Consider the following 143,693-nt stretch of genomic DNA (forward strand, 5'->3'; position numbering starts at 1 on the left):
TATTATTTATTTGACAGACCGAGATCACAAGCAGGCAGAGGGGCAGGCAGAGAGAGAGGAGGAAGCAGGCTCACTGCTGAGCAGAGCCCGACGTGGGGCTCAATCCCAGGACCCTGGGACCATGACCTGCGCCGAAGGCAGAGGCTTTAACCCACTGAGCCACCCAGGCAGCCCCAGACATTATTTTTCAAGTTAAATTATGGAGCACGTTGTATATACAGATTATGTCTATTACAATTTCCTATGCAGCTGCTATCCAAGAGCATTATCATTATCCCTGCCTTGCCTTAGTTATAGCTCTACCAGTCATACTCAAAATACCCAGTTTTGAATTTTTTAAAAGATTTTATTTATTTATTTGACAGAAACAGAGACAGTGAGAGAGAAAATATAAGCAGGGGGAGTGGGAGAGGGAGAAGCAGGCTTCCTGCCAAGCAGGGAGCCCAATGCAGGCTTGATACCAGGACCCTGGGATCATGACCTGAGCCAAAGGCAGAGGCCTAACGACTGAGCCACCCAGGCGCCCCCCCCTCCATTTTTGAATTTTGTGTTAATTATTACCTTGTACTTCTTTATAATTCTACTACGTGTGTATGTTATCAAATATGCTGTTTGATTTTGCTTGTTTTTTAAACTTTTATGTAAGAATCATCCTAGTTATATATCCATATAGACCCATAACTCGTGTTTAGCTAACTTATTCTTTTTTTATTCCAGTATAATTAACGTGCAGGGTTATATTAGCTTCAGGTGCACTGATTCAACAATCTGTACATCACTCAGTGCTCATCACGATAAGTGGACTCTTAATCCCCTTCACCCACCCACCTCGCCTCTGGCAACCACCAGTTTGTTTTCTATATTTAAAAGTCTGGTGGTTGTTTTTTGTTGTTCTTGTTCATTTTTTTTCTTTGTTCATATCTTTCTTACATTCCACATATGAGTGAAATACCATATTTGTCTTTTTCTGACTATTTCACTTAGCATTACACCTCCAGATCCATCCATGTTGCTGCAAGTGGCAATATTTCATTCTTTTTATGGCTGAGTAATATTCCATTTTATATATACAACACATCTTCTTTATCCATTCATCTATTTTTTAATCCATTCTTGTATGATGGACACTTGGGTTGCTTCCATATTTTGCCTCTTGTAAATAATGCTGCAGTGAACATAGGGGTGTATACATTTTTTAGAATTAGGGTTCTCATACTTTTTGGGAAAGTACCCAGTAGTAGAATTGCCAGACGTTATTTTAGATGCTGGGAATATAATGGTGAATAAGACACTGTCCTCGTGGAGCGTAGATTCTCTGAAGGAGAAAGATTAATAACTCTGTGTGTGTGTGTGTGTGTGTGTGTGTGTGTGTGTGTGTAAATTCAGGTACTGTCAAATACTATGAAGAAAAAGCAGAATGAGGGAGGGAGAGGGGTCAGGATGGAAATATAATATGAACAGAAATGGTGAGATATCCAAGGAGATGACATGTGAACAGATAGTTAAATGAAATAAGGGAATGAAGATTGGGGAGAGGAGTATTTCAGACATAGTAAGTGCAAATGTGCCAAGGTGGGAATGAGCTTGAGGTCTGTATGTCTCCAGAGTGACATAAGGGATGCGGGGAAAATGGCAGGAGACAAGATGGTACCATAGGTACCTGCAGTACTACTACACTGTTGAATGAATGAATGAATGTTGAATGAAGATAGCTTCTAAACTTCCCTGTTCTATATTGCCTCTGTTAGCTAACACAGGGGGAGCAACTACATAATTTTTGCTACTGGATTCTCCATGATAGATGTACATAAAAAGCAGGAAACATTATCATTAATGATTCACTTTAGGCTAACTGTTGTCACTAGTTAAACTAAGAAATTGGTAGGAGGTAGAGGAAGGTGGTATATAAGAATCGGAGGAATAGTAGGATTCATGAAGAAGAGTAAGGAATGTTGGGGAGACTAGAGTCCTTGGGTCAATGACAGGTGCTGTGTTGTCAGTAGGTACCAGAGTCAACAAGTTGGCAATAATGGTAACAACAGCCACAGTACATCAGTTTTTGATGCCACCCAGAACCCAAAAAGACCTACTAAGCCTCATGCACTTCCTTTTTAGCGATAGGAGACACAAGATGCATTAGTTTGTCCTTTACTTTGGAGGGGATGTCCAGGCATGCTCCAGGCCACTATGCCCCCAAAACAGGGGTTCTCAGCTGGAAATGATTTTGTCTCTTAGGGATACCTGGCAACGTCTAGAGACATTTTTGGTTGGCACAGCTCTATCCTCTGCCTAGAGGGCCCTCCTTCCTATTTCCAACCCCATCTCCTCTACCCTCTTTCAGTTGGCTAACTTCTCCTCAACCTGTTAGACTGACCCAGTGTCACCTACCCAGGAATCTCCCCCTAGGAGTTAGGTAAAGATTGCATGCTTTGCCATGCTCCTGAAATGCCACAGACCTCTAAGTAATAACTTTGTGTTATTGTGGTTTCTATGGGTCTGTCTTCCTAAGCTGGACTGTAAGACCTAGAGCAACTTAAGGGGAGAAATCACTGGCATCTAGAGGTCAGGGATACTGCACAGCATCCTATGTTGCACAGCTCTCCAAACTAGAAAATTTCGGCACAGGATGTCAATAGTGCCACAGTAGAGAAATCCTGCCGTAAAATTATCACTAACGGAGCAGACCCTTTATTTTCTACGTATTTATCTCCCACCCTCTAGAGTATATGGCTTCTGAAGGCCTCCATGTACTTACCATTTCCTGGTCATCTAGTCTTATTAACAGGATTAACATAATGCATCAGCATGGTGGACTAATACAATGTTGTGCTCTATGTCCAGCTGTCCATATTGGTTAAGATTATATTATGGTAGAGTTGGGGCACCTGGGTGGCTCAGTCAGTTAAACAACTGCCTTTGGCTCAGGTCATGATCCTGGAGTCCTGGGATTGAGCCCACGTCGGGCTCCTTGCTCAGCAGGGAGTCTGCTTCTCCTTCTCCCTCTGCTGTTCCCCCTGGCTCGTACTTGCTCTCTCTGTTAATTAAATAAAATCTTTTTTTAAAAAAAGACTGTATTATGATAGAGTTATTATGATAGATGGTATTATAGGGGAGTTAACATAATCCAGGGGTAAAACTTAAAATTTACACTGTTGTCCAGCCCAGGAGAATGCACACAGTTTTAAATCCTCCATATCATTAGGGATTGAAAACAATTCTTTAACGTTATTTATTTATTTATTTATTTGAGAGAGAGAGAGAGAGAGAGAGAGTGGAGGGGGAGGGGCAGAAGGAGGAAGTCTTCAAGCAGACTCCCCACTGAATGCAGAGCCTGATGTGGTGGGGCTCGATCCTATGACCCATGAGATCATGACCAGAGCTAAAACCATGAGTCAGACACTTAACTGACTGAGCCACGCAGGCAGTCCAGAACACGTGTTAATCTGTTAATCTGTGCTAGATACCACACTTGACACAGCAACTGCAACTGAGGATACTACTTGGTTGAATGTGATAATTCACTGTCATCCTCCAGGGTATGTGTGAGCTTTGTAAGGGCCTGACTGAAGTGTAAATATAATGTGAACCAGTACCCTTGCATGCTTTAGGTCTTTAAGGCACTAATCTCTGCCATATTTCCTAGAATATAATAATGTTTTTTATTTACTATCTTAGCAGGGTGTTGGGGGAGCTATTTAGTAGCCTTCCCCATACTTATTCTACAGGCTATGGAACTTACATGGAAGTTTGGCCAAGTTCTAAGTATGTTCATTACATTTACACATTTAGGAACTTAGAAAATGACTCTGGACACCATGAGCCAGACCTGGGCCAGGACTCCATTTCTGACCCTATCTACCACCATTCTAACAGGCTACCACACTCTGTGTCTCAGTATCAACTTGGATTCTGTGTCCATGGCCCTCAACATATTAGATTACTCCACTCTTCCTAAGGTATAGTTACCAGAGCAATAGGATAGTTGCCTTTGGAGAAGTACTAGGGGATTCATTAATGCATACTTTGGTGTTACATGGTACTTCCTGGAGGACCTAGCTTCTCTTTCAATCAAATGGTCTAAAATCAAATCATTCTAAGTTTGAAAACTAGCTCAGGTCTGAAAACTAAAGAATCACTTTTTTTTTCCCTCTAACTAGAATAGCTGCCTTCGGCCTCCTGAACATTCATCCTCAATTTCTCCCAGTTCTAACAGATTGAACAACACCCTCGTACGCTGCCCATCAATTTGCCTCTAAGGACATCCTACTGTATTAACCATCTAAATATCATTCTATAGGTCAGCGCCCCCCAGGCAGCCATTCCCATTCCAACCCTGTGCTAATTATAATTTTCCCCACCTTGCTTTTGATGGTTAAGCATCAGCACTTGGCCTCTGTTTTGGGCTCCCATCATCCCCACTGCTCTCATGGAGCTTAGCTCTGTACGCTATTTGCTACTTTCACCTGAGGCCTATAAGGGACAGCCACCATGACTAACAGTGCTTTCCCTAGGCCATATTGGAGCCTGAGGCAAAAGGAAAAATCAGGGGGCACCTGTGTGGCTCAGTGGGTTAAAGCCTCTGCTTTTGGCTCAGGTCATGATCCCAGGGTCCTGGGATTGAGCCCCACATCAGGCTCCCTGCAAAGCAGGGAGCCCGCTTCCTCCTCTCTCTCTGCCTGCCTCTCTACCTACTTGTGATCTCTGTCAAATGAATAAATAAAATCTTAAAAAAAAAAGGAAAAATCAGTAATATTGATCCTGCCTTTATTTAAGATTTTATCTTGTTGATATGGATTTTTCTGCACTAATTTCAATTTTTAAAAATATATTTAAAGATTATATTGGTTACAAAGCTTTTTGGTCCCCTCTTTAGTTTTGCACCCGAGGCAAGTACCTCATTCACTTCACCCTAGCCTCAGTCCTATTCAGGGGTGCTGGTGCTTCTCTCACATTCCTTATAGCTTTAGGAAACAGAGTATCCTCTGAGCCTCCCCATGGAACATAATTACCTGCTTAGTTTTTTAGCAGTGAATATTTATTGAATATTTAGCACTGACTATTTATTTTAGCATAGCCACTTATTGGCTCCTTTGATCACCCCTTCTTCCACCATCTTCCACAGTAGTCCTGTCGTTCCTGCCACTCAGTATGGGCTATTGCTTTCTCTGAGGTTTCTTTTTTTAAGATTGTATTTATTGATTTGACAGAGAGAGATCACAAGGAGGCAGAGAGGCAGAGAGAGAGGGGGAAGCGGACTCCCCACTGAGCAGAGAGTCCTATGCGGGGCTTGATCCCAGGACCCTGAGATCATGACCTGAGCCAAAGGCAGAGGCTTAACCCACTGAGCCACCCAGGCGCCCCCACCTTTTTTTTAATAAAAGAATTTTCTCTGAGTTTCTAAGAGCATCCTAGTAGAGTGTTAGCACTGCCTTCACAGATTCTTGCCAGGGTCCTTCATATCATGAGATAGTGCTTTCATAGTGACAAACCCTCCCTATCCAATGTTGTTCTGCTACCACCAATGTTCTGGTGTCCAGGAAGGAACATAAGGAAAGTTCCTGAGTGGGACGTCTGTTGTCTTGTAAGTCAGAGGTCTCTGTATGTTCTTCAAGTACTAGCTTTTTAACAAAACAATTAGGCCACTTCTGTAAGCCTAGAGCACTCAGGAAAATCTAGGATTTCAAGATTCTTGAGTGCACTGACCCAGATGTCCTTGTCCTATTTCTTAGGACTGCAATCCTTCCCAATCAGGGCCCTCACTTTGTTTAAGAAATATGCTGAGGATGAAAATTCTGTCCACTTTTGGAGATCTGCTTCTCAGTATTAAGTCTTAAACCTAATTATCAGCTTTTTTTTTTTTTTTTTGCTCTCTACCTGCAGCCAACGAGACTCTTTATATACCACCAAGAATGCCCTCCAGCTTTTATTTTTAACCTTTAATAAGCGATTAGTCACTCTTAACCTTTCAGTGGCTTTCCTCCAATATCTCAGTAGAATCTATTTGTGCTTCACTTACCACCAATGGGAGGGTCCTCATTGCCAGGCAGACTGTAAGTGATTCAGAGCTAAAAGTCCTATTTTAGAGTCTGCTTTCTTGGATCACAGGTTGGGTTCCCTATAGGGAGCTTTGGAGATGGGATGGCCCTTGAGAGTTGTCCTAAATTGAGGCAAGGGAGTTGAGCCTTTCTACTCCCATATCAACAAGATTTTGGATATGAACTTCCCCAGGAAGAGGGCATGACCTTGGGAGAAGTAGCTCTCTTTTAACTATGAGCAAAACCCAGAGAGGGATGCATCAGAGAGCTGCTACAGAATTCTCAACGGTTCCAGTTATGAGGGGAGAAAGACAGGCGACTGAGCAATCCACCATAACTTCCACTACAATGTACAAAAGTGTCTTCCATCAGATGACAATGACACAGACAGACAGAGGATAACACTATCCCCTAAGGATATGAAAAAAAAAGTTTGAGCTTTCACCAAAATGTGGGTAAGTAATGGTCTGAAAGCATTAGGGAGGAGTGAAAGACACAATGGTCCTATTCTCTTGAAGTACATAGTTAGTACATAGATAGTACATGGGTTAGCAAGTGCCCCTTCCAAAATTCTCAAATGTTTTTTCTCTCTTGGAATGGTGACTAATTTAAAATAACTTTTAGGGGCACCTGGGTGGCTCAGTGGGTTAAAGCCTCTGCCTTCGGCTCAGGTCATGATCCCAGGGTCCTGGGATCCAGCCCCACATTAGGCTCTCTGCTTAGTGGGGAGCCTGCTTCCTCCTCTCTGCCTGCTTGTGATATCTCTCTGTCAAATACATAAATTTTTTTAAAAAATCTTAAAAAAATACATTTTTAAAAATAAATAAATAAATAAAATTACTTTTAAAGCCTCTTTTTCTAATTCACGGCAGTTTACCAATGGTTATACATCTCCAGGAGTCTCCTGTGTGGAAGTTAGCAGGGGCGGGGGCACATGCATGTGCTCAGTTCTGAAATCTTTCTCTCCCACTAATGCACTTATTCTCAAATTATAACAGCACTCAAATCCTCTGAGCAGCTTTAAAAAAAATATATTGTATTTATTTGAGAGAAAGAGAGCATGAGCAGGGGCTCGAGGGTGTTGAGGGGGAGACAGAGGGAGAGGGAGAAGCAGACTCCCTGCTGCACAGGGAGCCTGATGTGGGGCTCAATCCCGGGGCCTCCTTGAGATCATGTCCTGAGCCCAAGGCAGATGCTTAACCAACTGAGCTACCTAGGAGTCCCCTGTCCCCCCAGCCCCCACCCCTGTGCTGAGAAGCTTGGAAAGTACTGGTTGTGACACCAAACTTCAGAGTGATGTAGCAGATTTCAGGTGGAGCCGAAGAGCTGATAATTCTTTCCAGATGGCCTACTACCATTCATTGAGAAACACTACATAGCCAAGCCTCTTTTCTTTTTTCTTTTTCGTTTTTTCAACTTATTTATTTTTGAAGATCTTATTTATTTATTTGACAGACAGAGATCACAAGTAGGCAGAGAGGCAGGCAGAGAGGGAGAGAGGAGGAAACAGTCTCCCTGCTGAGCGGAGTGCCAGATGAGGGCTCTATCCCAGGACTCTGGGATCATGACCTGAGCCAGAGTCAAAGCCTCTTTTCTTATCTACATCTGAATTCTGGGAGAAGAGAGACAGATCTCCAGTATACCAATGATTGGAAAAAAGAAATAAATGTAGCCAAGTGTTCAACACCTGTCACCCACTCCCACTTTTAGATAAAATGTGCCTATGTGAGAAAAAAATAAGCAGCCTCCATATGAGAGGGAAAATACAGGAAAGCTTCACGGGGAAGCCAAGATGCAGTTAATTCTCTTGTTCTCAACCCTATACAACACCTCCTATACTCTCCTGAAATAAAAATCATAGCCAATATGTCCTGGTCACACAGATAATTTTGAAAAATATTAATAAAATACCCTAACTGAAATATAAAAGAAGTGAAAAAAGGTACTTATATTAAAAGCTGTATTGAGAAGGGAAGCTTATGAATCACAGATTATAGGTTCCAGAAGGCTTAAATGAAAGATTTAAGAGGGAAAATCAGCTGAGAAGGAACACTGAGGTGTATAATGAGGATATAGGAGAGGATGATTACTAGACAGGATTTTAACTCAGACAGTGAGCAAGGGTAATAAGTAGGGATATCTTGCTATTAGACTGTCACCATAAATGGTCCCACGGATCCTCAGGTGAGTAAGAAGGGGTTAAGTGGGGCACTAAGATCATGATGGCCTATAGAAGGAACAGCAAATTTGGGGCGCCTGGGTGGCTCAGTCAGTTAAGCCTCTGCCTTCGGCTCAGGTCATGATCCCAGGTCCTGGGATCAAGCCCCGCATCGAGGCCCACATCGAGCCCCGCATCAGGCTCTCTGCTCAACGGGGAGCCTGCTTCCCTGCCTCTGCCTGTCTCTCTACCTGCTTGTGATCTGTGTCAAAAAATGGATAAAATCTAAAAAAAAAAAAAAAAGGAACAGCAAACTCCGGCCCATGGGCCGTATCTGGCAGGCATTCTTTTATTTAAGTTGGTAGTAAAATATGTAGAACAATCCACCATTTGAACCATTGTAATGTGTGCAGTTCAGGTGCACTAAGGACAAACTTTTGTGCAACTTTCACCACTATCTTTATCCAGACTTTTTTTTTTATCGCCTCAAACAGAAACTCTGTAAGCATTAAGCAGCAACTTCCCCTTCTCTCCAGCTCCTGGTAATACCTAACCTTCTTTCTGTCTCTATGAATTGGCCTTTTCAAGACATTTCATATAAGTGGAATTATACAATATTTGTCCTTTTGTGTCTGGCTTATTTCACTTGGCATAACACGTTCAAGGTTCATCCAGGTTGTAGCATATACCAGAACTTCATTCCTGTTTAAGGCTGAGTAATTTTGTGTTTTATGTATTTACCACATTTTGTTTATCTATTCATCCACCAATGAATGCTTAGGTCATTTCCACCAATTGGATATTGTGAATAATGCTGTAGTGAACACAGCTTATAAATATGTTTGAGTCTTCGCATTAAGTAATTCTTTTGGAGTGCCTTCTTAGCACAGCAGGCACCCATCAGTCTCATAAATAATTCTTTTGGGTATGTCTATACCTAGGAGTGGGATTGCTGAGTAATACGATAATTCTATGTTTAGCTTTTTGAGGAACCACCAAACTGTTTTCCGCAGAAGCTAAACTATTTTACATTCCCATTAGCAGTGTATGAGGAATCCAATTTCTCCACATCCTCATCAACACTTACGTTCTGTGTATCACTTTTCATAGCCATCCTAGGAGGTTTGAAGTGGTATTTCTTTGTAATTTTGATTTGCATTTCCCTATTTGCTAAGGACTTTGAGCATCTTTTCATATACCTCTTGGTCATTTGTACATCTTTTAGAGAAATGTCTATCCAATAGACATTTTCTAATGTTTTATTTTTTTTTTAAAATAATCTCTACGCCTCGTGTGGGGCCCAAACTCATGCCTGGAGATCAAGACTCACATGCTCTATGGACTGAGCCAGCCGGGCATCCGGCCTTTGCCCATTCTTAAATTGAGATGATTTTTGTTTTTCTTGTTAAATTCTAGGAAATCTTATATATTCTGGATCTTAATTCATTATCAGATAAACTATTTGCAAATATCTTCTTCCATTCTATATGTGAAATAATAGAAAATTTATTCATTGGTCTGTGCCTCCAGTTCCCAGCACAGATCTCCTAAAATCCTTGTAAATTCCTAAGTGATAAAAACACTAGGAATATCTCTTGTTCTAATATTTGGTCTTTGATCCTGTCCCTGACACATGGCTCCTAAAACCCCTGAGAATTCCTAAGTGATTAAAAGCAATATGAGCATCTTTTGTTCCAGTGAGGAGACTCTGATGGGCTCCTAGACAGAGGCTGGTCCCCAGAAAGACCAAACCATAATTAGAAGCTTGGAATTTTCAGCCGCACTCCAACTTGTCCAAAGAGGGAGAGGGGCCAGAAATGGAGTTAATAATTGATCATTCCCGTGTGAGGAAACTCCATCAAATCCCAAGAGTACAGGGTTCAGAGAATTTCCAGGCTAGAGAACACATCCACACTGAGCAGGTAACACATCCCAACTCCACAGGACAGAAGTTCCTGCACTTGGGACGCACCTACACCTTGCCCTACATATCTCTTCATCTGGCAGCTTCTCCGTATCCTTTATCATATCCTTTAATAAACTGGTAAGCCTTAAACTCAGAAGGATTGTAGGATCTCTGATTTCCAGCCAAATGAGACAGAAGTTGTGGGTAACCCAGCGGTGGACTACTTGCAAGTGGCATCTGAAATGGGATGGGGACAGTCTTGTGGGACTAAGCCCTTAACCTGTAGGATCTGACACTATCTCCAGGTAGAGACAGTGTTGGAACTGAGTTCAATGGTAATAACACCCAGCTGGTATTGCCCAGAATTACTTGGTGTGGGAAAAATTTTCATGTATTTGGTAACCAGAAGTGAAGTGTTTTGTGTGAGTAGTAAAGCAGACACACAGGAGTTTTTCTAATTCACGATGGGTTGACTTCTTACTCAGTTGACAGTATCCTTTGAAGCACAAAATTTTTAATTTTGATGAATTCCAAGTTTTTTCTTTTGTTGTTTGTGCGTTTGGTGTCCTATTAAACAAATCCAATCTTTTGTTGACAAATCCAATGTCATGGGTAGGGTAGTTTTGCTTCCGAAAAAGAGTATGTTACAAATTATTCAAAATTATCCTCCCTCCCCCTCCCTCTCGCAGGGTACCTGGGTGGCTCGGTCAGTTAAGCATCTGCCTTCAGCTCAGGTCATGATCCCACGGTCCTGGGATCAAGACCTGCATCAGGCTCCCTGCTCATTAAGGGAGTCTGCTTCTCCCTTTCCCTCTGCCCCTACTCAGTGCTTTCTCTCTTGCTCACTCTCTCAAATAAATAATAAAATATTTTTTTAAAGTATCTCCTCAAAGATACAAAAAGTAAAAACATTTCCTCACCTGTCTTATTGCTCAAAGATTAAGAGTGTTTTATATATTCACTGATTATTATGTATACACAAAGCACATTCCATATACATATTTTCTAATTTTTAAACCGGAGATTCCTAAAGCGAAGACTGTTTAAGAAGGTGGGTGTTGGCAAAAATTACAGATTTTTGCTTCCAAAAGAGAAGAATTCAAGCATAAAGATGCTAATGTGAATAAATATGGAGCTTCCTGATAAAACTTGACTTTAACAAAAAGGCCAAAAGATGAAAGAAGGCCTACATCAATCAATCAATCAATCAATCAATCAATCAGGAACCTCTGGGTTGGTTAAAACATGTGGCCCCTAGGGAGAGTGGCTCACTCAGAAAGCATGGAAGCTCTGGTTCCCCTTCCCTCATATCTTGCCCTGTGCATTGCTTCCATCTGCGTGTTCCGGAGATATCCTTTCATAATGAACTGATAATCTAAGGATGTACTGAGTAGAGATGCTGGGGAATGTGCAATATGCCCGAAGAACTTCAGCAGGGCGTTATTACAGCAGGACGATCGCATCTACATATATCTATCTTGTTAACAGATCATAAAGGCCGTACTGATGGTTTGAGATAAACTGATCTTGCCCTGAGCACCCTTCAGTTAAACATCAGATTCCTCTTTTTTTCCCCCTTCAGATTCCTCTTTTATAGGTTTTCTTGTCTTTTGAAGATGCTTGAAAAAGTGAGAGGATATGAAGATCTGTTACTAGAAAAACAAAAACCAAAAAGGCATACTCAGCCAGAAATCGGAGTTCTCTAAGATTCAGTAATATAGAGATGGACAATCATACAGAACTCAGTAACGTGCATTTTTTAAGACAGATTTTATTTATTTAACAGAAAGAGAGAGAGAACAGAAGCAGGGGGAGTGGGAGAGGAAGAAGAGGCTCCCACCTGAGCAGGAAGCCTAGTGAGGGACTCGATCCCAGGACCCTGGTATCGTGACCTGAGGCAAAGGCAGACACTGAACCAACTGAGCCACCCTGTTGTCCTGAATATTTGTAGTTTGCTCTCTCTCTCTCATTTAAAAAAAAATCCTTAAAAAATAAATTAAAAATACAAATTACCAATTTTAAGTACTGCCAGCTATAATAATTTTGACTAGCTATTTTTGTTTTTTTCTTTATTTTATTTATTTATTTATTTATTTATTTGACAGACAGAGATCACAAGTAGGTGGAGAGGCAGGCAGAGAGAGGAGGAAGCAGGGGCTCGATCCCAGGACCCCGGGATCATGACCCGAGCCGAAGGCAGAGGCCTCAACCCACTGAGCCATCCAGGCGCCCCTGTTTTTTTCTTTTCATATAACTATTTTACTGTGCTTTGAATCTCCAGACCATTTTCCCGCATTTGGGTAAAATGTTTAGCATGTTGTAAACTTATTAACTTATAAAAAGAGTATGAGATTTCTTGAGTGGAAAATAAAAAGCAAAAGAAATTTTAAAGTGGTAAAAACCTGTAAAAATATTCTGAGAAAGGCTAAAATCTCAATGACCTGACACTTAAACAAAATGCTTGTTTGGTTTGAAACAAGAATAATGAAACTGGTTTTGTTACCTGAGGGAGACGGCTCAATATAACAGAAGACAAAGTGCACTCTCCAATTCAGTTGTTTCTTTTCTGTTAAGAAAAATAATCCCAAAAGTAAAAGGAAAAAATATGAGGGAAATGGGCTTAACTGGAAATGAATTGAGTAATTGATAGCGCCTAGTGAGGGCAGGTGTCCTGGTCTAAACCAACATCCCAGTTGCCAACAGAACTTGCTAATGTAACAAAAGCACCTTTATTTTTTTCTTTTTTTTAAGATTTTATTTATTTGAGAGAGAGGCAGTGAGAGAGAGCATGAGCGAGGAGAAGGTCAGAGGGAAAAGCAGACTCCCCGTGAAGCTGGGAGCCCGGTGCGGGACTTGATCCTGAGACTCCCGGATCATGACCCGAGCCAAAAGCAATCGTCCAACCAACTGAGCCACCCAGGCATCCCACAAGAGCACCTTTAACTGCAGTCTCAACAAAATGTGCTGCCTGTGGAGGACACAAGAGTTGAAAGATCTGAACCTCATACCATATGCAAACTGACTAAAGAAATAGTATTGCACACCAAAAAGAGAAGACAGGAGAATAGAAACTATGTTTCAGGTTTTTAAAATAATAATCTTAATGTAAAATATCTTGTTTTCACATATTATAGAAATACCACAGAAATCCTAGTATTTCAGCTTTTTTAGCAGTTCAGTGCTGAGAGGAAGACACATAGAAACAATTATAATACAAAGTGGTTAGAATAAATATATTTGTGGGATTTTAGGACTGTACAGAAATATCAAACCATGCTATCTATAGCTATATATAATTCCCAGGGTGAGATTTTTTGGGTGGGGTAACATTGGATCAGTTTCATAGGATGAAGGAGGAATTAGCCAGGTGAACGGGAGTAGAGATAGACGAATAGGAAAGAGGACCCTCTAGGAAAAGAGGACAGTTTAGGCAACAAACACTAGTGTCTGTAGAAGAAATTCTGTGACTAGATGCCACAGTGTGTAGCAGGGAGTTGCAAAAGAGGAATTCTAGGATTGGATAAGAGGCTGGTTATGTTACCAGGGAGACCCATTTTCTTGATAAATTCTGAATGTCCTGAACTAAAAATGTCTGAATCTGGAAAGCTGAGATGAGCCCCTAAACTCTGTTGTTATCCTTTGTGGGCCTTTCCTGGGTAGTCAATTATCCTCTTTTCTCTTGTTCACATTTCTATCTCAAGTTTTGAGTTCTCACTGACTCTAATTGAGCTGTTTAAAAAAAAAATAGAGTTCTAATATTTTAGTATTACAAAGTTGCTGCTTCCTCTTTCAAGAAGTCATAGAGTACAAAGCAGCATTCTGATGCAAGGTCAGAAGACAAGTGTTCCCTTGCCGGCTGTGCTGCTTTCTAGTTTGTGCAAGTTACTTATTTTTAAACCTGTTTCCTACGTTCGTAGTGTGTGAAGGAGTGGATCAAAAGGGCTACATTGCACCCCTCAGATGTACACATATCAACCCACATTTCCTCCTCGGCTACCTAAAACCCAGCTCTGTGGGGCTTGAGAGTAGGGAGGTGCTTCTTAGACACTGGCACCAGCCAAGCAGTGGCCTCCACTCAGAGATCTAGGTCGCAGCATTTTGGGACTAAGTTTCTAAGTTCTGATAACCCCAAATTCCTCCTTGTTCCCTCAGCAGGAGGGGAGTGTGCAGAAAAGTCAGGCCTGCCTGCTAGTCTTTGAAAGGCTTGCTTACAAGTTTGGCCTTTGGCTGGCATTTGGAGACCTGTATTTCGGGTAAGTTTTCACCATTTCCAGAACTGATAAGACTTGCTGTTCTTAAACTGTACAAGCAATATGGTTTATGCTGAGCATAAATTTTCCTGGAATCTGGAATTTGAGTACATGACAGAGAATGCTTATATGATCAGCCCTCAATAAAAACCCTGGACACTGAGTCTCTAATAAGCTTATCTGATTGGTGGCATTTCACATGTGGTGAGAATTGTCAGAAGAATTAAGCATGTCCTGTTTGATTTTATTTCACAGATAAAGGATGCTTGGAAGTTTTACCCAGTTCCCCCAGATATCCCACATGCTCCTTTTCCCTTTAGTCATTTTGCTTAATATCCTTTTGCTGTAATAAATTATAGCTGTCAATACAACTATATGTTGAGTCCCTTGAGTCTTCTCAGCAAATCATCAAAACTACCAATGGTCCTTGGGACATGCGATGATACCTACTACTTTCTTATATCAGTATCCACTTTTCATCACCATGGTTCTGCAATCCCTGTTTAACAACATTCTTTTATTAAATATTATATATATACATATATATATAACAAAATGTCTCAAACATACATTAAAATTAGATATATTATAAACTCGCCATCATCCAGATCAATAATTATCAACAAATGATCAACTTTGTTTTATCCACTCTATTTCTACACTCTCCATTGGATAATTTTAAAGCATATCACAGACATCTTATTTCACTTGTCAAAGCTTCAGTATAAATCTTTACTTAAGTAGAGATTTCACTTGCATTTCTTAGTCTTGTATATGTCTTTTTATATTTAGTTTGTTCAAAATAAAATTTTAAAAATGCCTCTTAAATCTTTTAAACCTAATCAATATGGATGGTAGCCACACTTATGGTAAACACAGCATAATGTATAAACTTATCCAATCACTGTTGTGCACCTGAAGCTAATGTAACATTGTGTATCAGTAACACTGAAAGGAAGAAAAAAAGGGGGCACTTGGGTGGCTCAGTTTGTTAAGCCTCTGAGTCTCTTGGTTTCAGCTCAGGCCATGATCTCAGGATCGTGAGCCCATGTGGGGTTCTGAGCTGGGAGTGGATTCTGCTTAAAATTCCCTTTCTCCTTCTGCCTCTCCCCTTCTCCCTCTCTTAAAAAAAAAATAAATAAATAAACTCTGCCTCCTTTCTCCTTTTTTTTTTTTTTTTTTTAAGAGAGAGAGCATGAGTAGGGGTGAGGGAAGAGGGATAGAAAGAAAAAATCCCAAGCAGACTCCATGCTCAGTCCACAATAGCCCAATGTGGGGGCTTGATTCCATGGCCTCAAGACTATGACCTGAACCAAAATCAAGAGTCAGATAATCAACTAAGCTACCCAGGTGCCCCATCATTCCTCCTTTGGTATTTGACATTTGTTGAAGAAATTGGGTCATTCTAAAAGATTTCCAATATTATTTGGGAGATTGAATCTTCTTGGTGTCATTTACCTTGTTCTTCTATCCCCTATTTAAACTGGCTTACCTAAAAGCTTGACCAGATTTAGATTCAATTATTTTGGCAAGAATATTTAACATAGTATTGTGTCAAATATATTCTTGACAGCATAGTTGGTTTGGTCTCTAAGAGACTGCCTCTCACAGATTTCTGCTGAGTTTTCATTTACTACCAATCTTTCCATGTTGATAGCTCTTTTAACCCCCAATTTATGGAAGCACTGTCATCTACTGAAACTGAGCCAGAGTTTATTATCACCTTTAAGCTTATGACATTATTTCCTTTGCTAAGAAGTCAAATGAGTACCATGCACTGTCACCTGTTACAAAGATTGTTTCGTTTGCCTTAAAAAACCTTTTTTATTGGAAACTATATTCAGTTAGGTGACCCAATTTAGTAGGTATTTTCATATGTCTTGGTAGAGTTGAATGAGAAAATGTCTGACAAATTTAATAAAAGGCCTTATATTAAGTACATAAACATATCATGTATTGTACAGAAAAATTAGGTTTAATAGGCCTTCTAGTTAACAATACCAATAGTTTGAAATAGAACTTAGTAGGCGGCAGCGGTGTAATTTTCTAGACAACTGGTTTTTGAGCAGGAGAGTAATATGATAAAAATGTGTTTTAAGGAAGACATTACTGGAAATACTTAAGAAGAGCATGCATTCTGTACTTGAAGGTTATCTAATATAGAATTGTTTATATGCAGCTACGTAACCACCTCGATCAACAGGTACATCCTGTTCTACTGAAAAGCGTTTGACAAACTTTGTAGCTGGTGATTTCAACTCACTCCCTAAAGCATGACTGCAATGAACAATGCAAGAGTAGAAAAACAAACAAAAAAAAAACACAAAAAAACCCAAATTTCCTATATCAATATTTGTATCACCTCCCCAAATAATCATACATAGATACATTAGCTGGATTATTTCTGTTAATGTAAATTAGATCAAGTCACTGTTCTGACCTCTAAACTTGCATGACTTCCCTTCACACTTAGAATAAAATCCAAACTTGGTACCATGGCCTCCCAAGCGCTACGATAAAGCCCTCACTACCTCTGACCTCATGTCCTACCTCTCTCCTCCTATGACTCAAAGACCGCGCTCTTCGTAAAACAGGGTCAGACTGTTTCTGTTTGGGGCCTTTGCACTTGGTATTCCACCAGAAGTTCTTTTCTCCCCAAATACTCATAGAGTCCCTCACTTCATTTAGGCCTTTGCTGAGTATCACCTCCTCAGAGGCCCATCTGACCACCCCACACAGATTAGCACCCTCCCTGACCCCTCTCCACCTCATTACCCCGCTTTTTCTTTTCTGTGACAGGTGCCCAGCAGTTGTTGGCTCTATCCAGTCAACCCTCTCACGGACTCCTCACAACTGTGTTCAGTAGGCAGTACTGATAGTCGGTTTATAGAAAACGTGCAATGGTTGAATAAGGACCTGGGAACAAAAGGGAGGAGAACAGGACGTCAGGATTTGATGACTTGATTCCTGAAATGGGTAAATTAAAGCAAAGTCGTCGGGTGTGTCCGGACTATGGGGAACCCACACTGCCCACGAACACCAATTGGAATGTTGGCCACACAAAAAGGCAGGCAAAGAGAACGGAGTCTCTTCGCTAAGGACATGACCTCACGCTACCCTCGCAACAACCTCCTGGGTGAGCGCCGGGCATGTGTTAGACAATCATTAAACAGCGAGACTCCGGAGCCGGACTTCGCAGCCAGGAGCGAGGGCGGTCCGGCTCGGCACTCACCGGTTTGGACAGTTACGTAATTAACACCCAGAACCTCGAGCTTCCTCCCACCCCTGGGCTGGGCTCTCGCGCCGAGCCTCGCGACCACAAACAGCAGCCAAGAGAACGGGGTCGGTTGGTGAATCCGGGGACGAGTCCCAGCGCGGGAGGTGGGTAGGGCGCTCACCGCGCGTCTCGTGAAAAAAGGCGCCTGAGCGCGCGGCTGCTACGAGAGGCCGGCCCCGCAGAGGGGTGTGTCCGAGCGGCCCTGCGCTCCCTCTGATTGGCCAGGAGGATGACGACAGCGTTTACAGTAGGCCTTACAGGAAGTGGGAGCTTGCGTCCGCTTTGCGCTTTCAGGGTGGGAAGAGGGGGCGTGTCTGGCGGCTCACGGGGCCCGCCGATTGGTGGGAAGGCCCGGGAGCCGGGCGGCTTGGCCCGCCGCAGGAGGGCGGTGCCGTGGGCCTGGTCCCGGAGTTGGCGACCGGCTTCAGTGAGATGATCATGGCAGCTCGGACCGGTCAGAGGGCTCTGAGGAAGGTGGTTTCGGGATGCCGTCCGAAGTCGACGGCAGCGGCCGAAACCCCGGCTCCGGCGCAGGGGCCTGCGGGGAACGTCAGGTAATAAACAACAGGGGTGCTGCGACGGGGGTAGCTTTCGGCCCGGGCTTGCTGAGTTGGGGGGACCGAGGAATTTTGAGGTGAGGCGGCGCCCCGGACCGGAGGCATTTTGGCGTCTCTAAGGGGAGAGAGTGTCCTGAGATCGGCATGTGAGGGACTCGGACTTCGCGCTCGTCACTCCGGGCGGGAGGCTCGCGGGCCTGCTCCAGACGCCGCGCCGGGGTCGGGGACTCGCTGCCCTCGCGAGAGGTGGTGAATCCGCGGCGGCGCGACTGACCGGCCGCGGATAAAGCAGCCGTCGGGGGACTGGGGACTCTTCCGGTCTCCTCCCCCCACGGCCTGCCGTCGCCGCTCTCGGAAAGTTCCAACTTCGCGGCTCGCGAGCGGCCGGCTGCCGGAGTTCGGGGCCCGGCGGCGAGCCCTCCCCTGCTCCCCGGCGAGTTGGCCGGAAGTCCTCTCCCAGCGGCGGGTAGGGGTCCTCGACTCCGCCCTTCGGTGCTTACAAAACGGAACGTAGCCGAAGTAGGGGACCTCGATTTTGTTTTCCACTCGACTGTAACTCGTCCTGTAACCTTGAACCAGCCTGGGATTTTCCTGGTCGGTTCCTTTTTGGTGGGTGGAGGCGGAGTCAGGAACGATTCCCCACTTCCACCGCTTCGTTTCTTTCTACTAATGACTTTGGAATAAATTGCGCTCGAAAATTACAGTGTCTAAAATGTATTCAGTTGTAAACAGTACAGAATGAAGGGAGAAAGCACAAATGTTAAGTTCCAGGAATTTAGAATAAGTGAAGAATTTTTCAAGTACCCCAAACCCCCGCCAACTCTCAATCCTTTTAGACAAATACTGGTTGAAATTGAAATAAAATATCGCATATCGTTTAGTCCTGCTGAAGGAAACAACCTGAAAAACTAGTTCTAAGCAGAACATAGCCTGTCCTGCTTTAGATCTGTTTGTGTGACTCTTACAAAATGTTGGCTTGCAAATAAAACTCTTATTTCTAAGAAAAAATATGATTGTTTTAATGATCAAATTAAGGCTTAAATTCCGAGACAAATATTTATAATAATGAAGAGGGAAGGAGTTTATGAGCTCATTTTTAGGCCAAAGCATTAACATACGTTCTGGCCTTTATTAGAGTATTTGAGATGTAGTATTATTGGAAGGTGAGTGACAAAAGCTGTCCATCATTTGATTCAGTTTTAATTTCATAGTTGAACGATACATATGACTGTATGGCTCCTCGTTGCAGTTGAAGACATCATTCTTGGTAATGTGTGAAAATAGATTTGCTGTCCAGGGCTTGTAACCATAGTATGGGAAATCATCAGGAAAACTATTAGCTTGCTCTAAAGACAGATATTTCCTTTGTAATTGTAATCAGATTCTGTAAGGGTTGTTTTGGGGCTTTGGGGGGCAGGGAGAAGGGGAGGTTGGGGCAATGGTATTACATAAACTTGGTACAAAATTCAAAACCATGTACAGTGACAAGTAAGCTTCATAGTCAACCATGTCACCTCTTCAGAAGCAGTGGTCTTAGATTTTTTTCAAATAAAGGTTTTCAGAGATGCTGCCTCTTCTGACATTGATTTATCAGAAAATTATTAAGTGTGCTCAATATCTGTCTCATAATTGGCTTCCAATAATAGGTGACAAAGTATACGAAAAGTGGGGAAATAGATAAAACTTTTAACAAAGTCGCCTAAAGAATATCTTACAAGGGAAATGTGATTAGGTATTTTGTACACCAGATTTGCTTTTTGTGATCAATAAAACTAACAGAGATCCTAAATTATGTGAGTTTTTAAAGGGGGGGTGAATTAACTGCCTACTTTTTTATTTCCGCTGTTCTGCTTCATTTAGCAGAGTGACTGTCATTCATTTTTATTGGTGTAATCTGACTGCTAAGCAAACTCCATAGGTTTACTCTAAAGAAAAATCACAATGGGCTTATTTTAATATTATCTCTGCCTTTAAAATAAGATTCACATAACAAACCATATTTTTAAAGATTTTTGGGAACACCAGCACTTATATTCTCTCTAGGAGTTGAATCTATCTAAAACTTCTTTTGACTAAAAAAGAATATCATAGATATCTTTAAAATATGCTGTTACCATCATTATAAAACCAAATACCTCCTCTGATATCCCTTTAGAAAGCCTAGAATTCTGAAAGCTGTCTTGTTTTACTATATTTTCCCCATTGTTCTTTTTTTTGAAGTGTTATTTAGAGCTGGATACATAAATACCTTAAAATCTTAAAAGAGGCCAATAAGTTCAATAATACAGTTCATATGTTTTATTCTTTTTTTCTTTTTAAAGATTTTATTTATTTGACAGACAGAGATCACAAGTAGGCAGAGAGAGAGGAAGGGAAGCAGGCTCCCCGCTAAGCAGAGAGCCTGATGTGGGGCTCTATCCCAGGACCCTGGAATCACTACGTGAGCTGAAAACAGAGGCTTTAACCCATTGAGCCACCCGGGCGCCCCTCTTTGTTTTATTCTTTTACGTTACATCTTAATTAATAGTTGTGCAGTGTTTAGCTTAACCATTTTCATTGACCTCTATTTTACTGCCTCTAGAATAAGCCCATCTAATATTTGTTTTTAAAGATTTTATTTATTTATTTATTGACAGACAGAGATCACAGGTAGGCAGAGAGGCAGGCAGAGAGAGAGAGGAAGCAGGCTCCCCGCCAAGCAGAGAGCCCGATGCAAGGCTCGATCCCAGGACTCTAGGATCACAACCTGAGCTGAAAGCAGAGGCTTTAACCCACTGAGCCACCCAGGTGCCCCAAGCCCATCTAATTTTTATAAAGAGTGTTAATTGTTCAAAAGTTCTTTCTTGTATTCTGGAGCCCAAATTTGTTTCCATCCATTTGGACTTTTGTTTTACATTTTGGAACCATACTCTCAGGGATCATCCTTATCTCCTGGCTGAATATTCCCCATTTCTTCAACCATTCTTTGTTTGACTTCATTGTCTCTTCCTCCCTGGCCACATTGTAGGGTGTCTATGTCTTTAAAGAAATTTTATTTATATGTAAATCCTATTTTATAAAGCAAATTTTATGTATGACACAAGGAGTTTTGACCAGGCTATTCTTTACCCTTTTAAAAAATAGTTTGGGCCCACTAAGGACTGTGTAACAGCTCACCTGCTGAATCAACTAGTCCTGAAAGTGGATGGAGCTGGAGGGTTGGCCCCTACCTGGGCATCGCTGGCGGGTGGTGGCCTGTAAGTGGGACAGGAGTGTGTGTGTGTGTGTGTGGGGGGGTAGCTCTGCAGTTCCTTACCAGCCCCCAACCCGTTTTAAAAAAACTAAAAAAAAAAAGGAAATATTTAAAAAAATAATAATTTGGGGGCTCCTGGGTAGCTCAGTGGATTAAGCGGCCGACTCTTGATTTTGGCTCAGGTTATGATTTCAGGGTCCTAGGGTCAAGCCCCATTTTGGGCTCTACCCTCAGCAGGGAGTCCGCTTCAGGATTCTCCCTCTCCCTCTGCCCCTCCAGTGTGCATGCACGTTGTCTCTCCCTCATAAATAAATAAAATCTTTTTTAAAAAATAACGTTTAAAAAATAATTTGAAGATTTGATTTAATGAAATAACACTCTCTTTTTTTTTTTTTTTAAAGATTTTATTCATTTGACAGAGAAAGAGGAGAGATCACAAGTAGGCAGAGAGGCAGGCAGAGAGAGGGGGAAGCAGGCTCCCCGCTGAGCCCCGATGCGGGGCTTGACCCCAGGACCCCGAGATCATGACCGCAGCCGAAAGCAGAGTCTTAACCCACTGAGCCACCCAAGCACCCCGAAATAACACTCTTCTACTTGGAATTCTTAAACAGATTCTCACCAAGGATAAATTCCAAATTGCTTTATCCTGGTTAATAATTCCTAGCATGATCCAGCTCTAGTCTGTCTAACATTATCTCATGGTACTCTCCTGGCCTGCTATAGTGCTGCTACACTGTTAGTCTTAGTCTCTGGATACTGCCAGGCTCTTTCCCTACTACCTGGAATGCCCCCCATCTACTTCTCCTCCTTCCGTACATACACACACACACACACACACACACACACTTCTTATGTACATACATAGCTATTTCTCTCTTTACATGGCTAACTTCTTCCATTAAGTTACAGCTGAAATATAACCTCAGAAAACTTCTACCCCACTCCTAAAGGAGCTCCCGATTACATGTCCCCACCCCCATTTCTTTCTTAGCACTTTTTTTGAATCCTTACCTACAAAGTCCTACTAAATCCTCATAGAGTGAATTTTTATTTTTACCATTATATCCCTACTGCGCACAGAACAAGAACTCAATAAGTATGTGAACTAATACATGAATAGTAGTATAAAATAGTTATGCAATAATCTTAGTGGGGAAAGGCAAAAATATTCGGGTGGAAAAAAGTATATCAGGCATCTATATTTAGAAGTACCCCAAACAAGTCATACTTTAGTTTCCTTGACATGAGTTTTTACATATGTGCATTGAAATGGAGATTGGAAGGGAAAGAACAAAGCAACAGTTCTAACAGGGCCACTCGATCTCTAGTCTCCAGTCTCCGAGTAGATCAAGAATTAAGGAACCTCTGTGGATCCAGCTGGGAAGACAACCTGGATAGATGAGTTAGAAAATAGATGATGGAGGGGTCCTGGCTGGCTCAGTCAGTAGAGCATGTGACTCTTGGTCTCAGGGTTATGAGTTCGAGCCCCACATTGCGGGTAGAGTTTACTTAAAAAAAAAAAAAAAGAAAAGAAATGATGAATATTCTAGCAAGTGTATGGGAAGAATATATTGTGACTATAGACTGAAAGCCAACTTTCTGGGAAAGATACCATTTGTGCCAGAAACTTCTAACCCTAACCATAAGCTGTTATTTTTAGTTTTCTTTATGGCACTTAAGAAACTATTTTTTGTGTGTGTTTCTGTGCATGCATGTGTGCGCAACTGTGTGTGTGTGTGTGTGTATTTTTCAGGAATATTCTAAAGTTGTGAAGCCTTCTAAAGTGTTATAGTTACTGGGGTGCCAGGCTGGCTGAGTTGATGGAGCATGTGATTCTTGATCTTGGGATCATGAGTTTGAGGCCCATGTTTGACGTAGAGATTACTTAAAAAAAAAAAAGGGTAACATGTGATAGTATTTTACAGTCTAATTTGTGTTTTCTTTTAATTTTCAGTGCTACTCTTTTTTTTTTTTTTCAGTGCTACTCTTAATCAAGTAATTTTTGTCTCTTTAGATATTCAGCTTCCTGTGGCATACTGATGAGCAGAACTCTTCTGCTACATACCTCAATTTTGCCTAAGGAGATCTATGCAAGAACCTTCTTCAAAATTGCTGCACCATTAATAAACAAAAGAAAAGAATATTCAGAGAGGAGAATTCTAGGGTTTGTATAGAATAATAGTTCTGCTAAAAGAGTATGTTCACAATTTTCTGTAGAATATCGTGACTTTTTTTACTGGATTTTCTTCGTACAGAATATGCTTTGTTTTTTCTAGTTGGGCCTTTCCATAGCTTTTGCTCTTTTATAAATATTTGTTGAATAAACATAATTACATGGTAACTTTATAGGATAGATTTAAACCTTGGTGTGTAAAGGAAGTAATTGAACTGTTTAGACCTGCATTTTTGTATACCGTTTGTTTTTATAGTGGCAACATTAGTGGTATGTTGGGCCCAATATGTTTATATAGCTCCCTCACATATAAACATGCATAGAAGGTAATATACAGATGTGCTAAGTGGCTCCTACCACTTGGGGCGTAGGTTGTCAGACTTTTTCTGTAAAGGACCTGGTAGTAAATATGTTAGGTTTTGTGGACCGTACTTTTTCTGTAGCAACCAATCAACTCTGTCATTGTAATTGTACCCCAGATGACATATTACTGTAGACAATATGTAATAAATGTGTGACTCTGTGCTAATAAAACTTTATTTGCCGAACCGTGCAATGGGCAAGGCTGGGCCCTTGATCTAGGGGTTGTATAGAGAAGAGAATAGAGAGACTGCAGTTCTGCTAAACCAGAAATACAGAATCTGTTCATATGGGAATTTCTACAAGGGGGTCTCAACAGGCCATTAAGTATTACATAAATTCTTGTACAAGTGCATTTCATTAATTTTTTCAGTTGCTTTTTCTGTTCTGATTTTTCTGTAGTGAAGGACCTTCAGCAGACTCAGCTTTTGTCACTAAAATTACCTTTATTACTGGCTAAGTCACTGTATTGGTTAAGGTAATACTAGCAGCTACACAGGTAAAACCCCAAAGTTTATTTCTTTCTTATGTAAAGTTTAAGTGGGTGTTCCCCATCCATGGGCAGCAGTTTAGGAACCTAGGCTCCATCTAACTTATGCCTTTTGTAATTTCTTAGTCCTCGGAGTCTCTTATAGATAGACTTGATTCTAAACTGCATTGAGGGATGCCTGGATAGCTCAGTCAGTTAAGTGTCTGCCTTTAGCTCAGGTCATGCTCAGCAGGGAGCCTTCTTCCTCTTCTGGCCATTCCCCCTGCTTGTGCACTCGCTCTTCCCCTGCACAGCGATAAATATTAAATAAATAATATCTTAAAAAAAAAAAAAAACATCTGGAAGGGATTATTGGCACGAACTAGTCACATAATACCATCTAAATGCAAGAGGGAAATTGGGAATAGTAGCCTCTGTGGCGGGGGAGCAACTTCTTCCCAGCAATAACACCATGTAAAGAGAGCCTAAATAATTGGGTAGGGAGACATCTTTGCCAGAGCTGGTATCTGTGAATGAAAAGATAAATAATACGTTGGTCTGTTTTACTTTTGAATCACTACCAATATCTTTTTTTATGCTGTGTGCCTGTCATTTGACAGGTGTTACTGGGTGCTTTATAGTTACAGTTTTATTTAATTCTCACAATAGCCATGTAAGGTAGGTGTTGTTATTCCCATTTTAGAGATGGGGAAACTAAAGCTCATGGAGATAATGTACATTAAGTGTCATGCATAAATCCTAAGATTTTTTTCCAACCATATTTACTTATTGTTATTTACTTCCTTATTCTTTCTCACGCTGAAATTCTTTTTACTACAAATTGGTCTTACCGAGTGATCATCTTACCTTTTTTCCATATTTGACATAAACACATAATATTAGTTACTATTTATTAAGCGCTCTTTTTTTAAATTAAAGATTTTATTTGTTTATTTGAGAAAGAGAGAGCGTGTGCACAAGCAGGGAGGGGCAGAGGGACAAGCAGACTCCCCACTGAGTGAGGAGCCCAACGTGGGGCGCCATCCCAGGATCCTGAAATCATAACCTGAGCCAAAGTCTGACGCTTAATCGACAGAGCCAACCAGGCGTCTCTTTATTAAATGCTTATTAAGCTTTGTGTACTATACCAAAACGATTTCACTTAACCCTCAAAAGAACCCTATAGAGTTACTTTTCTGTTATGGATGAAGAGAATAAAATTGAGAGGCAAAACAACCTACCCAGGGTCATGTGGCTTAGTTTTAGGGTTGGTACTTGAGCATAGTCCTTTCTGATTACCAAGCCCATCCCCTTGACCACTATGCTATACTACTTTCTTAGGTGCTTTTATTACAATTTTTAAATATTTCATTATTACATTATTTTATTATTAATTACAATTAACTTCCTGGCTGCAAGATTTCATACTTCTTCATGGGATTTATTTTAGCATTTATCTCAAAGTGAGTAAAACCTCAGAGGTTTTAGGAGGTAGGGCTTTTTTTTCCCCCCTCCCCTCTACTGTGGACTTCATTTCATGATCATAAAGATTAATTTAAACATACAAAAAGACTCATACTCTTTTTTTTTTTTTTTAAAGATTTTATTTATTTATCAGAGGGAGAGAGGGGGAGAGAGCGAGCACAGGCAGACAGAATGGAAGGCAGAGGCAGGGGGAGAAGCAGGCTCCATGCTGAGCAAGGAGCCCGATGTGGGACTCGATCCCAGGGCGCCGGGATCATGACCTGAGCCGAAGGCAGCTGCTTAACCAACTGAGCCACCCAGGCGTCCCAGACTCATTCTCTCTTAATCCAAAGCATCCCTTTTGTAATTTAGATTGTGATTGTTTAAATTACTGCATATATTTTTTCTTTCCCTTTTCGCATTTTATTGGCCACTGGGAGGAGGTGTCCTCCCTGCCATAAGAGGTGCTCGCAGTTTCTTCAACCGCTCCAAGCTTGGGCCCTGTGGGGTCGCGGGCACTGGGTAGTTGTAGGGCATGGCCTGATAGATCGTGACCCTGTACCTGTTGAAGAGGGGACAGAATCACATCCCAGCCGTCTTTTTCAGGCCACAGCGGTGGTCTCAAATACTGTTATCATTTCTAAGTTGAATACTGTTGTAACAGTGGTGAGTCTTTATAAGAATAGTATGAATCTGGCTCTCCTTATTCACTCATCTTTTACATGTTCCATAGACTGTTGGTTTCTGTTTGTTTTCTGTTGAGGCCCTGAAGTTTTTGTGTTGAATTTATTGTAGGTATTTTGCATTTTATAGTATAGACTGTTTTCTAATAGGTTCTTGTTAATAGGAAAGGCATTAATTTTTAAAGTTCTGTAACAGGTTACTTGACTGAATTCTGAATTGCTTCTCTTCTGAATTGATAATCCTGTAACCTGCCGACTGATCATTTCACGTAATACAGTTACACACATGTGTCTCATATTTCATGTTCTGATTTGATTACATTGACGAATACTTTGAGAACAATGTTTTGTTTTCATCTTGAATTACTTAAGTTTTTAAATTTAAATTTAATTAATGTAAAATGTATTATTAGTTTCAGAGGTATAGATACATCATGTGCCCTCCTTAATGTCTATCATCCAATTACACCCCCCCCTGCAGCAGCCCTCAGTTTGTTTCTTATAATTAAGAGTCTCTTACGGTTTGTCTCCTTCTCAGATTCTGTCTTATTTTATTTTTACCTTTTCTCCTCTGATTCTTGGTGTTGTTTCTTAAATTCCACATATGAGTGAGATCATATGATAGTCTTCTTTCTCTGGTTGATTTATTTCACTTAGTATAGTACCCTCTAGTTTCATCCATGTTGCAAATGGCAAGATTTCATTTTGATGGAGGAGTAGTATTCCATTGTGTATATATATAGCACATCTTCTTTATCCATTCATCAGACAATGGATATCTGGGCTCTTTCCACACTTTGGCTATTGTGGACATTGGTGCTATAAACATTGGGGTGCAGGTGCCCCTTCAGAACACTACATTTGTATCTTTGAGATAAATACTTTGTAGTGCAATTGCTGGGTCATAGGGTAACTCTATTTTCAATTTTTGAGGAACCTCCATACTGTTTTCCAGGAGGGCTACACCCGCTTGCCTTTGCACCAACAGCATAAAGGGGTTCCCCTTTCTCGGCATCCTCACCAACATCTGTTGTTTCCTGAATTGTTAATTTTAGCCATTCTGACTGGTGGGAGGTGGTATCTCATTGTGGTTTTGATTTGTATTTTTTTCTGTTGGCCATTTGGGTATCTTCTTTGGAGAAATGTCTGTTCATGTCTTTTGCTTATTTCTTGATTGGATTATTTGTTCTTTGGGTGCTGAGTTTGATAAGTTCTTTATAGATTTTGGATACTTGCCCTGTATCTGTTATATCATTTGCAGATATCTTCTTCCATTCTGCCTTTTGGTTTTGTTGACTGTTGCCTTTGCTGTGCAAAAGCTTTTTATCTTGAGAAAGTCCCAGTAGTTCATTTTCACCTTAGTTTCCCTTGTCTTTGGAGATGTGTCTAGAAAGATGTTGCTGTGGCTGAAGTCACAGATGTTGCTGCCTGTGTTCTCTAGGATTTTGATGGATCCCTGTCTCACATTGAGGTCTTTCATCCATTTTGAGTCTATTTTTGTGTGTGGTATAAGGAAATGGTCCAGTTTCATTCTTCTACATGTGGCTGTCCAATTTTCCCAACACCACTTGTTGAAGAGACTGTCCTTTTTCCATTGGACATTCTTTCCTGCTTTGTGGAAGATTAGTTGACCATAGAGTTGAGGGTCCATTTCTGGCTTCTGGTCCATTGATCTATGTATCTGTTCTTGTGCCAGTACCGTACTGTCTTGATGATTATAGGTTTGTAATAGAGCTTGAAGTCTGGCATTGTGATGCCACCAGCTTTGTTTTGTTTTATTTTTCAACATTCCTTTGGCTATTTGGGGGTCTTTCCTGGTTCCACACAACTTTTAGGATTGTTTGTTCCAGTTCTGTGAAAAAAGTTGATGGTATTTTGAATAGGGATTGCATTGAATGTGTAGATTGCTCTAGGTAGCATAGACATTTTAACAATGTTTGTTCTTCCAATCCATGAGCATGGAACATTTTTCCATTTCTTTGTGTCTTCCTCAATTTCTTTCATGAGTGTTCTATAGTTTTCTGAGTACAGATCCTTTGCTTCTTTGATTAGGTTTATTCCTAGGTGTCTTACGGTTTTGGGTGTAATTTTAAATGCTATTGACTCCTTAATTTCTCTTTCTTCTCTCTCATTGTTAGTATATAGAAATGCAATGAATTTCTGTGCATTGATTTTATATCCTGCCACTTTGCTGAACTCTAGTATGAGTTGTAACAATTCCGGGGTGGAATCTTTTGGGTTTTCCACATAGAGTATCATATAATCTACGAAGAGTGAGAGTTTGGCTTCTTCTTTGCTGATTCAGATGCCCTTTTTTTCTTTTCGTTATCTGATTGCTGACACTAGGGCTTGTAGTACTATGTTTAACAACAGTGGTGGTAGTAAACATCCCTTTTGTGTTCCTGACTTTAGGGAAAAGTGCTCAGTTTTTCCCCATTGAGAATGATATTTGCTGTGGGCTTTTATGATATTAAGGTACATTCCCTCCAGTCCTACACTGTGAAGAGTGTAGTCAAGAAGTGTAGTTAAGAGTGTAATCAAGAACAGATGCTAAAAAAAAAAAAGAAAGGATGCTATACTTTGTCAGATGCTTTTTCTACACCTTTTGAGAGGAGCAGTTGGTTCTTGTCCTTTTTTTTTTATTAATGTAGTGTATTAAATTGACTGGTTTGGAGGAGGTTGAACCACCCTTATGGCCCAGGAATAAACCCCAGTTGGTCGTGGTGAATCATCCTTTTAATGTACTGTTGGATCCTATTACAAGTATCTTGGTGAGGATTTTTGCATCCATGTTCATCAGGGATATTGGTCTGTAAATCTCCTTTTTGATGGGGTCTTTGTCTGGTTTTGGGATCTAGGTCATACTGACTTCATAGAAGTTGTTGGAAAGTTTTCCTTCCATTTCTATTTTTTGAAACAGCTTTAGAAGTATATAGTGGGGCACCTGGGTGACTCAGTTGGTTAAGCGGCTGCCTTCGGCTTGGGTCATGATTCCAGGGTCCTGGGATCGAGCCCTGCATCAGGCTCTCAGCAGAGAGCCTGCTTCTCTCTCTGCCCCTCTCTCTGCCACTCTGCTTATTTGTGCTCTCTCTCTAGCTGTCAAACAAATAAAATATTTAAAAAAAAGAAGTATATAGTAATTTTTAAAAAGATTTTATTTATTTATTTGATACAAGGAGAGAGAGGTAACAAGAGAGAAAGCATAAGCAGGAGGAGTGGCAGGCAGAGGGAGAGGGAGAAGCAGGCTCCCTGCTGAGCAAGGAGCCTATTGCGGGGCTCAGTCCTGGGATCATGACCTGCGGCAAAGGCAGATGCTTAACTGACTGAGCCACCCAGGCACACTGGTATTAATTCTTCCTTGTGTTTGGTAGAATTCCCCTGGGAACCCATCTGTCCCTGGGCTTTTGTTTTTTAGGATATTTTTGATTATTGCTTCAATTTCCTTGCTGGTTATGTGTCTGTTCAGGATTTCTATGTCTTCCTGTTTAAGTTTTTGTAGCTCATATGTCTCTAGGAATGCATCCATTTCTTCTAGGTTGCCTAATTTGTTGGCATGTAGTTGCTCAGCATATGTTCTTATAATTGAATTTCTTCAGTGTTGGTTGTGATCTCTCCTCTTTCATTCATGATTTTATTTATCTGGATTCTTTCTCTGTTGTATTGTTCTTTTGGTTTCTATGTCATTGATTTCTGCTGTGATCTTTATTATTTCTCTTCTACTGCTGAGTTTAGGCTTCATTTTCTGTTCTTTCTCCAGCTCCTTTGGGTATAAGATTAGGTTGTGTATTTGAGACCTTTTTTGTTTCTTGAGAAAGGCTTGTATTGTTATATACTTCCCTCCTACGACCACCTTTTTTGTATCCCAAAGATTGGAAACAATTGTGTTTTTATTTTCATTTGTTTCCATGAATTTTTTAAATTCTTTAATTTCCTGGTTGACCATTCATTCTTTAGTAGGATGCTCTTTAGCCTCCACGTATTTGAGTTCTTTGCAAATTTCCTTTGTGATTAAGTTCTAGTTTCAAAGTATTATAGTCCAAAAATATGCAGGGAATGATCCTTGTCTTTTGGTACCAGTTGAAACCTGATTTGTGACCTAGTATGTGATCTGTTCTGGAGAATGTTCCATGTGCAGTCAAGAAAAATGTATACTCTGTTGCTTCTGGATGGAAATGCTCTGAATGTAGCTGTGAAGTCCCTCTGGTCCAGTGTGTCATTCAAAACCCTTGTTTCCTTGTTGATCTTCTGCTTAGATGTTCTGTGCATTGCAGTGAGGGGGTGTTAAACTCCCCTACTATTATTGTATTATTATTGATGTGTTTCTTTAATTTTGTTATTAATTGGCTTATATAATTGGCTCCTCCCATTTTAGGGAAATAAATATTAACAATTGTTCGATCTTCTTGTTGGAGAGACCCTTTAATTATGACATAGTGTCCTTCCTTATCTCTTACTACCATCTTTGTTTTATTTTTTTATTTTTTATTTTTTTTAAAGATTTTATTTATTTATTTGACAGACAGAGATCACAAGTAGGCAGAGAGGCAGGCAGAGAGGCAGGCAGAGAGTGAGAGAGAGGAGGAAGCAGGCTCCCCGCGGAGCAGAGAGCCCGATGTGGGGCTCGATCCCAGGACCCTGGGATCATGACCTGAGCCGAAGGCAGAGGCTTTAACCCACTGAGCCACCCAGGCGCCCCGCATCTTTGTTTTAAAATCTAAGTTTGTCTGATAAAAGGATTGCCATCCCAGCTTTCTTTTGATGTTCATTAGCATGATAAATGGTTTTCCACCTCTTTTTCAATCTGGAGGTGACTTTGGATCTAAAATAAGTCTCTTGCAGACAACATATCGATGGGTCTTGCCTTTTTATCCATTCTGATACCTTTTGTCTTTTGATTGGGACATTTATCCCATTTACATTCAGAGTAACTATTGAAAGATATGAATTTAGTGACATTGTATAACCTGTAAAGTCACTGTTTCTATATGTTTCTGTTCTTTTCTGGTCTGTGTTACTTTTAGGGTCTCTTTTTGCTCAAAGTATCCCTTTTAATATTTCTTGCAGGCCTGTTGGTGATCACAAGTTCTTTTAGTTTCTGTTTGTCCTGGAAACTTGCTCTTTCCTTCTATTTTGAATGACGTCATAGCTGGATAAGGTATTCTTGGCTGGATATTTTTCTCACTTAGCACCCTGAATATATCATGCCAGTCCTTTCTGGCCTGATGGTTTCCGTGGATAGATCTGCTGCCAGTCTAATGTTTCTACCTTGCAGGTTACTGACCACTGGTCCCAAGCTGCTTTCAGGAATTCTCCTTGACTCTGAGATTTGTAAATATTATTATTATATGTCAGGGTGTTGACCTATTTTTATTGATTTTGAGGGGGGTTCTCTGTGCTCCCTGGACTTGAATGCCTGTTTCCTTCCCCAAATTAGGGAAGTTCTCCACTTTAATTTGCTCCAATATACCAATATACCTTCTGCCCCCACCTTCTTCTGGGATCCCAATTATTCTAATATTGTTTTGGTTGATGATATCACTTATCTCTTGAATTCTCCCCTCATGTTCCAGGAGTTGTTTATCTCTCATTTTCTCAGCTTCTTTTTTCTCCATCATTGAGTCTTCTGTGTCCCTAATTCTCTCTTCTGCCTCATTTATCCTAGCAGTTAGAGCCTCCATTTTTTATTACATCCCGTTAGTAGCCTTTTTGATTTTGACTTTATATTTTAGTTCTTTTATTTCTCCAGAAAGGAATTCTCTGGTGTCTTCTATGCTTTTTCTCAAGCCTACCTAGTATCTTTATAATCATTATTCTGAACCCTCATTCCTACATCTTTCTTCTGTCCATACTGATTAGGTTCCTGGCAGTCAGTACTGCCTCTTTCTCTCTTTTCTGAGGTTAGTTTTTCCATCTTGTTGTTCTACCTTGCAGAAAGTGGTCATTTTTCTATTTGTGGAGTTGCAGCTATTCTTTTCTTAGCTCTCCAGTTGAGTTTACAGGTGTTCAGAAAGATTTTATAACTATCTAGCTGAATTCCTGGAACCAGACAAAACTAAGGTCTCCTACTCCTCTGCCATCTTGGACTCCTCCCCAAAACAACATTACCTAACCACAATAACTAGCATCTTTATCTTATTTCTAACTCTAATGGGAATGCCATTTGATCATTTATGGAGGGAATTACACAGTTTTTATTCTTTTGGTATAATATAATTCTTGGCTCTAAGCCATCCACGAATCTTTAAATGAGTTGCATTTGATTGCTAATTTTTTTTAATGCATTGCTGGATTTTATTTGCTCATATTTAGTCTGCAGATTTTATTTTTTTTAAGATTATTTATTTATTTATTTGATAGACAGAGAGAGATCACAAGTAGGCAGAGAGGCAGGCAGAAAGAGAGGGGGAAGCAGGCTCCCCACTGAGCAGAGAGCCCGATGTGGGGCTCCATCCCAGGATCCTGAGCTCATGACCTGAGCTGAAGGCAGAGGCTTAAACCATTGAGCCACCCAGGCGCCCCCAGATTTTATATTTTATGTTGTCATATTCAGGTTGTCAGGGCATTATGCTGGCTCATTAAAAGAATGAGAGGTTTCCCTTGTGTTCTAAAATGGCTTCTTTTTTTATAAATTACAAAAATACTACATGCTTGTATAAAAACCTAACAGTATGGAAGTATATGTGCTATCTTTACTCCTACTTCTTTTTCTTGAGTTAAAAACTACTTATTGTTGAGGTGCTTGGGTGGCTCTGTTAACCATCTGCCTTCAGTTCAGGTCATGGTCTCGGGGTCCTGGGATCGAGCCCCACATTGTATTTCATTACAGATATTCTATTAATATAATAATTAGTTTCAGGAAAACTAAATATCAAATGTTTAAAAGTGAGAAATACAGTATTTACTTATAATTTTTCCTAAATGGATAATAGAATTATCCATATCCTGTATGCTTTGTAAAGTGCTTTTTTTCATACACTAATATATTGTAAACCTCCTTGCTCTAAAGTATATATTTGATCTTTAAAAAAAGACACAAAACTTTAAAAACAAAGTGGGGGGTGCTTGGCTGGCTAAGTCAGAAAAGCACACAACTCTTGATCTCAGGGTCATGAGTTTGAGCCCCATGTTGGGTGTAGAGATTACTAAAATAAATAAACAAACAAACAAACTTTAAGTATATATTTGATTTAATTCTTTTAAATAACTGGTAGAGGGCGCCTGGGTGGCTCAATGGGTTAAGCCGCTGCCTTCGGCTCAGGTCATGATCTCAGGGTCCTGGGATAGAGTCCCACGTCAGGCTCTCTGCTCAGCAGGGAGCCTGCTTCCTGCTCTCTCTGCCGGCCTCTCTGCCTACTTGGGATCTCTCTCTGTCAAATAAATAAATAAATAGATAAATAACTGGTAGAGAGTTCCGCAGTATGGATATACCATAATTTACTAATACTTTTTATTATATTAAGCACTTATTACTGTCCATCAGCTGATATGTATTTAAGTTGCTTTCAATTGAGGTTATTTTTTTTAAGATTTTATTTATTCATTTGAGAGAGAGAGTGAGCACATGAGCGGGGGAGGGGTGGGAGGCAAAGGGTGAAGCCAGCTCCCGACTGAGCAGGAGGCCCGACCAGGACTCTGTCCTGGGACCCTGAGGTTATGACCTGAGCCACTGAGGTACCCTGTTTTTTTTGTTTTTTGTATTTTTTTTTCCCAAACTCTCAATTTTTAAATGCTGGCCACTAATTAAAATTTCAAAAAATACATCTATTAGCCAGATTCAGCCTGTGGTATGTATGCTAAATTATGACCTCTGCTTTATACAAATATTTAGCTCCCTTTTATTTTTTTGTATTGCTTTGAAGTCATTCATTTCATCATGTGGTTTAGCATGATTGCCAAATGATTTATTGCCTTATACATACTAAGTTTTATTTATATTCAGTTTAAAGTATTTACGTGCCTTATAACTAGGTGTAGTTAACACCAACCCCCCCCTTTTTTTTTTCAAGATACTCTATGCAGGAAATGTACGATGTGGTATCAGGAATGGAGGATTACAAGCATTTTGTTCCTTGGTGCAAAAAATCAGATGTAATATCAAAGAGAACCGGATATTGCAAAACACGATTAGAAATTGGGTTTCCACCTGTGTTGGAGCGCTACACATCAGTAGTAACCTTGGTGAAACCACATTTGGTGAAGGTAATGGTTTTGGTTTTCATTGTTTTTAAATATTTCCCAAATGTTGATTATATCAAATGAGTTAAAGTATAATAGCTTAAAAGTATTTCCCTAAACTAATTAGAGAAGGAGGGTGAAAAAACAAATGATTTCTTATGTCTCTTAACTATACAATTAATTATATAATTAACTATATAATTAACTATACAATTAATTAACTATACAATTAAGAGATACAATCTCTTAATTATACAATATTAGCATTTTTCTTTCCAAACAGAAATTTGACTAGAATATGTAAATAAGAAGCTTTTTATTTTTTTCTTCTTTTGAGGATTACTGACCCTTGGGAAAGATTGGACCACACAAGTGAAAAATGTTTAAAGTTAATTTTTGCCCTAGTTTTTTTTTTTTTTAAGTTAAGGGAAAGTGAGAGGATAAAGAAGGGTAAAAAAGATACAAATACGGATAACAAACATTGTTGAGGTCATCCTGCCATGCAGTGGGTACTGAAGTGGGAGGTACTGTTACATGCATTATACTGATTATCTTACCCTTGTCAGAAGAGGGGACGTGTATAGACAGATACCCAGGCTTAAACACACAGAAAGGCAGAATTCCATCGAATTCTTGTGAATTCTTAAGAGTTTTTTGACCAAAGGCTTAGAGCTTAGTTGTATTTTATGCCCATGGGATATCATTTCTTGGTAATTAGCCAGAGCTAAATGCCTTTGTCAGCTCCTTGTTAGGCACTGAAGGAGGTGGTATCTCTCATACCGGAGAAAAGTCTACTGCCCAGTGAAGCTAAGACTTGGAGTCCACACTTGTCTTACTCTCAAACTTGAACTCTACTTAAAAGGCCATGCCCCAGTGGGACTTTGCCATTGTGAATAGTTCCACCTGTTTGTCTCATAGTTTTGGAGTTCTTTACTAATATACTGTGCTGTCTCTCTTACAATAGCTAGCATTGTAAGAGAGCTCTTTGTAGGGCTTTACTGGAATTATTAACTTATTCTTCTCTACAGCCCTTTGAGATTCAAATGTTAATTGTTCTCCATCTTATGGTTGAGCAAATTAAGGCTTAGAAGAGTTAGGTAACTTGCCCAAGGTTACAGAGCCAAGACTCTGGCTCAGTCTTTCTGACACCAGTAAGTATCTCTATAATCTTAAAACGTTTTTCTATTTCCTGACCTTAGTGTCTTATAACTTGAAGTCTTCATGAATTATGCTGCATCTAACTAAAAGAAATCTTGGGGGGAAAAAAACCCTGCGTTTGGTTACGCATTCAGCACGCAGTCTGCTTAGAATTTCTCTCTCTCTCTCCCTTTGCCCCTGTGTGCAATGCTCTCTCTCTCTCTCTTCCTCTCCAATGAATAAGTAAATCTTTAAAAAGAAAGAAAAAATCTTCATAATAACATCTATGAAATGATCATTGCCATCTCAATTTTATGAGGCTTAGAGAAATTATGAACCATATGCAAACTCAATACTGTATGTCAGATCCCAAAGCTATTTTTCCATTAAAATAAGCTTCTTCACTTAATGTGCTAATTTATTGTTTGAAGATGTATTTGAGAATAACACGCAACTACATACACTAAGCTTTCAGTTGTCCCTGGGTTCATGTTTTGGATTTTAATACCTAATATAAGCCTGTGGCACAAAATACAAATTATTAAAACCAAGGGATCAGCAGAAGCCATGTGACTTTTTTTCTGCAAATTATTTATTGCCCCAAATATGCCTGTGACATATCAGTAATTCTACTGTACATGAATTTGCAGTGGCCAGAAGCCCTTGAAGGTTTTCAGCAGATTTAATAAAGGCATTGGTTCAGGAAATCTTACTGCCTGGGTCACAGGCTAAACATTTTACATGCTGTAGTTTGTATGGTGTGGGTCAGTTCATCAGAAGAACCAGTTGTAGGTCGTCATCATAACACCTCCTATTGTAGTCAGTATCTCTTCTGTTAGGAATGAGGCTGTTAGCAATATCTAAACATAGCAGGAAAAATTTGTGGGTTCTTGGGCTAGATTATTGGTATGAATACAGCACTGCTACATTTTGTGAAAAAGTAGTCAGAGGAATTTGGGATATTATAGTGAGTATTCCCAATAACTGTTTCTCCCTCATTGTTAAATTTCCTATAAGCTGCCCTTTTTTTTTTTTTTTTTTTTTTTTGAGAGAGGGATTGAGAAAATCTTAAGCAGACTCCACTCTCAATGTGGAGCCCTTTATAGGGCTCAGTCTCATGACCCTGAGACCATGACCTGGGCTGAAATCAAGAGTCAAATGTGTAACTAACTGAGCCACCTAGGCACCCCTCCTATAAGCTTCTTATATGATTGTAAAGAAGGGTAGAACATTTACCTTAAAATTCAGTAACTGAAATAATAAGATTTTATAGTAGATTGTTGATGCTTTTAAAAATTAGATGGTCATTATTGAACTGTATATAAAACTGAACCCTTGAAGAAAACTTTGACTTTTCACCACTGATGTAGCATAATGTGACTAAATTTAGTTATTACTTAGCTTTCTGATGAATATTACTTTATCATGTCTAAATAAATTTTAAAACATTTATTGGTTTCCATTGTAACAATTAAAATATTTTCTTTTATAAATGTGGAAACAGAGCATTTCTCTGTAAATGCTTTTTAATATGGATGCAGTTGATTTTCTTTATAATGATTCTACTGTGTTTTCATCTGATAATTGACTCAAAAGAGTTTTGATGAAGAGGCAGTGAGGAATAAACTGTAAATATATTTTAAGCTCTTTTGGCTTCTACTTGAAACTATCTTTGGAGAGATCCAGATATAATCAGAATTAATCCTGCATTCTGTGTTTAGGGAGCCAATAGCTGGGGAAGAAAAAGTACACTCTGGGGGAAAAGAGGTTATATGTGCAAGTCCTTTTTGCTGATCCATAGTGTGTAAGCTCATGGGAGGGACATCTAAACTGGTAAGAGGAATACGTTATCAAAGAAAAAAGGGATAGAGGCACCTGGATTCTCTCTCTGCCCCTTCTGTGCTGCCTCCCCATCCCTCACCTGGCCCTGGATGTGAGTGTTTTCTCTCTCTCTAAAAAAAAAAGAAAAAAAAAAGGGTAGAGAGACTTGATTATTTATTGGCCCTGGGATATGCCAAAAGAGATGGAAACTTAAGGCTTAATTGGGGATGGGTGTGTTGACTTTGTTTTTTTGTTCTTTTGTTTTGTTTTGTTTTTTAAGATTTTATTTATTTGAAAGAGCACTCTGGCACAAGAGTGAGGGCGGGAGCAGAGGGAAAGCGAGAGGCAGAGCCCCTGCTGAGAAGGGAGCAGCCTGACTGACATGCAGCTTGATCCCAGGACCCTGAAATCATGATCTGAGCAAAAGGCAGAGGGTTAATGGACTGAGAGGCACACAGGAGCCCTGGGTGTTGTCATTGAAATAAGAATTTAAAAGATGGTTTGCTGGTGAGGGAAGGTGATACGTATTCTTGAGATCAGTTGTCTACTAGTATTAAGGCCCAGATAGTGTCTTAGGATACTAAGTAAAGAAGCTGAACTTCATTCAAAGTCATAATCAGTCCTGACAGTCTTCTAGTGACTGGGATTTTGGCTGCCATTTTTTCACACTGCAGGAGGCAGCTCTAAGTGGTTCTCAGTCAGCCTGCTTTGAATGATACAGAATGGGAAATCCCAAGATGCCACTGTACATAACATCTCTAAATACTGTGTTTCAGTGTGTACATACGCATCTAAAACAAACATGAACCCTGAAGAGAATTGAGGTTAGAATGGATCAGGGACATGGGCCAGGGCCAGACTCAGGAAAACTAGAACCGCAGTTGCCCTTAGAAACAGAGAGAAACAGAGAATAATGTCACTAAATGTGACAGCCGAGAGAAAAATCTTTGGTAGGAAAGGAGAATTCTAGAACCCTACTTGGGATCTGTGCCAGATACCTTATAACTATTTTATAGTTATAAGGCATAAAATATATATTAGGCAAAAAATATATATATTATATGGCATAAAATATATATTATTCTTATTTTATAGATTTAAGGAAATACGGTACAGGGAATTAAATTGTTCAGGATTACTTATAAGTGGCAGGGCCGAAAATAAACTTCCAGAAAAATCACTTCCTGTTTTGCTGATGGAGGAGAAAACTGTGAGTACCCTGAGTGACAGCAGTGAAGGGGGGAACTGACAATCTTGGGGATCCCTGGAGGAAAGAAAATGACTTACATTGGCAAGAGATTACTTCCTAGTACCAAACTGAAAATGAGGTGTTTTTTTATCCCCTGTGATCTGACGTACAAACATATTTTAGAAAGAAATCATCCTCAGGGCACCTGAGTGGCTCAGTTGGTTAAGCGACTGACTTGTTTTCTGCTCAGGTCATGATCTCAGGGATCTCATGATCCTGGGATTGAGCCCTGCATCGGGCTCTCTGCTCGGCGGGGAGCCTGCTTCCTCCTCTCTCTCTTCGCCTGCCTCTCTGCCTACTCTCTCTCTGTCAAATAAATAAAATCTTTAAATAAAAAAAGATTTTATTAGAAAAAATTAAAAATTACAAAAATCATTCTCAACTGTAGATTCTAGACAGTCTAAATGGTATTTTACTGCATTTTTTTTTTTCCATTTCATTCTAGGCATCCTGTACTGATGGGAGGCTTTTCAATCATTTGGAGACTGTTTGGCGTTTTAGCCCAGGTCTTCCTGGCTACCCAAGAACTTGTACCTTGGATTTTTCAGTAAGTCTCTCTTATAGCCGTTGGTTTGTTCCAAGTATCAGGTGAAGTTGATAAAGAAGGAATAATCCATTGATTAGAATCCACCTGCTGTCATGAATCTCACGTGCATAGTGATTACTGAAAGATGGCTTTCAGAAAATCTCAAATTCTGAATATTGAATACCTTTTTCTATACTAACTTTATAAGAAGGAATACTAATGAATCTTTCTCTTTTTCTGTTTCTTGAAACCTTGAATGGTCATTCCTTCTCTATTGTCTCATTTTTATAGGTTCACAGGTTATAAGACACATATTATGACCTCACTAAGAGCTTAATAAGAGTTTATTAACACCAAATAAAATCTACATATTGCTTTATGATACAGAAATAAAGTGCAGAAGGGGGAAAATGTGTTTCTAAAATCTAGGGACTATGGTATTTCCTTGTTCACATCACCTTAGCCATAGAAAACTTAAAGCCACTTGTGGCTTTTCTTTGAACAGATAATACATGAGTTATTTTCTGTATTTGCAACTCAGGCATTGCATTTCAAGGAATAGTCATAATTTTGATTAAATTACTATATGCTGCTGTTCTAAGCTCTTGAGTTGTTTTCATTCAGAAATTAGTGGACAGTAATGGAACAGTTGGGGAAATTTGAATAAGGCCTGTGTAGATTAGATATTAGTGTTTTTACCTAGTAGCATTAACTCTTAATTTCCTGGCTTTACTAATTGCATTTTGGTTATATAAGGCATTGAAAAAGGGAAATTTGGGTGATGGGTGTATGAGAAATCTTTGTACTATTTTTCCAACGTTTTTTATAAATTTGAAATTACTTCAAAATGAAAAACTACCAAAAAAATGAAAATTAAAGCAGTTTTTAAAGTTAGTGGGAAAAAAAAAGTTAGTGGGTATTTGGTCCTTAAAAACTATTTCTCAAGCCACCTGCCTTGACGTACATCTTGAGGAGTTATAAAGGAAGTTTTACGTCATTGTTCACTTCCAGATTGTACCACCTGCCCCATCTGTTTTGTGGCTCAATCTCCTCTTCATGCTGCTACTTTTCCCAGAATACCTATCAGCAGGATTAGTTCCCTACTTTATTTCCTTTTGAGAGATAGGATAGATCTAAAAGGGGTACATTAAAAAAGATGCCAGAATAATATGGTGTTCATTCAGTAAAGCTTTTTTTCCAGTTTTCTTTAACTTAATAATAGAAGCAGATTATTTGTCTTGAAATGACATTCAGGCTGTGTTTACTTAAGCTTATGGCACCAGCAGGAGTTGGGTTTACTGTGGAAACTGAGCATCTATCTTCTGAGGGAGGATAAAAAATTTCATCTAGATACACCCCTCCAGCTCGGCCTTAGATACTGGCTAAGCAGCCCATTTCACAGTGTGTATACCAGTACTCTAAGTAGAGACTGAGTTAAAGAAAGATCTTCCTAAAATAATTAACCTTTTCCTACAGATTTCTTTTGAATTTCGCTCCCTTCTGCACTCTCAGCTTGCCACACTGTTTTTCGATGAAGTTGTAAAGCAGATGGTAGCTGCCTTCGAAAGAAGAGCGTGTAAGCTGTATGGTCCCGAAACAAGTATACCTCGGGAATTAATGCTTCATGAAGTTCATCACACGTAAAGGGAAAAAGAACTGGTCACCTACTTATAATTTTAGCTTATTCATTTTTAGGAAGTGCTTTTACCATTTGCCTTCAGGAGTCAGAAAGCATTTGTTAAACCCAGCTTTGATTATCAATCTGCACCATTGAGAATTTGCACTTGGAATATGGAACCACATGTATATAGAATTCAATCAAGTGTAATTCAGAGTAATGGGTGTATTAGCATGTTTACGATAATGGGATGTCATCACTATTGCTAGAATATGGACAGCACTCTTACCAGAAATTGAAACTGTAAATTTAAACCTTTTAATTATCACCTTATTTGAAGGTTAGTTGAGATACTCACGTAGTATGTATTCTATTAACCATATCACCTTTAAGTTATTAAATTCAGACTATTTATAACTTATTGTCATAGGACATGCCTCTTAGCTTTGGATATTTGGATAATCATCAGATATTTAAAGTAAACTTTGACTTAAAAATACTGTTAATGAAGGTTCCTTGGCTACTTTCCTTATTTTTAAATTGTTCTTATGGGCGGTAGGTAATTCAGTGCCATGTATAGTGAGATTAACTCCCAGATAAACAGTGAATATTTTTTTGGTGAGTGGTCCAGAGCTTTAAGCTACTTCCCTTGTAGTTTGCAACCCTCTCCCAGGTACTTTCACTACTCCTTCAATAATGCTGATTGTTCGTCAAATCTTGCCTATAATAGTGGGCAACGGATGACGATAAGTTGGTTGATATGTTTCCAGCACCATGCATCCCTATTTTCTATTTATTGTGTGTACTCACTTTCAATGATATATTTCAAGCTGATATTTTTGTAAACAAATCAATGTCGAAGGACTGAAGTGGTAACTTAATAAAGTTAATTTGTTTATTTTTTGTACAGTTATTTTGGTTAATGAAATCCTATGTTATATATCCTATGTGTATTTTTTTTTAAGATTTTATTTCTTTATTTGACAGAGAACACAAGTAGGCAGAGAGGCAGGCAGAGAGAGAGGGAAGCAGGCTCCCCGCTGAGCAGAGAGCCCGATGCGGGGCTCAATCCCAGGACCCTGGGATCATGACCTGAGCCGAAGGCAGAGGCTTTAACCCACTGAGCCACCCAGGTGCCCCTATCCATGTGTATTTTAACTAGACGTAGTAAAGTCTCACTGTAGCATTTTATGAAACAAATCTGGGCAAAATTCAGTCTTCCTTTAATTAATACTGATCTTCCTTTCACTCCATACCCAACAACGCTCTTGCATTACCTTTCTAGTCAGAGTGCTGTTTATTTCCTCAGATCAACAAGGAACCTCAGTAATTAGCTCCCTACATAAAAGCATGTTTGCACCAATTTTTTCAATAAATCTGTTTTGACTGCCTGCCGTGTACCACTTGCTGGTCATACGGTGGTGAAGGACTCCTACAGCCTGCTCGGGCTTCACACGGGGAAAGCAGTGTCTTTCCGCTTACAAATGAGGTATCCCCTCAGAGTGTCTGTAGTTTGTATATAATTACCTTTTATTTTTTTTAAAAGATTTTATTGATTTATTAGAGCGAACAAGAGCATGAGTGGGGCAAGGGAGAGGGACAAGCCAATGGCCTGCTGAGTGGGGAGCCTGCTGCGGGGCTCAACCCAAAGACCTCGAGATTATGACCTGAGCTGAAGTCAGACCCTTAACCGACTGAGACACCCAGGAGCCCCTATAATTACTTTTTCAAAAGCAAATTATTTTTCAAATAGCAGAGATAAGATCCAGATAATATTTTTTTTATCCCTGCTTATATTCCTTTTCTTTTGACAGATAGAAGAACCTGTAATTTATCACTGTTCTTATAAATGCCATAGATAAGCTCTTGGGTTCAGAATCTAACTTAGTGGTTGGGATCTAACTGAGCTGCTACTATGAGAGTATGTAGATGCTAATTTTGGTGAGGGAGCCCAGGAATACACAAATATCACCTTGATCTAGCCATCCATCTTAGTCAGCCATGAGGTTCCCTAAGTAAGGTGAGAACCCAAATTACAGTAAGTAGCGATGGGATATATATAAATGCCCAGGCATCTGGCTCCAGTCCCTATGCCCTTTGCTTTATCTAGTACAACACTCTGGAGCCCATGACCTGTGGACTTCAGCTTGGCGTCAGTGCTTTCTGTACTGGAAGAGAGAAAACAACATTTTTATCAACTTTCCTTGAAGTGACTTCTGGGTCATTGGAATCTTAGGGGAAGTTTGATAGGATAGCACTGCTAGGTAAGGTTTTTCTCTCGGGAAACGAAGAGAAACTTTTCCTTGGTGTTTTCCTGATTTTGAGGACATGGTTTGCAGCTACATCTGTCACCTTGTCACGGAAGGAGGAGGCAGTAATTCCGGAGGAGCCAACTCGAACATCAAGGGCTCAATGAACCAACCTTGCAATTGGCAGCTTTGCCTTCGTGGTTATATGAGAGAGCAGCGTTCCAGCGTGCTTCGACCACTTCAGGTCCGGTCTTCAGTCTTGCACTTCCTTGTAGCCACCCCGCTGTCCTGCGGTCTGTGCTGGTTGCTCTCTGGGCTGTGGTGCAGCTGTCATCCTAGGGCTCCCCTGTCGTGATCCCAGGATTTCCCTTCACCTTGCTTTTGGAAGCTCCCTGTATCCTGAATCTTGGCCTCCGGTTTTTTGTTTGTTTTTTTTTTTAATTAAGATTTTATTTATTTATTTATTTATTTATTTATTTGACAGAGAGAGAGATCACAAGTAGGCAGAGAGGCAGGTAGAGAGAGAGAGGAGGAAGCAGGCTCCCCGCTGAGCAGAGAGCCCGATGCGGGACTCGATCCCAGGACCCTGAGATCATGACCTGAGCCGAAGGCAGCGGCTTAACCCACTGAGCCACCCAGGCGCCCTGGCCTCCTGTTTTTAATTTACTTTCAAAATGCTGAGGAAATCTTTAAGTGGTTTCCTGAGAAAAGGCAAGCGGGATGTCAATTTTTAGAATCCCTGTGTCTGAATGGCCTTGTTTCATATTCACACTTGAGTATAGAACTCGAAAGATCATGTCCTCTCCCTCCTCATCCCAGTTTGAAGATCTGACTTAATCGTACTCTGGCGTCCAGTGCCATGCTTGAGAAGTCTTATGCCACGGTTATCCCCAGTCCTTTGTATAGGATCCATTTTTTTGGTCTCTGGAAGCTCTTTTTTTTTTTTTTAAGATTTTACTTATTTATTTGACAGACACAGCAAGAAAGGGAACACAAACAGAGGAGTGGGAGAGGTAGAAACAGGCTTTCCACGGAGCAGGGAGCTCAATGCAGGGCGCGATTCCAGGACCAAAGGCAGGCCCTTGACAACTGAGCTACCCAGGCGCCCCTCTCTGGAAGCTTTTAAAATCGACTCTTTATCCTGGGTAGTCTGAAATTGCATGCTCATCTGCCCTGTTGCCTTGTCCTAATTAATTGTGCTGGGCCCCTTGTGAGGAATTTGAATTATTTGTTAATTTCCTCCTCTCCATATTCTCTGGGTCTATCGGGCATTCCTAAGTAATTAAGATATTTGACTGTCCATGTTTATTCTGCTTTTTAAATTCCTCAATTCTATTTCTCCAGCCATTCTGTTAACTTTATATTGGCCATAGTTTTAATTTCCAAGAATGTTTTCTAATTGTTCCTTTTTATTAGGGCTTGCTTGGTTTATGGCAACAATATCTTATTTTTAAGTTATTAGATTTTTAAGTTTCCCCTTAGATCCCTTCTGGTTTTTGCTATTCCACCTTCATGTATAGGCTTGTCTGATGGTGGTATTATTTGAAAAGAAGGGACTAAAAAGCTTATTGGCATTAAGGTAGGGCATACTGACTAGTGGGTTTCACTGTGTAGTGATTAGGTGAGTCGGGCTTTTCACTCACTCTGAAATGGCAGAATCTGGAAAGTCTTTTCTGTTTTTTTCTTGTCCTAGAGAAATATGGGGGGGGGGGGGGCGCAGAAATAATGCCTAGCCTAATTGGTATTCTGTAAGGTTAGTGACAGTGGGAAAATATAATTTCTCGATTAAATGATTTCTCTGGTTACAGCTTTCAAAGGGTTTTGTAATTGCCTAGATCCTGGCTTAAGGATTCATTCCAGGCTGGCTCTTTGGTTTAAGAGTGTAAGCTCTTCAAACCCAGGTTCAAATCTGATGTCTACCACTTAATTATCTGCGACTTTGTATAAGCTACTTAACCTTTCACAGCCTTTTTACAGTAAGGGTAGTATAGATTTAGTAAGGAGTCCCTAATCCAAGATTTAGAGTTAATTCTAGTATGTAGTGACAAGCACTGATTCTTTTCTTCTGCTCATCTCTTTAGGCTGGTCATGCTCTAATAATCTTTTGAAGTCCAGTTTTTCATCTCATACCTTTTCTTCCCATCACCTAGCTTGGCCTGTAAGATAATTAACTAAATAAACCTTCTAAGATTTGATACTGGTTTGTCTTTTGCTACTTCTGTAGCCAAACTACATTCTAAGCATGTTTTGTTCACTTAAAATGCCTTTTATTTAGTCCTCTTTAATCTCGTCATTGTTTCTAATCCAAGCAAAGGACAGATAATTTTAGGTGTGATTTCAAGTGACTTTGCCTTTTGATCTGTGATGGACATTTTTTCCTTCTAGTTCTGTCCAAGCTTTGTACACAAGAGCACTTGCCTCAATGCCTAGCTTATACCTGTGTCTAGGCAGCCACCCCAAGGCCAAACTGAGGAGCAGACTAGGTCTTTTGGCACAGGTGAAAGCAAGAACTTGTATATCATTTCACAAGATCTTATGCCTTCCATTTATAATGTAAGCTTAGAAAGCAACTGTCTTGTGAATCATTCTGCCCCCAACATGCACACACCAGGTACTATAATAAAAACAAGCCATATTTCCGTTCTGTTTCCATTTCTAATCAAGACCAAGTGCACTGAGCCAGAAATGTGGTTTAAATTCTTAATAAAGGTGAAGACACCAGGCTGAGCCTATCATGGAAGGATGCCTTTCCCCACTACTCATTATGCTTGAATGGCACAGCTCTCTTTTCCACACAAGTACACGCCTACAATATGAACCCTGCCCTTCTTCTCACCTAACAAATCCATTTTTTTCCCCTTGTAATCTCTATACACGATTGGGGGCTGAAACTCACAAACCCAAGATGGAGAGTTCTATGTTCTTCCGACTGAGCCAGCCAGGTGCCCCAGGAATCTATTTCTTATTATGCCATGGCTTTGATGTACCTTTTTACCTCCACAAGAAATGACAAATCGCCCCTTTATGATGAGACCTCAACATAAAATACTGTCTCCACAGGAATGAGTTGTCACCTTTAAAATCTTCTGTTATCTTTGTGGTAATGTAACTGTCTTTAGCAAAGAAATAGCAGAACTCTGCAGGCGGAACACTTTTTTACACGCTTGTACCAAAACCTACCCCTCCTCTATTGGCTTTCATTTCTCTGAACTTCTACATCATGGAAAAGCTAACACAATTAACTTTAAACAAATTTTTATTACACAAAGGTTGTCACATAATTGGATATTTCTCTACTTTGTACACAATTATTCTTACTCTCCACAGAAAGGCTGCTTAACTTTTCATCTGGTGATGGCAAACACTAAAATCCTGATTTTAACAGAATTGTAGTAAAAATGCCTCAGTGATTTAAGTTGAAAGCAGTACATTGGTACATGGCTCTTGCACTCAGTTATCAGGAATGTACAAATGTCTTTTTATTCAAAAATACAAAATAAATTATCTGTAGGCATGGACAATGACAACAGTAAACCATTATATGTTGTCAACTGAAACCAGTAACTGATGGTTATAGTGATTTTCTTAAACATCAGCCAGCCTTTTCTTCAGTCATTTCCTTCAACTGACTTCTCTGAAGTTATGGGTGAGGAGCACAGCGTGGGCTTCCTCTCACAGTTCATTCATAATGATAAAGCACTATCCTAGGACTCAGAACATGCCGCCTCCCATACCCCCTCCCATTCCGCCCATTCCGCCCATTGCTGGGTCCTTCTCTTCTTTAGGAATTTCGGTGACTACAACTTCTGCTGTAGTTAACAGAGAGGCCACTCCAGCAGCATCCAATAAAGCAGTTCTTACAACCTAAGAAAAAAGTTTGATAAAATAATTACCTTTTTTTCTTAGTAAAAAATGAACAAGACTTCTTGAATTTTTAGAAAATGGTCAACTATTTACCTTTGTTGGATCAATGATTCCTTTTTCCACCATATTCACAAAATCTCCAAGCATAGCATCATAACCAACTTCTGGGGAACTCTGCATAATTTTCTCAACTATCAATGATCCTTCAACACCTGCATTCTTAGCAATGGTCATTGCAGGAATTTTGAGTGTTCTCTTAATAATTTCTATACCTGAAGATCAACAAATTTTAGCAAATTTAGTTTCATTCTTTTGTAAAAATTACAACACAATTCTATTTGTGAGACTACTGATAAAGGAAAACCCCCACTGGGAAATTTCACAGTTTAAATCATTCCCCTCAAAAGATGTGACGACTGGATCTTTCACATATTATCTGATTATCAGTGCTCTTCTATCTTTGTCATTCGGGAAACTGCTTTGTTATTTATTGTTCTATTTAATGGGCAGCAACAACATTCTACTAGACTAAAGTGAGGCTGCAAATCAACTCATTCGTAAGGCAATTTTACCAATTTTTTGATCTTCGTTAGTTGGAGTTAATGAATCCAAGGCTGGAATGCACCGAAGCAGGGCACAACCCCCTCCTAGAACAATGCCTTCTTCAACGGCAGCTCGTGTAGCATTGAGCGCATCTGTAACTCTATCTTTCTTTTCATTCACTTCAACATCACTCGTCCCACCAACCTAAAGATGAAAAGAATCCCAGTTAGTATGGGCTTCTCCCATTCAAGATGCTAACTGGCAAGTCACTAAACAGCACTCGGTTTATTTTAAAAAGGTATGTAATAAAGGCTGCCTATTTGTTTAAAAACGACTGCATGATTAAACAGCTAATAGGGTGAGTGCAGTGTCCCACATGAGTCCACTACCAAAGTGATCATTAACAGAACACCTTTTCCACAACAATACTTCTAAGATTCAATTCTGGTTTTAAGGAAGAAGAGTATATACTATCTCCATTTCCCAAAACATGTTGGTTACAAGGCACTATCAGGGAATACCACAGAAACAAGATGATTCTTGGGCCCAGAACCCAAGAAGCTCATTTACAGCAATCAATCTTACCTTCAACACAGCTACACCATCTGAGAGTTTTGCCAAACGTTCATTCAGCTTTTCCTTTTCATATTCGCTAGTTGTAATATCTAACTGCTCAATGATTTCTTGAATACGTTTTTCAATTTGAGCCTTGTCACCTTTTCCTTTTAAGAGCATGGCATCATCTTTGGTCACAATGACCTCTCCAACTTTTCCTAAGTCGTGAGGCTGAACATCTTCGAGATTTAGAGTCAATCCTTCTTCCCCAAAAACCTACACAAAAACATTTAAAAATGAATCAGTTGCAGGTTAGTCTTTCATTATACCAGATTTATCAACAATACATCATGCTAGTGTTCTGGTGAGAGAACCATCTTGTAATACTGTATTTTTCTGAAATGTGAGATAAAGACAATTCCTAGTCCAAATAAGCCTTGATCAAGTTTTCACTGTACTTCCACCTCTCACTTAATCCTCAATATAATCAGCTTCATTTGAGAAAGAATAAACTCAAACTTCTCCAAGGTCACTTTTGGTGGAACTGGGTCTAGACCTTAGATCTTAAAATCTTCTAAGTCCTATATCTTTTCTACTGTTTTCTTAAAAACAGAGTGGTCAAACAACTCTATTCTTGGGCAAGACTCATGGCAAGTTAGAGAAGGCACCTTAGTACTCTTTAATCCAACCTTCACCTCGCAGATATCCAAGAGAAACACAAAGTAAATAGTTCAGACAGTAATATCTCCCTGTGGAAAACAATAAACTCTACCTATAAATTTTAGGCCTGGAAGTATAAAACATTCAGTAAACCAAGGTCACATATATTTTACTTACTGCACCACCAGTAGCAATAGCCATGTCTTTAAGCTGGTTCTTTCTATTGTCACCAAAACCTGGAGCTTTGACTGCCACAACCTGAAGACCAACTTTTAGCCTGTTAAAAACAGTTAATAATGAGACTTAAATTTAATAAAAATGTTGGTCTAGTTCTTAAGTTTTAAATACTACAATTACTTAGAAAACCACATTTAAAAAAAAGATTTTATTCATTTACTGAGAGAGAGAGAGCGCGCATGAAGTTGGGGGGACACAGAGAGAGAGGGAAAAGCAGGCTCCCTGCTGAGCAGGGAGCCCAATGCACGGGTCAATCCCAGGACCCCAGGACTATGATGTGAGCCGAAGGCAGACACATACTGAAGTCAGCCAGGCGCCCCTGGAAACCATGCTTTGCTTTCTAATAAATTTTGGTCACATAAAGCCAAGAAAGAGCAACTTTCCATTCATCCGTATTTGCCAATATCCAGTTACCTTCTTCACAAATTGTCGGTTACGTTCCCGTTAAACAACCCAGGAACAAAAATGTTAATATAAACAAAAAACTTTTAAGTTAAACACAGTGATAACAATTTTAATAGACTGTGAAAATCAGAACAGTTACTAATTACTAAATTTGGGGATCAAATGAGCATTTACCCCTATCCTATGGGTTCTACATAGTATTAAATCAAGTTACTACTGGAATGACTATACTCTTCTGAGCCAGGTAGGCACCCCAATAACACCCTAAAACTCTGTTTACAGCATTACCTACCTGTCTTAAAGTCAGAATTAATACATTACAGGGGCGCCTGGGTGGCTCAATGGGTTAAAGCCTCTGCCTTCTGCTCAGGTCATGATCCCTGGGTGGACCCCCCATCGGGATCTCTGCTCAGCAGGGAGCCTTCCTAACCCCCACCTCTGCCTGCCTCTCTGCCTACTTGTGATCTTTGTCAAATAAATAAAATCTTAAAAAAAAATACATTACAGATTTTTAAATTAAATGAATAGACCTCAATTTATCTTAGGTTATGTGTCAATTCCTCTATTTGAACATTAATTAAAACCTTAAAAGATTATATAACACAGTGATAATACACTTTGATCTAAAATTTGAAAAATACTTTACTTCCTCCTATGCAAAATTAGAATTGTGAAAATATTTTTCCATAAACAGTCATTTCTTCAAAACAACTGTAAACATTTATAATAAAAATAGAGACATGACATACAAACTTAGACTATTTTATGAAAAACCTGCACAAAATTCTAAGGACTTTCAAACAGACCCATTCAAAAAGAACAAACCATTATAATGGGATCTAGAGTTCATGAACCACACCTGTATTACAAACAATGCTAGATACTAACACAAGTGGTTCAATGTGGGGGTACATAATGGAGATTTCAAACATCAAAAAAGTTGCCTTTCACTTGGAAATGTAAACCAAATACCATGGCTTATTACCTATTCAAAACGAGTGTACTCAGAGCTTCTCCATCAACATCTTCAGCAATTATGACCAAGGGCTTACGGTGAGCATTGGCAATTTCAAGAGCAGGTACAATGGACTGGACACTAGAAATTTTCTTTTCACTCAATAGAACATAGGCATCCTGGAATTCACATTTCTGACCTGCAAAAACAAAGAACCTTTCAAACCAACTTAAAAAGCTAACAATATTCTGAAAACAGCTGTAGTTTATTTAAATGAAAATCCTAAAAACCATAGTTTCAGTACATTTCAAGCGACTAATGAATTCATGCTTTTCCTTTCATTTCTTATTTACCGTAACTTTTGGAATACGTATATATTTATTTTCTTATAAGTATGACCTGGTAAATGCTTACAGTCTGACACACACAAGCTATGTTTTTAAAATTTCGTTTACTGACTTACCTTTTGAGGTATTAATAAAGTATGGAGAAATGTAACCTCGATCAAACTTCATGCCTTCAATAATTTCTAATTCATCATTTAGTGTTTTTCCATCCTATAAAAAAAATCAATTCGTTTTATGAACTTCATAAGGAAGCACAAAAAATTGTAATGATAGGTCAGATTAAGACACCCCACTGATCACAAGCATTAAGTATGCCAATGCCAGGGGCGCCTGGGTGGCTCAGTGGGTTAAGCCGCTGCCTTCGGCTCGGGTCATGATCTCAGGTCCTGGGATCGAGCCCCACATCGGGCTCTCTGCTCTGCGGGGAGCCTGCTTCCTCCTCTCTGCCTGCCTCCCTGCCTACTTGTGATCTCTGTCTGTCAAATAAATAAATAAATTCTTTATTAAAAAAAAAAAAGTATGCCAATGCCATACAGCATCAACTCCAATTCTTCAAAAATTTTCAAAATGCGTATTTGAATTTTTACATCTAGAAGACAGTATCATTTAAGTTAGAACAAATTCATTCCTGATAGCAAAGGCTAAAAATTCATATAGAACTCAGTAACTACTCTAATGTACAAAAATGCTAACACTATGTATAAAGGACTCAAATATATGAAACACATAGTTTCGATTTTTGTATTTGAAAACTGTTTTGATCGTAAGACAATCTTTCCAAGCTATCATTAAAAACACTTGCCTTTACTGTGATGACACCCTTTCTTCCAACCTTTTTCATTGCATCGGAAATGATGTTGCCAATTTCTTTGTCTCCATTTGCAGAAATGGTAGCAACCTAAAACAATCAAGTTACTCTTCCAAGTTAAAAAGGTTAAGGCCAGCGTCCTCAATCAGCTCCCCTCCCTTTCCTAGTAACTTCCAAAGCGATGCGGTGAGGCATGGGGCAGGGAGGAAAGTATGGTCAACGATGATCCGGTCTAATAGCTCTAACCAAGCCTTGATCCGGTTTTCAATTATTTTTAAATTCATCACTTGGCTACACTGTTGTTAAAAGGTATGAAATAAACATACAACTATTCTTTTTATAAAAGGCAGGCTTCCCCCACCCCCGAAAAAGTGGCAAAATTCTAACATGACAAAAAATTATGCACTTTTTGACAACTGGCCAAAGAATATTTTCCATAGAAACGAGTTTTACTCACAGCCATGTGGAACTAAAGTGGCAGCCCACTGAGACTCTAGTAATGGTCACTGAATTATTTTCAAATGTTCTGTAGCAGTTAAGAAATGCTTTCAAGGTTAGTGACTGGTTGGTACCATTATTCTGACACTGATACATGATTATGAAATTATCATAAAATATGAAAAATCCTTACCTGAGCAATTTCTTCAGGGGTTGTCACGGGTTTAGACTGCTTCTTAAGTTCAGCAATTACGGCATCAACAGCTAACATCACACCTGATTCAAGAATAAATGCCATTATAATACTTACTTTCTAATGTAAAAATTTCAATTCATGTTAAACATTTTAATGTGTTAATAGCCTATACAAAACTTCTGTGCCAGCACTTTTCCTCATGGCATGCACTGAAACAGGAACCTTCATAGATCAATACAAACTCGCAGGCCAAAATTATTTTGAAAACTGAACTAAGGAAAAAGAACAGTGTGTAATTTCAAGAATCTCATCATTTAACTCATTCTGTGTAAACTATTCCCAATCCAATCATGTTGTATGTTTGCAACAGGGTCACCCAACACTTCTCTCAATTTAATGACAGTTATACCCCTACAGGTTTTTTTAATTACCCGAAATGCCCTCATTTAATATCTAATTATAAGCAGTGTATTTGTTTCAGCAGTAAACAGCATCACAACATGGATTTAAGGGAACCCAATTTTGTTCAGCTGGGGTTAGTGCTAGCTCTTTCTTCTTTGAGAAAAGTTAACTTCAAAAAAATCCAAAGAAAGGCGTCTAGTAACAATCATTTTCTTGGAGAAGTAATCTTAATAACCTCAGTTAATACCTGTCCGTTATTTACAATCAGACTTGGAGAGAAAGGGAGAGAGCGCAGGGTGGGGAGGGGTCGGGGGCAGATGGGAGAAGGAGAGCAAGAATTTTAAGCAGGCTCAAAGCCCAGCACAGAGCCCAGAGGGGGGCTTGATCTCATGATCCTGAGATCAAGACTTGAGCTGAAATCAAAAGTTGGACACTTAACTGACTGAGCCACCCAGGCACCCCTGAAACTGCTTTAAATGTAACACATTCATTTGGACCTCCAATACAGAAATAAACGGAATGCTGACACATCGGTGTGCTGGGATGCCAATTCTGACAAAACTGTTACTAGCATCCCCTCTTACTCTCAAGTCTTCTTTTGGACAATAATATGCCCTAGAAATAAGTAGCAATTACACTTTCAAGATAGAAAAACCAAGTTCTAATACTCAGCTAGAAAACAGCAGTGACAGAACTATGAAGCTCATGCTGAAGAGCAGATCTATGCCCTAGAAATAAGTAGCAATTACACTTTCAAGATAGAAAAACCAAGTTTTAATACTCAGCTAGAAAACAGCAGTGACAGGACTATGAAGCTCATGTTGAAGAGCAGATCTTTAAATTGTGGCCTAGTTCCCCAAAGCCAGAAATAAGAAACAGAATGAAGACAGTGATGTACCATGTGCTCCTAAGAGGTAAAAACAAGCAAAAAACAAACGAAACACCTGCTTTTACATATATAGTAAAAAAAATTGACATCCTGGATGACTTAGTTTAGCCCTACTTTGTAAAATATCCAAAGTGTATCATCTCTCCCTACACTAATTCCCAAAAGTTTACTATTTTCAAGGTCCACAGTACATGCTGTATCTTCCAATAAACTTTCCTTATGTGCTGCAGAAAGGGGGTTCGCGAGCACAAAACACAGGGGAGAGAAGGACAAGTAATGTCTTAGTCCTGTTTTCCTCCTTAACACCTAGCATAGCACATACCACATAAACCAAGAATCCAGTCACTATTTGCTTTAGGAAAACTCAGATTTTTATTTTTTGAGAGAGGAGAAACAAGAATCAACTTTTTAAGATACTTCAAAACACTCTGGTGACAATGAAAAGACTTTCCTACCTCTCCTGATTTCCACAGGATTAGCACCTTTGCTAATCTTCTCGAAGCCTTCCTTGGCAATAGAGCGTGCCAAGACTGTAGCAGTAGTGGTGCCGTCCCCAGCCTCTTCATTTGTGTTATTGGCGACATCTTGAACAAGTTTAGCGCCAATATTTTTGTATTTATCTTTTAAGTCAATTGACTTTGCTACGGTCACACCATCTTTTGTTACTTTGGGACTTCCCCAACTCTGTTCAATAATCACGGTTCTTCCCTATAATTAGAGAACAACAAAAAATGTGACAGAACACATACTTTAAGTGCTATTTGGCTGAAAACACAACAAGCAGTTTTTGAATAATAGGATAATTACTTCAACACAAATTGTCACTTTTATCAGATCTGCAGCATCAGTCTCAAAAGCAAATTCAGACAAAATGCTTACAGACAAAATGACCCTTCTGTTGCTAAGCGTTTACTGCATGAGATTTTATGAAAGATAAAAATCCTAGAAACTAAGAGATGTCATCTATTAAAGACAACACCAACACCCCTCCAAGCCAAACAAGATATACCAAAACAACCTAGTAGGTTATAATGAAATTTGAGAAATTCTTCACATAATTTATTGTTAACTTTTGTCCACTGCCTGCTACCTTTGATAGTAATGTGAAAATTTACTTTAAAACTGGCTTTAAAATACTAACAGTAAGCGAAGTGTAAGTCACTCTTCCACGGAGGGCTGCTTCCATGTTAAATCTCCGTTATGGTGCAAACAGCATTGGCAGCTTCTGTATTTGAACCAAAGCTGCTACTTGTGAGGCATGCCATATTTTTATATACATTTTATATATACTATATATATATAAAACACTTTGATATTGGAGCTGTCAATCTGAAATCCATCATCACTTTACTTGTGCACCACCCTCAAAGGCCTTCTCAAATTATTTGTTACCCCTCACTCACTAACCTCTCCGTGTTAAATATGAGACTTAAAATAGTAAATGTGCTTTGGAACAGAAATTTTTAAATGTGCTTTGGAATAGAATGGACAACAGAAAAACATTAAGTAAAACTAGCACCTACAAGCACATACTTGAAGTACGACAGGAGATAAAATACATACTTCCGTCAACGGTATGAACTACTGGGAAAAAAATCTAAAACTTGGAAGGTAGACTTCATCTCGCTTGCCTATTTGCCAATCCTCTTTCATCTATGAGTTACTACTCAGTTACATCATACATTATAGGAAAGAAAGTTCCGCACATTTTAAAGAAACAGTTTAAGTTTTAAGACCACTGTATCTAAGTAAAAGAAAAAGTTTAAGCAGTAACTGGGAACTGCTTAAATGCGTATATTGGGGTTTCTCAACAGTGGATACGGAAGTACTTACTATTCATTAGCTTGGTGTGATTATCTGACACCATTAAAATATTACTCCTTAACTCAATACTATAAATTACAACAGAATAAAAAACATCAATACCTTTGGCCCCATTGTAACGGCTACAGCGTCGGCTAAAAGGTCTACACCTTGAAGCATTAAGGCTCGGGCATCTGCACCAAATTTTACGTCTTTGGCATAGGCCCGAGTGAGATGAGGAGCCAGTGCTCTGGACACTGGCCTAATTTGGCGAAGGACTGCGGGTAATCGAAGCATTTCTGTGGAAGGGGGAAACAATCAGATTAGCAGTACATCAATACTAGCAGTACCTCTGTGTATTACAGCAAACATGGCATCTATACGCCACAACAGAACAAGAAACGTTAGAAGTTGGATTGACCTCTGCCAGTCACTGCTCCCGGGCCACGGAAACTAGGTTCAGAACACCCAACTACCTGCGTAAGTCCCCACGTGAGGCCGTCCCCGCGCCTACCCTAGAGCACCACCAGCACAAAGCACACCATCGCATTGCCCAAGGCCACCTACCCGGGCCGCTACAAACGAGTTACTCTTTCAGCGCTAAAATAGCCTTGAGAGCAAATCCACTCCAAATGTCCTCCTGAAAAACCAAGTCTGCAGCAAAGGGGTGGGCTACCAACTAGAGCGACCAAGGGAGAAAAAACGTTCCTGACGGTGCAAAAATCTGCTCAGCGAGATGTATCTTCATGTATCTACTCAGGTTACTGTATCAGAGCAGCCCGCAGGGCCGCGATGCTGGGGGCTCCGGCCCGGCCCACGCCGCCCGGCCCCACGTGTCTTTCCTTTAGGACGCCCTCAGCAAGGTCAAGAGTGGAGAGCTGTCCGGGGGGGCCAAAGGCGGCTGCGACCACCCTCCCCGGCGCCCTGCAGTCGACCAGGACAGGGTTGCCACGGAAAGCCCACGGGAATACACTCCCCCGACTGCACACGGAGTCCCGGGCAAGCCCTCCCTCCTGCGCCCTGCCCCGGCGAGCAATCCACGCCGCACGTGATGGGCACCGACATGGACCCGTGAGGCCTGGCCCGGCGCTCCGGGCCTGCGGCGCCGGGGAAAAGCCCTGGCTCTCGCCCGCCGACCCAGTCAGCGGGGGACCACAGCGGGGGAGAGGGCCGGCTCGGGGGTCCCGGGCGCCCGCAGCGGCGGCGCGGGCCGGCCGTGTACCTGCGGGGCAGCGGCGGAGCGTGCGCACGGTGAGGCAGGCCGTCGGAGACGAGTGAGGGACAGAGTGCACCGCGCGCACGGCAAAGAGCCCGTGTCCCCTCCCTCCGCCGCTTTTCCCCCCGCCCCGCCGCACCGCGTGTGCGGGCGGCTCCCACCCCTTCCCGTCGGCCGGGGCCCCGCAATCGGCACGGGCCACGCGCTAGCTCCGCCCCCGCCTACCCGAGCAGCGCCGGGCCCGCGGGCGCAGCCTGCTCCGGCCGGCTTAGGCTAGTTCCCGGGCCGCACTCGGTTCCAGAACTTTCCGGGAAGCGCGGCGCGCTCTGTGGGTCAAGGTTCAAGGCGCGTCATTTCCGGGAGAGGGGCGAGGAGCTAGTACTTTCACCTCGGCAGGCGGCCTAGAAAAGCCTAGAAAGAACTCCTCTGTTCTTCCGCTTCCCCGTCCTCGCGTCAGTGGCCGGCGCGCAGACCTGGGGACGAATCGCCGCGCGCGCTGGAGCGGCCGCCCTCTTCTGCGGGGAGGAGCGGGGGGCGGGAGCGAGCGCGCGTGCGCGCTGCGCGGCCTTTTCTCACGTTCACGTGGGCGCCGGGTCGGACTGCGCGTCTCCTTGCAGCGGCGGCAGCTCTAGAGCGGAGTACGGACTGCGGCGGCCGGAGTCATGGTGAGTCCCGCGTGGGCTGGAGCCCGGGGAGAGGCGCAGAGATGGCCCGACGTTTCTGTTTGGGCGTAGCGGGAGGGGTGCGGGTCCCTGAGTGACCCGCGCCTGCAGGAACCCTGGAGAGGCCGGGGCCCACCGACCCTTCTCTCCGCCAAGGGCTCTGCACGCGTGTCCCCGGCCCGCCTGGGGGCCTGGGGGCGGGGACCCGAACGCACGCGCCGCGGGACACACGAGTCTCCTGCGAGGCCTTTGTGGGTATGTAATACCTTGAAAAGCGCGGCTTCAGGCGCAGGGGTTGACTATTTTTGTTGAACTTTCCCAGGGAAATCTGAGGAAGGAAAAATACTTGACCTTGAAATAAACCAAGGTTGCCCGTAACGCTCGTTTGATTGCTGACCAGAGGAGCAACAATGACCCCTAACATACGGAATGGGAAATTAAACGCAGAATGCAGAACAAAATATTCAGATGGTTTTCTTGCACGAATAATCTGAGTTTTGGCGTTGATTTGGAAAGCCACACGTGCTTTTTGATGTGTGACGGTTAGAAGGTAAACGTAACTGCTTTTATTTCAGATTTAACATTTCTCTTCCTACAGGCAGGACAGGCGTTTAGAAAGTTTCTTCCCCTCTTTGACCGAGTTTTAGTTGAAAGGAGTGCAGCTGAAACTGTAACCAAAGGCGGAATCATGCTTCCAGAAAAATCTCAAGGAAAAGTGTTGCAAGCAACAGTAGTAGCTGTTGGATCCGGCTCTAAAGGAAAGGTAAATGGGGCTAACGTGGAACTATTTTTATGTGAGGTGGAGGTGAAGAAAGAAATCCTTGGTGATTATTAAAAGTAGTCTGTTAAAATAAATTCTTTTTAAAAAAATAAAAAACTAGTCTTTTAAACAGCTTTATGTTATTTTCAGGATCATTCTATAATCCAGGCACGTCTCCTCTCCCTCTTAAAGGAAAATGACTTTCGAATGAAGTTGCTTATTTTGTGTGGTGGAGAGTTGCAGAGTATTAAAAATTAATAACCCTTTGATAGTCTAGTTTGACCAACATTTTCTTCAAATTCTAAACTTTTGATAAAACAAAAAGTAATACTTAAGGATGATCCATGGGTACTTTTACGAGTTGAGAGGAAATTTAAACTCTAGATCTAATCTCTAACACTATTAATTGCCCTAATCTTTTAACCATTTTTGGCCTTAGTTTATATACTTCTGAACAAGGAACAGATCAGACCTAGTCTTACAGGCATTCTCCTCCAATTAATTGATTAAACCTCAGATGTCAAAGTCAGCCTGAATACCCAATAAGTGCCTTTGGGGTCAAATACATTAATTGCATTGTTACAGTTGCTTGTAAGAAAGTTCTAGCAAGGAGGGAACCTGGAGTCGGGAATAGGAAGGCTCTGAGGAGGGGGCACTATGCTGCAGTCTCCTTAAATCTGCACTTTGACCTAAAGGAGATGGAATCATGGTAGAAGTATATGTTCCAAATTCTGGAAATACCTGTTGGATTTGTATGTAATAGAAGAAGTTAAACATGACCACTGTATCTGGTTTTTAGAACTTATTTATTTCACGTACTCTGGAGGTTGTGTTAATATTTAACAATAAAAAGTTAGCTATAGTTAACGTTGCCATTTTAACTCTGAACTTTACTCTAAAATCAGGTTTTAGTTTAAGCTTCTGTGTGTGCATTTTTAAAGTGTAATTCTGCAGTGATATTTTTGAGCGAAGAACTGTGATTATATTGTAAATCATATCATTTGGTCCCAAATCTTTTTTTAACAGTTGATTTGAATAAGCATATTTAGTTAATAAAAGGTATAAATCTTCGCAAATTAGATGTTTTACTGATAAATATCCTTTTTTTTTTTTAAGGGTGGAGAGATTCAACCAGTTAGTGTGAAAGTTGGAGATAAAGTTCTTCTCCCAGAATATGGAGGCACCAAAGTAGTTCTAGATGACAAGGTGTGTAAATTTATTATTTCTTAAATATTTGTGGGGTGCCTGGATGGCTGGGTTGGTTAAGCAGCTGCTTTGGGCTCGTGTCATGATCCCAGGGGCCTGGGATCGAGTCCCACATCAGGCTCCTTTGTACCTTTTGCGGCTCTTCCTTCTTGTGCTCTTTTTCTGTCAAATAAATAAATACTTGCTGTAAAAGTTAAATATTTGTTATTAGTTTTCTTAACTAATGGTTTCTCTATTTGCAGGATTATTTCTTATTTAGAGATGGTGACATTCTTGGAAAGTATGTGGACTGAAATCATTATTAAAATGGCATGAAGTGAAGCTGCCCATTCCAGTGAAGTTGTGAAATCTTTCATCATGTAAATAATTTTCATGTCTCTTTTATAATAAACTAATAGTATCCAAACTAATAATATCCAGTGTCTCTAAAATTTAGTTTTAGTGTACTGATAAAAACATTAGCAAATAAAAATGGATAAATGAGTGGTTAATCTTTATTTGGTGATTTAAACTGGTTTTAGGGTTCCCCAGTGTTTTTTATTTTATGTTTTTAAGTAACCTGCAGAGAATTCTGGGAAACAGGCTTTCCAGTCTTCACACTGAATTTATTTTAAAGATTTTGATGCTGATACAAAGCCATGGGATTCTACTTAGTTACATTTTTAAAGCAGTACTTATTAAAAAATTATTGCTTTTAACACATAATGTAGTATTTGCCCCAGGGATACAGGTCTGAATCATCAGGCATACAGACCTCACAGCACTCATCATAGCACATACCCTCTCCAATGTCCATAATCCAACCTCCCTCACCCAACCTTTCAAGCCCCACAACGAAGCAGTATTTTAACTTCATCTATAACAAGCTTACATTGAAGTCCAGTTTTTTATTTATGGAGCTAGGGTTAAATACCTTGTGTTGTAAGTATTTAGAAAAACTTGGTGAGGTTGTCTAGTCTTTTAATACTTGATATTACTACATAATTTACTTTGCAAAAATCCATGGCTGGATTAACAGCTGCCATTGGTTGGATGCCTTTTACGTGCCTGGTGCCGCATGATGGTGATTACAGCCAACACCTCAGGAGCATTTTCTGTCCACTGGCTACTGTTGTGGGTACTTGGGGTGCATGGCTTCTCTTAATCTTTGAACAACCCTCTAAGGTACGGTAGTTCTCTTGCAGATGAGAAAGGTAAAACACTCAAGCAGATTGAGTAATAATCACACACACTCAGGAAGGGGCAAAGCTGGGATTTGGCAGTCTACCTCCAGATACTCCTGTCCAAAACCTCATCTGTGGTTGCTTTGTCAGAGAATTTTAAGCACCCAATAGACATTTCAATCATGGTTGATAACCACTGAGATCAGGTGTGGGCAGCACCTGAGTGGTAATAATTGGTATCTAGTTTGTAATTTGTTGAATTTAACAAATAGGAATGGAGTTAGACCTGGACAACTACCTTAACTTAGCTATAGCAGCTAGGGGGAGAATTTGAACCCGAACAGTCCTATAGACTTAATTATAAACCCCTAGACTTTGCCTTTCAGACCAGCTATTCTTGGTCAAATTTTCTAATTTTGGTTACCTAAAAATAAAATGAGCCTGATCATGTCTTTTAGAGTGTGACCTGTATTTGTCTTGTGGAATTGAAATCTAAGTGAAATTGTTAATGGTTGGGCACCTGGGTGGTTCTGTCTAAGCGTCTGAGCCCTTGGCTCAGGTCATTGATCCCAGGGTCTTGGGATTGAGCCCCCACATCAGGCTCCCTGTTCAACAAGGAGGCTGCTTCTCCCTCTCCTGCTGCTCCCCCTGCTTGTGCTCTCTCAAATGATTTTTTTTTTTTTTAAGATTTTATTTATTTATTTATTTGACAGAGATCACAAGTAGGCAGAGAGGCAGGCAGAGAGAGAGGAGGAAGGGAAGCAAGCTCCCTGCCAAGCAGAGAGCCCGATGTGGGACTCGATCCCAGGACCCTGAGATCATGACCTGAGCCGAATGCAGTGGCTTAACCCACTGAGCCACCCAGGGGCCCTCAAATGATATCTCTTTAAAAAAAATTGTAAATTGCACAGAATAAGTCTCAACTTTTGGTCATGTCCATATCAGTAAAGTATGTGTATCTGCATTAATGTATGTGTTAGTGCCATTTGGCATACTAAAGCTTAATCTTTGTCATCCTCAGTTACGAGAATTCTGATGAAAAGCTCGATTTACAGCACTCTAGTGGGTCATCAGTTGCCTGTTGTCCCTGAAGCACAGCTAATCAGCTTTGCTCTTTACAACCTTGTCAAGCATGGATTTCCCTGTTTTACCAATGAGAAGACTGAGTACAGATGAGGAAACTTCTTCAAGGCTCTGTGGCTGGTAAATTGTAGTTAGGCAACCAGTGCAGAGGCCATGTTCCCCAATTTTTGTTTTTCAAACACCCAAGCAAATGAGTTTTGAGATCTTAGGCAATAGTTTCCAAACTTTGGTGTATCCTTGGTATATTTAAAATTTCAGGACTCCATTTATAATCTAAATTAGAAGGATGGGGGAACTTTTTTTTTTTTGTACCATAGAAGTAGTCCCATAATGCTTGCCTAGAAAAATTGCTAAAGAAGTAATTTTAGAGTCACCTGGGTGGCTCAGTTGGTTAAGCATCTGCCTTTGGCTCAGGTCACGATCGTGGGGTCCTGGGATTGAGTCCCACATTGTGCTGCTTGCTCAGCAGGGAGCCTGCTTCTCCCTCTCCCTGCTTGTTAGGCTCACACTCTTGCTCTCTCACTGACAAATAAAATCTTAAAATAATTTTAGATTAGGAGATTATATTGGGAATGAGTAAGGAAAAGAATTTTGGCATGAGAAACGTAGACCAATACTCAGGGTGCTGAGGGTATGCAACCACAATTTTCACAACACTATGCTGTCCTTTATCTTTTTGGTCAACAGAAAAATAACGGAGGTAAAATTCCGACTGGAATTTTTGTGATTATACTACCATTTTTGAGCATTTGCCGTGCACTGGTCTAGGCATTTAATATATAACCTTGTTTAATTACATGTAATCATAGCAATTCTGGGAGGCAGATAGTCCTTGCCTTGTAGGTGAATAACTTGCTCAAGGTGACACCACTTTTAAGTTATAATTTGGGATTGAACTCAGGTTTGTCTGACTTAAAGTGTGCCTTAAGGGGTGTGTGGGGGGCTCAGTTAAGTGTCCACTTAACTGAGGGCTCGAATCATGATCTCAAGGCTGTGTTTGGGCTCCACGCATGGCATGCAGTCTGAGATTCGCGCTGAACCCCTCTTCCCACCTCAAGTGCGATCTCTTTCTCAATGATTAACATCTTTAAAAAAGTGTGTCGTAAACTATTTGACACCGAAAGTTGGAGAAATTGAGAATAAAATTACCAGGAAGCTATTGTGTTGTCTGAGTATTACTGATAACGTGGCTTTCCCTCTTATTGTCCAGAAAGTATGCTTTACAAAATTTTTTATCTAAAAAGTTGGCATCATAAGATTTTCATTTTTATTTATTATGATAAAAACATACCATGAGATTTATCCTCTTAACAGATTTTTAAGTGTACAATAATGTTGTTCATTATAGGCACAGTGTTGTACAGCACGTCTTTAGAACTTTGCATCTTGCTTATCTGGAACATTATGTCTTGATTAGCAGCTCCCCATTTCCCCCCCTTCCTAGTGCTTGGCAACTACCATTCTACTCTGCTTCTATCAGTGACTATTTTAGATAACTCGTAAGCGGATTATTGCAATATTTATCCTATGTTTGGCTATTTCATTTATAATGTCCTCAAAGTTCATTCACGTCACATATTGCAGTATTTCCTTGTTTAAAGCTGAATGTATATACCACGTTTCTTTTATCCATTCTTCTAGTATGTAGGCATTTAGGTTGTTTCTACATCTTTAGCTTTTGTGAATAGTGCTGCAATTAACATGGAAGGGTTAATACCTTTTAGTGATTCTGATTTCAGTTCTTTTGGATAAATATGCGGAAGTGGGATTGCTTGATAGACCTATGGTAGTTTCTGGGGTGCCTGGGTGGCTCAGTTGATTAAGCAGCTGCATTCGGCTCAGGCTGTGATCCAGGGTCTTGGGATCAAACCCTGCACCAGGCTCTCTGCTTAGTGAAGAGGCTGCCTCTCCCTCTGCCCCTCCCCGCAATAAGATCTTAAAAAGCACTTTGGTGGTCCCATTTTAAATTTTTTAAAAAGATTTTATATATATATGTATATATATTTTTAAAAGATTATTTATTTGACAGAGATCACAAGTAGGAGAGAGGCAGGCAAAAAGAGAGAGGAGGAAGCAGGCTCCCTGCTGAGCAGAGAGGCCAATTCGGGGCTCAATCCCAGGACCCTGGGAACATGACCTGAGCTAAAGGCAGAGGCTTTAACTCACTGAGCCACCCAGGCGCCCCAAGATTTTATATTTTTTGAGTAATTTCTGCACCCACCACAGGGCTCTAAGTCACAACCCCAAGATCAAGAGTCGCACGCTCCACCGACTGAGCTGGCCAAGTGCCCCTCTGTTCGTGGTTTTTTGAGGAACCTATGTACTGTGTTCCGTAGTGGCTGCACCATTTTGCATTACCACCAACCAATATGGGTCATAAGGTTTTATATATTAGAGATACTAGCTTGTCATATTTGTCCTAATTTGATGTGCATTTTTAATTTTTAGCTAGTCAAATTTCATTTCTAGTGGTTTTTAAAATTTTGAACATGTAAGTAATTAATCCATAATTTATTTACTATATGGTTTATGTGTCTGACTTTTATTTGACCAACAGTTAGCTTGTGTCAACCCTGTTAGATTATCCATTTCACCCACCGTCACTCCCCCACCTTGAAATTTGAGGAATCTCCTTTATTGTACATTAAATTTTTAAATAAGTCTATTTGTGGGTTTTATAGCCTTGTTCCATTGATTTCTCTATTCTACCACATTGTATTCAATATAAATATAAACTTATATGTAAGTTTGATATCTGATAAGGTAAGTCTTCCCATGCACTTACCTATTTGTGAACATTTTTAACCTTGGTAAAGACTATCAGATTGCTCTCCAGTCTACGGCAATACCACCCTGAACGCGCCCCATCTCGTCTGATCTCGGAAGCTAAGCAGGGTCGGGCCTGGTTAGTACTTGGATGGGAGATTGCTCTCTAGAGTGACACCAAGTCATGCCTCTTCCAGCATGTTGTTTTCTCTGCACCCACACCAAAATGGAGTTTTGAACTTTTATTTCTGTGAAGAGTATTTATATAGTTTCCTTTACCCTTATGCATCCTTCTAGAGAAAGCCCAGTCAAATCCAAGCTCGACATGGACAAATCACCTCTTAGTTTAAGAATTAATTGTAAAAGGAGGAGACTAGATATCCCTTAACATTTTGAGTCAGGCCTGTTATTTTGTTTCTTAAACTTTGGTTTTATTTTAAAATGGGGGGGGGGGGCGCCTGGGTGGCTCAGTAGGTTAAGCTTCTGCCTTTGGCTCAGGTCATGATCTCAGAGTCCTGGGATCGAGCCTGGCATGGAGCTCTCTGCTCTGCAGAAAGAGTTCCCCCCTCTTTCTGCCTGCCTCTCTGCCTACTTGTGATCTCTGTCAAATAAATAAATTTTTTAAAAATGGGTAGCATTCACATAGTTAAAAATTCACAAGGATATACACTGTGGCATCTAGGTGGCTCAGTCCGTTAAGCATCTGCCTTCTGCTTTGGTCACGATCCTAGGGTTCTGGGATCAAGCCCAGCATTGGGCTCTCCACTCAGCGGCGAGTCTGCTTCTCCCTCTCCCTTTGTGGTCTTTCTCACTTTCACTTTCAAATAAATAAAATCTAAAAAAAATAAAAGATATACACTAAAGAGATATACACTAAAAATATCCTTCCCTACCCTATCCCCCATCCATACAGTTCCATCCTCAGAGGCAACTCGTGTTACATTTTATATTTTCAGTGGTATCTTATGTATACATTGTGTGTGTATGTGCCTGCGCATGCGTGTGTGCTAGGGCATGTATACATGTGTGTCTCATGTATGTGAATAATTCATTTTTTCTTTTTCAAAAAATAACATTCCATACATACCATTTGACACCTTTTTTTTTTTTTTATAATAGTCTTTGGAATGACTCTATAAAGAACTAGAGCTTTTTAAATTTTTCATTATAGGGGCGCCTGGGTGGCTCAGTGGGTTAAAGCCTCGGCCTTTGGCTCAGGTCATGATCCAGGGTCCTGGGATCAAGCCCTGCATCGGGCTCTCTGCTTGGCAGGGAGCCTGCTTCCCTTCCTCTCTCTCTCTCTGTCTGCCTCTCTGCCTACCTGTGATCTCTGTCAAAAAAAAAAAAAAAATTTAAATTTTTCATTATAGCTGTATAATGTTCTATTATATGGGTGAATCATAATTTAAGCATTCTCCACTGTTGAATATTTAAATTCTAGTCTTATTTAAATTAGAAATACTTCTGCAGTGAATAAAATTTTTGTATAAATTACTTTGCCCATGAGCAACTATAAGATTAATCACTATGTCAAAAGGTATGTGGATTTTAGTCATATGTGTATATACACACGCATATCTCCAAGTTGCCCTTCCTAGAAGTTCTATCAATTAATAATCCTAACAGCAATGTATGAGACTGATATCTTCCCAGCCTCAATGATAGAAGATGTTATAAAGGTTTTATGTTGCCATTCTTCTTTTTTTTTAAAAGATTTTATTTATTTATTTGACAGATCACAAGTAGGCAGAGAGGCAGGCAGAGAGAAGGGAGGAAGCAGACTCCCTGCCGAGCAGAGAGCCCGATGTGGGGCTCCATCCCAGGACCCTAAGACCATGACCTGAGCTGAAGGCAGAGGCTTTAACCCACTGAGCCAACCAGGCGCCCCAAACAATTCTACTTTTATCATTATGAATAGGTGAGCATTTTGTGTTTGACAGTCACTTCTGTTTCTTTACTGCTGACTATTCTTATTGACTGTGAATATCCTTTACCTGTCTTTCTGTTGGACAATTGGCCTTTTAAGATTTGTGTGATATCTTTATTATGGAAATTGGTTCTTTGTGATAAGTTTTTCCCTCTAGTTTATCATTTTGGCTTTGATTCTGTTTATGCTTTGAACTTGCAGGAAGTCACTTTAGTATAGCTAAATAAGTATTTTCCATTTATGGCTTCTGGGTATTAGTCAAACTGAAAAGTCTTCTCCAATATTTAAAGGTTCTTCCATGGTTTCTATAGGTGTTTTGTTTTTTTTTTTTAAATTTTATTTCAGTCTTGGGGCGCTTCGGTGGCTCAGTGGGTTAAACCGCTGCCTTCGGCTCAGGTCATGATCTCAGCGTCCTGGGATCGAGTCCCACATCGGGCTCTCTGTTCGGCAGGGAGCCTGCTTCCCTCTCTCTCTCTCTCTGCTTGCCTCTCCCATCTACTTGTGATTTCTCTCTGTCAAATAAATAAATAAAATCTTAAAAAAAAAAAAATATATATATATATATATATTATTTCAGTCTTAGCTTTATCTGGAGATTTTCTTGTTATAAAACATAAGGAATGGATCCAACCAACCCCCTTCCCTCTTACAGATTAAGCCTAGTTCTTTAAGACATGCTAAAATTTAGCCCAAGTCTTGCAAAATGGTCTTTCAGTAGCATTTAGACTTGACTTGCAAAGTCAAGTCATGACTTGACTTGCAAAAGCATCAGTGGGTACTTACTTACCTGACTTGAGTGTCAATTCAGAAAGGCCAGTTTGTTCCCTTTAAGTCATTAATTTTTTTTTTTTTGAATATGTGCCAGGCACTTTTGGAGAAACAGGAATGAATAAAATTGGGGAGGGAGAAGTGAACAACTAAATTAATAACATACTTTTATTTATTAAGTAAACTCTACCCTCAATATGGGGCTCACTCTCAAAACTCCAAGATCCAGAGCCATATGCTCTACCAACTGAATCAGCCAGGTCCCCAGCACAATTTTAGATAGGGATTAGTGTCATTGAGAAAATAAAGACAGAAAGTGCTGCTAACTTCATGAAAGACATCAGGTGCCCTATTGAAAACAGGAAATGAGGCACCTGCCTGGTTCAGTTGGAAGAGCATGCAACTCTTGGTCCCAGGGTCATGAGTTTGAGCCCCACAATGAGTATAGAGATTTCTAAAAAATAATAGTAATTTTTAAAAAAGTGTACATACCAGGATATAATAATCACTGGGACCCATTTTGGCAGCTGCTTACTATAATCACTGAATTGGTCAAATGCTCTAGAATTCTAGAGAAAAGTGAAGTGCCATGGGACTTCGGTATCTTCTCATCTGTAGTGTAGTCAAAGTTGTCTAAGTTTGAAATCTTTTAAATATGTTGTTCATTATTCAGTCTGTTCAACTATGAACATACCTCCCCATACTTCCCTGCTGCCTCAACTTTGCTTGGCCTGGGATGAAGTCTGCATCTCCACATAGAAATGCTACCCATACTTTAAGCCACATTTTCACTACTTCATGCATCATTCATAGTGTGTCAGTTTTGCTCTTAGGTTGGCTCCCTTCAAGCCAATATGGTTAAGGCAGTTAAGGAACTTGGCAAAGTTCATGGGCAGAAAAAAAGAAACATCTCTTTTGATATCTCCTCAAGAACAAGAAAACATTTCTCCTAACCCTATCTCTTCCCCCAAACCTTTCCAAAGGCCTCCATCAGATATACTTTTATACCTCTTCAGGCTAAACGGAGTCAGATGCTTACCATTTAACCAAACCTTGGCTTAGGACAATAGGGACTCAAACCTCAACTAGAGATGGGTTTACCTTTCCCTGGTCACATGAGGAGAGATGGATACTGAGCAAGATAAAAGTATGTTTGCAAAGAACACTTGGGAAGGGGAATGGACAACAAGAGATTTAAGACATTTTGCTGCCTTTTTTTTTTTTTCAGCTAGGTTCCACACCCTGTATGGATCCCAACGCAGGGCTTGAACTCATGACCATGAGATCAAGACCTGAGCTAAGATCAAGAGTCAGACACTCAACTGACTGAGTGACCCAGGGTGCCCTGACATTTTGTTATGTAGTATAGTAAAATATAGTAATCTATATATCACCCTTCCCCATTCATTTTTAAACTCTCTGAGGAAAGGAGCTTATACATCTTATTTATGTTTCTCAGCATTTGCTTATTGCCCTTCACACAATGGGCATTCACTATTTTACTTGGATTTTAACCTTCCACAAAGAGAATTTCATATAAGATAGATATTTTTGAAATTATTTGTGATATTTTGGATTTGTAAAATATTTTCTTCTAAAACTTTAATAAAAGTCAAGGAATATTGGGGCACCTGGGTGGCCCAGTGGGTTAAAGCTCTGCCTTTGGCTCGGGTCATGATCCCAGGGTCCTGGGATCAAGCCCCACATTGGGCTCTCTGCTCAGCAGGGAGCCTGCTTCCTCCACTCTCTCTCTCTCTGCCTGCCTCTCTGCCTACTTGTGATCTTTGTCAAATAAATAAATAAAATCTTAAAAAAAAAAAAGTCAAGGAATATTTACTTTTTTTAAGCTTTTATTTTTAAGTACTCTCTACACCCAATGTGGGGTTTGAACTCACCACCTCAAGATCACAAGTCACATACTCTACCAGCTGAGCCAGCCAGGTATCCCAGGAATATTTACTTTTATACTTGCTTTCGTCCTCTATGAGGATGAAACTTTTCTTTTCTTTTTCACTTTCCTCTCTCACCCCTCAAACACTGGTTAACACTGGTTTAAAAGTTGTTTTTGTTTGGAGTTGATAATCTGCAGACTGACAGAGGAATTAAAATGTGAAGGTTATGAGCTAGAAACATTTCAACTCTCAAGAACAAGGTTCTTCCTGTGAGCAAGGCCAGCGTTGACATCACAATGCAACCTTATCAGACTTTTCAGAGATGAATGCATATTCTGTTCCTGAATTTAAAACCTACTTATTCAGTTTTTCTCTTGTTCTTTTCAGATGAGGTGAAATCATAGAACAGATCTGGACTTAAGAGAACATTAAGATGAGCCCCTTCAATTATAGGTAACTGTTACTTGCAAGTGAGGGACACTACCACACAATCTGGGAAATTTTAATTTAATCCTTGGAGGTAAGAGTTGTTCACAGACTTAGAAGCCTACCTAGGACTCTGCTCTTCCCCAGGCCCACCCCATGCCTCTTAGGAAGGCATCATTTTGGTGCCACTTGTCCTAGAGTCTCACCATATTTTGCAAGAGAATTGGGGATTGCCTGTCTGTCCCCAGTGCTACACTCTAAGTAATTTATGGTTAAAGACTGGGCCTTTTCATACTTGTACCTCAGTGCTGAACACATAGTGGGGCTTAATAAATATTTGTTGAATAAATAAATATACTAGGAAGTAGTGATGGAATTAAGTTAACTTGCTCTGGAGAAGTTACCAGTCTATACACCTTCCAGAAAGGAGGAATCTTAAAGGCAAACCAACTTCCTGTTGTCTAACCCCTTTGAGCAAAGTTCCAGGTCTCTGACAATTATTCAGTAAAATTTGCACCCGCTAGTTTAACGAACCTTTCTTTCCTCCCTCCATTTTTGGAGGCTGTCTGTGATACAGCTCTCAGGCATTCTCAATGCACCTTTAGGTTTATTTGATGTTTTTTTTCTTTTGGAAATCACCCTAGTATATGCGGTTTTTACCCTTTGAGCTGGCTTCACATCTGGTATCCTATGGCCTCCCTCCTCCCTGATCAAAGATTTAACGTTTCTAAACAGGAAACAAAAGTTTGCCGAACTTTCGTGATTACATAACGTTAGAACACTTAAAACTTGCAACAAAAGAAATTTAGAATCATGTAAAGATGTACAACTCCCACCATCTGTCAAGGGGCATTCGTTTTCTCTTCCTGCTTCTGACTTGCAAAAAAATAAGAGCTAATTTTGTCCGCCTAACGCAGAATACCAGATGTCCACGCTCGCCCAGATAATTAGCCTCTGAGTCTTTTATCTACACAAACTTGTCATTGAAAAGGACCTTGGCTTTGAAGTCAGCGGATGGTGGAAACATCATTTGACAGTCTAAGCCCTAGTCTTTTTTGAAATTGGGTCGGTTTCCTGCGGGGGTCTGAGGAATTTTCCCGGACTGGGGCCTGTTTCTCCACTCGGACGAGGCGGATTCGGGGGCAGAATTCTGCTCCTCCGGGTATCTGCTCGTACAAGGGATTACTGCAGCAGTCACCATTGTGCAAACCCTGTCTTTTCAGCGCGACTAATGTACGCCCAGGGAGATGACCGACAGGTTACGCCGGCCTTGCTCACTCTCGTAGGGGCCCACGGTGCCGGCCGGCTGTCCCGAAGCCACTCCCCGCCCCCGCGGCCATGTCTCTCCCTGCCTCCACGTCGCGCCGCGTGAGTCGTCGGCTGTTCCCTTTTCTGTGTCTCTCCCTCCGCCAGCCGGTCCTTTCTGGGACTCCTCCCCGGCCTCCCGCCCTGCTCCGCGCGGGCTACGGCTGATCCGTCAGCCACCGCCCCTCCCTGACGTCCGGAGCCGGAGCGCCGCTCCACCCCGTCGCGCCCCTCCCCTCTCGCCCGCCTCCCCCCGCCCTCCGCCCGCGCGGGCAGCCTTCCCCCACATCCGGGTATTGACTCCAGCCGCCCAGACTCTGGCACTATGGTCATGGCGGAGGGGACGGCAGTGCTGAGGCGGAACAGGCCAGGCACCAAGGCGCAGGTACTCTCTCTGCACCTTTCCTGCCCTGGAACTCTCGGTGGCGAGCCGCGCCGCACCTGGAAGCTGGCCGCCCCCGAGAGGAGGTTGGGCCGGGGCGGTAAGCTGGCGGGCAGGGGCACCCGCACCCGGCCTGCTCTTCCGGAGCCGCAGCCCCGGGGTATGGCTGAGGCGGCGGCGGCTCGTGAGGCCTGCGGAGCCCCGACTTGAGGGTGGGCGTGAGGGGTGGGTGGAAGACGCGGGCGGCGACCGCCGAGGCTCGGGGCCGAGAGCGTGTCAGCAGCGGCTGCTTGTTCTCGTCTCTCCCCTGAACCGTAGCTGACCGTCGTCGGAGGGCGCGGCCCGCCAGGTGGAGACCCTGGGGATTTCGGGAGGGGAGGGGGCGTCCACACGGCCGGCCTCCTCCTGACTTCCGGTTCCTTCCCGGTTTGTGACGGGCCTGCCCGGCCTCTGCCATCCAGCCCGTCTAGCCGGATCCGGGTGGCGACAATTTATCCTCCTGCAGTTGGCCTTTGAGCATTTCTCGCCGCAGCTGCTCTCTGCCCCAGCAGGCTTTCGTTCTCGGGCTGCTCTGCTTACCTGTCATTCCTTGTTACGGGAGGCGTAGTCAGGGGATGAGCTGCTCGTTTTATCCGCTTTTAGTAGGGCAGTGTTCAGGGGTGAGGTGGTGTTCGGTTAGGAATTGATTCTGAGGGTTTTCAAAAGACGGTGTGTCTCACATTATAAAGAAAAGTCAAACAGGCATTTAGATTTGAAGTGATTCACCTGCCAGCGGAAATACATTGCTGTTGAGTGTATGCGCTAGCATCGGAAGAGACGTGTCGAAGTGTAATTTTAAAGAAAAGGTGATATAAGAGGGGGGGGAAGAAGACCCAGGGACCAACGATGGAGCTCTGACCGTATGCCAGAGAATAGATTTTAATGTGCTTTACAGAATTTTAGAAAAATTTTAGAAAGGGAATCCTTTCAGAGTACCTTTTAGATCCAGACACCTTCCTAGATCCATGATACAGATAAGGAAACCGAGTCCCAGAGAATCGGCTGCATTTGCTCAAGGTTACATAGTCTGTGGATTCTTAGTTCACTGGTGACCTTTTCTCTTTAACAAGTTTTTTTTCGTACTGAATTCTAGAGTATTGAGCTTAAACATCCCATTATAGCGTCAGATTTAGCTCTCAGTTGCTTCTGGCCGTTTTCTGGACATATTACTGGAAATTTATGTATTATTGTTTTTACCTTTTCCAGACATTCTTTATAAATGCCCCTTTCTCAGATAGCTTTACTTCTTTTTCTTTGGAAACACTGTTTCTCTTACTATATTCAGAGGTCGACTTTTTTGTACTCACATTCTGAGAATCGCCATCCATTTTTATTTACTCCTTAATTTTGAAAGGTTATAAAATTTGTTTTGAAATGTTATAAAATATTTTAAGTTAATATTGTAACACATCTGTTTTCTGTGTTATAAGTCACATAAAAAAATCTCCTTTGCTTTTTTCCACATTGTCATAGATCAAGGTTGTTAAATCATCATAGGAAAGGTCAGGATTTAAAAAAAAAAAAAAGACTGCATGAGCAGCATTCTTTCCTATTTCTTGTCACACTAATTTCCTTCACTGAAATAGGTCTATTCTAAATGATTTATTTGGATCTATATCTTCCTACCTTTTTTTCCTACTTTTTAAATTTTATTTATTTATTTATTTATTTTAAAGATTTTATTTATTTATCAGAGGGGGGGGGCAGAGAGCGAGCACAGGCAGACAGAATGGCGGGCAGAGGCAGAGGGAGAAGCAGGCTCCCTGCCGAGCAAGGAGCCCGATGTGGGACTCGATCCCAGGACACTGGGATCATGACCTGAGCCGAAGGCAGCTGCTTCTGAGCCACCCAGGCGTCCCCCTACTTTTTTTTTTAATTGGTTAGATTGGGATATAGGCATGTAGTTGGTTTTCAATGTTTATTCCTTGAAATAGATGAGAATGTTCATTAAGCTGATTTTGGTTCCTTTTGTGTTTATATAACAGTTGTGATGAGACAAAACATTTGATTACCAGTTAACAGTTTTGTATGTTTTCTGGATATTCCTTTATGTACTTTCTAATATTTTTAAAACTACCTTAATTTTTTTAAAGGAAAGAGTAGTCAAAGCATACCGATAGAAACAACTTTTGGTATAGATAACATAGAAACAATTTAAAAACTAGTCTTCAATAATACTTAGGTGATATCTAGGGAGAGACATCTTGAAACAATTTCCAGAAAGTTGTTTTTATTTCTTAACATATTAAAAAGAAATTCATTTTCATTCATACAGGGCACTATAATAATAAAGAATGATATGAAAAGTTTAAGACATTTAAGAAGGTATACTCATCACCTACCATCATAACTAAGACGTTACTAATACAGATGAATCTCTCTTTATCACATTCTTCTGTCTTCTCCCCACTCCTTCCAAACAGTGATGGTGATTATCATTCCTTTTCTTCATACTTTTCCTATGTATGCATTATATCTATAGGTATCCTTTGGATTTCTTAAACTTCTATTCATGTGGTATCATACACTGAATTCTTAAGTTTGCTCCAGTTTGCTTGAGGTGTTTGGTGACTTACCCATGTTAATTGGTACAGATCATTGGTTCACTACTACTGTTTCCCCCAGTTATACCCTAGGGACATTTATCAGGCAACTACTATGTGTTAGGCATTGTACTGCTTGCTAAGGATACATAGGTAGACCTTGCCATATGTAGATCTTGCTGAAAAAAATCTGTCAGATGGAAAGACTCTTAATCACTTAGGGGAATATGTGGATTGGACTGTCTATAGAGGAATTCAGAACCAGTGCAGGTGATCCACAAAAGTATTGATTGCCCTTAAAAGGCTGGATGACTACTTTTTGATGGAGCTCATATTTTGATTTAGAAATTTGAAACACCATTTGGAATTGGAATAATAATTTATAATGTCAGTCTACAATAGTACTTATGGAACAGTACCTAACCCCACTACAGACTGTTTTCTTAAGGTAAAAAACTGATCCAGTGCTTGGAGATTCTTTTTCAGCTTAACTTTTTAAGAAATATTAAACCGCCATAAACAAACAAGTGATAGATTTATCTCTTCAGGTAATGCATGAAAAGTTTATGGGAGCCCTATTTGAGGGATTTGTGGTTGAAAAAATGTAACTTGTAGTTCAGTTATATAAAATCTTGGTGTTCATTTAAAAACATTGAGTAAAGTTCCCTTATTCACTGATAATCCTGTTGTTATAGTATGAGAGCTTTCTCTCTAGTGCAATTCTGGATCTTTATTAAGAATTGAAGTTAATCTCAGTCCTGTTGCCTTTTTTGACTTTGTGTGTGCTTTAACAATGAGTTTTTTTTTTTATAGGATTTCTATAATTGGCCTGATGAATCCTTTGATGAAATGGACAGTACCCTAGCTGTTCAGCAGGTAATAACTGTAGTTTCTTTCACAACTCCAATAACCTAAGCATTTTACCTCCTTTGGCATAATATTTCTATATCTTTTAGCACAAGTCAGAATCCATGGAAATAATAGAATGCATGTTTAAAACTTTTATCAATCCTCCATTTTGTTTTAAGATGATATAGTAGACTGTAATGAAACTTACGTACATTTTAGTATCTATTAATAATCTACCAAATTAGGGTACCAAATTTGATTTTAGAGTGAATTTAATTCAAAGTTAATTGAATGCTCAATTAGAATAACATAATGAAGTAGGAAAGAGAACATTGAGAACATGTATCTAAATTTACCAAAAGTTCCCATCAGTTCTTAACTTTCGTGCCGCTCTAATATATGTGAGGGCTAAGATGCCTCCCTTTAGGTTGTTGCCACTACCAAGTAGCTCACTAAGGCATTGAATATCAACATCCTTGTAGCATGTTTGGTTTGAAAAGCCCCTCAAGAGATTCTTACACGTACTTTTTTTTTTTTTTTTTTTTTAAGATTTTATTTGTTTATTTGACAGAGAGAGACGCAGTGAAAGAGAGAACACTGGCAAGGGGAGGGGGAGAGGGAGAAGCAGGCTTCCTCCCGCACAGGCAGCAGGATGTGGGGCTCCATATCATGACCCAAGACAAAGGCAGACACTTAACAACTGAGTCACCTAGGAGCCCCAACTCTTACACATTCTTAATGAGAATCACATTATATACTTACTGGGTTTAAAAAAAAAAGTAGCAGTTCTTCCAAAATGAATAAAATCTATAATCTTGGGAAAGATAATTTCTGTAACTAATTATTAAAAATTGCTTTAGGGGGTTAACAAAATGATGACTGAAATTAGGGTGTACTAGTATATGGACTAGACATTAGTTAACTAGCATATTTAAAGGAAAAATAATAAACAGAAGCTGGCTTTATCTTGATGGCTAGATAATAAACGTAGATAGCTACTTGGATTTATAGTATTATTTGAAAATCCTAGAAAATGAAATAGGAATACAGTTGAATTCTTTGAGCATAAAAAACAAGTCATAATATTAACAAATACCAAAAACCTTTAGAATGGACTCAGTATAATATTTAGATACTTAGCATAGGAAATGGACGACTCTTCATGAATGAATGGCTGTTTGGACATTCCCACTCAGCGGCCCCTGAGTGGCTCAGTCATTAAGCGTCTGCCTTCGGCTGGGGTCATGATTCCAGGGTCCTGGGATCAAGCCCCACATCGGGCTCCCTGCTCCGTGGGAAAACCTGCTTCTCCCTTTCCCTCTGCTGCTCCTCCTGCTTGTGTTCCCTCTCTCGCCGTGTCTCTCTCTGTCAAATAAATAAAATCTTTAAAAAAAAAAGGATACTGTTCAATCAGCAAGTGTTTATTGGGCAATGAGGTAGGCCTTATGGAGGATACAGAAACATAAACTTAGAGCTCAGTGTCTGGAAATTGGGAAAAATAAGAGGAAAAATGTGTAAGTGTTTCTACCTTTAAAAGTAGAGGTTGTGGGGTGCCTGGATGGCTCAGTTGGTTAAGCGTCTACCTTCAGCTCAGGTGTCATACTCCCTGCTGAGCAGGGGAGTCTGTCTCTCCCTCTGATCGTGTGCTCTCTCTCTCACTCTCTCAAATAAATAAATAATTTTTATTATTATTTTATTTTTTAATTTTTTTTTTTAAAGATTTTATTTGACAGAGAGAGATCACAAGTAGGCAGAGAGAGAGGAGGAAGCAGGCTCCCTGCTGAGCAGAGAGCCCAACGCAGGACTCGATCCCAGGACTCTGAGATCATGACCTGAGCCGAAGGCAGCAGCTTAACCCACTGAGCCACCCAGGCAACCCTCCCCCCTTTTTTTTTTAAAGTAGGGATTGTGTGCTTCTACTTTATTGAATTTATTTGTTCGAACAATTTTTTTTGTGGAATCTTTAGGGTTTTCTACATACCAAGAGCATATCATCTGTAAACAGACAGTCTTCTTCCTTTCTAATCCTGATGCTTTTCATTTCTATTTCTCACCTAATTGCCTGGCTAGAACTTCAGTACTGCTTTTAATAGAAGTGGCAGAAGCAGGCATCTTTGTCTTGTTCTTGATCTTAGAGGAAACCTTTCAGTCTTGCACATTTAGTATAAGGAGCACTGTGAGTTTTTCATATGTGACCCTTATTATGTTGGATTATTATGTTACTGGTTTCCTTCTAATTCTAGTTTATTGACCGTTTTTATCCTACAAAGGTGCTGAATTTTGTCACAGACACCAATTGAGATAACATAGGGGGTTTTACCCCCCATTCATTTTTTAATGTTGTGTATTGATCAGTTTTTGCATGTTGAACCGTCCTTGCATTCTAGGAATAAATCCCACTGATCGTGATGTATACTCTTTTAATTTGCAATTGAATTCAGCTTGTTAAGATTTTTATTTTTTTTATTTTTTTTTTTAAGATTTTATTTATTTATTTGACAGACAGAGGTCACAAGTAGGCAGAGAAGCAGGCAGAGAGAGAGGAAGGGAAGCAGGGCCCCTGCCGAGCAGAGAGCCCGATGTGGGACTCGATCCCAGGACCCTGAGATCATGACCTGAGCCGAAGGCAGCGGCCCAACCCACTGAGCCACCCAGGCGCCCTGTTAAGATTTTTATATCCATAATTATAAGGGGTATTGGTTTCTAGTTTTCCTTCGGTGTCTTTGGTATCAGGCAGTGCTGGCAACATAGAGTGAGTTAGGAACTATGCCCTCCTCTTTGGTCTTTTGGAAGAGTTTGAGGAGGGTTGATGTGCTTCAGACGTTTGGTAAAATTCACCAGTGAAGCCACTGGGTCCAGGGCTTGGCTTGGCTTGACTTTCTTTCTTTCTTTCTTTCTTTCTTTTTTTAAAGATTTTTATTTATTTGACTAGAGATCACAAGTAGGCAGAGAGGCAGGCAGAGAGAGAGAGGGAAGCAGGTTCCCTGCTGAGCAGAGAGCCTGATGTGGGGCTTGATCCCAGGACCCTGAGATCATGACCTGAGCCGAAGGCAGAGGCTTAACCCCCTGAGCCACGCAGGTGCCCCAGGGCTTTTCTTCAGTTGCACAACAGCAGTGGGAGAGGCAGTCCCTTCAGAGTAGGGAGCTTGATGTGGGACTTGCTCCCAAGACCCTGAAATCATGAGCTGAGTCAGATGCTTAACTGACTGAGCCATTTCTTTCTTTTTTCTTTTAAAGGTTTTATTTATTTGACAGAGAACATAAGCAAGGGGAGCAGCAGGCTCCCCTTGGGGAGAAGGGGGAAGCAGGCTCCCTGCAGAGCAGGAGTAGCCCGATGTGGGACTCCATACCAGGACCCTGGGGGATCATGACCTGAGCCGAAGGCAGTTGCTTAACCAACTGAGCCATGCATGTGCCCCTAGAATTGCTTTCTTAATTTCCTTTTTGGATTATTCATTGAAGGAGTATACAGACACAACTGATCTTTTACATATGGATCTTGCATCCTGCTACTTTGCTGATTTTGTTTATTAGCTTTCCTGTGGATTCTTTGGGATTTCAGTATATAAGATGTCATCTGCAAATAGAGATAGTCTTTTATTTACTTCTCTTTCGTGTCTGATTGTTCTGGCTAGAAATTCTGCACATTGTTGAATAGCAATGGTGAAAGCTGGCATTCTTGTCTCTTTTCTGATATTAGAGGAAAACCTTTCAGTCTTTCATCACTGAGAATGACATTTTTTTCATAATGCCCTTCATCATAATTGGGAAGTTCTCTTCCGCACTTAGTTTTCTCAGTGTTTTTATCATGAAAAGATGTTGGATTTTATCAAAAGCATTTTCTGCATTGTGGTTTCTGATTGTGGTTTCTTCCCTTTGTATATTAACATAGTATATTCATTGATTAAAAAAATTTTTTTCAGGGGCACCTTGGTGGCTCAGTGGGTTAAACCTCTGCCTTTGGCTCAGGTCATGATCTCAGGGTCCTGGGATTGAGCCCCACATCAGGCTCTCTGCTCAGCAGGTAGCCTGCTTCCTCCCTCTCTCTCTGCCTGCCTCTCTGTCTACTTGTGATCTATGTCTGTCAAATAAATAAAATCTTTAAAAAAATTTTTTTTTTTTAGAATTTTTATTTCCAAGTAATCTCTACACCCATTGTGGGGCTCAGACTCACAACTACAAGATTAAGAGTCATACACTCCACCGACTGAACCAACCAGGTGCTCTGATTTTTTTTTTCCTTAGTTTTGAGCCACTTTTCATTCCTTGCAGCTTCCTTTTGATTGATGTTTGTTTAGTATATCTTTTCCCATCCTTTTACTTTTAACCTACCTATATCATTATATTTGAAGTAAGTTTCTTACGGTGTTTGGCTGTCTTATTCTTTGTGATAGTCTTTGTCTTTTAGTGGGTATATTTAGGCCATTTAATATTAATTTAATTACTAGTAGGTTATGTTTAGATTTAGGTCTGCCATCATATTACTTGTTTTCAGTTTGTTCTCTCTCTTTTTTGTTCCTTTCCCCCTTTCTGCCATTTTACAGATTGAGCACTTTTACTATTTTATTTCCTTATTTATTTTTCTTTTCTTTTTTAAAAAGATTTTATTTATTTATTTGACAGAAACCACAAGTAGGCAGAGAGGCAGGCAGAGAGCCTGATACAGGGCTCGATCCCAGGACCCTGAAATCATAACCTGAGCCTAAGGCAGAGGCTTAGCCCACTGAGCCACTCAGGCACCCTCATTTATTTATTTTTCTTAAAGATTTTATTTATTTATTTGACAGAGAGAGCACAAGCTGGGGAGCAGTAGGCAGAGGGAGAAGCAGACTCACCAAACAGGAAACCCAACTTGGGGCTCAATCCCAGGACCCTGGGATCATGACCTGAGCTGAAGGCAGACGTTTAACAACTGAGCCACTCAGGCACCCCCACTTTTAGTGTTTTAATTCTAATTTTGATTATCTTTTTAAATTTTTATTTTAAAAAATGTTTTATTTGGGGCACCTGGGTGGCTCATTAAGCGTCTCGAGGGTCCTGGGATTGAGCCCCACATTGGGCTCCCTGCTTGGCGGGAAGCCTGCTTCTCCCTCTCCCAAACACCCTGCTTGTGTTCCCTCTCTCACTCTGTCTCTGTCAAATAAATAAATAAAATCTTTTAAAAATATTTCATTTATTTATTTAGCAGAGAGAGAGAGAGTGTGTGCGCATGCACACGGTTCAGGAGCAGAGGCAGAGGGAGACAGAGAAGTAGACTCCCTGCTGAACAAAGAGCCAGTTGTAGGGCTCTATCCCAGGACCCTGAGATCATGACCTGAGTCGAAGGCAGACACTTGACCAACTGAGGCACTCAGACACCCCTTGAGTATCTATTTATTTTTATTTTTATTTTTAATTTTTTAAAAGATTTTACTTATTTCTTTTTTTAAAAAAAGTATTTGATTTATTTATTTGACAGAGAGAGAGAGAGATCACAAGTAGGCAGAGAGGCAGGCAGAGAGAGAGGGGGAAAGCAGGCTCCCTGCTGAGCAGAGAGCCCCATGTGGGGCTCGATCCCAGGACCCTGAGATCATGACCCGAGCCGAAGGCAGGGGCTTAACCCACTGAGCCACCCAGGCGCCCCAATAAATAAAATCTTTAAAAAAAAAAAAAAAGTTCCCAAAGAGGAAGGGACCCGAAAGATGCCCTTTCATCTTTTTTTAAAAGAACTTTTCAACTTTTAACAGCTGAAACTCTGTGCCCATTAAACAACAACAATTTCCCACAATTCCCTTTCCCCAGCACACTCATCTTCTTGTATTGAGATTTTCATGTGTTCTTTGTATACCGAGTAATTTTGGATTGTATTCTGGACATTTTGAATATTATGTCTAGATTCTAGTTTTATTTATTTATTTAGTATTTTATTTATTTATTTGACAGAGAGAGTGAGCGAGCGAGAGAGGGAACACAAGCCAGGGGAGAGGGAGAAGCGGGCTTCTTGTCGAGCAAGGAGCCCAATGCAGGGCTTGATCTCAGGACCCTGGGGTTTATGATTCCAGCCAAAGGCACTTGCTCAACGACTGAGCCATTCATGTGCCCCTAGACTCTGGTTTTATTTAATCCCATAGAAAATGTATTTTCCCATAGATATTTTTGTTTTAGCAGGCTAAATATGTTTTATTTTGATAAATAATCAGTAATAAAAAGATTTTAGATTCCCTAACGATTGACAGCTTATAATTCTACTTATAAAAACTTTAATAATTATACATAAATTCAATTACTAAATATGTGGTTAAAAAATTAATATTGATTATGAGTAAACCATATTGCAGAGAATATATTTTTGTGTGCTCACTACCAAACTGTCTTTGAGACCACTAAAGAATATTAAAGAATCAGGGACCATACTCCATTTCTGGTAAATTTTTTCATCCCTAATCTTTCATGGCTTTAACATTTTAGGTAATTACATATCTTTATCCTGGACTTCAAGTAATATAGTTTAGGAAAAGACAATACAAATTTGTTAAAAATCTCCTATGTGCCAGATGCTAATACTAAAATTTAAAATTCGCTTTTTTATTTGAGAGAGACCCTCGATAATAACTTATATATTAAATATAAATAAATGCTTGTAAGAGTTCTATAGGAGGTGTGATGGGAGCAGGAAAGGTAAGAGTGCATAGACAAGTTGCTAATTTAGATTATATAGTGACAAATGGAGGAAATCAGACGGAGTTCTGTGAGTACTAGAATAATCAGGAAAGATTTGAATGTGCTGGGGGAGAGAGAATTTGGAAAGAATAGTGTGGGGGTGCCTGGGTGGCTCAGTCACCCTTCCCCTCAGGTCATGATACCAGAGTCCTGGGATAGAGTCCAATATCCAGCTCCCTGCTCAGCGGGGAGTCAACTTCTCCGTTTCCCACTCCCCCTGCTCATGCGCGCGCATGCGCACACATACATACACACACTCTATCTCTCTCTAATAAATAAAATCTTAAAAAAAAAAAAGTTGTATGGAGTTTGAGGTGGCCAATGGAAAAGGTAAAGAATTTGCTGCTTTCTGCTTGAGGAGAAAGTGAGTTTCATGCAGAACTTTGGAATTTAGAACTTTGGGTCAGAAAGTTAGGGAGAGTGGTTTATTTATTTATTTATTTATTTTTAAAGATTTTATTTATTTATTTGACAGAGAGAGATTACAAGTAGTCAGAGAGGCAGGCAGAGAGAGAGAGGAGGAAGCAGGCTCCCTGCCGAGCAGAGAGCCCGATGCGGGACTCAATCCCAGGACCCTGAGATCATGACCTGAGCCGAAGGCAGCGGCTTAACCCACTGAGCCACCCAGGCGCCCCAGGGAGAGTGGTTTAAATAGGCATTAGGGAGTCAGAATCTTTAGAGCAGATTTTTGATATGAGAGTAATCTTCAGGAAATATTGCCTGAAAATAAGCATAAAAGATAGCTTTAACAAGGCCCTGCAGTTATTCAGTTTCTGTAATTAGGCATTTTAAGCTAATATAACCTATTCAAATTTCACAGTATATCATAGAATGCATGAAACATTAAAAAGATCTGAAATTTATAGGGCGCTTGGGTGGCTCAGTGGGTTAAAGCCTCTGCCTTCAGCTCAGCTCATGTCCTGGGATTGAGTCCTGCAGAGTCCTGCATCAGGCTCTCTGCTCAGCGGGGACCTGCTTCCTCCTCTCTCTGCCTGCCTCTCTTTCTACTTGTGATCTCTGTCTGTCAAATGAATAAAATCTTAAAAAAAAAAAAAAAAAAAAAAAACCTGAAAGTTAAGTTTTATTTTACATAAATTAAAAGTGAATGTCCATGCCTTTTTTCTTTTAACTTATTTTTTCTGCTGGACATTTTTTGAAAATAACTTTATGGGATACCACATACCATAGAAATCACTCATTTAAAATATATATACATGGTTTTTAGTCTATTCACAAGGTTGTACACAATCCCAACAGTCTGATTTTAGAAGATCTCCATTCCCCCTTGAAAGAAATTTCATTTACATTTGCAGTTTTCTCTGTTCGCCTTGGTCTCCTCTTCTCTCCCCAGTCCTAAACAACTACTGTTTTGGTCTTCCTAGATTTGCCTATTCTAGATCATTGATATTAGTGGAATCCTATACTATATTCCATAGTTATATCGTCTACATTTTATGTTCTTGGGAAGATTGTAGTTTACAGTTTTGATCCCATATCCAGTCCTGGTAAGTACCGTATCTGCATTTATATGGTAGATCTTACCTCAAAGAAGTTGAATTGGAGAAAGCATAGGTAAGGATTACCTCCTTTCTTCTGAATTAGTGATTCTGATTTTGTACTTGGTTTCTGTTTTATGTATAACCCAAAAAAGTTGGAACGTAAGAGCAGTCATGTCTTCAAAAATTAAATATATTTAACGTAAGATTTATCATGAAGTATAATATCTTAATTAACTCTGAGAACTTTTTTTGTTTATAGTATATTCAACAAAACATAAGAGCAGACTGTTCCAATATTGACAAAATACTTGAACCACCTGAAGGCCAAGATGAAGGTGTATGGAAATATGAACATTTAAGGTAAATTTTTATGATGTATCAAAATAGTAGCAGTACTTCCTCTTGTAAAAAAACCTTTAATGTTGATGATTATGAATTATAAATAAAATCTTTATGCAATCGCAGACTTTAAAAAGCCAGATTTTAAAGCCTTTGTTTTCAGTGTTACAAAGTTTTCATCTTTGTTATTTACTGAATTTTTTCTTCATTTATGAATATGGGCATTATTTTCTATTTACACAGCTTTTTGTTCTTTCATTCTTTCTCTCTCTCTCTCCTCCCACAGGGGGTGGGGGGCGCGGTTCCCTCTTTCCTTATCTTTTTTTCTTCTTATCTCTCTACATCTTACCTCTCAAAGTGGGACTTGAACCCACAACCCTAAGATCAAGAGTTGCATGCTCTATGTACTGAGCCAGCCACGTGCCCCTACACAGTTTTTCTTAACCACAAATGCATTATTTCAATTTATCCACTCAAGATAGACTTTATTTTTCTTTTTAAAGATTTTTTTAAAAATTTTATATATTTGTTTGACAGATTGAGAGAGAGAGAGATCACAAGTAGGCAGAGAGGCAGGCAGAGAGAGAGAGGAGGAAGCAGGCTCCCTGCTGAACAGAGACCCCGATGCGGGGCTCGATCCTTGGACCCTGAGATCATGACCTGAGCTGAAGGCAGAGGCTTAACCCACTGAGCCACAGCGCACCCCAAACTTTATTTTTCTATAGAGGATCATAAGAAGGCCCTAGTCTAGGCTTGGTATCTGATGAATTGCCTACTGTGAACTTCTAGTCTTCCATGTGATAAATAAAGATTAATTGTAATTCTGGGGGCACCTGGGTGGTTCAGTAGATTAAGTGTTTGACTCTTGATTTCAGCTCAAGTCATGATCTCAGTCAGGGTCATGAGATTGAGTCCCCTGTCAGGTTCCACATCCAGCAGGTGGTCTGCTGGAGATTCTCTTTCTATCTCTGCCCCTCCCCCTGGCTTGCAAGCATATGTGTACGCATGTGGTTACTCTCTTCTCTCAAATAAATGAATCTTTAAAAACTTAATTGTAATTCTGAGGTAAGGAGCTTGGGCACTTTTTCATGATACCCTTTGAATGAGCAAATTGATGACTAGTGAATGACTAGTTAACTAGAGTTAACTTTAAAAACAGCTAAATGCTAAAGTTACAAAGTTGTTTCCGGAAGTTACAAACTTGCCACTGTAAATGGGAGCTGAGATGAGTTGATTGGTAAAATATAAGGAATGTAGCATGAAATATATGTTCATCAGGGTTTGTTACATTTTGAGTTCATTTTTACATAATATGTGGAGTAGAAATAGGACTTTCCATAAATAAATTAGATCACATTTCTTGCTAGACATTGCTAAGACATAATGTCTTATCATAATAGTTCAGCAATATCAGATTGCTAAGACTTCTTTGTATTCCACCAGTTTCCAGTTTTTTGGACAAATCACTTGACTACTTGATCTAGTTTTGTTTTGTTTAAGAGTTTATTTTTAGGTAGTCTCTGCACACAACATGGGGCTCAAACCCACAACCCCAAGATTAATGGTTGCATGCTTTACTGACTGAACCGGCCAGTCACCGCAACCCAATTTATTTTTTAATTTTTTAAATTAACATACAATGTATTATTAGCCCCAGGGTACAGGTCTGTGAATCGTCAGGCTTACACACTTCACAGCACTCACCATAGCACATACCCTCCCAAGGGTCCATAACCCAACTACCCTCTCCCTACCCTGCTCCCCCGGGCAGTCCTCAAGTTTCTTTTGTGAGATCAAGAGTCTTTTATGGTTTGTCTCCCTCCCGATGCCATTTTGTTTCATTTTTTCTTCCCTACCCCAGACCCCCTATGTTGCCTCTAGAATTGCACATATCAGGGAGATCATATGATAATTGTCTTTCTCTGACTTATTTCACTCAGCTTAATACCCTCTAGTTCCATCCACATTGTTGCAAATGGCAAGATTTCATTTCTTTTTTTTTTTTTTTTTAAGATTTTATTTATTTATCAGAGAGAGAGAGGGAGAGCGAGTGAGCACAGGCAGACAGAATGGCAGGCAGAAGCAGAGGGAGAAGCAGGCTCCCTGCTGAGCAAGGAGCCTGATGTGGGACTCGATCCCAGGACGCTGGGATCATGACCTGAGCCGAAGGCAGCTGCTTAACCAACTGAGCCACCCAGGCGCCCCAAGATTTCATTTCTTTTGATGGCTGTGTAGTATTCCATTGTACATATATACCACATCTTTATCCATTCATCTGTTGATGGACATCTGGGTTCTTTCCATAGTTTGGCTATTGTGGACATCACTGCTATAAACATTTGGGTGCACGTGCCCCTTCGGATCACTACATTTGTATCTTTAAGGTAAATACCCAGTAGTGCGGTTGCTGGGTCATAGGGTAGCTCTGTTTTCAACTTTTTGAGGAACCTCCATGGTGTTTTCCAGAGTGGCTGCACCAGCTTGCATTCCCACCAACAGTGTAGGAGGGTTGCCCTTTCTCCACATCCTCGCCAGCATCTGTCGTTTCCCGACTTGTTAATTTTAGCCATTCTGACTGGTGTGAGGTGGTATCTCATGGTAGTTTTTTGATTTGTATTTTCCTGATGCCAAGTGATGTGGAGCACTTTTTCATGTGTCTCGTGGCCATCTGGATGTCTTCTTGGCAGAAATGTGTGCTCATGTCCTCTGCCCATTTCTTGATTGGATTATTTGTTCTTTGGATGTTGAGTTTGATAAGTTCTTTATAGATTTTGGATACTAGTCCTTTATCTGATATGTCGTTTCCAAATATCTTATCCCATTCTGTCAGTTGTCTTTGGTTTTGTTGACTGTTTCCATTGCTGTGCAGAAGGTTTTGATCTTGATGAAGTCCCAATAGTTCATTTTTCCTGATCCAGTTTTTTAAAACCACATCTTAATGCATGATAATTGAAAGTATGAACATGTAGATATTTTCCCGCTCTTATAAATCAAGGTAGCACTTCAGTGCATATTCTCTGCCTTACTTTAATCCAGCTTTGAAAATAACGACCTACTTACCTGTTGGGATTAATGATGAAAATAAATGAGGATGTTTTTTCCACTACAAGTGTAATTCCACAGAAGTGAAGGCTGATTTTAGAGTTCATAAATTTATATTGATTGATTTATTATAGGGCTCCATACCCAACATGGGGCTTGAAACCCTGAGTTCGAGAGTCACATGCGTTAGGACTGATTTTAGTATACAAGATCTTAATTTCAGATCTAAGAATAGCTCTTCCTCCCAATTTAACTTAGACTATAAAATATGTAATATTTTATATTGCACATTTATAATATCTTTTTCCTGTTCTGTTCTGGTGCTGTTATTTTTACTTTTTTTCCCCGTTGAATATTATCCAATTTATTTTGGTTTTGTATTTATGTATTATCCATCACAAATATATTCTTTTGTGTCTTCATCATAGTCTATACATCTTTATAGTTCACCAAGAAGAGTTTCAGAAGTAACTTTTTGTTTTTTTCATATGCTTGATGTAGTTGATTTGAGGCTTAATACTTGCTCTTTTTTATTGGTTAATATAGTTGATAATTATGTTGTTAATGAGACTTCATTCAAATCTCTCACTAGCCCATATGGAATATTTATAATAGGAAGAGATGCCCCTTCTGAGTGGATACAATCCCATGCCAGGATGCATGGTTTAGAGTTTATAGTGTAGGCTGGATTTCAGCTCTGGCTTGTCTGTTCAGCGGCACAACTGTATCTATTAGCCCTATATTGAATAAACTTGAAGCTGTTAAATTTGCACTATGTGCCACAGATTGTACTCATAACACTGCCAGATCGGTAGCTTAATTTTGCTGTTGGCCCTAAGTGAGCTAAACTAGATGAGAAACTTATTTTTCACCACCTGTCTTTATTACTGAGTGGAAAACAACTCGAAAACCTGAAACATGCAAGCTATATATATGGGGGAGTAGAGGGTGATGTGCTGATTCAGAAGTAGTAGTATTTTTGTGATTTAAAAACAGCATTATTGTTAGGAATCTCAAAGGAAATATATTTACAGACAAGTGAAAATTTGGGTATTTGGTTTCTTCTGTTATCATAAACTTTAGTTTTTCTTTCATATGTGGGCAGGGTTTTGTTTTGTTTTGTTTTGTTTTGCCCTTTGGGACTGTCTTGTTTTTTACTTTTGTAGGTTTAGCTTTGTATTTTTAGGGAATCACATTGTTCTCATTTGTAGGGGAAACATAGTGATTGGTAAATTTTTAAGAGGTAGTGCGTTCAGTAGTTTGACAGCAATAAATTAAGTTAGCTTTATAATATAAATGATTGTCTTTTCATATACAATGATATAAAAATGACATTTCATATAAAAGTGATCATCTTGGGGGTGACTGGGTGGCTCAGTTGGTTGAGTGTTTGCCTTTGGCTCCAGTCATGATCCTTGGGTCCTGGAATTGAGCCCCACATTGGGCTCCCTGCTCAGCGGGAAGCCTGCTTCTCCCTCTCCCACTCCCCCTGCTTGTGTTCCCTCTCTTGCTATGTCTCTCTTTGTTAAATAAATACAATCTTTAAAATGGTTTAAAAAAAAAGATAATCTTGATGCTATGAAATTTCCTTCATTCGTCATTTATTCAAAAATATTTTGGGGGGCGTCTGGGTATCACAGTGGGGTAAGCCTCTGCCTTCAGCTCAGGTCGTGATCTCAGAGTCCTGGGATCAAGCCTCTCATTGGGCACTCTGCTCAGCGGGGAGCCTGCCCCCCCTCGCCTCTCTGCCTACTTGTGATCTCTCTGTCAAATAAATAAATAAAATTAAAAAAAAAATGTGTGTGTGTGTGTGTGTGTGTGTGTGTATGTATAAAACACTAGGTTCAGGGGCACCTGGGTGGCTTAGTGGGTTAAAGCCTCTGCTTCGGCTCAGGTCATGATCCCAGGGTCCTGGGCTCGGCAGGGAGCCTCTTTCCTCCTCTCTGCCTGCTTGTGATCTCCGTCTATCATATAAATAAATTCTTTAAAAAAAAAAAAAAAACAACACACGAGGTTCTGAGCATTGTTCTAGGCTTTATAATTTTTAGTTTGGCAGTTTTAGAAGAGAAGTATATCATGAAAAAAAGCTTGCAGTCTACTAAGTGACCAAAAGCAAGTTACAAAATTATGTATGATATGACCCCAGTATATTTTACTCTGCATAGAAAATCAAAGTTAGTTGTAAATAATAACTTTTGAGAAGAGGTAGTAGAATTATGGATTTTCTTATTGTACCTTGTATGTTCTTGTTTGACTTTTTATAAGGAGTATGTTGTTTATAATCAGAACAAAACTTGTAAAATATATAGGCATATAAAAGATCTAGTCTTTTTTATTTTAAAGATTTAATTTATTTATTTATGAGAGAGAGTGAGCACAAGGAATGGGGAGGGGCAAAGGGAGAGAGAGAAGCAGACTCTGCTGAGCAGGGAGCGTGACGCAGGGCATATCCCAGGACCCCGGAATCATGACCTGACCTGAAGGCAGGACCTTAACTGACTGAGCCATCCAGGTGCCCCTAGTCCTTTTTCTATATGAATGTTTGTGTATATACAAAATATATATACCAATAGTTTATTGTTTATATGCGGTTTGTTTATATACAACATATATATACTAATAGTTTACTACTCTGCAATTGCTGATTATTTGGAATATTTCAAAAAAATGTTTATAAACAGTTTTTTATGTGTATTTTCTCTGAACATCTTTGTACATCTATCTGCATGGAATTTTGATTATTTTATTAGAATGGATTCTTAAGAGAATGACTTAGAAAAAAATACACACTTCTTAGGGTTTTTACACACTTAAAAGTGTGTAAAAAAATACACACTTCTTAAGAGAATGACTTAGAAAAAAATACATACTTTCCAGTGTAAAAGTCTATCAACTCACTGTACTCTGATATTGAACGTTATTAGGGTTGTTAGTTTTGGGTTTTACTTACTAATATGTATGTCTTTTTAAGAAATGTGCCATGAGGGCGCCTGGGTGGCTCAGTGGGTTAAGCCGCTGCCTTCGGCTTGGGTCATGATCTCAGGGTCCTGGGATCGAGTCCCGCATCGGGCTCTCTGCTCAGCAGGGAGCCTGCTTCCTCCTCTCTCTCTCTGCCTGCCTCTCTGCCTACTTGTGATCTCTCTCTGTCAAATAAATAAATAAAATCTTTAAAAAAAAAAAAAAAAGAAATGTGCCATGAAAATTCCAATGGTGGTTAATAATGGTGATGAGAGAGGAAGGATGGTATGAATGGGATTTTGTTTTTATAATTAGAAATTCTAAAAATAATATGGAGAATGGATAAGAGTTTTCATTTATGTATTTGCATTTTTAGGCAATTCTGTCTTGAACTAAATGGACTTGCTGTTAAACTTCAGGTAATATTTTTTAAAAATTAAAGCTATAATTGGAAGTTCTGATTTTTCTGTTTTTGTAACTTAAGGTGTTTCCAAGGACTTACCCATCATTTCTAATTATTCTAGAATTTTATGTGGAAATGTAGTAACCCAAATGATAAACTTTGTATATTAAGAAATGTAACTCTTTTCTAACAGAGTGAATGCCATCCAGATACATGTACTCAGATGACAGCAACTGAACAGTGGATTTTTCTTTGTGCAGCTCATAAAACTCCAAAAGAGGTGAGAAATTAGGAAATAGAATGACTGATAAAATCATCGTAACCTTAATCTCTCCAAGAGAGTGGTAGATAAATTTTTAGTGTTTAGTTTGCTGTTTGTTTTTGCTAGTTGGTTTAGAGTTCTTCACTGCAAATTTATTGCCACCATGCTATTTTAGGATTTCTTAGGATTAGTGTCAATTTTTTGGTAACTGGGCAATATCATGGGTTAGAACTCACTTTATGATTTACTGGCTATCACAGAATAACATCTGTCATATTATGCTGATATCTGACATATAATGGATGACATATACGTGTTTAGTTTTTTGGTTCAGTCATAATTTTTTCTTTTTTTCTAGTCATAATTTCTTTTTCTTTTTTTTTTTTTTTTTAAGATTTTGTTTATTTATTTGTCAGAGCAAGAGAGATCGAGCACAGGCAGACAGAGTGGCAGGCAGAGGCAGAGGGAGAAGCCGGCTCCCTGCTGAGCAAGGAGCCCGATGCGGGACTTGATCCGAGGACGCTGGGGTCATGACTTGAGCCAAAGTTGCTGCTTAACCAACTGAGCCACCCAGGCGTCCCAAGTCATAATTTCTTTTGATAGTAGTAACTGTTGGTGATTACTAGTTGATGCTTAATCTATTAATGAAATGTTGCTTTAGGACACTCTGACTTTATAGGTCAATATTTTTTGCTCTACATTTTACTAATATTCCCTTTATCTGAAACCAACCATAATGATTTTCTTCTTACATAGTTGGTCCTGCATTGAAAAAGTTATTCTTGTTTTCTCCTCATTTAGTTTTTGTCAAGGTGAGGATATAGGAAGTAGCAATTGTTTATAGAACATTTTTAGTTAGAAATAATTCTTTCATATTATCTAATAGCACATAATTCAATTTTCCTTTGTTATCTCAGTAATTATAGCCGGTTTGTTTATGCATTGCATTTCCCTTGATCTGCATTTCCTTTTAATCTGTAGTACTTTTTACTTGACACTTAAACTTACTGAAAATATTTGGGTTAGGCCAGTTTTGTAGAATTATAGACCTGTAGATGATCATTTTATTGCTAGACTTCTAGAACTTGACAAGAGGTGACTTTCTAGTTGCAAAATGAGCATTTGGTGTTCTTTTATTTGAGAGTGTAAATTTTCTAAAATAAGGAGTATCTTGTACTTGTCTAAGCAAATAGTGCTTATTTGGTTGACTGATTTTATTCAGGGTGTTTTTTGTGTGTGTGTGTTAGTTAATTGAAGCAGTATTAAGATTGTGTATCATTTTACATCTGGGAAACCCACATAGCAGTTTATTGATAAGTTACTGAAATTGCTACTTAATAAGTATACTGAGTTACATGATAATTGCAATTAAGAAATTGAATCAAGAAGAGTTTAATTTTCGCAAATAGTAAGGATGTGTTATTCTCACTTTAGAGTAGAAAAGATACCCAGTTTGTGATTGTGAGACATATGTACTCTCATTGTCACATCTACTTTTTTCTTGATTAATATTAAATGTAAGATAGGATGATCATCAGCATTGAGTCCTGTGAATGCATCTTAAAATTGTAACATTGCTTGCTGAAGACAAGCTCCACTGAATTGTTCATATGTCAAGGGAAGATCATGGTAGAATGTTCAAGGGATAGTTTTCTGGAAAGGGACTTACATGTAAAAATACAAACAAAAGGAAATCTTGGAAGGATAATTTCTGAACTCTTGGAATAATTATGCAGGCAGGAAATAATAGCAACTAACAGCAAATTAGTAGCTAAAAAAAAGTTGCTCTTTTGGGTTAAAAGAATGGCAGGATTTTGAAGTAGAAGAGTTAGGGTACTCTGCACTAGTGATGATTTACTCAATGTCTTGAGAATTAAAGAGACTCCTTGCAGCAAATTAACTGTACTGTACACAGTGATAAGTGACACTTATTTAAGTGACAAAGGTTATAATGTGTTATTATCTGCTAGTCCTTTCAGTCACATGCAGACCGCAGTAGCATTTTACATATATGCTTGGCAAAATCGAATTTATAAAACTTTGTTTTTTGGTAACCTTCTGTATTTTGCCAACTTTTTGCTGTTAAAAATGATACAAAGTAGGATGAGTTAACTGAGAATTAATTGAGGGGGGAGGGAAGGAAGGAAGCAGCTGAAACAAGATAAAACTTTTCTTCCCACTCCAAAAAAAATTTTTTTCAGAAACCAATTAAAGATCTAAAGTTATACGGATACAATAATAGCCATGAGCCACATGTGGTGAGAGCATTTAATGTTGGTAGTCCCATCTGAGATGTGCTGTAAGTGTAAAGCGAAATACCCGTTTCAGAGAGTACGAAAAGGCGAGATCATGTATCTTATTAAGAGATAATTGGATATCTGCATCCAAAAGAATGAAGTTAGACTCCTACCTACCTCACACCTTATACAAAATTTAGCTGAGAATGGATCAAAAGCCAAGTAAAACAATCAGAATTATAAAACTCTTAGGAAAAAACACATGTGTAACTCTTCACGTGGACTAGGCACTGATTTCTTAGATATGACACCAAAAGTACAAATAAAAGAAGAAAATACAGATCAGATTTTCTCAAAATTAAAAAAAAAATTTTTTTTGCCTCAACACTTTGAGGAAAATGAAAAGACAATCTAAAGAGTGGGAAAAATATTTTTTATAAATCGTATCTGTGATAAGGGTCTGGTATTCAGATATATAAAGAACTGTTGCAATTCAGCAGTTAAAAGACTACCCAATTAAAAACTGAGCAAAAGATTTAAATAGACATTTCTTTAAAGAAGGTAAACAAATGGCCAGAAAATATGGAAAGTTGCTTCAGCATCATTAAGTATCAAAACCACGATGAGAATGGATCAACAGAATGTATAGAATAGAGTATTATTCAGCCATAAAAGAGAGTGAAGTTCTGACACATGCTACAATGTTGATGAACTTTGAGGACATCGTGCTGAATGAAGTAAACCATACAGAAAAGGACAGATATTGTATGATTCCGCTTTGATGAAATATCTAGAAAGGATGGTGGGCATGGGATGCTGTTGCTTAATGGTTTATAGAGTCTGTTTGGGATGATGAAAAACTTTTGGTCAGAAACACATAGTAGTGATGGTTGCACAATAGTGAATGTAATTAATGCCACTGAGTTGTACATTTAAAAAAGTTGAAATGGCAAAATTCATTTGAAATATATTTTTATAAATTAAAAAAAATTTTAAAGATTTTATTTATTTGAGGGGCACCTGCATGGCTCAGTGGGTTAAGCTTCTGCCTTCTGCTCAGGTTATGATCTCAGGGTCCTGGGATTAAGCCCCGCATCAGGCTCTCTGCTCAGCAGGGGGCTTGCCTGCCCCCCTCCTCTGCCTGCCTCTCTGCCCACTTGTGATCTCTGTCTGCGTCTAAATTAAATAAAATCTTTAAAAAAAAAAAAAGATTTTTTTTTTGAGAGAGAAAATAAGAGAGAGAGAGAAAGAGCACGAGAGGGGAAGGGTAAAAGGGAGAAACAGACTTCCTGCAGAGCAGGGAGCCGGATGCGGGACTCAATCCCAGGACTCCAGGATCATGACCCAAGCGGAAGCAGTTGCTCAACCAACTGAGCCACCCAGGCGCCCTCATCTGAAATACAGTTCACCACATTTTTTTAAATGGAAAAAGAAAAGATACACTCCACAATGGCATACCCTTAATCTACTAGAATGATTAAAATATAAAAGAGAATAACCAGTGTTGGCTAGGATGTCGAGAGAGTAGAACCTTCATATACTGCTGATAGGACTGTAAAATACTGTAGCCACTTTGGAAAATAGTTTGGAAGTCCCTTAAAAAGATAAGCATAGTTACTATATGACTTAGCAATTCCACTCTTAGGTATATACCCAAAAGAAATGAGAACACATGTCCATACAAAACTTGTACACTAGTATAGTCACATTGTTAATGAAAGCCAGACATGGAAACGACCAAGTTTTCAATAACTGAAGATGCATAAACAGACAAAATGTAGTGTATGCACACAATGGAATATTATTCGGCCATAAAAAGGAAGTTATAAGGGATTATAACATTTCGTATATATTAGAAACATTAAACTCAAAAGATTTTGAATAAAAGAAAAAGTACTCAGTGCTACACTATGGATGAGCCTTGAAAACATGCTAAGTGACACAGAAATCCACATATTATTCTTTTTCTGTTTTTTTTTGAGACAGAGAGTGAGAGAGCTAATGTGTTGGTGGGGGAGGGGGGCGTTGAAAGGAGGAGGGCGGGTAGAGGGAGGCTCTTAAGGGAAGCTCCATGGCCAGCGCAGAGCCCAGCGTGGGGCTGGATCTCATGACTCTGAGACCATGACCTGAGCTGGTACCAGGAGTCTGAGGCGTAACTGACTGAGCCACCCAGGCATCCCCATATTATTCCATTGTTAGGAAATACCCAGAATAGACAAATCCATGGAAGACAGAAAGTAGATTAATTGTTGCTTCAAGTTAGGGGGAGGAGAGAATGAGAATTGACTGCTGATTGATACTGGGTTTCTTTTTGGGGTGATGAAAATGTTCAGGAATGTAGTTGGTGATGGTTGCATAAATTTGTGAATATACTGAAAACTTGAGAGTTACACGTTTTAAAAGAGAAATTTTATGGTATGTGAATTACATCTTATTTTTTTAAATACCCCAAAGAAGCCCATTAATAATTTTTATATCAATTATATGTTGACATGATTTTGGCTATTTAGAGTTAAATAAAATATATCATTAATTAATTTCACCTGTTTACTTTTTTAGTATAACTTTATTTGTTGTAACATTGAATTTTAGAATCATTCTGATATTGTTAAGAGACCATTTTCTTCAAACATGCTCAGGTTTTTGGAATAAGACAAATGTATAATAAACGGACCTCATGTATGTCCTTTCTTTTATAGTGTCCTGCAATAGACTATACTAGACATACACTCGATGGTGCTGCATGTCTTCTGAATAGCAATAAATATTTTCCTAGCAGGTAAATAAAACTTTTAAACTTAGTGTTAAACTTTTTGGATTTAATTTAGAAGATTGGTATTTTTATTAAAACAAACTAGGTTGCTGTTACTGCGTTCTATTCTTTAAAACTTTTTTTTTTTTATGCTACTATATGTTTAACTAGTTCAGAATTACTCAAATTTTGAAATTTAGGGTTGTGGTTAAACTAAAAGCCGCAGGACTTGGCTCCCAAAGCTCATAGGTCAGTTTAGTCAAGAGTAGTCACTGCTACTGTGTGTCCTCCAAGGCTCTCCCCTCTCATACTTTAGAGTTGGGCTACTTACACACTGACTTACTTCAATCTCTGTGCTAGAGCTAGTGTCCTCTTACATGGTATGCCTAGAGAGCAGAATTTCCTAAGTTGGACTGCTTGTTTTTGAAGGATTCCTTTTCTTGCCTGTAGGTTTTTAAGATCTGGGATGAAGCTGCTTATTATCGGAGAGGTTTGTTGCCTGGCCTTTATTCAATTAAGATATCTGTTACCAGGTGGATAGATTTGGAGGTTCTTTCCCCCAAATATAGAGCTCATATAAAATATGTTAAAAATACTGTTTTTTGCTTCAGTATCCTGTGTACATTTAAAACAAATTTTTTTTTAAGATTTTATTAATTTATTTGACAGAGAGAGGTCACATGTAGGCAGAGAGGCAGGCAGAGATGGGGGGGAAGCAGCTCCCCACTGAGCAGAGAGCCCAATGCGGGCCTCGATCCCAGGACCCTGAGATTATGACCTGAGGCGAAGGCAGAGGCTTAACCCACTGATCCACCCAGGTGCCCCATTTTTAAAAATTTTATATTTTTGAGTAATCTCTACACCTGACACGGGGCTTAAACTCAGCCCCGAGATCAGGAGTCACCCACTCCGATGACTGAACCAGGTGCCCCTAAATTTTTTTTTTACTTTTTTTTTTTAAGGTTTTATTTATTTGATAGCGAGAGCAGGAACACAAGCTGGGGGAGTGGGAGAGGGAGAAGAGGGAGCAGGGAGCTCCACGAGCAGGGAGCCCCATGAGCAGGGAGCCCGATGCGGGGCTCGATCCCAGGACCCTGGGATCATGACCTGAGCCAAAGGCAGATGCCTAACGAGTGATCCACTCAGGTGCCCCTTTACATTTTTTTAATACCAAAATTTGTAGGCATTTTTTATTAAAAAGTCAAGTTGTATAGAATAAAACAATTCCCTTTAGTGGTTTTAATCATCTTTAGTGGACAAAGTGTTAAGTTTTAGTAAATTTTGATTTGTCAGGGATTTAATTGCATTGAACTTTAAAGTTTCAAAAGTTATAATACTGAATTTCTTGGCTGCTGTGGTTAGGTAGATACAGCACTGGCTTAGGAGTAAAGAACAGGGGTCCTAGTCCTAGTCTTGCCACCTACTAGCACTGTGACCTTGCACTGGTCACTTTTTTCTCCTAGGTCTAAGTTTCCACACTTGTGAATTGAGAAGATTAGACTATTTTTTCGTAAGATCTGTCCAGCTCTATGACTCTGATTTCTTTCCTGTTTCTAGGGTTAGCATAAAGGAATCATCTGTAGCAAAACTAGGATCAGTATGCCGTAGGATTTACAGAATATTTTCACATGCTTATTTTCACCATCGGCAGATATTTGATGAATATGAAGTAAGTATTTCACTAATTATCGTGATGCATTTTTAGCAGAATGATAATGGTATATGTTGATGTTATGTCTAGTTTTTTGGTTCTGAATAGTAAGCTAAAATTACTTTTTTTCCTTTCTCTCTACAGAACGAAACATTTTTGTGTCACCGGTTTACTAAATTTGTGATGAAATATAATTTGATGTCCAAGGATAACCTGATTGTACCAATTTTAGAAGAGGAAGTTCAGAATTCAGTTTCTGGGGAAAGTGAAGCATGAAGGGAATCATATAGAAAAAAAATGTACTGATCACATAATTAACAATAATTATGTACTGTATATATATCATTTTAGACACATCAATCATGTATCCATATTATAGCTTCTTTGTTTAGTATAGGTTTTTGTATGCTGAGTGTTGCCTTTTAAAATGGGAAATACTTTTTAAGTTATTCATGAGCTGTATATTCACCAGTGTGGCACCCATGGTTTTTAAATAAGATTAGTATTATCTGTTTATAATGCCTGTTAATAAAAGAATTTACAGTTTGGTAAAATTGCTGCTAAACAATCATTGGATCACAATCCTCATCAAATAAACCCATCTATAAAAAGATGAGTGAGCTTGAGGTTTCGCACAAGCCATTTACTAAAGAAATAGTCAAGTTTTCTTTTGGTTTTACCCCTAGTTTAGATATTCTAGAAAATTCTATAGTACATAGTTCAGTCTTAACTGTTAACTTTTCAGAAATGAGATGAAAATGTTTTAAAGTTGTTTATAGTTTTTGATACACATAAGATTATGTGTATAATCCAAATATAAATGCAAATGAAGTATTAGTAATACTTAAATAATCTTACTGTGCTACTAAAGTATATTCTAGACCAGCATACTTGGAAAGGATTTACCTTTTTGCAACAGTAGACTGTTAAATACAAGGTGATGATAATGATAAGGCATGTAAATTGACATACCCACTGGAAACCTGCCCTGTCCTTCCGTTCTCATTTCTTTTAACTCCCTATCCAAACTACAGTAGCTGAGAAGCTTTTCACCAGACTGTGAGTTAGTGTGGCTTATACCTATTTATATTTGTATTAATTGCTTACAGATTATACCTCATATTAGCAATTACACTACAGGAAAAATGTATTGGCATAGGCTCTTGCTTATCTTTGTTTTGCGAAATTGTCCTAATTACTTGGAAAGCGGTCTTTAAAATAGTTTGATTCTTCCTGTTGGTAGTATTAATCCTTCTGTCTAAGCATCTAAGTAACATTTAAATAGAATTGAAAATATTGTAGTATTTATTTTACATCCCTTCCCCACAAAGTTTATGTTTATGCACTTGTGAGTTTTTTTGGCAATAATTCATAGCTCCCAAGGTGTTGATGGTCATACATTTTTGTTATGATTCATGTCTTAAAGATTCAACTGCAGATTTTACAACCTTTTAATCTACTGAATGCAATTTTCAACAACTGGAGGTCTTATTGTTAAACTGGTTGTAATGAGGCACTAAGATAGGGTAAAAAAAATATACATGTAGTGCAGAAAATACTTAAATCCATCTCTTGAACAGAATTAACAAATGGGAACTTCTTTTTCATTTAAAAGGGTTATTTTGAAGTGAAGATGAAAATGTATTCATCTGGATTTTTTTTTCAAGTTTGAGGAAATAATTTATGCCATATTATACAACAAGGATGTATAGCAGAAATGTGGGAAGTAGGTATTGAGAGTGTGTGTATATATATTTATGCCATTCTAAGCCTTCCAGTGTATTTGGCCTTGAACAGTGCTAGCCAAGCAACCAGTCATTACTTTACTGTAACCCACAAGTATCTTTCTAAGTTTTATGTTCATAGTGAAAGGAATGTTGACTTTGAAATTATGCATTTATATTAATGTCACTATAAACCAATGGGAATAGAAATTTTTACACAAACTTGGTAAATATTGGGAGACTAAATTACTAAGTTAATAAATTATATATAGCAATGTAGCTGTTCTCTATAGATGGAGTTTGATAATGGATTTCTGTTGTTTGCTTATTTTCTTAGTGAACATTTGAACTAAGGCAGTGGATGGGATTGGTGATCTGGCTAAGTATTTTGAAATACATTCTGAATAATATGACTTGGTGTTAATGGGGGAAATAAAATATGATGTTTTTTTCTTACTCATTCCATTTTCCCTATACTGTGTTTGGAACTGACCATGAAAAGAAAAACACAAAAAGAAACATCAGTTTGTAGGCTTGCTTTTGTATTCATTCTGACATCTCATTCATATTCGTTGTACTATGAAATTCACTCACTGTACCAGGTAAGACCTAAATGAAAGTTACTATTTTTCTTTAATACTGTGTACGGAATTTTGAAAATACACATGTATGCTACCTAAGTGGGATTTTAAAAAATTAGCCTAGCAAAGGAATTATACAATAAATCTAAGAAGAGGGGTATAGAAAACTCCATTTTGGGCAATAAGGAAGTTAGATTGCACTTTTGATTCCCCTAAATTATTTTGATTCTATAGTCAGCTCATTGTTTCCTCTATCATTCTGGAAAACTAACTTTTAATAATTTATGTTTCTCTAAGTATCATTCTTTTGTGTGTCTATATTTCTGATTTTCTCTGTAAATTTGGGTTTCTCAAACAGTTTCTCAGTAAAATTCTTAATGAGTTCATGCTTTTTAATATCAGAATCAAATTAGAAATCCATGATTACATTGTTAGCAAGGACCATGTTACGGTTTTTTGTTTGTTTTAAGATTTTATTTATTTATTTGACAGATCAGAAGTAGGCAGAGCAGCAGGCAGAGAGAAAGGGGGAAGCAGGCTTCCCACTGAGCAGAGAGCCGGATGCAGGGCTCCATTCCAGGACCCTGGGATCATGACCTGAAACGAAGGCAGATGCTTTAACCCACTGAGCCACCCAGGCGCCCCCCATGTTATGGTTTTAAACGTATTTACTAACTGATGTGAAATTCATTGTAATAGAGCTAAATTGTTTTTTCTCTGGGTCTGTCTATGTGATAACTTTTTGCTTGAAGGTTTCCTATACTTTTCTTTGCACAGTTAAATTCTACATTTTATTTATATACCTTGTTTTTTTTTTTTTAAGATTTTATTTATTTGAGAGAATGAGAGCAGAAGCAGGGAGGAGGGGCAGAGAGGGAGAAGTTGACTCACCGCTGAGCAGGGAAGCCAGATGTGGGCTGGATCCCAAGACCCTGAGATGATGACCTGAACTGAAGGCAGATGTTCAAGGCAGCGGCTTAACTGACTGAGCCACCCAGGCACCCCTTTATATTATTTTTTGAATACTTGAATGTGGTTAAAAGGTTTCTGGGTGTTTTTCCATGCTGTGTAAATGTTTTAGTAAAAGTAGATGATATTCATTTCTTGAATGCAGCTAATTGTTAACTAAGCAGCCACTGCAGATGTATTGTACAACACATTCAGCAGCGTATTTGAGATGGTCTAAAGATCCAAATGCGGTTTCTGAAAAACATATTTTTAGTGTAGTTTACATAGTCAGATAACTACCAAGTGAATCTATTAGAGGGTTAGATTACTTCTCCAAAAATTTTAACTAGGCGTCTCACTCTTAATATTTGGGGATACCTGGGTATTTTATTTTATATGGGCTGGTAATTAATTACACTGCTTCACTTGTTTGTTTTACATTTGTTTTTATTTACATTTATTTTTATAGTATTAAAAGCTGTATATCAGATATGAGTACCTAATGTAATTAAGCAGACTACTAAATTTTGATAATAACCTAAATTTCCAAAGGATAATAAATACAATTGATACTTTGAATTTGAATTTATATTCATGAAGGAAGCATGTCAATTAAATGTCTGATATTGATTTTAGGATTAATTATAGCATCAACATTCAAAATTAGCTATTCATTTATTAAAATGAAGTTAGCATTTTATCCTATCCTGTATTGCTGCTATAAACCTTGGTAAAAGCAATTTATCATTCTGTAAACAGTGAGGGTGCCTGGGCTGGCTTAGTCGGTAGAGCATGCCGTTCTTGATCTTGGGGCTGTAAGTTCAAGCCCCACATTTGGTGTAGAGACGAGTTAAAAATAAAATATCAAAATTCCATTAGTAGTGTATTCTACTTTATTTTGGGTGGATCTCATGAGGGCCATCTATATCTTATACAAAGCTAGAAATTCTTATAACTATAACTTAAAAGTTATAGTTAATGGATTTGTAGGATTTTCACTCCTGCTTGCAACGCTGTCAAAGGGATATTCTTATACAGTAAACTTTATGTGAAAATGTTCTACATATCTATATTTGTTGATTTTAATATTTTTGATTTTCCTTAGTGTCAGTGCCTAGAAGGAAATGTTATTTTTTAATTTTTAATTTTTTAATTTTTATTTTTTAATTTTTAAAAAAGATTTTATTTATTTTTTTGATAAAAGACACAGAGAGAAGGAACACAGCAGGGGAATAGGAGAGGGAGAAGCAGGCTTCCTGCACAGCGGAAAGCCCGGTGCTGGGCTCGATCCCAGGACCAGGGACCATGACCTGAGCTGAAGGCAGACGCTTAATGACTGAGCCACCCAGGCACCCCAGGAAATGTTATTTTTAAAAATGCCCTGGGGTTCCTGAGTGGCTCAGTGGGTTAAACCTCTGCCTTTGACTCAGGTCATCATCTCAGGGTCCTGGGATCGAGCCCCACATCAAACTCTCTGCTGAGGAAGAGCCTGCTTCCCCTCTCTGTCTGCATGCCTCTCTGCCTACTTGTGATCTCTCTCTCTCTGTCAAATAAATAAAATCTTTTAAAAAGAAAAAAAATGCCTTATACGTTGTTTTTAAAGTAATAGGTTGAATCACATAGGAACAATAAAATTGTGTCCTTGTATTTTTCCTCTGTCTCCCTCAGAGATAGACCGAGGGGGGTCAAAGGAACAACAAAACTCCTGAGATAAGGAAATGCTGGATATGGTCATTAGAAATGAGATACCCATTTTATCCGATTCGGGTAATTTAATAGAACTCTTCTGATGTTTGTGGGAAATTTGTACTTAACTGCCCCAAAAAATGTCATGGTGTTTTTGTGGGTTTTTTTAAATATTTCTTTTTTGGGAGCATGCATGTAGGTGCAAAGTGGGGAGGGAGGAAGCAGAGGGGCAAGGAGAAGCCTTCTGCTCAGGTCTTGTGCTCTGTCTCTGTCTCTCTCTCAAATGAATTCCCAAGTAGACTCTGTGCTAAGCCCAACCTGGGGCTTAATCTCATGAGCCTGAGCCAAAACCCAAGAGTTGGATGCTTAGCTGGCTGAGCCACCCGTGTGCCCCTCTCACTGTGTCTTTAAAACTAGGTGTATATAGAGAAAAATTATGATTTCCTTGATTTTGGTAATATTGAAACCACTTTAAAAAATACTTGGTGCTTCTGGGTTTTTAAATGGGTTAAATTTTTTTATTATTTATTTATTTATTTATTTATTTTTAGTGAGCTGGAGGAAAGGGCAGAGGGAGAGGGACAAGCAGGCTCTTTGATGAGCAGGAACTTCCCCCCCCCCTTTCCAACCCCCCACCAATAAAGGACTCTATATCAGGATCATGACCAGAGCTGAAGACAGACACTTAACTGAGCCACACAGGTGCCCAGAATATTTGGTGCTTCTGGGTTTTTAAAAAACATTTTATAAAACACAGATCTTGGATTCTGATTCTTGAGATAACCATTAGTCATTGTATTAATTTTTGAAATCTGCTATAGTAGTTTAGTGACTTAATATAAATTCCTTCTTACAGTCTTGAGATCAGAAGCTTGAAATCCGTTTTACTAGGCTAAAATTAGTTTCCTGGTCCTTTTTAGAAGCCCAGGGGAAAATCCATTCCTTGCCTCTTTTAGCTTCTGCAAGTTGCTGGAAGGCATTCATCACTTGTGGCCACATCATTCTAGTCTCTCCCTTAACCATCACATTGCCTGATATGGTATAGTGATCTCTGCTTCCTTCTCAGGGGATTTGTGATTATGTCATTGGGCCTACCTGGGTAATCCAAATAATTTCCCATTTTAGAATCCTTCATCACATTTGCAAGATCCCTTTTATCTAAGTGCAGTCACAGGTTCTGGGATTATGAAATGGATGTTTTAGGGGGCCTTTATTCAGCCTACCACAGCAATTCTCAAATTCATTGTGAATCTCAATTCTCCATGCCACACTCAATTTTTTTTTTAAGATTTTAATTATTCATTTGACAGAGATCACAAGTAGGCAGAGAGGCAGGCAGAGAGAGGGGGAAGCAGGCTCCCCACTAAGCAGAGAGCCCGACATGGGGCTCAATCCCAGGACCTTGGGTTCATGACCTGAGCCAAAGGCAGAGCTTTAACCCACTGAGCCATCCAGGTGCCCCTACACTCTTAATTTTTAATCTTTTAGTGGTACTTCCTGTTTCTTGTATGTTACCTATTTATGCCTTCCAATCACATGGCTCATTTAAGTCTCTGAAAATGTTGACCTTGAGACCATTTCCTGCAGGTTACCATTTATCGCAACCTCTTTGTACTGATCCATTAATAACTAAGTTTTTGATACATAAAACAGTTCTGTGATTCAGAGACCTTGCTTACCAGTTTGTGAAAGAGTAGGAGAGTTGCAAGACAGTGGGCTGGAAGAATGTTTTCCAAACCTCTCTTTACATCAAAAAGGAAGAGTTTAAAACTACAGATTGTTGGGTTCTGCCTTTGGAAACTGATTTGATTGGAATGGGAGGGTCACAATTTTAAAAGCTTCCGGGGTCGGGGAGGGGATGGGTGGCTCAGTTGGTTAACTATCTTCAACTCAGGTCATGATCCCAGAGTCCTGGGATTGAGCCCCGAATCGGACTTGTGGGGAGCCTGCTTCTCCCCCTGCCTGCCTCCCCCTGCTTGTGCTCTCTCTGACAAAATCTTTAAAAAATAAACGCTCTAGGAGTCCCTCTGATGTATCATCAGGAGATGAGGTAGAAGACTCCAAAACAAGAAGTAGTAATTGTAGCTATTGTTTCCTTAAAGGGAGATAAAGTTGGTGATATCAGAAACATTCACTTTTAGGGTAAGTTCCTGGGGGGAAGAGTGTTTCCCAGGGTTGCAGAGGATAATGAAAGCCACATAGAGCTAAAAAGAGGAAGAGGATAGCCCTGACTTTCTGCCTCTTAGCAGATTGTGGTCAGAGTTGTCAGTTACCTTGTTTCATCTTTTAAATGTGACAGACTACTTCAGACATGTTGAATCTTATTAGTTTGGTGGATTTCAAAAGTGTTTTGTTTTTGTTTTTGTTTTTTTATCTATTTATGTGACAGCACAAGCACGCGGAGTGACAGGCAGAATGAGAAGCAGACTGCCACTGCCAGAACAGGGGCTGGATCCCAGGACCCCAGGATCACGACCTAAGCAGAAGGCAGCTGCTTAACCGACTGAGCAACTTAGGCGCCCCTAAAAGTCTTGTTTTATGAGATTAATACTATATGAGAATCTTTACCCATGACTTTGGGGAGAATAACCCTCTTGTATTTTGGGTTGATTTGATTGAGGGAAATCATGTAAAAATATTTGTTTATTATTTATTTATTTGACAGAAAACAAGCAGGGGGAGTGGGAGTGGAAGAAGCAGGTTCTCCATCATGCAGGGAGCCTAACATGGGACTCGATCCCGAGACCCAGGATCATGACCCAAGTTGAAGGCAGACACTTAACTGACCAAGCCACCCAGGTACCCCTAATTTTTTTTTTTTTTAAGATTTTATCCATTTATTTTAGAGCAGGAGGAAGGGGCAGAGTGAAAGGGAGAATGAGTCCCAAGCAGACTCTTGAGTGCAGAGCTTGACCTGGGGCTCAATCCCACAGCCCTAGGATCACAACCTGATCCAAAAGCAATAGTTGAACACACCTGACTGTGCCCAGGCACCCCAGAAATCAAGTAAATTTTAACTGGTCTGTAATGTTTGGTTGCTTACAAAGATTGCTGCCATTACAGAATTTCTAGGTGCATCTCAGGTAGATACCAGGTAAGAATAGGGGAAATTGCTATTTAGTTGTTCTTTTTCTAAGACTTGAGTGTGCCCCATACCAGCTGGTCTGGAATCTTTAGGACACGTAGGGCTATCAGGCTTGTGCAGTCTTGTATAGCACTTTCTAGACTGGGAAACATATTTTTCTGTTTGGGAGCAACATGGACATTGAATCCATATCACCACTTTTGAATCACTTGGATTTGCTTTATTTTAGAAACTGAATCTAAAGTAAGAGCTCTTTTAGCACAATTTAGAGGGCTCTGTTGTGCTGGTATTAGCAAATTCGAAGGAAAAAGATAATATTCAGAGCCAGAATCTTAGCAATTGGTTAGTTGAGGCTCCCTTGTCTTCTTGTTTTACAGATTTAAAAACAAAAATGCAACAACAAACCAAGGCCACAGAAATTAAGTGTTGGTCCAGAATTTCCACAGTATGATAGTGCAGAGCTGGGGCCTCAAATCCCTGAACAGTGTGGAAGTTAATGTAGAAAAGACAAAGAAAGGATGGTGTCTAGGAAACTAGCATCACTTCCCATGTGATTTCTCAGTAGTACCAGTACGTGAAGATGCACCATCAGGTAATTTCCGTTTTTTTGTTTTGTTTTGTTTTTTTAAGACTGATGACTTCTATTTTAGTATTTTTAAATTTAAATTCAGTTAATATATAATGCATTACTGGTTTCAGAGGTAAAATTCTGTGATTCATTGTCTTATATAATACCCAGAGCTCATTACATCACATGCTTTCCTTAATGGCCATCACCCTGCTGCCCCATCCCTCCACTCCTCCCCTCCAGCAGCTCTCAGTTTGTTTCCCATCATGGAAGTTTCTTATGGTTTGTCTCCCTCTCTGATTTCCTTTTATTTTTTTTTCTCTTCCCCTATGATCCTCTGTTTTGTTTCTTAAATTCCACGTATGAGTGAGATCATATAATTGTCTTTCTGATTAACTTATTTCACTTAGCATAATACTCTCTAGGTTCATCTACATCATTGCAAATAGGAAGATTTCATTTTTGATGGCTGAATATTCTATTTTGTGTGTGTGTGTGTGTGTGTGTGTGTGTGTGTATATATGTATATGACACATGTTCTTTATCTGTTCATCTGTCAGTGGACATCTGGGCTCTTTCCACAGTTTGGCTATTGTGGACATTGGTGCTGTAAACATTGGGGTGCAGGTGCCCCTTCAGAACACTGCATTTGTATCTTTTTTTTTTTTCCACTGCATTTGTATCTTTGAGATAAATACTTAGTAGTGCAATTGCTGGGTCATAGGGTAACTTTATTTTCAACTTTTTGAGGAACCTCCGTACTATTTTCCAAGGGGGCTGCACCAGCTTGCTTTCCCACTAACAGCATAAAGGGGTTTCCCTTTCTTGGCATCCTCACCAACATCTGTTATTTTCAGAGTTGTTAATTTTAGCATTTAGCAGAAAAAATTTGCATTTTTTTCTGTTGGCCATTTGGGTGTCTTCTTTGGAGAAATGTCTGTTCATGTCTTCTGTCCATTTCTTGACTGAATTATTTGTTCTTTTGGTTTTGGGTTTGAGTTTTGAGTTCTTTATAGCTTTTGGGTACTAGACCTTTATCTGTTATGTCATTTGCAAATATCTTCTCCCATTCTGTTGGTTGCCCTTTGGTTTTGTCAACTGTTTCCTTCTCTGTGTAAAAGCTTTTGATCTTGAGGAGGTACCAATAGTTTGTTTTTCCCTTTGTTTCCCTTGCCTTTGGAGACAGGTCTAGCAAGGCATTGCTGTGGTCGAGGTCACAGGCTTTGCTGCCTGTGTTCTCCTCTCAGATTTTGATGGATTTCTGTCTCACATTTAGGTCTTTCATCCATTTTGAGCCTATCTTTTTGTGTGGTGTAAGAAAGTGGTCCAGTTTCATTCTTCTACATGTGGCTGACCAGTTTTTCCAACAGCATTTGTTGAAGAGAATGTCTTTTTTCCATTGGATATTTTTTCCTGCTTTGTCGAAGATTAGTTGACCATAGAGTGGAGGGTCCATTTCTGGCTTCTCTGTTCTGTTCCATTGATCTGTGTGTCTGTTTTTGTGCCAATGCCATATGGTCTTGATGATTACAGCTTTGTTTGTGAAGTCATACCATCACACAAAATGCCTTTGAAGTCAGGCATTGTGATGCCACCAGCTTTGGTTTTCTTTTTCAACATTTCTTTTTTTTTTTTTTTTTTAAAGATTTTATTTATTTATTTGACAGAGAGAGATTACAAGTAGGCTGAGAGGCAGGCAGAGAGAGAGAGGAGGAAGCAGGCTCCCCGCCGAGCAGAGAGCCCGATGCGGGACTCGATCCCAGGACCCTGGGACCATGACCCGAGCCGAAGGCAGCGGCCTAACCCACTGAGCCACCCAGGCGCCCCTTTTTCAACATTTCCTTGGCTATTTGGGGTCTTTTCTGGTCCCATACAAATTTTTAGGATTGTTTGTTCCAGTTCTGTGAAAAAAGGTGATGCTATTTTGATAAGGATTGCATTGACTGTGTAGATTGCTTTAGTTAGCATAGACATTTAAAAATTGTTCTTCCAATCTGTTAGCATAGAACATCTTCCCAATTTTTTGTGTCTTCCCCAATTTCTTTTTTTTTTTTTAAGATTTTTTATTTATTTATTTGACAGACAGAGATCACAAGTAGGCAGAGAGGCAGACAGAGAGAGAGGAGGAAGCAGGCTCCCCGCAGAGCAGAGAGCCCGACGTGGGGCTCGATCCCAGGACTCTGGGATCATGACCCGAGCTGAAGGCAGAGGCTTTAACCCACTGAGCCACCCAGGCGCCCCTCTTCCCCAATTTCTTACATGAGTGTGCTATAGTTTTCTGAGCATAGATCCTTGGCCTCTTTGGTTAGGTTTATTCCTAGGTGTCTTACAGTTTTGGGTGTATTTGTAAATGGTATTGACTCCTTAATTTCTCTTTCTTCTGTTTCATTGTTAGCGTACAGAAATGCAACAGATTTCTGTGCACTGATTTTATATCCTGCCACTTTGCTGAATTCCTGTTTGAGTTGTAGCAATTTTGGGGTGGAGTGTTTTGGGTTTTGTACATAGAGTGTCATGTCATCTCTGAAGAGTGAGAGTTTGACTACTTCTTCGCTGATTCAGATACCCTTTATTTCTTTTTGTTGTCTGATTGCTGAGGCCAGGACTTCTAATACTATATTGAACAACAGTGGTGATAGTGAACATCCCTGTTGTGTTCCTGACCTTAGGGGAAAAGCTCTCAGTTCTTTCCCATTGAGAATGATATTCACTGTGGAGTTTTCATAGATGGCTTTTTATCATATTGAGGTATGTGCCCTCTATCCTTACACTGTGCAGGGTTTTAATCAAGAAAAGATGCTGTACTTGGTCAAATGCTTTTTCTGCATCTATTGAACGATCATATGGTTCTTGTCCTTTCTCTTTTAAATGTAGTGTATCACATTTTAAAAGAAGATTTTATTTATTTGACAGAGACACAGCAACACAAGCAAGGGGAGTGGGAGAGGGAGAAGCAGGCTTCTCGCTGAGCAGGGAGCCCAATGTGGGGCTCCATCCCACAACCATGGGATCACACCCTGAGCCGAAGGCAGATGCTTAACAATTGAGTCACCCAGGTGCCCCTGTAGCATATCACATTGATTTGATTTCTGGATGTTGAACCACCCTTGCCACCCAGGAATAAATCCCACTTGGTTGTGGTGAATAGTCCTTTTAATGTACTATTAGATCCTATTGGCAAGTATCTTGGTGAGAATTTTTGCATCCATGTTCATCAGGGATATTGGTCTGTAATTCTCCTTTTTGGTGGTGTCTTTGTCTGGTTTAGGGATCAAGGTCATGCTGGCTTCAGGAAAAGTTGGGAAGTCTTCCCTCCATTTCCATTTTGAAACCGCTTCAGAAGAACAGGTATCAATTCTTTAAATGTTTGGTAGAATTCCTCTGGGAAGCCATCTGTCCCTGGGCTCTTGTTTTTTAGGAGATTTTTGATGACTACTTCAATGTCCTTGCTGGTTATGTGTCTGTTCAGGTTTTCTATGTCTTCCTGTTTGAGTTTTGGTCGTTTATATGTCTCTAGGAACATGTCCATTTCTTCTAGGTTGCCTAATTTGCTGGCATATAGTTGCTCATCATATGTTTTTATAATTGTTTTTCTTCAGTGTTGGTTGTGATCTCTCCTCTTTCATTTATGGTTTTATTCGTGTGGGTCCTTTCTCTTTTCTTTTCTTTCTTTCTTTTTTTTTTTTTTTTTTAAGATTTTATTTATTTGACAGAGATCACAGGTAGGCAGAGAGGCAGGCAGAGAGAGAGGAGGAAGCAGGCTCCCTGCGGAGCAGAGAGCCCGATGTGGGGCTCGATCCCAGGACCCTGAGATCATGACCTGAGCCGAAGGCAGAAGCTTTAACCCACTGAGCCACCCAGGCGCCCCAACTCTCTTTTCTTTTTGATAAGTCTGGCCAAAGGTTTCTCAATCTTATTAATTCTTTAAAAGAACAAGCTCCTAGTTTTCTTGATCTGTTGTACTGTTCTTTTTTTTTTTTTTAAGATATTTTTATTTATTATTTATTTGTCAGAGAGAGAGAGAGAGAGGCCACCGAGCAAGGAGCCCGATGTGGGACTGGATCCCCGGATCCCGGGATCATGACCCGAGCTGAAGGCAGTGGCTTAACCGACTGAGCCACCCAGATGTCCCTGTACTGTTCTTTTGGTTTCTATTTCATTGATTTCGGCTCTAATCTTTATTATTTCTCTTCTGCGGGTTTAGGCTTTATTTGATGTTCTTTCTCCACTCCTTTAGGTTTAAGGCTAGATTGTGTTTTTGAGATCTTTCTGGTTTCTTGACAAGGGTTTTATTGATATGTACTTTCCTCTTAGGATAACTTTAATTGTATTCCCAAAGATTTTGAACAGTTGTGTTTTCATTTTCATTTGTTTCCATGAACTTTTTAGATTCTTTGGTTGACACATTCATTCTTTAGAAGGATACCCTTTAGCCTCCATGTATTTGAGTTCTTTCCAAATTTCTTGTTGTGATTGAGTTCCGGTTTTAAAGCATTATGGTCCAAAAAATGTAAGGAATAATCCCAGCCTTTTGGTACCAGTTGAGACCTGATTTGTGACCTAGTATGTGATCTGTTCTGTGGAATGCTCCATGTGCACTTCAGAAGAAAGTGTACTTTGTTGCTTTAGGATGGAATGTTCTGAATATGTCTGTGATGTCCATTTGGACCAGTGTGTCCTTTAAAACCTTTATTTCCAGGGTGCCTGGGTGGCTCAATGGGTTAAGCCTCTGCCTTAGGCTCAGGTCATGGTCTCAGGGTCCTGGGATCAAGCCCCGCATCACGCTCTCTGCTCAGCAGGGAGCCTGCTTCCCCATCTCTCTGTGCCTGCCTCTCTGCCTAATTGCGATCTCTCTCTCCCCCTCTCAAATAAGTAAAATCTTAGAAAGAAAATAAAACCTGTATTTCCTTGTTGATCTTTTGCTTAGATGATCTGTCCATTTCAGTGAGGGGGGTGTCAGTGTCCCGTACTATTACTGTATTATTGTTGATGCATTTGATTTTGTTATTAATTGGTTTATATAATTGGCTGTTCCCATGTTAGGGGCATAAATATTTACAATTGTTAGATTTTCTTGTTGGAGAGACCCTTTATGACATAGTGTCCTTCCTCATCTTTTATTACTATCTTTGGTTTAAAATCTAAATTTTCTGGTAGAAGGATTGCCATCCCAGGTTTCTTTTGATGTTCATTAACATGATAAATGGTTTTCTAGCCCCTCACTTTCAATCTGGAGGTTATGGGTCTAAAAATGAATCTCTTGCTGACAGCATATTGATGGGTCTTGCTTTTTTATCCATTCCGATACCCTGTGTCTTTTGACTGGGACATTTAGCCCATTTACATTGAGTAACTATCGAAAGATACGAATTTAGTGCCATTGTATTACCTGTAAAGTCACTGTTTCTCTGTTCCTTTCTGGTCTGTTACTTTTGGGGTCTCTTCACTCAAAGGATCCCTTTTAATATTTCTTGCAGGGATGGTTTGGTGATCACAAATTCTTTTAGTTTCTGTTCTCGAAGTTTCTCTTTCCTTCTATTTTGAATGACATCCTAGCTGGATAAGGTGTTCTTGGCTGCATATTTTTCTCATTTAGCACCCTGAATATGTCACATCAGTCCTTTCTGGCTTGCCAGGTCTCCATGGATAAGTCTGCTGCCAGTCTAAGGTTTCTTTTTTTTTTTTTTTTAAGATTTTATTTCTTTAACAGAGATCACAAGTAGGCAGAGAGGCAGGAAGAGAGAGGGGAAGGGAAGCAGGCCCCCTGCTGAGCAGAGAGCCCGATGCGGGACTCGATCCCAGGACCCTGAGATCATGACCTGAGCGGAAGGCAGCGGCCTAACCCACTGAGCCACCCAGGCGCCCCAGTCTAAGGTTTCTACTCTTTTAGGTCACCAACCTCTTCTCCCAATATCCCAAGGTATTTTCCTTTTCTCTGAGATTTGTAAGTTTTACTATTATATGTCAGGGTGTTGACCTATTTTTATTGATGTTGAGGGGGGTTTTCTGTGCTTCCCAGACTTGAATGCCTGTTTCCTTCCCCAGATCAGGGAAGTTCTCCACTTTAATTTGCTCCAATATACCTTCTGCTCCCTCTTCTGGGATCCCAATTATTCTAATATTGTTTTGCTTAATAGTATCACTTATATCTCAAATTCTCCCCTCATGATCCAGGAGTTGTTTATCTCTTCCTCAGGTTATTTATTCTCTATCATTTGGTCTTCCGTGTCCCTAATTCTCTCTTCTGCCTCATTTATCCCAGCAGTTAGAGCCTCCATTTTCTATTGCATCTCATTAATAGCCTTTTTGATTTTGACTTGGTTAGATTTTAGTTCTTTTATTTCTCCAGAAAGGGATTCTCTAGTGTCTTCTATGATTTTTTCAAGCCTGCCTAGTATCTTCATAATCTTCATAATCATTATTTCATCATTATATATCTTCATAATCATTATTTTGAACCCTAGTTCCTACATCTTCTGTCCATACTGATTAGGTTCTTGGCAGTCAGTACTGCCTCTTGTTCTCTTTTTTTGAGGTGAGTTTTCCCATTTTTTCATTCTGCCTTGAGAAGCATAGACGAATGAGAGAACAAAATACTAAAATGGCAACAACAACCCCAGAGAAATATGCACTAAAGAAATCAGAAGAGACCAGGGGGGGGAAAAAAAAAAAAGACACTTAAAAAAAAAAAGAATATAATCAGATAGGAGAGCAGAATAAAGCAGTAACTGGATTCTGTGTATTTTGGTCTGTTTTTCAGAAAACTAGTTCCCAAAATTTAAAGAAAAAAACATATATATGTATAAAAATAAAGTTAAATACACTGAAACAATAGAATGTAACTGTAAGGGGTACCTTGGTGGCTCAGTGGGTTAAGCTTCTGCCTTAGGCTCAGGTCATGATCCCGGGGTCCTGGGATCAAGCTCCACATCCGGCTCTCTGCTCAATGGGGAGCCAGCCCCCCCCCCCCGCCTGCTTCTCTGCCTACTTGTGATCTCTGTCAAATAAATAAAATCTTAAAAAAATATATATAACTGTAAAATAGGAAATTAAAAGAAAATCAAAACAAAACAAAAACAAAAAAGGGATATAAACAAATAGGTGAACTGAATGGAGCAATATACTCTCTCCTGAGTGTATTATGGTCAGTTAGTTAGAAGAAACTACATCTCAAAATCATAAAAAATGAAAAACTTACATATGCAAAGATAAATATATTGAAAGGATATAATGTAACTATAAAGATGAAAATTAAAGAGGATTTTAAAAAAGAATTGATAAAATAATAAATTGGTTGAAAAAGCAAGGAAAAACAAAAACTGTGAAAGACTAAAGACTCATGGGGGAAAGCCATGAATTCTATGTGCTGTATTCCTGTAGCTCTGAAGTTCTGCAGTTCTCATTGACCAGTAAACTTCGTGTTGGCTGGATGTTCTTGATGATCTTCTGGGGGATAGGCCTGTTGTGTTGACCCCCAAGTGTATTTCCCTGGGTGATATTGCACCACCCTTGCCAGGGGCCAGGCTCAGTCATCTGCTTGGGTTTGCTTCTGGCAGCTTTCGTTCTGTGAAAGCGTTGGGTACAGCCTTGGAGGACAAGAATGAAAATGGCGGCCTCCCAGCCTTGGGCTGGAGGACCCAAGAGCTCTCCCCTCCTTCAGTGCGCCCTCAGAGAAAAGCAATCACCCCTGGCTCCTTGGTCTCTGGCCACACTCCGAGCTCACCTGGCTTGTGACTGAGAGTCTCTATCTCTGGCCGTGCCCGTGTGGAGTCTCCAAACCAAGCAGATTCCTGCGCTGCGCTCCACACCACTCCTCCCAGGGGAGGAAGTTGGGGGGGATCTCCCTGGATTTGCCACTTGTGTGGACCCTGCTTGAAAGTGGTGGCCCGACTGTGCCTCAGATCACAGTTTATGGCAGCCCCGAGCTGAGAGCCCACTCCTGGCTCGGTCTCTGCAGCCGGCTTCCCTACTGCAATACCTGGGGATTCTGCCACACTCAGGCACCCCCGATCCTTCTGTGACCCCGAGTCCTGAGGCCCCACTGTCCCAGCGAGGGTTTCACCCCTGCTTAGTCACTGGAGTGATGTCTTTCAGCGAGCAGACTTCTACAAGTTCGGATTTTGTGCTCCGCTGCGCGCTCACTGCTGGGAGGGGCTGACAGGGGCCCCCTGCCCCCATGGTCTATCTTCCCAAACTTCACCTCAGATTCACGTCTCTGCACGTCCTACCTTCAAGAAGGTGACGGCTTTTCTATTTACAGAGTTGTGCTATTCTTCACGTAGCTCTATGGTTGAGCTTACGGGGGTTCGGAGTGATCTGAGAGCGATCTAGGCCAATTCCTGGGACCAGACAAACCTAAGGTCTCCTACTGCTCGGCTCTCTTGGACTCTGGTAATCTCCATTTTTTTTTTTTTTTTTTTTATGAAAGATCTTATTTATTTATTTGACAGACAGACATCACAAGTAGGCAGAGAGGCAGGCAGAGAGAGAGAGAGAGAGAGAGAAGCAGGCTTCCTGCGGAGCAGGGAGCCCGATGCGGGGCTCGATCCCAGGACCCTGAGATCATGACCCGAGCCGAAGGCAGCGGCCCAAACCACTGAGCCACGCAGGCGCCCCTGGTAATCTCCATTCTTAAAACACCGAAGTGAAATTGTATTTTCGATAAGACTCTCTAGTTGGGGCAGCGAAGTGCTTCTTGGAGCCAGAGCTTAACAATGCAGTCATTATCTTAAGTTTCTGGGAGCAGGTTAGAGGTGGGGAGTTGTGCGAAATCTTTTCATCTAATAAGAGTATTTGGTACATTAGATGTAGTACACTAAAGAGTAGGGATGTTTGGGGACTTCCAAAACTCCTGATTTATTTCTAGGGCATATCTTAATGGCTACTGTGATTTGGGCTGATTGTAAACAGCCCCTTCTCCTGCTTACAATTCTAAATTAAAAATAGGTCAGTCATCAACTGGCTAAAATCCCATTTGCCTCCAGCTTTCATTAGCTAATTTATAAGTATGCCAGAAGCTTCACAATGTACCCATTCTTCCCCGGGCCTTCCTATAAAGCATGCACTAACCTGACAGATCTCTCCAGTAGGACCCGGATGAGCTGCTTCAGTCAGACTTGCTCATGCAGGGTTGTCGCTCGGCTGTAGCCTTCTCTGTTTATGTGTCAAGTGACTTAATATCAAACACGGAATTCTAAATCCTCACTTTTCAAAATTTCAATCTATTATAATCTAGTGAAAAAATTGAGATATTGTAAGCTATTAACGCAGATGACATAATTCATGAATGGTTTTCCTTTAAAACAACGCTGTTTTCTGGTGAGAATACATTTGCATCTGTCCAGTTATGTAAATGGATTAAACATTTTCAGGGCCGTGTTTCTGATTTTGAAAGCAAATTATAAAATAAGCTCTAGATAACAGCTATGTAAACCCCACAGTTTCTGGACACCAGAAACAAGATTGCTGGAGAAGGAAGAAACAGCGATGTCTTTGACCTCCAAGGCAGACGAACTAGTTACGGAAAGGGCATCTTTAACTGTAGATTTTCAATTTCTCCCTAAGTAAGTTCAGAAAATCTTACAATATATAGTCTTTCAATTCCACATTCTGGTGTTACTTGTGAAAATTGCCTTTAAAAAGTTAAAAAAAAATCACCGAGGAACATAGCAGTTTTGTGTTATAAGACAGTTTCCCCCGTATCTGTGGTTTCGTTTTCTGTAGTTTGAGCTCCTCGTAGTCAGCTGCGGTCCGGAAGCAGATGCCCTGCTCCTGCCGTGTGTGCAGCAGCTCAGGGGCCGTATCGCAGGGCCCGCGCCTGTCGCCTCACTCGTCTCCTCATGTAGATGCTTCATCACATCACCACGAGGAGGCTGATTACAGTGCAAGAGGAGACCCCATTCACTTAACTTTCATTACAGTGTATTGTTGCTGGGGCACCTGGGTGGCTCAGTGGGTTAAAGCCTCTGCCTTCGGCTCAGGTCATGATCTCGGGGTCCTGGGATCGAGCCCCGCATCCCGCTCTTTGCTAGACAGGGAGCCTGCTTCCTTCTCTCTCTCTGCCTGCCTCTCTGCCTACTTGTGATCTCTGTCAAATAAATAAATAACATCTTTAAAAAAAAAAAAACTGTATTGTTGTCTTTGTTTTATTAATTGTTGTTCATCTCTTGCTGTGTCTAATAAGTTAAACTTTATCATAGGTATATACCTATAGGAAAAAACCAATATGCTGTGTAGGGTTCAGTACTCTCCCTGATTTCAGGCATCCACTGGGGGTGTTGGGAGATACGCCGTGCAGATAAGGGAGGACTACTGTAATGGCTTATGTCACTGTCCTATCATGTCTAGTTGAAGAGATTAGGTCTTGGTAACAACCTCTGTTAAAATATCCTTTTTGCCCATTCACACTAATGGGGAATTTTTTCTAAGTTTTATTCATACCCTATCCATTTACCAATCAATTTTCTTTTGTGGTGTATTTATATATAGTTATTTTGAACATCTGATCATAGTTAAATGTGTTACTACAACAGGATTTAAAATAACAAGTGGTGATTTAGGAGAATTAGGAGGAGAGTTTTCAAGCATTGCTTGGGGCAAGGGAAATATGGTATGTGGCAAAATGAGCTCAGTGGTAAGAACACTAGGGGTGGAATGAATGAGGTTTGTTATTTCTGAATAAGATGTCAACTTTTAGGGCAAGGGTAGAGACTAAGTTTTTTTGCTCTAACTAAATACCAGTTCCAGATGCAGAGCGATCACTAGCAGAAGAACCCATCAGGAGAGCTCAGACTGAGCCAGATACTAGCAAGTAGAGTGTGACCATCCTGATGGTCACATTTCTGGGCCATTCCTAGAGGCCAGTCTGTGAAATGGTTGTTAGGGGTCAGAAGGGGGAGTCTCGTTAGAAGGAGATGCTTCTTGGGGCGCCTTGGTGGCTCAGTGGGTTAAGCCTCTGTCTTTGGCTCAGGTCATGATCTCAGGGCCCTGGGATCGAGCCCCGCATCTGGCTCTCTGCTAGGCAGGGAGCCTGCTTCCCCCTCTCTTTCTCTGCCTGCCTCTCTGCCTACTTGTGATCTTTCTCTGTCAAATAAATAAATAAAATCTTAAAAAAAAAAAACAAAGAAAGGGAGAGACATACATATATTGTCAGACAGCAACTGCGTCATAAAGCTGGACATTTAAAAAATGAAATCTTAATACTTTTGGAGGGGGTTAAAAAATACAAAGTTTGAGACCCATGGTTTCCCAGAAGAACAAATTAAAAAAAAAAATGATGTGTGGTTAAGGAACTAATATTTTCAGAAAAAAATATTGAAATTTTATACCCCACTTTTTGTACGTGTAGTATAAACATTAGGCTATTCCTTTAGTCTGGGAAAGAAGAAGGAAATGTTAATAAAATATCCAAATTTGGTGTGTTTCAGTTTTATACTAATTACTGAAATGTAAAGACATTATTTTTTTTGAAAAATTTTTATTTTTTTAATTTCTTTTCAGTGTTCCAGAATTCATTGTTTATGCACCTCACCCAGTGCTCCCTGCAATCTGTGCCCTCCTCAATACCCACCACCAGGCTCTCCCAACCTCCCACACCCCGCCCCTCCAAACCCCTCAGATTGATTTTCAAAAGACATTCTTTAAGAAATAGAAAATCGCTTGTACTAACTACATCTATTACAGTGATGTGAGTGGTTCTCTTTTTTGAAATTTTAACATGGGCTCACCCATGTGAGATGCCAATTCACATTTGAAAACAACTTCATTCCTAAAGATTAGTATGCCCATTAGATCACATGTTTTAGGTTTTTTTTTTTTTTTTTCTTTTTTTTTTTTTGCATAACCAATAAAAGAAATTCTTAGGTTGGGAAGCCTGGACTTCAGGATTTCCCATATGTCTCTTTGGGTGGTTCTTGGCCAGCCCAAGCCAGAGCCAGGCCTAGTGGCTCAGACACAGCAATGATTAATAGGGAGGGGAAAAGGAACATTTGAGTGAAACTCACTTGTCCATTCAAACTTCTTTCCATGCAGGCAAGTCTTCTCATTCCCTTTAATGTTTTATTTAGTAATCCCATTTTTTAAAAAAGGTTTTATTTATTTGACAGAGAGAGAGTGTGTCACAAGTAGGCACAGAGGCAGGCAGAGAGAGAGGGGGAAGCAGGCTCCCTGCTGAGCAGAGATCCCGATGTAGGGCTCCATCCCAGGACCCTGAGATCATGACCTGAGCTGAAGGCAGAGGCTTAACCCACTTAGCCACCCAGGTGCCCCTAGTAATCCCATTTTTGATGAGAAAATAACTTGATTTACATTTTTAGTGTTTTGCTTCATTGACACTTTATGCCTTGGTACATGCTTTGGAATGTCTTTTTCAGCAACTGGGATAGTATTTTGTTGGGAAATGATTTAATAGGTGAAGGAACTGAAAAAAACAAAACTTGTTCTCTGTGTTACTAGAGCTGATTGTCCTTTGAAGCTGCTGTCTAGGTGTACAACAATGAAACGTGGCAGATGCTGTTTGTGCAATCCTCAGTATTGCCCTCAAAATCAATATTACCACCCCCATTTTACAGGTAAACTAAATCTCAGAGGCCTTATGCAACTTGTCTAATATCATACAGCAGAGAGAGGATGAACTGAAGACAATTAATGTCTAGTTGCTTCTCAACTATGTTCCTAGGTGGTGACCTCCTTTTGAATTTGTTCCTTTTTCTTCCTGTTTCATAATAATAGCTTTCTTTTCATTCTTTCTCTTTTACTGCTAGGGAATGACCAATCATACATATCTCGTTCTTGAGTTTCCTCCTAATAAGTCAAAAGTATTGAGTGGATTTTCCCGTAAGTGTCTTGCCATCCTGGCAATCTCACTGTGGCCTGATGTTTTGTGAGGGAGTTGGAAGGATTAGTCATGAATGGAGCTTTTTGAGTTTAGCTCTCTGTTGACATTGATTTGTAGACTGTTTAGCAGCGGTGAGGAAAGATCTGGCAGATTAATCACTCCTTCCATTGGTACTTTCCGGTATTATCCATTGTCTTCCCTGCAGAGCTTGAATGACACCTAATTGAATGCTCAGAATAGAAAGGGACAAAGGAAATTCTAGGAAAGAGAAATACTACTTTGAGTTGGAAAATCTATCACTTCCCAGTGATCAGTGGACTTGAATCAAGCCAAGTTCTGAACTCTAGTTTCTCTCCTTCCAAGGTATGCATCATTAGCAATTTGCTGTAACTTTCTGGATCTCGGTTTCCAAATCTGTGAACTGGAATAAACCCAACTTTAGATGGCTGCGCTGAGGATGCAACTGCACATGTGAAAGCGCCTGGTCTGGGAAATACGAGCCACTCAGTGGTTTTAGTCTTTAGGGCTTGATATCTTTTGTTAGAAAATTTTACAGGATTTAATACAATTGTTTTATAGCATTTTTAATATCCTTAAGGGGCCTTTTAACACTGTAAGAATTCTGAGTAGCATATACTGGATCTTTAACTAAACTGGCGGAGAGGAAGAGCTCTATCCCGCCATGATACCAGGTGTCAGTACCCAAATGAGACCCAGAACCAAGACTTTCTAAAAGTCATGCATTTGCTGCTTTATAGCAAACCCCTTGAAAGCTACTATTTGTGGGGTACTTGAGTGGCTCAGTTAGTTAAGCAGCTGCCTCCGGGATCAGGTCATGATCTCAGGGTCCTGGGATTAAGCCCTGCATGGAGTCCCCCAGGAGCCCTGCCTGGACCTCTGCAGCACGTTGGGCTCCCTGCTTAGCCGGGAGTGTGCTTCCCCTTCTGTCTCTCCCTTCTTCGTGCTCGCCCTGCAGTAAGTAAATAAAATCTTAAAAAAAAAAAAAAAAAAAAAAAAAAGAAAGCTGCTATTTGTAGTAAATGTATGTCATGTTTTCTGGCTGACTGGTGAACTTTTTTTTTTTTTTTTGAAACTTTTTATTTGATAGAATTTCAGACTTACAAAGAAGTTGCCAGAAGAGTGAAAGGAGCTGTCAAAAAAAACCCCAAAACTGTCTTAACGTACCTGGCTGGCTCAGTCAGTCAGTGGAGTCTGAGACTCTTGATCTTAGGGTCATGTGTTTGAGTCCCATGTTGGGTGTAAAATTTACTTTAAAAAAGAGGAAGTGTCATATACACTTTATCTAGATTTACCAATTGTTTACGTTTTGCCACATTTGCTTTATCAAATTTTCTACTTCTCTGTCTCTCCATATAGATACATATACACGTTTAATTTTCTGAATCATTTGAGAGTTAAGTGCCAGACATTAGTCCCTTTGTGTCTAAATATTTTTGTGTATATTTTGTAAGACATTTTTTTACATAGCCACAGTACTGTAACCAAATAACATGGAGGGGCGCCTGGGTAGCTCAGTTAGTTAAGCATCTGCCTTTGGCTCAGGGCATGATCCCAGAGTCCTCAGATCTAATCCCACATTGGACTCCTTGCTTGACAGGGAGTCTGCTTCTTCCTCTGCCTACTGTTCCTCCTGCTTGCGCTTGCTCTCATTCTCCCTCTCTCTGATAAATAAAATCTTTTAAAAAATTAAAAAAAGAAATTTAACATTGATACAATATTTTAATCTAATCAGCAGGCCCTAGTCCTAGTTATGTTATATAACTTCCCGTTGACACGAAAGCCACCCTCCTCTCCATCTAGGATGTAGTCCAAGGTCATGGATTGTAGTTAGTTGTCGAGAGTTCCTATTGTATTTCATGTACTCTGTCTTTCATGACCTGGACATTTTTTTTTAAGATCTTATGTATTTCTTTGACAAACAGATCACAAAGGCAGAGAGGCAGGCAGAGAAGAGATGGGGGAAGCAGGCTCCCCACTGAGCAGAGAGGCTGATGCAGGGCTCGATCCCAGAACCCTGGGATCATGACCTGAGCCAAAAGCAGAGGCTTTAACCCTCGGAGCCACCCAGGTGCCCCATGACCTGGACATTTTTAAAGCTAGGTAGGTCGCTTGTTTTATAGAACGTTTGGGTTCATCTAGCATTTCCTAATGATTTTATTCAGGCTGTGCTTTTTTTTTTTTTTTGCCAGGAGAGCCACAAATGATATTATGTCCTTCTCAGCATATATCAGGAATCACAGGATGTTGGTTTGTTCCATTATTATTATTGTTCCATTATTGTTGATAGTAACTTTTGATCTTTTGCTTAAGGTCCAAAGTTTAACTTGACACCATAAATAAACATGTGTGCTATGTTTGGGAAATTGAGCCTGATGAATGCCGCCTGCCCAGTACCTAAAATACTCATATTCTTAATTCAGTAGAACCCAGAAGACTCATCCCCAAGTTGAGCACAGGCTCACCCATGTGAGATGCTGATTCACAAGTGAGTCAGGAGAGGAAGAATGTTGAACAAAGGGCAGTCGTTTTGCCAAAAAGGATGGCAGGAGAAACAGTTGGGTTTAGGGAATGCAAAATCCCGAAAAAGGTTACAGCTGTGACCTGGACAGTTTTTAGAGTCCCAACAATGGCCCTTCGTGCTTCAACAGGCTTGTTCTCTTGTGTAGGTTTGCACGTTGTCCTGGAAGCTTAACACTGAGCTTGGTTCTCTAGTCCTCCTGACAACTCTGTAAATTCTCCAATCAGTATTTCTTCTAATAAGACGTAATTTACACATAATAAAATGTACCTATCGTAAATATATAGTTCAATGGGTTTTTGACAATTGCATACACTTGTGTTATTTTAACCCTTTATTTGGGTTTCAACAAAATAAAGATATAGAACATTTCTGTCACCCCAGAAAGTTCCCGTGTGTGCCTTTATAGCTGCTATATACTGAATGGCTGTGTCCCCCCAAAGTTCAAATGTTGAAATCCTCAGTGTGATGTGTTGAGAGGTGGGCCTTTGGTAGTTTGTTACATCATGAGATGGAGCCCTTATGAATGGGCTTTATGCCCACACTGAAGAGAGTCTGAGAGCTCCCTTGCCCCTTCCACCATGTGAAGTTATGCCAAGAAGACAGCTATCTACTGTTGTTCAACATAGTACTGGAAGTCCTACCTTCAGTAATCAGATAACAAAAAGAAATGGCGTTCAGATCAGCAAAGAAGAAGTCAAACTCTCATTCTTCACAGATGACATGATACTCTTTGTGAAAAACCCAAAAGACTCCACGCAAAATTTGCTAGAACTCATACAGGAATTCAGCAAAGTGACAGGATATAAAATCAGTGCACAGAAATCTGTTACATTTCTATACACTAACAATGAAACAGAACAAAGAGAAATTAAGGAGTCAATCCCATTTACAATACACCCAAAACTGGAAGATACCTAGGAATAAACCTAATCAAAGAGGCAAAGGTTATGCACTCAGAAAGCTATAGAACACTCATGAAAGTAGTTGAGGAAGACACAAAAAAATTGGGAAGATGGGGGCGCCTGGGTGGCTCAGTGGGTTAAAGCCTCTGCCTTGGGCACAGGTCATGACCTCAGGGTCCTGGGATCGAGCTCCGCATTGGTTTCTCTGCCCAGCAGGGAGCCTACCTCCCTTCCTCTCTCTCTGCCTGCCTCTCTGCCTACTTGTGATCTCTGTCAAATAAATAAATAAAATCTTTTTAAAAAATTGGGAAGATGTTCTATGCTAACAGATTGGAAGAACAATTATTGTTTAAATGTCTATGCTAACTAAAGCAATCTACACAGTCAATGCAATCCCTATCAAAATACCATCAACTTTTTTTCACAGAACTGGAACAAACAATCCTAAAATTTGTATGGAACCAGAAAAGACCCTGAATAGTCAAAGAAATGTTGAAAAAGAAAACCCAAACTGGTGGCATCACATTGCCTGACTTCAAGCTCTATTACAAAGCTGTAATCATCAAGACCGTATGGCACTGGCACAAAAACAGACACATAGATCAATGGAAGAGAACAGAGGAGCCAGAAATGGACCCTCCACTCTATGGTCAACTAATCTTTGACAAAGTAGGAAAGAATGCCCAATGGAAAAAAGACAGTCTCTTCAACAAATGGTGTTGGAAAAATTGGACTGTCACATGCAGAAGAATGAAACTGGACCACTTTCTTACACCACACACAAAGATAGGCTCAAAATGGACAAAAGACCTGAAGATGAGAAAGGAATCCATCAGAATCTGAGAGGAGAACACAGACAGCTAAGTCTGTGATCTTGGCCATGTGGTTTCCAAAGGTAAGGGAAACAATGGCAAAAATGAACCACTGGGACCTCCTCAAGATAAAAAGCTTTTGCACAGTAAAGACAACAGTCAACAAAACCAAAAGGCAACCCACAGAATAGGAGAAGATATTTGCAAATGACATAACAGTTAAAGTTTAGTACCCAAATCTATAAGGAACTTACCAAACTCAATACCCAAAGAACAAATAATCCTGTCAAGAAATGGGCAGAAGACATGAACAGACATTTCTCCAAAGAAGATATCCTAAAGGCCAACAGACACATGAAGAAATGCTCCACATCACTCGGCATCAGGGAAATACAAATCAAAACCACAATGAGATACCACCTCACACCAGGCAGAATGGCTGAAATTAACAACTCTGGAAATAACAGATCTTGGTTAGGATGCCGAGAAAGGGGAACCCCTCTTACACTTTGGTGGGAAGGCAAGCCGGTATAGCCACTCTGGAAAACAGTATGAGGTTCCTCAAAAATTTGAAACTAGATCTACCTTATGGCCCAACAAATGCAATACGAAGTATCCAAAGGATGCAAACATAGTCTTTGAGAGGGGCACCTGCACAATATTTATAGCAGCAGTGTCCACAATAGCCAAATTGTAGAAAGAGCCCAGATGTCCATTGACAGATGAATGGATAAAGAAGATGTGGTAATAATATACAATGGAATATTATTCAGCCATCAAAAAATCAAATCTTGCCATTTTCAAGGACATGGATGGAACTAGAGGGTATTATGCTAAGTGAAATAAATTAGTCAGAAAAAGAAATATCATCTGATTTCACTCATGTGGAATTTAAGAAACAAAACAGGTGAACACAGGGGAAGGGAAGGAAAAGGAACACAAACTCAGAGAGGGCAACAAACCATAAGGGACCCTTAGTTAAAGGAAATAAACGGAGGGTTGCTGGAAGGGAAGTCGGGGATGGGGTAATTGGGTGATAGACACTTGGAGGGCACTTGATGTAAGAGCATTGTGTGTTATATGCAAGTGATGAATCACTTAATTCTACCTCTGAAACTAATAATACACTATTAAACTGAGTTTAGGTTAAAAAAAAAAAAAAAAAAAGACGATAGCCATCTATGAATAAGGAAGCAGAGTTTTCCAGACTCTGAATCTGCCAACACCTTGATCTTGGACTTTGAACCTCCAGAACCGTGAGAAGCAGATTTCTATTGTTTAAAAGCCACTGGCCTGTGGTATTCTGTTACAGCAGCCGGGGTGAGCCAAGTTAACAGTCACCCCCGCTCCACCGCCCCAACCCCATAAGCAGCCACTACTCTGATTTTCAACATCGAAGATTGGTTTCACCTTCTCGAAACTTAGTTTGTCTCTGACCAGATTTGGGAATTTTCAGCCACCCGATTCCCTTCCTCCAATACTCCCCCCAACCCCCAGAACTCTAATGATGTAAACATTACACCTTTGTTGTTTCGTTACAGTCCAAAACCCTGAAGGGGTTGTTCTTTTTTTTTTTTTTTTTTAAATCTATTTCTCTCTGTTGTTCAGATCGAGTAATTTCTATTGCTCTTTCAGTTCATAGATACCCCCCCCCCTTCTTTTGTCCTCTTCATTCTGTGCTGAGCCCATCCACTGAGCTTTTTATTTTGGTACTGCAACTCTCAGCTCTAAAATTTCCATTTGGTTCTTCTTTATGTCCTCTATTTCCTCGCTGATGCTTTCTATTTTTTTTTTTTTTTCAGTTGTTTTAAGCACATTCGTAATTGTTTGTTGAAGCATTTTTCATCGTAGGTGCTCCAAACACTTCTAAAGTTAATTCTGATGTCTCTGTACTGTTAGCATCTATTTTTTGTCTTTTTTCATTTAGCTTGGGATCTTTCTAGTTCTTGGTTTGAGGGATAATTGTCTCCTGAAACTGGATATTTTTATATTATGAGATTCTAGATCTCATATATACCTTCTGCATCATCTAGCTTTTTCTGACCCGACTCAAGTGTGGGAAACGGAGTACTGCTTGCTTGGTGCTGAATAGAGGTAGAAAACCAAGTTCCCCACTCAACCTCTGTTGATGCCTGATGTGGGTATTTGTCTCCACTGCTGGCCTGTGCAGGGCTGGGAGTTCCAGTTGCGTACATGGTCCCTGATGACGCCTCTGTGGAACTGGCCTCATTACCACTGAACAATAGCTAAAGTCCTGACTCTGCACGAAGCCTCCTCTGAGGCCACCACAATGGGGAGAGAGAGACACACCTCATTGCTACTGGATGGGAGTGAAGTCCAAGCTTCCTACGTGATCTCCACTAACACTTTGGGATAAGGTTGGGGGGCTCTTACTGGCCAGTGGGGTTGAAATTATGGTTCCCTGCTTGCCTTTCTCTGACATCACCCTAGCCAAAGTATTTGGGGCCCCTTCATATAGACCTGTGAGGGTGGAAATCATGCTTCCCGTTCAGTCCACACTGTTTATAGGTAGGGGTGAGGTCACAGGTTTTATTGGAGTTTGTCTGGAGTAGAGTGGCTATTGTCTGAATATTTGCTGTCCTGCTAGGCTTTTGTCAAGGTGCTTTGATCTGCAACATGGGCGTTTCTAGATTGCTGGCTTCTTCAGGTCTCAAGTCTGAGATATGTGAGGAAAAATAAAACCAAGGAACTTGACACTGGTCATCTTGTGTTTGTTTTTTATATATAATGTTCAGGATTTTTAGATACACATACTTCATGGGAGGAATCTACTCCATCTTTCTGGAAGCAGAAGTCTCTGTATTTTCTTTCATTAAGTGTGTAAGCCTTTTGCCCATTTATAATTGGGTACTGGGTCTTTTTGTTATTGATTTACAAGAGCCATTTATATATTCTAGATACGAATCTTTTGTCAGGTATGTATTTTGCAAACACATTTCTCCCAGTCTGTTGCTTCCATTTTCATTTCTAAAACTGAGTTTAGTTAACAGAAGTTTTAAATTTTGATGAAGTCCAATTCTAGATATCTTTTGAAATAAACTGCTTTAATGCAGAATGAGCCAAGGTCAACTTCTATTGCTTCCAACTAAAAATGCTGCTTGTACAAGCCTACAAGAATCATCTTAATACTTATACATACAATGATATGAACGGTCAAAACATTTTTGGAATCCATTTTTGGAGTGGATTTATGACCATATCGGAAACCGGGCTCATTATTTTAGAGTTTTACCTAATTTTCCACCTCAAGCGCCATCTTAGAACTTAATCACCTGTCAGAATTGGCTCTATAAACTTCAGGTAATTGCACAAATAAATTTCACTCTCAAGGTATAGTAAATAGCCACAAGGAATGTTATGTAAATGGATGTGGCCCGAATTCTGATGGTTGGCATTTAGTCAGCTTTCCTATATATCTGCTGGTAAATTGATTTCACACGTTTAGTGACAGACGCTCTTTGTTGTTAACACATATTCCATGTGAATTCTCCACTGATTAGGCTTTCCATACAGGGGTACTCTGGGGTCCTGAGGATCTGGGAGAAGGAAATCCTTTTTAGCCTGATGCTGAAAAAGCCACAGTCCTTTGGGCCCAGAAGGCATGGGGGTGAGGAGTCAAGGTCGTGGGGAAAGGCTAGGAAAATGAGACCGTTTCTCAGCTCTCCCAGGATGAAAGAAATAAAACCGCTTCTGGTACATTTATATTCAAATATATAAACACTTGCTCCTGATGAATAACTTGACGATAGCTGTGGTTTGGGTTGACTACAGCTCTGCCTCCTGCTTGTATGGGTGTCTGAAGATTCTTTTTTTTTTTTTTTTTTTAAAGATTTTATTTATTTGACAGAGAGAGATAGATCACAGGTAGGCAGAAAGGCAAGCAGAGAGAGAGCGAGGGGGAAGCAGGCTCCCTGCCGAGCAGAGAGCCCGATGTAGGACTCCATCCTAGAACCTTGAGATCATGACCTGAACTGAAGGCAGAGGCTTAACCCACTGAGCCACCCAGGCGCCCCTGAAGATTCTTGAAAGCCCGTTTATCTGTTCATTTATTTAACACTGAAGAGAATGGCTGTGACATTGCTAGAGCTGCTCATCAGCTCAGAGGCGGTTTCTCTGGGGAGCAGGTGTTAAATGCTGCCCATGGAAGATAAGAGGGTGACCTTCAATTCAAATGGGAAGGAACTAACAGCTGGTCTTTAAGAACCCCGACCGAAGTCCTGGAGATAGTGCACAGAGGAGAATGGCAGAACTTGACCCCCACATTTATGATCCTAATACTTTTTTGTTATAATTTATAGGTGTTAGTAATTCATATGTTCACTTGCTAGGGCCCCTAGAATTACATAGTGTTATGAAAAGAACTAAATATACAGTTCCCAGATAATCATTGGTCACATTTAACTCCTTGGGCATATAGAGTCCAAGTTTTGTTATCTTTTTTTTTTTTTTTTTTTAAATAGACTTGGAGTTACTTATATATATTTAAGATGCTCTAGAACCACTTGGTCATTATTTATTCACAGTAATATAGCTTTGCCATGTAACTTAAGGGTAGTTGTTGGAGTAAATGCTTATAAAATAGGTTTTGGGGATATAACTGCTAAATTTTCATATTAAGTTTTTTTTTTAACAAGAAGAAATAACATTTAGATTAAAAGCAAACTGTAAAAAAAAGATGCTTACCACTGATTTTTAAAAATTAAGTGATTGATAGATTCCCTAGTTTAGTTTTCCTTTAAATTAGAAGTATAAATTTCTATCTCTGTTTTTAATACTTGAAATCCCTTCTGTGTGGTGGCAAAATGACACAGGAGTCTCTTTTAGATCTTGGTATTGGAATCACTGACCTTTCTGAGAACATTCTCTGTGCTTTATAACTCATGGCACTTTGTGGGCTCCAGAAGTAATGTTTGTTTCCACCCAAAACTCACCAACTCTTGAATATGGGACTCAAGTTCATCTGAAAATCAAAACAAAAAAAACATTTCTACAGATATTGTTGATAGCTATTTCCATGGAATAATACTAAGCAAAATGATCTTCGGCTCATTTATACTTACAGAGGAAATGCTTCTGCATGGTAGAAGTAGAGTGATTCCATGTTGATCTGGTCAACAATTCATGGAGATCTTCCCAGTTTAGTCATACTTTATATTTGATAACATGTAATAATTATCCATCATACGTACAAAGCATATTACGAGCATTTGTGATAAAAAATGACAGCCCAGTAACAAGTGACATTTTATTATTCAAATTATCTTATAATGTCAACACCAATGCTAATAAAAATAGATAATAGGCTGCATTCATCAATGGCAAAGTCAGTTGTATTTCACTTGAAGATTCCCACATTTCAGAGTAAGCCTTTCATAGATAGATGAAAATCCTCTATGATGTAGAATTTTAATCTTTAGGCAAGACTGGGCAAGGCAGAACAAGAAAAGCAGAGATAAAAGAGATGGGTCTCCATACACATGGACTCTGAGTACCTTTTTATTCTTGCAATTTAAGATGAAGAAAATTATTTCATTCTACTAAAGTTTTTAAATGTTGAGATTATGGGTTCTTTTCATATTGAATTTTGAGGAAGGCTGCTTTGCTCTATATCTAGGCCATTAGAAGCAATAAAATTTAAGCTCAATGAGTCAGTACAGGGCTGGTAACTTGGTGACCCTTTCTTTAAAAGCAAAGACATACAAAAAGATGTTTTTGAAGAATATTTTAACAAATGGGAACTTGCTTTTTATATACATATCATCACTAAATGACAAAATTTGGATTAAGTGTTATATTCAGGAAATAGGTATTTCATTAATTTTCCCTTTACTGGTATGCGAAAGAGAGAGAGGGATTTCAAAAGAGAGAGAGAGAGAGAGAGACTGCTTTTTACCTTAAGTAAGATTCTGACTTCCTGAGAACTTTCTAATTAGGTGAAATACTGGTTGATCTATTTAGTGTTCTCTCCAGGAACTGAACGAAAAGTACATCCTGTAACATTCATGAGAAACTGAAGTAGATTATTGGTTAATAACCTAATGAAACATCTGTTTAAACAGATGTTTTAGTTGAGAGAAGTGTAAACACGATGCTAAATTTACAAATATGTTGGTTATGTTTCCTTGTCTGAGGTTGAACCAAAGTTTATGCAGATTAGAGGAAAGCCTGAGTCTGGCACAGTCGAAGGTAGGACATAAATGCAGGTAAAGTGACATAATGAAGCCGGCTGGCGATTACCGGAACACTTATTTACAGGCCTTCTGTGGCGTGACTTCGTCGGTCACATACACGTGACTTGAGTCACTGCGTCCTCCTGGTCAAACTGGCCGTCGTCCAGCTCCCGCAGCGCGCTGTCGCCGCCGCCGTGCGGGACCGGCCTGCGCTCGCCGGCCCAGCGCTCCCGCGACGGGGCCACGAGGCGCTCCTCGGGCAGGTTTCCGCTGTCGGCGGGCGGCGACGCGGCCGCGTCCGCCCCGACGCTCCTGCTGGGGGCTCTGCTGCGGTCCCCACCCTTCGCGTGCCGGCCGGCTCTCCTCTGCAACACAAGAGACGGGCCGCGGGAGGTGAGAAGGTGCGCCCTTCCCGCCCTAGCACAGACCCCACTTTGCCAACATGTCCTTTCCGCGGGCCCTTCAGAGCCCTGCTCGTCCCGCAGGACCAGCTCCGCGTCCCCGTCACCCGCCCCAGGCGAGCCCGGCAGCGGCCCGGCGCGGCCTTCTGCTCCTCCTCGCGTCGGTGGCGCGCGCGTCTGCGCCCTCACGGGTCCCTCGGGGCAGAGGCACCTGCCGAGACCCTACTCGGGGGAACAAAACGGTAAAAATACAGCCAAGTTCCGGTTTTCTTCTCGGCGGCGGTCAGGAGCGGGACAGCAGAAAAGCGCCGCGCGGGCCGCCTCCCACCCGGTGCGACGGCCGCGGGCGGCGCCGGGGAGTCGCCAACATTCCGACCGCGTGGAGGCCGCGGAGTGGCCGGACGGTCTTCCCGGCTCGCGCAGCCGCGTCTCTCCCCGTCCTGCGGCAGCTCGCTTCGGCCCGACGCGGCGCGAGCAGCTCGGTCTGCGGCCTCTCCGGGAACCTGTGCGCGCGCTGGCCGGGAAACACTCGGGGGGCCTGACCGTGTCCCTGGTACTGATGACGGCGCGTATTAGAATCTGGTCCCATCCGGGCGCCTGGGTGGCTCAGTGGGTTAAGCCTCTGCCTTCGGCTCAGGTCATGATCTCAGGGTCCTGGGATCGAGTCCCGCATCCGGCTCTCTGCTCAGCAGGGAGCCTGCTTCCCCCCCCCCCACCTGCCTCTCTGCCTACCCGTGATCTCTGTCTGCCAAATAAATAAATAAAATCTTAAAAAAAGAAAAAAAAGAATATGATCACATCCTCTTAGGCACAAAGTCTGAACAAGGATAAAAAGATAAAGATAAAATTTAAAAAGATAAATAAAAAAGCATAGTTATGTCCCAATTTACAGAGTTTATTTCTTGGAAGTTCATTTATCTGTTAGTAAGGACCTAGGATTGTATTTTCCTAAATGCAAGAGGTACAACTTATAAAACTTAGGAAAAAAAATGTAGGAGTCAGATGCCCAGGCTGGTCTGAGAAAACTGGTAACCCATAGGTTTGTTGAACTGTAGTGTGTAAAATACGAAAGTATTGTCTGCTGGTTTTCATGGCAAATATACAACGCAAACAAAAGCCTTATTAAATTAGATTTACTCGGCTACCATGGAATGCAACCACCTCGTGTGACGTTGCAGCAGACTTTCTACACTGAACATGTATTATTTTTATAACTGAAGGAAAATTATATTTGGGAAACACACAAATCTTTGACCTTAAATCTACTCATATTTTTGCAGCTGTGGGTGATATTGAGTTCGAAGAATGAGATAAGATACTTGAGATCTAGTTTGTGTGGGAAGCAGCAGCCCTCGGCGTGTTGCACGGAAAGGCGCGTCCACAGTTCTTTTTCTTGGCTGAGCTACTGGAGGCCTTGGGGAAGTTTAAGGCAACGAGTGGGTCCTGCCTCAACAAGAGCCTTCATGGTCCCCAATCAGAGAGGGCTGTGTTGTGACACTTCCATTGGCCCCACTGTATTCACCAAATGCAAATATCAGCTCTCAGATCCTTTTCTTTTGGATTCTCACACCAGAAGTATGGGATTTAATGCAAGAAGTGGAACCTGAGGCTTTATCCTCGGGTGTTGAGTTTGAGAACGGCACATTCTCCTGGTCCCGGTCCCGGTCCCGGTCCCGGTCCCGGCCCCGGCCCCGGGGAGCTAGCTGGTCAGTGAGGATTCGGCCTCGTGGCTGCAGGACGGGCTGATGAGTGCGGCCAGACCGCGGGCGCCCTCTCGCACACGCAGAAGGAGCGCGCTCACTCTCGAATGACCTCTCAGTGCAGCCGGAGAGAAAAGTAGGAAGGCAGGGAGGCCTGGGAGCTCTTGGCTGCCTGGATCTTCCCTTTCTCACCAGGAACAGGGCCAGACGTGAATTCTGCAATAAATTCCTTATTGTATGTCAACCAGTTCACATAGTCAAGAAGAATTTTCTTAATAAAATGTGGGTGTTATTCAGAATGATATGATACTCATAGTAATTTACTTTTAGGTAAGTATTAATAAGTAAGCAGCCACCAAATGTAAATTTCAAATATTAGAAGATGACAATACCTAGCATGCTAAGTCTAAAAAATATTTCAGAACACTTCTACTTTTTTACCATATGATCTTAATAAAGACCTCTTCAGCAATGCTATTGCCTCCCCTACCCCACTTTCCACCTGAGCTAATGCTTTTCCAACAGATCGAGTTGCAGTGTTCTCATAATTTAGAATGTAGGAGCCCGACCAGTCTTGAGAGATCATCTACTATAACTCATCATCCTATAGAGGTAAGATGCAGGCCCAGAAGAAAGAGGATTTGCCCAAGGTCAGGGAATGATTGGTCTCAAACTAGATCTCAAGTATCTTATCTCATTCTTCGAACTCAATATCACCCACAGCTGCAAAAATATGAGTAGATTTAAGGTCAAAGATTTGTGTGTTTCCCAAATATAATTTTCCTTCAGTTACAAAAATAATACATGTTCAGTGTAGAAAGTCTGGCAAAAACAGAAAAACAAAACCCACCCACAATCCTATCTTGCAGATAAAGATAAAATTTAAAATTTTAAAATGTTAAAATTTGCCATATTTTACTGTTTCTTTCTGTAAATATGTATGTATTTGCTTATGCACACATAGATGTGTACAACACACTTTTTAACTTAGCACTCTATTTTTAGTATTTCTCTATGTCAATAAGGAGAAAATTTCCATGATACATGGCCAGGCTTATTCATGTAACTTTTTTTTTTCCCCTGATATTTTCACTATAAAATTGGAGAAAATACCAAGATCTGGATGCAGATCTAATGCCATTCTTGATAAAAATCTATTAACTTTTGAGAATCAGTGTCAATATTTGCTAAAAATGGGTGCCCCATTTCAAATATATGAGACTCAATGACAAGTCAGTTGAAGTCAGGGTATCCTACCATTCTGGCTTCCATTTTTCACTGTAAGGGTCTTAAAAACAAAAAGGAAAGAATGAAGTTTATAAAGCAGTAAAAACTTGGAGTGGACATTCAGGACGTGTCTTCCTTGTGTGTCTCAGGCGTGGGGGGGGGGGGGGGGGGATCAGGAAGCCTCTGCGCGCCGAAATGTAGCCCTAGTACCACTTGGAAGAGTCTGAAGGATTTTTGAAAACATATGGAGACACACAACCCGTGCTTGCTCACAGAACTTGTTCCTGGGGCACCCAGCTTGGGGTTGTCAAGATCATTCAAGTCTGGGAAGGAAAAGCCAGCTTTCCTATCCACCTTCTTCTCTGCTGCTGCGTGGACACATGCCCAATCAGATCCAATCAGAGTCCTTCCCTGGGATTTCTGGACGGACTGTAGGATAGAGAAGCTCTTTATTTTTTTAGAGAAGAGGATGAGGAAAGGACAGAGGGAGAGGGAGAGAATCTTTTCTTTTTCTTTTTCTTCTTTTTTTAAAGATTTTATTTATTTATTTGAGAGAGAGAGAAAGAGCACAAGCAGAGTGGAGAGGCAGACTCCCTGTTGAGAAGGGAACCTAACATGGGACTCGACCCCAGGACCCTGAGATCATGACCTGAGCTGAAGGCGGATGCTTAACCCACTGAGCCACCCAGGTGCTCCGAGAGAGAGAATCTTAAACAGGCTCCATGCCCAGCATAGAGCCCAGTGGGGGCTCAGTCTCAGAACCCTGAAATCATGACCCGAGCCTAAATCAAGAGTTGGATGCTTAACTGACTGAGCTACCCAGGCACCCTAAGAAGCTCTTTTTGGTGAGGTGGCCATGCTCACCTTATCAGAAGCCTCTGCACCTATGCACATAGAAGATGAAACAGACAGATGAAGGAGAACATCCTGGCAACATTGACTCTCTCATGTCAGGAACTGAGGGTTCTTATAGCCCTTTTTTGATGTTGTGAGCTATGCCTGTATCCTTCCCATCTAGAAGTCAATAAATTCGCTTACATACATAGGCTGTCTGAGCAGGGCTTCTGTCCCTTACATGCCCAGGGAGGGACACCAAGAGGTCATAGCATGGGTGGCCTAGCAGAGAGCTGTTTTCCAGCCTGAGCCTTGCCCTGTGGCAGCAGGGACCCGTCTTCCTCTTTCAGCTCATACCAAGAAAAACCCATTTGCTTTGAGTGGAAAGCATTCCCTAGGTGAAGAACATCATTAAATATTAAAGCAAAATGTTTTTATCTTGAATTTTACTAAATGCTCTTTGAGACACGTGACATCCTCTGCTTACACTGGCACCTGATTTGATTTCACATGGACCTGAGTTGAGGATACTAACAGTTGATGAGTAAAGTATGACCCTTGTGATTTTCAGATAATTTCGTATCAACTTCAAATGACTGAAAAAGTAAGAACAAAGTTTAGTAATCGTCTCACTGTAAGGTAAAGAAAGAAGTTCAGGTGTACCTTAAATATTTCTTAGTATTTTTATGACCTCATCATAGCTACTTTGGAAAAGATCTAATTTAGAACATTTTCCTGCTGCTGCTTCTTCACTTCTAGGTTTGTGTTAGAGAAAGGATTCCATAGATGTGCCCAAGAAGGCTTTACCTCCCGCAATCATTTCTTTTGAGATAAATTTTAAAGACAAGAATATTATTTGAATGTAAAGCTGCTCTAAAGACGGAAAATAAATTAAACATTAAACTCATGTCTCCCCCTTCTCTCCTTCTTTCAGTAATGGGACTCCTCCCTGCCGCTGCCTTGCAATCTGTGGCCGGCCATGGGCTATTTCGCTGTGGCGCCAGCACGTGGTTGCCCAGATGGCATATCCCAGCCTCCCTTGCAGACCCTCATGGTGGCATAGATAAGTTCATGTCAGTGGGATGCGAGAAGAAATATGTGATTAGGGGTCAGTGCCTTTGAAGTATGTCTGGTATGTCAGTGCCTATGAAGTATGGCCCCTTTCCTTCTTGCTGGCTGGACATAGCAACAACTGTGACCAGCCCTGGGTCCAGAGGTAGAAGCCAAATGTTGAGGGCAGCAGGGCTGACCAGTCGTGAAGCAGAGCCTTGCCCTACCCTGGAGGTCCTGCCCATCTCTAGACTATTGGGAGAGAGAGACCCTTCTGTTGTATTAAATCATTCCTTATGGGCCTTTTTGGTATAGCATCTTAGTAACTAGTTAGTTACTAATTAATAACATGAAAAAGTTGTTGATGACTAATGCTTTTTAGCTTGATTTTCCCCAACTTTCTAATTATGAAAAATTTCAAGTAGACAGAAAGTTTAAAGGTATAATACATCAAACACTACATACTCATTACCTAATTCTAAACATGTTAATATGTTACCATATTTCATGTATATGTATATGTATTTTTTTTTGGATAATCAAAAACATTAATACACTACATTCCTGCATACTAGCTGAAGGTAATTTTTAGTTGGAGAAAATGGAGTGTCATTAGGAATTTCTAGATTCTTCTTCACTTTTTCCATAGAATTATTGTAGCGCTTAATTATGGAGTATTGAAAGAAAAATGTTCCTATTGAAAACAAAAGCAACATTTCATATGACCAGCCATTGTGCTAAGCTCTCTACATGTATTCTTTTTTTTTTTTTTTTTTTAAAGATTTTATTTATTTATTTGACAGAGAGAGAGATCACAAATAGGCAGAGAGACAGACAGAGAGAGAGATGAGGAGAAGCAGGCTCCCTGCTGAGCAGAGAGCCCAATGCGGGACTCGATCCCAGGCCCCTGGGATCATGACCTGAGCCGAAGGTAGAGGCTTAACCCACTGAGCCACCCAGGCGCCCCTCTACATGTATTCTAATTGAATCCCCCTCACAACCCTGTGGTAAGTATTAACATTGTCCATATTTTATAGATGAAGGTATGAAGGCTTGGAGAGTGTAGCACACATGCACACACACACACACACACACACACACACACACACACACGTACCCCATCCCCTGGAATCCTTTTCATGTTTTGTTTTCTACTCCTGAAAACACCACTGAGTGGAAACTCTACTCTGAGTTAGTGGAAACTAAATACTTTCATATAATTATCAAAGAGAAATGGGATGAAGAATTTAACTGAAATGGAGACTTTTAGGTAATAAAAAATTTTGATTAGTTTTGAGTCTTCAAAAGAAACAAAAAAGAATCTTGAAACTCTTTTCTGAATTCCAAAGATCTTAGAAGAAAAAATCTTGGAAGAAAAAGTTGGGAACATTTAATAGATGGAGTTAAAATCCTGGTTGGGAGTCTCTTACCTACTGCGTGTCACATCCTTGAATTCATGTAGAGGCCTCCCACCAAAAGAAAAATAAGAATAGATAAAAGGAACAAGATGGAAAGGACACTGCTTGAACCCTTACTTTAATCCTTAATCGCCTTACTTCATCAGAATTTCATTATCAAGGACAGTCTCTTTTTGGGGGGGGCAAGATTTATTGTTTTTTAAATTGAATTAATTTACATATATTATTAGTTTCAGAGGTAGAGTTCAGTGATTCATCAATCTTATATAATAACCAGTGTTCATTATGTCATGTGCCCTCCTTAATGCCAATCCCCCAGTTACCCCATTCCCTACTGCCCCCCCCCCCAGCAACCATCAGTTTGTTTCCTGAGTAAGAGTCTCTAATGATTTGTCTCCCTCTCCCTTTTTTTAAAAAAGATTATTTATTTATTTATTTGACAGAGAGGGAGAGATCACAAGTAGGCAGACGGGCAGGCAGAGGGAAAGGATCCCTGCTGAGCAGAGAGCCCAATGCGGGGCTCAATCCCAGGACCCTGAGACCATGACCCAAGCTGAAGGCAGAGGCTTAACCCACTGAGCCACCCAGGCTCCCCGTCTCTCTCTCTCATTTAGACTTGTTTTATTTTTCCCCTCCCTTCCCTAGGATCCTCTGTTTTGTTTCTTAAATTCCATATATGAGTGAGAACATATGATGATTGTCTTTCTTTCATTGGGTTATTTCACTTAGCATAATACCCTCTAGCTCCATCCACATCATTATGAATGGCAAGATTTCATTTTTTTGATGACTGAATAGTATCAATTGTATATTATATCTACCATATCTTCTTTATCCATTCATCTGTCAATGGACATCTGGACTCTTGTCATAGTTGGGCTATTATGGACATTGCTGCTATAAACACTGGGGTACAGGTTCCCCTCCAGACACTATATTTGTATCTCTGGGGTAAATACCCAGTAGTGCAGTTCCTGGGTCACAGGGTAGCTCTATTTTAAACTTTTTGAGGAACCTCCATGGTGTATTCCAGAGTGGCTATACCGGCTTGCCTTCCCACCAACAGTGTAAGAGGGTTTCCCTTTCTCGGCATCCTCACCAACATCTGTTGTTTCCTGAGTTATTAATTTTAGCCATTCTGACTGGTGTGAGGGGTATCTCATTGTGATTTTGATTTGTATTTCCCTGATGGCGAGTGATGTGGAGTATTTTTTCATGTGTCTGTTGGTCTTTTGGATGTCTTCTTTGCAGAAACGTCTGTTCATATCTTCTGCTCATTTCTTGATGGGATTATTTGTTCTTTGGATGTGGAGTTTGATGAGTTCTTTACAGATTTTGGATACTAGCCCTTTATCTGTTATGTCATTTGCAAATATCTTCTCCCATTCTGTTTATTTTTCTGACACTATTTGTTGAAGGACTGTTTTTTTTTTCCATTGGGTATTCTTTTCTGCTCTTTTGAAGATTAGTTGACCATAGAGTGGAGGGTCCATTTCTGGCTTCTCTGTTCTGTTCCACTGATCTGTGTGTCTGTTTTTGTGCCAGTGCCATACTGTCTTGATGATTACAGCTTTGTAATAGAGCTTGAAGTCAGGCAATGTGAGGCCACTAGCTTTGGTTTTCATTTTCAACATTTCTTTGGCTATTGAGGGTCTTTTCTGGTGCCATGCAAATTTTAGGATTGTTTGTTCCAGTTCTGTGAAAAAAGTTGATGGTATTTTGATAGGGATTGCATTGACTGTGTAGATTGCTTTAGGTAGCATTGACATTTTAAACAATAATTGTTCTTCCAATCTGTTAGCATAGAACATTTTTCCAATTTTGGGGTCTTCCTCAATTTCTTCCTCAATTTCTTAGAGTGTTCTCTAGTTTTCTGAATGTAGATCCTTTGCCTCTTTGGTTAGGCTTATTCCTAGGTATCTTATGGTTTGGGGTATAACTGTACATGGGATTGACTCCTTAATTTCTCTTTCTTCTGTCTCATTGTTAGTGTATAGAAACGCAACAGACTTCTGTGCACTGATTTTATATCCTGGCACTTTGCTGAATTCCTGTATGAGTTCTAGCAATTTGGGGATGGAGACTTTTGGGTTTTCCACATAGAATATCATGTCATCTGTGAAGAGGAGAGTTTGACCTCTTTGTGGATTTGGATGTCTTTGTTTCTTTTTTTTTTTTTTTGTCTGATTGCTGAGGCTAGGACTTCTAGTACTATATTGAACGCAGTGGTGATAGTGGACTGCCCTGTTGAGTTCCTGGTCTTAGGGGAATAGCTCTCATTTTTTCCCCTTTGAGAATGATTTTTGCAGGGCACCTGGGTGACCAGCTATTAACTGTCTGCATTTGGCTCAGGTCATGATCCCAGAGTCCTGGGATCAAGCACCACATCTGGTTCACTGATCAGAGGGAAGCTTGCTTCTCCCCCTGCTGCTCCCCCTGCTTGTGTTCACTCTCTCAGTGTCTCTCTGTCGAATCAATAAAAATGAAATCTTAAAAAAAAGAGAAAGAATGATATTCACTCTGGGTCTTTGTAGATGGCTTTTATCACATCGAGGTATGTTCCCTCTATCCCTGCACGGTGAAGAGTTTTGATCAGGAAGGGATGCTGTACTTTGTCAAATGCTTTTTCTCCATCTATTGAGAGAATCATATGGTTCTTGTCCTCTCTTTTATTAATGTAATGTATCACATTGATTGATTTATAACTGTTGAACCATCTTTGCAGCCTGGGAATAAATCCCACTTGGTCATGGTGAGTAGTCCTTTTTTTTTTTTTTTTTCTTTTTTTAAAGATTTTATTTATTTATTCGACAGAGACAGAAATCAGAAGTAGGCAGAGAGGCAGGCAGAGAGAGGGGGAAGCAGGCTCCCCGCTGAACAGTGCACCTGACTCGAGCCTCGAACCCAGGACCCTGAGATCATGACCTGAGCTGAAGGCAGAGGCTTAACCCACTGAGCCACCCAGGTGCCCCGTGAATAGTCCTTTTAATGTACTGTTGGATCTTATTGGCAAGTATCTTGGTGAGAATTTTTGCATCCATGTTCATCAGGGATAATAGTCTGTAATTCTCCTTTTTAGTGGGGTCTTTGTCTGGTTTGGTGATGAAGGTCATGCTGGCCTCATAGGAAGGGTTGGGAAATCTTCCTTCCATTTCTATTTTTTGAAACCGCTTCAGAAGAATAGGTATCAATTTGTTAAATGTTTGGTAGAATTCCCCTGGGAAGCCATCTGGTCCTGGGCTCTTGTTTTTTAGGAGATTTTTGATGACTGATTCAATCTCCTTACTGGTTATGTGTCTGTTCAAGTTTTCTATGTCTTCCTGTTTGAGTTTTGGTAGTTTATATGTCCCTAGGAATGCATCCATTTCTTCTAGGTTGCCTAATTTGCTGGCATATAGTTACTCATAATATGTTCTTATAGTTGTTTGTATTTCTTCTGTATTGGTTGTGATCTCTCCTCTTTCATTCATGGTTTTATTTACTTGGGTCCTTCTTCCTTTCTTTTTTATAAGTCTGGCCAAGGGTTTTTTGATATTATTAATTCTTTCAAAGATCCAGGTCCTAGTTTCATTTGTTCTACTCTTCTTTTTGTTTCTACCAAGGAAAGTCTTTAATGAAGGACAAAGACATAAGAAATGTAGTCTATGTGATTTATAAAGCAATCTTTTAATTTTTAGATTATTATATGCTAAAAGTATATGGTTCTATGAATTCCCACCGCCATGCATAGTTTTGTGTAACCACAATAGGATACAGAACAGTTCTATTATCTCCTCTAAAACCTCCATAGGATCCCTTTATCACTTTCCTTCCCCCAAAACTCTAATTCCTTGCAACCATTGATCTGTTCTCCACATTATAGTTTTATCTTTTTGAGAATATCATATAAATAAAATCTCTATAATATTTTTATTTATTTATTATTATTATTTAAAAATTACAGTATTGGTAATGCATGGCAGTATTGGTAGTTAGCTATGTTAGTGATCCAACAATTGCATCCACTACTCAGTGTTCAAGATCAGTGCACTCTTTTTTTTTTTTTTTTTTTACAGATTTTATTTATTTATTTATTTGACAGAGATCACAAGTAGGCAGAGAGGCAGGCAGGGGTGGGGGGGAAGCAGGTTTCCTGCTGAGCAGAGAGCCCTATGAGGGACTCGATCCCAGGATCCTGGGATCATGACCTGAGCCAAAGGCAGAGGCTTAACCCACTGAGCCACCCAGGCGCCCCAAGATCAGTGCACTCTTAATCTTCTTCACCTATTTTATCCATCTCCCCATCCACTTCCCCTCGGTAACCACAGGTTTCTTCTCTATATTTAAGAGTCTGGTGTTTTGTTTTGTTTCTTTTTTCATCTATTTTGTTTCTTAAATTTCACATATGAGTGAAATCATATGGTACTTGTCTTTACCTACCTGACTTATTTCACTTAGCTTTATATCCTCCAGATTGAGCCATGTTGTTGCTGACAGCAAGACTTTGTTTTTTTTTATGGCTGAATAATATTCTACCATATATATACATATACATATTGAGAGAGAGAGATCACACCTTCTTTATCCATTCACGTATGGATGGACTGTTGGACTCTCCCCATATCGTGGCTGTGGTAAATAATGCTGCAGTAGACACAGGGGTGCATATCTCTTTTCAAATTAGTGTTTTCACATTCTTTGGTAAATGCCCACAAGTGCAATTACTGGATCATACGGTAATTCTGTTTTACTGTTTTTTTGAGGAGCCTACATACAGTTTTCATACAGTTTTCCCCAGTGGCTGCACCAATTTACATTCCCACCAACCGTGTACAAGGGCTCCCTTTTCTCCCCATCCTCACACTACTTCTTATTTCTTATCTTTTTTATATTAATTATTTTGACTGGCATGAGGTGATCTGTCATTGTGGCTTTGATTTGCATTTTTCTGATGATTAGCGATGCTGACCATCTTCTCACCTGTGTGTGGGCCATCTGTATGTCTGTTGCAATATTAGGCACTCACAACAATTTTCTTCTACCCTCGTATCTCATGAGGCTTGCAAGTTAAACTAACAAAAGACAGATTAACAGAAGAAAAGGTTTATTTTGGATGTCTATGGGGGCTTCACAAAGAAAAAGTGAAAACTTAAAGAGGCAGTTAGACTGTAACCATATAAGCTCCCAAGTCTAGCTTATACATGATTTTAGCAAAGTGACTAGACAAAGGAACAGGGCTTTGGGCCTCGATGGGCAGCAGACTGTGGAAAGTTCACCACTGTGCATATGTGGTGAACCTAATGGAAGATAAGGGTTATTTTAATAAGATTTACTTATGTAACCTCAAGTCAGTGCCACATCTAGCAATAAGTCATCTTTGATGACAAGTAGGAGTCTTCTCTTCCTAGTACAGGGAAGGAGGGCAACTTTCCTTTACAAATGGAAATTTATGTTACTTTTTTTTTATTTTGAGATTTTATTTTTTAAGTAATCTCTACACCCAACATGAGGCTTGAACTCACAACCCTGAGATCAAGAGTCAGAGCGAGTTCAAGATGAAGTCTACTGAGTCAGCCAGGCAGCCCTATGTTATCTTTAAAAAGGGGAATTTATTAAAAAAAAAAAAAAAAGCAAATTTATGCCCTACTTTTTATCATAAAGGGAGGGGATAGAAAGTTACTCTTATGTATGTGATTCTTAGCTGTGTTCAGCTGAAAATAATCCTTAGTCCACATGGCAGATTTTGGGGTGACATATTTTGATCCCCTTCAAAACTGTCTCCCAGCACGGAGTTACTGACACATTTCCTTTGTTGCTATATGTTGGTTTAGAGAATATTTCCATATCAAGTCCACATTTCCTCATCTGTATTCACCATTTAGAATCACAATGAGAGTTAAGGATTGAATGCTTCAATAGAACATTTAGTAATAAAGCATCAGTTTTACTCACTTCTGGTGTTTGTGCAGCTGAATTCCACATAACTGGTCTTTGAAGGAATACAACTTGTTTTGTAGCCAAATTCCCTTCACTGCAAATTAAAGCAATAGCATTAGTGTTTGCAAATTAGTAATTCTCAATTTCATCCTTGGCTAGAATATTTCATATGTATACTTTGTAATATAATCTTTTGATCCAAAAATAATTATGAAATATGATTCTATATAAGTTGTAACTGGAAAAGTAAGAAAAAATGCCTAAAAGCTGAATACAGTCCTTTACCAAAGAAAAATTTGTTTAGAACTTGTAATCTCAATATTGCAAATGTAAGTCTTTTTATCTTTTATTTGCTCCCTCCTAGTCTTTATCAACATGTGAATTTCCACATTTCGGTGTTCTATGCTTTTCATTAAACACCCCTTTCCTTGTTTGTACACTTGTGATCATATTCTTCATAGCTGCAGTCTCTCAAAGAATTAAGATACTAAAATGCATTACGCCTTGCCTGTATTATTGGAAAATTAGGTTGTTTCCAATTTTCCACTAAATTTTAAATAATGCTTCTGTAAAATATGGATAGTCTTCCTTATTCTTATGACTTATTTCTTTGAGATAAACTCTCAGGAGTGGGATTATTAGGTCAAAAGGGCATGATTTAAGCTTCTTGGTATGCATTGTCAAATTTGCCTCATAAGAAGAAGAGACTAATTTAGGCTGCCACATGTGAGAGATTTTATATACATTTTCAGATGAGGGGCTTGAGCCACAGCTAGTTTTATTTTCAGATGCTTCTTTGTAGTCAGCTACTCAGTATTCTCCTTATTTAACTATCATCATGGCAAATTACCCCTCGCCAAAGACTACTTGGGGTTTGTATTTCTCTGAAATGCTTTTCACAGTCTCCATGGATTTATGGGGAGGAGTGTCTGTAGCTAATGTTGCTCAGTTACGACTTTTATTATGCAAAAAACCCAAACAAAACCTCACTATTAGCTGCATTTTATGCGGAGCTCTTTTTCTGGAAAACAAATGCAACATTGAAACTCCGGCCCTAGCGGTGTATGTCAACCCAACACCATCTGAAAATCCCAAATTTACTGCTACTGTTGAATTTTGAGAAATGGCAAAGTTTCCCCCAAAGTGGTAATGAGAGACTGCTTCTTTTTTATTTTTAAAAGAATGCTTCTGGTCTAATATCAGTCTAGTTTAACTTTATCTTTGATTAGAAGGAAAGACTTGGTATGAAGTGTAGTTGACCCTTGAACAACGTGGGGCTTAAGGGAATCGACCCCCCCAACCCCAGTCAAAAATCCACATGGGGGGCCACTTGGCTGGTTCAGTAGGTAGAGCATGTGACTCTCGAATTTGGGGTTGTGAATTTGAGCCCCAGTTTGGGGGTAGGGATTATTTAAAAATAAAATCTTTTATTTTATTTTATTTTATTTATTTATTTGACACAGAGAGAGAGCACAAGTAGGCAGAGAGGCAGCAGAGAGAGAGGGGGAAGCAGGCTCCCTGCAGAGCAGAAGAGCCCGATGTGGGGCTCGATCCCAGGACCCTGAGATCATGACCTGAGCCGACGGCAGAGGCTCAACCCACTGAGTCACCAGGTGCCCCCAAAATAAAATCTTAAAAAAAAAAAAAATCCACATATACTTTAGACTCTCCAAAAACTTAACTACTAAGAGCTTGCTGTTGACTGGAAACCTTGCCAAATATATTAACAGTTTACTAACACATATTTTGTATGTTAAATATATTATAAACTGTATTCTTACAATAAAATAAGCTAGAGAAAAGAAATTGTTATGAAAAAATCATAAGGAGGAGAAAACACATTTACAGTTTTGTACTATATTTATCAAAATAAATCTGCTTTTAAGTGGACCTGTGCAGTTCAAACCCATGTTGTTTAAGGGCCAACTGTGTATCGTTGCTTTTGGGATCAACTCTCTGCTCCTGTGGCTCATGGGGTAATTCTATTTACTGAGCTAGGATAGAATGTTTGCCCCGTAGCACAATTCTGAAAGGATTTGACAGGTATGTCATCACAGGACCAGAGAGTTGTTCATCAGGAGACATGGGTTATGACACAGGCATACAGGAAAGAGACTAACAGTGTGCAGAATAGGCTGGTCTGTGTTTGGGAAGTACAGAATATGCTGGAAAAAGCAGTGGCTTTAAATTCCAACTCTTCCATAATAGCTGATGATACCACCTCATAGCTGGTTTCTTTAGCAAAGTTTTAAAATTCTCTTAACTTTCATTTCCCGTGAGGGACTTTGCAAAGGGTAAGTATGTGGATGTGTATGAAGACCTCGGCTGTGCCTGCTACTAAAAGGTCTACAACAAACGTGATTTTTTTCTACTTTGTCTATTCCTTCTGCTTTTCCTACTCATTTAATGAGATGTACAGTGCAGTTAAGTGGAAGGGAACTGTCTCAGAATCTAGAATATCTTCTAAGAGAGAAAAGGGGGTGGAGAGGGTACCCAAGACTCAGAGGTTGTTTCTGGGTACTGTTCAAAGTGTATGATTCAGCTAGAGAATCCCAGGAGGGAACCAGGCCTAGAACTATGCAAAGATGAGGAGGGATTTATTCTTTTTGAATAGAAAGCCAGAGAAAGTCGGGGCAGGGATTGTGAATGACCCCTGGAGTGAGTTCTTTCCAACCCATTATAGGATGGTACAGGTCTGAATGCCCTAGGGTGTGATGTTGGAACTAGAGCAGGCTTCGCAACCTTTCCTAATGGGGTAAAACAGTAAATGAATAGATGACTTCTCAAAGGCCGACTGTCTTAGGACAGTCTCCAGAAGCCCCGGTAAGACTGTGGGAGACAGTTTCTTCCCTTATCTTGAGGAGGTCCTGAGAACAACTCCTCAATTTGAAATATGTCTGAGACTGCTATGTCCCTGGTTTTCTGAGAGCCATTCTGAATATTTTTTCACATTAAGTTTTATTTTCAAAATTTTTCTTTTGGTGCTGTTGTCTTTGTTGTTTA

The 143,693-nt window shown here is 40.0% G+C and overlaps 4 protein-coding genes and 2 long non-coding RNA genes across 12 annotated transcripts in view; 4 read left to right on the forward strand and 2 right to left on the reverse strand.

The window, feature by feature from the left end:
* Nucleotides 1-17,929: 17,929 nt before the first annotated feature.
* Nucleotides 17,930-41,997, forward strand: COQ10B (coenzyme Q10B). 2 transcript variants are annotated; one of them, XM_059393124.1, is made up of 5 exons: nt 17,933-18,180; nt 23,430-23,579; nt 34,571-34,763; nt 39,392-39,493; nt 40,949-41,997. In XM_059393124.1, the coding sequence occupies exons 1-5, from the start codon at nt 18,059-18,061 to the stop codon at nt 41,114-41,116; spliced, it is 735 nt and encodes a 244-aa protein (XP_059249107.1). In that variant the 5' UTR covers nt 17,933-18,058; the 3' UTR covers nt 41,117-41,997. The 2 variants fall into 2 exon arrangements, with proteins under 2 accessions (XP_059249108.1, XP_059249107.1); XM_059393125.1 differs by lacking the exon at nt 23,430-23,579 and having other exon boundaries at nt 17,930-18,180.
* A 4,796-nt stretch (nt 41,998-46,793) lies between these two features.
* HSPD1 (heat shock protein family D (Hsp60) member 1) lies at nt 46,794-56,972 on the reverse strand. Of its 2 annotated transcripts, none has more exons than XM_059393127.1 (12): nt 56,883-56,972; nt 55,565-55,740; nt 54,094-54,346; nt 52,345-52,427; nt 51,708-51,803; nt 51,022-51,115; nt 50,589-50,757; nt 49,139-49,238; nt 48,332-48,577; nt 47,776-47,950; nt 47,297-47,475; nt 46,794-47,203 (listed from the first exon to the last, which is right to left on the reverse strand). In XM_059393127.1, exons 2-12 carry the CDS (start codon nt 55,736-55,738, stop codon nt 47,051-47,053), a joined length of 1,722 nt encoding a protein of 573 aa, XP_059249110.1. In that variant the 5' UTR covers nt 55,739-55,740; nt 56,883-56,972; the 3' UTR covers nt 46,794-47,050. The 2 variants fall into 2 exon arrangements, with proteins under 2 accessions (XP_059249110.1, XP_059249109.1); XM_059393126.1 differs by lacking the exon at nt 56,883-56,972 and adding an exon at nt 56,664-56,798.
* A 90-nt stretch (nt 56,973-57,062) lies between these two features.
* HSPE1 (heat shock protein family E (Hsp10) member 1) lies at nt 57,063-98,454 on the forward strand. Of its 4 annotated transcripts, XM_059393132.1 has the most exons (10): nt 57,063-57,322; nt 57,476-57,574; nt 57,918-58,082; nt 74,393-74,455; nt 82,886-82,986; nt 89,342-89,384; nt 89,562-89,648; nt 94,567-94,646; nt 96,177-96,288; nt 96,415-98,454. In XM_059393132.1, exons 1-10 carry the CDS (start codon nt 57,320-57,322, stop codon nt 96,544-96,546), a joined length of 885 nt encoding a protein of 294 aa, XP_059249115.1. In that variant the 5' UTR covers nt 57,063-57,319; the 3' UTR covers nt 96,547-98,454. The 4 variants fall into 4 exon arrangements, with proteins under 4 accessions (XP_059249115.1, XP_059249114.1, XP_059249113.1 ...); XM_059393128.1 differs by lacking the exons at nt 57,063-57,322; nt 57,476-57,574; nt 57,918-58,082 and adding an exon at nt 70,883-71,000; XM_059393130.1 differs by lacking the exons at nt 74,393-74,455; nt 82,886-82,986; nt 89,342-89,384; ... (2 more) ...; nt 96,177-96,288; nt 96,415-98,454 and adding exons at nt 59,196-59,285; nt 59,528-59,782 and having other exon boundaries at nt 57,229-57,322.
* Nucleotides 98,455-100,738: 2,284 nt separating this feature from the next.
* LOC132012820 (uncharacterized) lies at nt 100,739-104,880 on the forward strand. Its single transcript, XR_009402773.1, has 3 exons — nt 100,739-101,290; nt 103,875-104,008; nt 104,672-104,880. It is a non-coding gene; the product is annotated as an uncharacterized LOC132012820 (long non-coding RNA).
* Nucleotides 104,881-127,205: 22,325 nt separating this feature from the next.
* RFTN2 (raftlin family member 2) overlaps nt 127,206-143,693 on the reverse strand; it is a 69,952-nt gene continuing 53,464 nt past the window's right edge. For both annotated transcript variants that reach the window (XM_059393134.1, XM_059393133.1), the window contains 2 exons: nt 140,706-140,784; nt 127,206-128,509 (listed from right to left, as the gene is read on the reverse strand). In XM_059393134.1, coding sequence (XP_059249117.1) covers nt 128,255-128,509; nt 140,706-140,784 — 334 coding nt within the window. In that variant the 3' untranslated portion in view covers nt 127,206-128,254. The remainder of the gene's footprint in view (nt 128,510-140,705; nt 140,785-143,693) is intronic.
* The window catches only part of LOC132013424 (uncharacterized), a 19,297-nt gene continuing 4,083 nt past the window's right edge, over nt 128,480-143,693 (forward strand). The window contains exon 1 of the long non-coding RNA XR_009403003.1: nt 128,480-128,545. This is a non-coding gene — a long non-coding RNA (uncharacterized LOC132013424). The remainder of the gene's footprint in view (nt 128,546-143,693) is intronic.

This window comes from Mustela nigripes, chromosome 3, assembly GCF_022355385.1.
Source record: "Mustela nigripes isolate SB6536 chromosome 3, MUSNIG.SB6536, whole genome shotgun sequence".
Lineage (NCBI taxonomy): Eukaryota > Metazoa > Chordata > Mammalia > Carnivora > Mustelidae > Mustela > Mustela nigripes.

What these genes read in the sequence shown, in the direction of transcription:
- HSPE1 (XM_059393132.1), top strand. An exon ending in CTCCTGCGAGGCCTTTGTGG is followed by an intron (nt 57,575 to 57,917) that starts GTATGTAATACC and finishes CTCTTCCTACAG; the next exon opens with GCAGGACAGGCGTTTAGAAA. An exon ending in AATAAATATTTTCCTAGCAG is followed by an intron (nt 94,647 to 96,176) that starts GTAAATAAAACT and finishes TCCTGTTTCTAG; the next exon opens with GGTTAGCATAAAGGAATCAT.
- COQ10B (XM_059393124.1), top strand. Translation starts at nt 18,059, where the DNA reads ATGATCATGGCAGCTCGGACCGGTCAGAGGGCTCTGAGGAAGGTGGTT. An exon ending in GGGCCTGCGGGGAACGTCAG is followed by an intron (nt 18,181 to 23,429) that starts GTAATAAACAAC and finishes TTGTCTCTTTAG; the next exon opens with ATATTCAGCTTCCTGTGGCA. An exon ending in TGAAACCACATTTGGTGAAG is followed by an intron (nt 34,764 to 39,391) that starts GTAATGGTTTTG and finishes ATTTCATTCTAG; the next exon opens with GCATCCTGTACTGATGGGAG.
- HSPD1 (XM_059393127.1), bottom strand. Translation starts at nt 55,738, where the DNA reads ATGCTTCGATTACCCGCAGTCCTTCGCCAAATTAGGCCAGTGTCCAGA. An exon ending in CCCCTGAAGAAATTGCTCAG is followed by an intron (nt 51,804 to 52,344) that starts GTAAGGATTTTT and finishes TGATTGTTTTAG; the next exon opens with GTTGCTACCATTTCTGCAAA. An exon ending in GAATCATTGATCCAACAAAG is followed by an intron (nt 47,204 to 47,296) that starts GTAAATAGTTGA and finishes CTTTTTTCTTAG; the next exon opens with GTTGTAAGAACTGCTTTATT.